The sequence below is a fragment of the Eubalaena glacialis genome, chromosome 4 (assembly GCF_028564815.1).
Source record: "Eubalaena glacialis isolate mEubGla1 chromosome 4, mEubGla1.1.hap2.+ XY, whole genome shotgun sequence".
NCBI lineage: Eukaryota > Metazoa > Chordata > Mammalia > Artiodactyla > Balaenidae > Eubalaena > Eubalaena glacialis.
In genome coordinates, this window is record NC_083719.1 from 184,241,233 (window position 1) to 184,384,799 (window position 143,567).

At 44.4% G+C, this 143,567-nt stretch overlaps 3 protein-coding genes and 1 long non-coding RNA gene across 6 annotated transcripts; all 4 read left to right on the plus strand.

The window, feature by feature from the left end:
• The first annotated feature begins 7,341 nt into the window (after positions 1-7,341).
• LOC133090456 (uncharacterized) lies at positions 7,342-12,832 on the plus strand. Its single transcript, XR_009700798.1, has 3 exons — positions 7,342-7,381; positions 7,715-7,887; positions 11,717-12,832. It is a non-coding gene; the product is annotated as an uncharacterized LOC133090456 (long non-coding RNA).
• Positions 12,833-13,303: 471 nt separating this feature from the next.
• LOC133090712 (uncharacterized) lies at positions 13,304-47,912 on the plus strand. The gene is made up of 6 exons (XM_061189072.1): positions 13,304-13,361; positions 16,902-17,056; positions 17,379-17,504; positions 27,817-27,943; positions 28,378-28,561; positions 47,287-47,912. Exons 1-6 carry the CDS (start codon positions 13,304-13,306, stop codon positions 47,303-47,305), a joined length of 669 nt encoding a protein of 222 aa, XP_061045055.1. The 3' UTR covers positions 47,306-47,912.
• A 9,191-nt stretch (positions 47,913-57,103) lies between these two features.
• On the plus strand, positions 57,104-94,008 carry LOC133091448 (zinc finger protein 77-like). 3 transcript variants are annotated; one of them, XM_061190779.1, is made up of 4 exons: positions 57,104-57,145; positions 89,979-90,105; positions 92,128-92,308; positions 92,707-94,008. In XM_061190779.1, exons 1-4 carry the CDS (start codon positions 57,143-57,145, stop codon positions 93,821-93,823), a joined length of 1,428 nt encoding a protein of 475 aa, XP_061046762.1. In that variant the 5' UTR covers positions 57,104-57,142; the 3' UTR covers positions 93,824-94,008. The 3 variants fall into 3 exon arrangements, with proteins under 3 accessions (XP_061046762.1, XP_061046763.1, XP_061046764.1); XM_061190780.1 differs by lacking the exon at positions 57,104-57,145 and adding an exon at positions 79,588-79,672; XM_061190781.1 differs by lacking the exon at positions 57,104-57,145 and adding an exon at positions 81,863-81,967.
• A 6,030-nt stretch (positions 94,009-100,038) lies between these two features.
• On the plus strand, positions 100,039-120,652 carry LOC133090713 (zinc finger protein 77-like). Its single transcript, XM_061189073.1, has 11 exons — positions 100,039-100,112; positions 100,234-100,330; positions 100,438-100,538; positions 100,640-100,729; positions 104,927-105,064; positions 105,420-105,504; positions 107,444-107,524; positions 107,616-107,870; positions 116,432-116,558; positions 118,581-118,761; positions 119,179-120,652. The coding sequence occupies exons 1-11, from the start codon at positions 100,039-100,041 to the stop codon at positions 120,248-120,250; spliced, it is 2,301 nt and encodes a 766-aa protein (XP_061045056.1). The 3' UTR covers positions 120,251-120,652.
• Positions 120,653-143,567: the final 22,915 nt, after the last annotated feature.

A 143,567-nucleotide genomic window follows, 5' to 3' on the forward strand; every position in this document is an offset into this window, starting at 1 on the left:
CCCCGACCAGGGATCAAACCCTCGCCCCCTGAAGTGGAAGGGCAGAGTCCTAACCACTGGACAGCCAGGGAAGTCCCAATGAGCGCTTGAAATAATTAATCCCAGGACCATGACTCTCTCCGTTTCCTGTTAAGCGATATAACAAATTTCCTCCTTAAAAGGGTAGTTTGAGTTGGGAATTGTGTTTCTCGTAGCTGCAAACTACAACCCAACACTATTGAATATTTTATCGGTCACCGAAAGGAATTGACCCAGAATAATGCATCCAGAGAGGGTTAGAAGAAATCAGGTTTGATAAAAGCTGCTCGGAACCCTATTTATCTGCTGAATGAAAGGATGAAAAGACAATTGATGGTCATTACCAAAACAATACGTTTCTTAGGCAGAGGGCATTGGATTCCTTCAGTGAATCTCTGCACATCAACTTTGATTTAAAAATTCAACATATTCATTTAACTTTGAATCACTGCATAATTTTACATTTGCCCAAATTTGGAATCACAACTTTGTTCTTTAAGTATGATGAAATAAAATTTATATTTTAAGGCAGGATGAGAAAACTTATAAAATTCTCTCTGTGTCCATTTGGGCCTCCTCCCTCCCTTCCATCTGCATTACACATGAACCAGACCTCCTCAAAGATGGAAAAGCCTGCTCAGCCTTAAAGATCAATTTTTTTCTTGCTTCTGACACTATCAATGTAACTTCTTAAAAGAATAGTGTTCTTTCCCAACTCTGTAGAAGGTCATGATGACTTACTACTCGCTTTGTATGTGCTTACCTAGACTATGTGTCTTTGGTGAACTTTGTATAAAATGTCAGTATGTCATTTTGATGTACGATCTTTTGTCTTGAAAACGTATGTGACCGTGCCTTCAACTTTAACAGGTGGAACAATCCTCAGAGCTTCTGAGAGTCTGTCTCCTGGGTTATAATCCTTAGTTTGGCTCAAATTAAATTCTTTTTTCTTCTTAACTTGATTGTTAATTGAATTTCCATTGCCAACTACATAAAAATTCAAAACTTTAATTTGGCAAATGTCACCATACACAGGTAGAAGAACAAAATGAAACAATATTTCCAGCTTATATAGTAGGGAGGATGATATTTATAAAGAGTTGTTAAAATCAACAAGAAGATGCCAATACTCTGATAAAATATGAAGCATCGGTTGGGGAATTTAGCTAATACATATAGGAAAAGATATTCAGCCTCACTAATAATCCAGGAATGTGCAATAAAATGACGGCATACCATTTTATTAGCAAAAGCTGTTTACAATTGCAAACCCTAGTGGTAAAGGGATAAGGTTTTTGGTAAACAGGTACAAGCATTTGAGAAAGCAATTTGGTAAAATGTATCATAAGGCCTTAAAATGATGATTATGTACATATGCAAATGACTCAGCAATTGCATTTCTAGGCATTTATCCTACAGAAAATCAAAATGTGATTTTTAAAAAAATTTTTATTGGCATATAGTTGATTTACAATATTGTGTTAGTTTCAGGTGTACAGCAAAGTGAATCAGTTATACATATACATATATCCACTCTTTTTTAGATTCTTTTCCCTTATAGGTTATTACAAGATACTGAGCAGACTTCCCTGTGTTATACAGTAGATCCTTATTAGTTATCTATTTCATACATAGTAGTGTGTATATGTCAATCCCAATCTCTCAATTTATACCCCCCCCTTACCCCCTGGTAACCATAAGTTTGTTTTCTACATCTGTAACTCTATTTCTGTTTTGTAGATAAATTCACTTGTACCGTTTTTTAAAGATTCCACATATAAGTGATATCATATGATATTTGTCTTTCCAAAATGTGGTTTATACATTATTAGCTCAAGTGTGCAAAAATGCATATACAGGGATAGTCACTGTATCCCTTCCCTTCACTTGCAATGAATTTCCGGTCTTCAGTTCTAATTCCCTCCTACGAGTACACCACTCATGAAATGACTGCTTAAGCATGCACATCTGATGATGCAATTGTTTAAAATTGATCCTATGTGCTTCTGGGTAGAGTTCACACTCTTTAGCCTAGCAGGAAATGCATTTTATCTACTTGAAATCCTCCAAGCTTGAAATGCTCCCGGCTCATTCACTCCCCTGTGCCCTGGCACATGTTTTTCTCTGACTCGAGCCTCCCTCTCTGTTCATAAGGGTGTCACTAGAAAACAGATGGCACCCTTCAAGAGAGTGATGGAAGAACATTCCCTGAGAGGACTATGTGCAAATACGTGGATACATTTAAAGAAAGCCAACAAAGGACTCTGCCGCATTCTGCGGTGGGCAAGAGTGGGAGTGGTTACTACCTTTGACCTGAAGGGGAAAAAGAGGGACTAAATCATGGAACCCAGCAAGAGCTCAACATGACAGCAGCTGAAGCTTTCACTAGACCAAGAGCCATGGCCAAACCATGACCCAGCATGGAGGGAGACGGGAAGACATATCTCTTAATTATTTCCCCTCCCTGCTGATCTTGTGCTGCGGCTCCCAGTTGGTCAAAGCCAGATGGAAGTCAGGAGGCAAATGACCTTGGTTGGTGTGATCCAGAGAAGTCAGTTTCCCAGGGTAGAGAGTGGGGCAGAAACATGTGTACGGTGGGTCTGGCGGGGCAAAAGTTTTCTACTTGGCTTCAAAAACTCAGCTCAAACTACATCTCCTTTGGGAATCATTCCCAGATCTTTCAAGACTGTCAAGTTCAAGTTTCTTGTGCAAGCTTCTTCTCATCCAGCCTTTTGCACGGTGGTGAAAGAATTTGTTTATTTGCCATGCTTCATTCATTAGACTATAAAATTTCAAAGACCGTGTGATGTAGTTGAAAGAGGAGATTTTGAATTCTATAGACTCAGAATTAATTCTGCACTCTGCCACTTACAAAGACTTTGCTTTTAGACGTACTTCCAGTTCTTCGAGTAAAATGCTGGTCATGATGATACTCACCCCATGGGGCTGTTGTGAGGACTAGACAGCAAAAGTTTCTTTAAAATAACTCACATGACTGAGGAGATTCTCAGTGAGTGAAAGTGTGTTGGATACGTTATATTGATGGCTGGGCATAAATTTGGGATTAACCTTCCTATGTTTGGAGAAAGTCAAATCTTACAAAGCCACTCTGACTGGAAATCTCCCCATGTGGGTGAGTGGTGCAATCAAAACAGCAGACAGGCTTCCCCTCCTGAGGGGTTTTCATGAACCCGGGACCACAGCCCTAGCTGCACACAGAGTGGGGAATCAGAACAAGAGAAGTTCTGACAATAAAAATGTCTTACTAGCAGCCAGTGAAGTATCCATGGATCACAAAGATAATGATAGTGGCTCTTAATCTTTGCACCTAGAATGATATTTCATTGAGTTCAAAGTACTTTCTAATTTCCGTTTTTGTGTCTTCTTTGGCTCATGGTTTATTTGGATGTATGTTATTTAGTTTCCAAATATTTGTGGGTTTTCCAGAGATCTTTTTGTTATTGATTTTAAACTTAATTCCTTTGTGATCAGAAAACATCTTGTATAACTTGGATCCTTCTGAAGGTATTGAGGTTTGTTTCATGGTCCAGAATAGTCTATCTCTGCTCTGTGCACAGTCGGGAAGAATGTGTATTCCACTGTTGTTGGGTCTAGTGTTCTATAAATATCAGTCAGGCCAAAGTGGTTGGTAGTGTTTTCCAAGTCTATATCTTTGCTGATGTTCTGCCTACTTGTCCTATTAATTATTGAGAGAAGGGTGTGCTGGTTACTTTTTTGTGTCTCCTTGGCTAGGTTATGGTACCCAGTTGCTAGGTCAAACATCAGTCTAGATGTTGCTGAGGTCATTTTTCGATGTGATTAACATTTAAGTAAGTTGACTTTGAGTGAAGCTGATTGTCCTCCATAATGTGGGCGGGCCTCATCCAATCAGCTAAAGGACTTGAGGAGAAAACAGGCTGAGGTCCTCGAAGGAAGAAGGAACTCTGCCTCCAGACTGCCTTTGGGTCTTCATCTGCAACATCAACTCTTCCCTGGGTCTCCAGGCTCCCTGCCTGCCCTGAAGACTTGCCAGCTCCCACAATCACGTGAGCCAATTCCTTAAAATCAATCCCTCTCTATATCTCTGGAAACCTTGACTGATGCAAGGAGTACTGAAATATTCTCCAACTATAATTGTGGATTTATCAATTTCTCCTTGCAGTTCTATCCATTTTTGCTTCATGTATTTTGAAGCTCTGTTATTAGGTGCATAAATGTTTTGGATTGTTATGTCTTCTTGATTAATTTGAACCTTTTATCATTATGAAGTGCCCTTTATCCCTCATAACATTCCTTGCTCTTAAATTGACTTTGATAATAATACAGCCAATTCTACATTCTTTTTTTTTTTTTTTTGCAATTTTTTTTTGGGGGGCCACACCCCTTGGCTTGTGGGAATCTTAGTTCCCCGACCGGGGATTGAACCTGGACCCTCAGCAGTGACAGCGTGGAATCCTAACCACTGAACCACCAGGGAAGTCCACAAGTCTACCTTCTTTTGACTAGTATTGACATGCTATATCTTTCCATTTCCTGTATTTGGTCTTCATACTTAAAGCACATTTCTTGAAGCCAGCATATTCTTGGGTCAACTTTTTTCTCTGACAATCTGTGACTTTTTTTTTTTTTTGGCTGTGCCACCACACAGTAAGTGGGATCTTAGTTCCCCACCAACCAGTTATCAAACCCAGGTCCTTGGCAGTGAGAGCACAGAGTCGTAACCACTGGACTGCCAGGGAATCCCAACCATCTCTGACTTTTAATTGAGGTATTTATACCAGTAACATTTAATGTGATTTTTACTTTTCTTTTCTTTCTAAATTTTTATTTTATTTATTTTTTATTTAATGTTATTTTTAATATGGTTATATTTGAGTCTATCATCTTGCTATTTATATGCCACTCTCTCCAACTTACCCTTTTCTCTCTTTTCCTGCCTTCTTTTGGAGTAATTGAGTATTTTATTTATTTATTTATTTGGTTGTGCCTGGTCTTAGTTGTGGCTTGCTGGCTCCTTAGTTGTGGCATGCGAACTCTTAGTAGTAGCATGCATGTGGGTCAGTTCCCTGACCAGGGATTGAACCCATGTCCCCTGCATTGGCAGGCAGATTCTTTTTTTTTTGGGGCAGGTAGATTCTTAACCACTGCACCACCAGGGAAGTCCCTGTAACTGTGTTTTGACATTTTGTTTGTTAGCTACTTTAGGACTTAGAGTACATGTCTAACTTGTTACCGTCTATCTTCACGTGATATTATAGGACTTTATGTGTAGTATAAGAACCTCACAATTGCGTTACACATTTCCATTTCTCCCCTTCCTACCTTTAGGCTATTTTTGTCATGATTTTACTTTTCCGTGTGTTATAACCCCCTCAATACACTGCTATGATTTTTGATTAAGCAAGGCTGAGAGCTGAGGACCATTGGTCAGCAGCATTCCCAGCTGCAGGAGGAACAGGTCTTTCAGTCCTGAAGGAGGGATCTGAGCAGCATATCTTCCGTGTCATGGACTAAGACTGGAAAAGTCAGTCTGAAAAAGCTGGGTTGGAAAATTGTTCAACACATCATCTTAGACCATTGGGGATGCTCGAACAATTACCATAGACGGGGTGGCTTAACCACCCATTTGCTTTTCACAGTTCTGGAGGCTGGAAGTCTGAGGTGAGGGTGCCACCATGGTCAAGTTCTGATGAGGAACCTCCTCCAGGTTTCAAACAGCTGACTTCTCCTGTGTCCTCACGTGGTAGAAGGGGAGAGGGAGCTTTCTGGGGTCGCTTTATAAAGGCGTTACTCTCACTAATGAGGGCTCTACCCTCATGACCTAATCACCTCCCAAAGGCCCTGCCTCCTAATCCTATCACATTGGGGATTTGATTTCAACTTACAAATTTTGTGGGAGCACAAACATTCAGTCCATAACACACATCATGTTTATTATTGAGTTGGCTTGGGCCATATATCACACAAATTCATACAAACATCAGAGTCTCCTAACCTGATGTTTATTCTATCTAAACCAAAGCCACTGGAAGACTAGATTCCAGTCTAGGCTTGAAACAAGTAAAATGTAACTTTAGAGAAAGGATCCTAATCCATTTTGCCCAAGAACCTGTTTGTTGATCATATGGCAAAGTCACAATCAGAACGTTTATAATTATATAGCACATAAACACCATCAAGTGCCAGTGGTCATCAGTTGTAGCGGAGGAAGCATTGTCAACTTCTCCATTTTCTGGGGACTTCATTTCTTCTCTAACATAAAACATGCTGTAGGGACTTCTCTGGTGGTGCAGTGGTTAAGAATCCACCTACCAATGTAGGGGACACGGGTTCGAGCCCTGGTCTGGGAAGATCCCACATGCTGCGGAGCAGCTAAGCCCGTGTGCCACAACTACTGAGCCTGCGCTCTAAAGCCCGCGAGCCACAACTACTGAAGCCCGCGCGCTCTAGGGCCCGTGCTCTGCAACAAGAGAAGCCACCGCAATGAGAAGCCCACGCACCGCAACGAAGAGTAGCCCCCGCTCACCTCAACTAGAGAAAGCCCGCGTGCAGCAACGAAGAACCAATGCAGCCAAAAAAAACAACAAAAACATGCTGTGGAGGAGAGGACTTGGAATATTGCAGAGACAGCGTTATATAGAGAGAAAAAGAGTGAGAGAAGTAGTATCAGGGAAGAGAGAGAACACATTATGGCTTCGTCCAATAGTAACAATAATAATAATTTAAATATATAAAAATATTTATATAATTTATTAATAAATAGCTATTGTTTTATCAGTGGATAACATTTACTATATTATATAATATATAATTTAATTATATATTATATTGTTTTAAGAATATATTACCAACCTATACTATATTAATTATGGTAGTTTTATTATTTAACAGAATATTATTAACATAAATCAATATATTAATATTACTAATAAATACACATTATCATTAAAACAATTTTACTAGGTATATAATGGATTGTACACTTATTAATGTGTTAATAAATAATACTGGTTATTATTATTGTTTTATTGGCAAAGCTACGTCTTGGGCGTGGCGCTGAATATACCGCATTTCCTCCCTTATTTAAGAAAAGGCAGCTCATGCGCCCGAGCTTCTCAGGGAGCGCGCGTGTGTGCCTGGGGCCGGAGGAAGTGCTCAGCTGCAGGAGGCATCTCAGTCCTGCGGAGACACCGCCCGCCCGCAGAGAGCGCTGTGACTCAACTCGCTGCCCCCGGAGGGACGGGGACCCTGGGTCGCGCCCGGAGCCTTCTGGGACTTGTAGTTCACGGCCTCGTGGCGCGTAGGCGCGCAGGCGCACTGCCGGGTCCGTCCTGGGCGCGCGTCCGGGGGCGGAGACAGCGGCGTGAGTTAAGTGGGGCGCCAACGGGGGGCGCGGGCGGGCGGGCGGGGTGCTGAGGGGTACCCGGGACGCGCTGCACCGAGCGCCTCCGCCACGGCGGGACCCGGGCAGGACCCGGCGGCGCCGGAGCGCTGCCCCACACCTGGGGCCGCAGCACCCGGGAAGCGCTTGTCCGGGCCGCGCAGCCGCGCTGGGATGCAGACCCCGAGCCTGGTCCCCGCTCCTGTGCGGGTAGTTAGGCGGGCGGGGGTTGGGACGGGGTCTGGGGCGGGGTCCCGGGCGGGAGGGGTGGCCTGGGGTGTTCCCCTTGGGTTTGCTCCACCCGTCACTCTGCAGGCGGCAAAGGAGAGGCAGAGAGGTCGAGCAGCTTGCCCGAGGCCGCCCAGCACCCAGAATGGCAAAGTCCGAGCCCTGCCCTGTGAAAGTGCCCCTGGATGACAGGTCCGTGGGGCAAACTCTGTCGTGAAGTAAATGGAGTTTCCAGAGGCCGGACGTTACAGGGAAACGAGGTAAACCGAACGTCCAGAATCCAGAGTGTAGACTCATTGCGCACTTGGGCGGGGTTCTCACCTGGGGTGGTTCTGCCCCCCGGCGGACACGGGGCGGTGTCTGGGGACATCTGTGGTTATCATGACTGGGGGGCCTCCTGACATTGAGTGGGTGGGGGCCAGGGATGCTGCTCAACACCCTACAGCGCCCACGATGACCCTCAGAGAACGATCCAGACCCAGTGTCGCCCGTGCCAAGGGGTCTTACACCTTAGCATTGTGATTCTAGCGATAAGGTATCAAGAGTCCACTCCATTGATTCCTGACACACCTGCTCAGGAATGAGCTGACCATTCTGCTAATGTCCCAGCAACAAGCTCACCGACCTCTCCCCTTCCCTGGGGTTGATTGCACTTTTCCCTGCCAGGAAATCCTCATCAGCCCTTTCCTGTGGAGAAAAGATGAGTTTCAGTGGTTTGAAAACTGAAAGGGAAGACCCTGAACCAGGTGCCACAGGCCTGGGTGAATGAGGGTCTAACGGGATCACTGACATCAACCACGAGGGAGGGAGGGTCCTGCGAACCACCCAAGGGTGGGAGAGGATTGGTCTGGAAGACCTAGGAAAGGACAGGGGGTCCTGGACCCATTGCCATCAGCTGCAATTTAAAGTCCCAAGAGCAGAGAGATCAGGGTGTCACAGGGCTCTGCTCCCTCTGAAGGCTCCAGGGGAGGGTCCTTCCTGCCTCTTCCAGCCTCTGGTGGTGGCCGTCATGCATCACTCCAATCTCTGCCTCTGTAGTCACATGGCCTTCTCCCTGTGTGTCTGTCTCTCTTTTAAGGACACCAGTCATATCGCATTAGGACACTCTCTGCCCCAGTATGACCTCATCTTAACTAATTACATCTGCAAAGAGCCTGTTTGCAAATAAGTTCCCATTCACAGCTACTGGGGGTCAGGACTGGAGCGTATCTTTTAGGGGACGTGATTCAGCCCATGACAGTCTTAGCAGCAGATGTTCCCCCTGGGTAAAGTATTGTGTGTCCTCGAGGGGCAGCTGGTGCAGTTTGGGGGCATGGCTCGGCACAGCATTGTGCACCCACAGTTCCCACCACCCACGTGGAATGAGTCAGAGCCAGCTCCCGGGAAGAGAATTTGCATCAAATCCCCTCTGGTCCCTCATCTCGGAAGCGCAGCGAAAGCTGCCGTCATTTTTAGATTTTTAAACTTTTCTATTTTATCTCGATTTTATTTCGAGAAGCTGACTGCACATCACGTTTTCCTTGATACTTTTCATAATTCCAGGTCCTTGCTGGAGGTAACCGTGATATCGTTTGGTGTCTATCCTTGCTGGCTTTTTGCTGTATATTTACACGTGTGTGTGTGTGTGTGTGTGTGTGTGTGTATATAGTTAGATTATGTCTAATTCTGGAGCATTCCATCACCCCAAAAAGAAACCCCGTCCCCATCAACAGTCACTCCCCTCCCCCTCCCCAGCCCCTGACAACCAGGAACCCACTCTCTGTGTCTGTGGATTGGCCTGTTCTGGACGTTTCCCATCCATGGAATGTGTCCTTCTGTGTCTGGCTTCTCTCACTGAGCATCGTGTTCTCAGGGTTCATCCACGTTGTAGCGAGTGTCAGTGCTTCACTCCTTCTTATGGCCGAATAGTCTTTCATTGTGTGGATGTGCCTTACGGCGATTATCCATTCCTCACTTGATGGACATTTGGGTTGTTTCCACCTTTCACCTGTTGTGGGTTACGCTGCTGTGAACATGGGTGTACAGGTTTTTGTGTGGATGTGTTTTTTTTTTCTTTTCTTTTGAGTAGATACCTAAGAGTGGAACTGGGTCTTATGGCAACTCTAACCATTTGAAGAACTGCCAGACTGTTTTTCACAGTGGCTGCACCATTTTACATTCTCACTAGCAATGGGTGAGGGTGCCCCATCCTTGGCAACACTCATCATTGTCTGTCTTTTGGGGTTTTTTGTTGTTGTTGTTGTTGTTTTAGACAAAGGGGTAATGTGCTATTAAAATTTTATTATAGTGCAGTTTTATTTCTTTGTGCGTGAGCTCTTTACATTTTCTTATTACACCTATTTATTTATTTATTTATTTATTTATTTTTATTGGAGTCTAGTTGCTTTACTTGTCTGTCTTTTTGATCCTAACCATCCTGGTGGGGAGATGAGATGCTATCTCAATGTGGGTTTGATTTGCATTTCCCTGATGACTGGTGACCATGAGCATCTTTTCATGTGCTTATTAGCCATTTGTATGTTGTCTTTAGAGAAGTGTCAATTCTTTTTTTTTTTTTTTTTTGGCCTCGCCCTATGGCTTGTGGGATCCTAGTTCCCTGACCAGGGATCAAACTCAGGCCCTCGCAGTGAGAGCGCAGAGTCCTAACCACTGGACCGCCAGGGAATTCCCTTCCTTTTTTTTTTTTGGAAGTGTCTATTGCCAGGGTGGTACGGAGAGTTCCCATGTACCTTCACACAGCTTCCCCTTGGGCAGTGTTCTTAGCCTTTTTAAAAAATTATCGCCCCCTTTTTAGGCATTTTTTCCCTAATCAACTTTTCCCATGAAATTCTTTTTTTGGGGGGGGGGAGACTACTATTTTTTAAAACTTTAAATTTTTAACAAATTACGGACTCATAAGAAGTTGCAAAGACAGGGCAGAGTCCCATGTAGCCACCGCCCAGCCTCCCCCTCGGTGGCAGCTCATATAACTATAGAAACATAGGGCAGGGGTTCTCGCTGAAGTCACTTAGCAGGGTTTTTGCCAAAACTGTGCCATGCAGAGACAAACTCGGGAGCCCAAAGATCGAAGCCTAGTTGGGACGAGGGATCAGAGGGGCCTAACGTTTGGTCAAGGACAGAGTCCTGTCACTGTGCAGAATTCCAGAATCAGCACAGCCCAGATCCACCTGGAGCTCTCCCGCTGGAAGGCAGGGGGTCCCCTGGGTATGTGGGGAGCTCAGAATTCCCCACGGGCATTCAGGGTCACGTGTTCCTGCTTCTCATAAGGCGGGGCAGGCCCATCTAGATCCTTCCTGCTACAGCACGGAGCAGTTTGGGCAGTTTGGCCAAGAATCCGAGAGGAGAGAGGAAGGCGGAGAGGGATTCGGCTGTGGGGAGGGAGAGGTGAATCTGATTGATGCAGAGCCTGGGGATGGGGGTTCTGAACTGAGCCTTCCAAAACGTGGGCCTGGGAAGTCCTACTGGGTTGAATTGTGTCCCGCGCTCCCAAATTCACGTCCACCCAGTAACTCAGAATGTGACCTTTTTTGGAAACAGTCTTTGTAGGTGTCATTAGTTAAGATGAGGTCATCCTGGAGTGGGGTGGGTGGAGGGGGGGGGTCCCTAAGCCAATGGCTGGTGTCCTTATAAGAAGAGGAGAGAGACGCACAGAGACAGAAGAAGGGGAGGCAGAGACTGGAGTGATGGGGACACAAGTCAAGGATGCCTGGAGCCCCCAGAAGCTGGAAGAGGCAGGAAGGACCCTGCCCTGGAGCCTTCAGAGGGGGCGTGGTTCTGCCACACCTGAATCTCAGGCTTCCGGCCTCCAGAACTGAGAGAAAATAAATTTCTGATGTTTTAAGCCCCCCAGTGTGTGGTCATTTGTTACAGCCGCCCCGAGACGCTAATACAGAGCACTTCACAGTAGAACTTGTGTGCTTCCAAGACCTTCTGTATCTTCATCCAGAAAATGGAGCCATTAAGGCCCCTGGCCTGTCCTGGCTTCCATGACCATCCTCTGTGGCGGGGGTCGTCTCAAGTGGTGGAGGGGATTCTGGGGTCTGGGCACAGGCTGGGTCTGGTCTTCACTCTGCCTTTCCTCTCCCGCAGCCTTTCCTGCCCGGGAAGCTGCTTTTGCCCAGGAGGGTGGAGAGGATGGCTGCTGGGTGCCTGCTCCCCTGGCCCCAGTGAGGCTTCCTCTTCCCCCGAAAGGCACCCAGTATGTCCAGAGGGAACACACCTGTCAGAAGCGGAGTGCCCTTGCTTTGTGGGAAAGATGGGAGAATTCACCATGAGCGTCTGGGCCAGGCACTCGGGCTCCTCCTAAGTGTAGGGAGACTTGCACTGTATCCCCAGAGGAGGGCTGTGCTTCCTTCCCAGGGCCTGGAGCATCTCTGCACCACCTGAAGACCCTGCAGTTTCTCCCATAGGGCAGGGAGGGCCTCCCCCAAGGTGCCTTCCTCTTTAAAACATTTATATTTTTTAAAATTGTGGTAAAGTACACATAACATTAAATTTATCATCTTAACCATTTTTCCTCTTTCAAAAAAAATTTTATTGTGGTTAAATACATATAAAGTTTACCATTTTAACCATTTTTAAGCGCACAGCTCAGTGGCTTTAAGTACATTCACACTGTCATGCAGCCAGCCCCACCATCCACCTCCAGAACTTTCCCATCTTCCCAAACTGAAACTCTGTCCCCATGAAACACTGACTCCCCAGCCCCTCCCCAGCCCCTGGAACCCACCATCTACTTCCTGTCTCTGTGGATGTGACTCCTCTAGGGACCTCCTGTGAGTGGAATCAGACAGTATTTGTCCTTCTGTGTCTGGCTTATTTCACTGAGCATAATTATTCTCCACATCAGAAAAACAGGGCTGATCCACAGTTCGGTTTCAGGTGCCCTAGGGAAACAAGCCCTTTCTCGTGGACGTTTGCAAGTCTCCCAGATGGTCCCTGCAGCATCCGTGAGACTCTCATAGTTAGAAACCGTCAGGTGTCCTGGATCTGCGCTGGTCCTTGAGTCGAAGTCCTGGTTTTTGCGCCTGGACCCGCTCTCAGGTCAGCCTGGCTGAAACAGCCCACACGGACACGGTCAGGTTTCAGCCCGGAGCTTTGCAAAAAGCAAAGAAGTTGTGTCCCACTAAGACTTTTTTCCCACCTTTCCCTGATTGGAATGATCTCTCTGTTATGAAATTATAATAATATATTTATATCATTTGTTATAATAATCAGAATAATGTATTATAATAATACTATAATGCTTATAATTATTATAATATAAATATATTATTGTATTTAATAAATGCAAACCAATAATATTTCACACTAATTTTTTATTATGCATCCTATGTTAAGAGCCATACAATACAGAGCCATTGACATTTTTTTTCCTTGCAAATTCACTCAACCCTTGCAGTGATTCAGCAATTGCAGGGTTAACATTAAAGCCGCCAGCTGGAATGCAGGGGGCCCTGGGGGAGGTTGTAGCAGCTGCAGCCACTGGGGGAAAAAGGCTGTTTTTTTCTGCTAGGAGGAACAGGCAACAGGGACATTGAATATGTTTTGTCCACTTCCACGCCACCCCCTTTGGGAATGTCTGAGCCCTTGCTCCTCCTGGAAGAGGGAAAAGACCAAAGGCATCACCAGTACTTGCTTTTTTTTTTTTTTTTAAATCCCCTCATTTTAGCGCGAATGGCCCAAACCTGCCAGGGGATCCAGCACTCCAGCACACCCACTTTCCTGAGGTCGGGTCTGTCACTGTCAAATTCCACAGGTAGCTTTTCGTTCTCAGGACAGCCAGCAGCCCAGCCAGCCAGGTACCATGCATCTGTCATCCCCCACCCCTTCATCCTCCCTTCCCCAAACTCGGCTCTCCCCGAGTATTTCAGGGAGCAGGTGAGTCTGGGGCAGGTAGCAAACCCCACTCCTTACCCCTCTGTGCTTTGTGACGTGGAACTCCAACTCATGGCACCAAAGAACCAGTATCTACGGACCTCAGGTTTTGGGTGAGGGTCTCCCTGGTCAGACAGATTGCTCGGTGTGGCTTCTAGGCTCTCTGGCTCTGCGGGCAGCAGAGGCCACGACCCACGTGAACTCATGAGCCCTCATGACCACCCTGTGAGGTTGTCCAGGAAAAGTCAGTAATAGACCCTCCATCGCATGACCCTGGAGCAGCACGATCACGAAGAAGCAGCAGGAGCTTCTCAGGTGGGAAGGTCATACTCACGGATCCAGAAGTTACAATCACCCGTTCAGCAAGAAATGGGGAAAGCATTCCCGGCCGACCTGCGTGCCGGTGGTCCGTGCTGCATTTACTGCGGGCCCGGTGTCTGTCTGTCCCTGGGCTGTAAGCCAGAGACAGGTGCCCACCAGGCACTAGTGGAGTCTGACTTCTGGGTTCTGCTCCATCTGAACTCCCTCCTCTGGACGCTGGTTGGGCACCCCCCCCCCTTTTTTTCCTTTTGGCCGTGCGGGATCTCAGTTCCCTCACCAGGGATCGAACCCAGGCCCTTGGCAGTGAAAGCGCTGAGTCCCAACCACTGCGCCACCAGGGAACGCCCGTAGCCAGTTTATTCTTATCACAGTTCTGCAGGGCAGAAGTCCAAATTCAAGGTGTGGGCAGGGCGGGTCCTTCCGGAGGCTCCAGGGCAGCATCGGTTCCCGCCTTTTCCAGCTTCTAGAGGCGCCGGGTCCCTGGCTCGTGGCCCCTCCTGCATCCTCACAGCCAGCAGCGCAGCATCTCCCGTCTCTCTCTGCCTCTGACCCTCCCGCCTCCCTCTCATAAGGACCCTGTGATGACGCTGGGCCCCCAGGGAATCCAGGGTCATCCCCGTCTCAGGGGCCTTAATCCCACCTGCAATGTCCCTTTTGCCACCTAAGGTGACAGTCACAAGTTCCAGTGATTAGGATGTGGACATCTTTGGGAACCTTTAATTCTATGGGCTGAACCAACCCACAAACCCTTTGCTTTGTGATGTGGGTGAAAACACTGTTTCTGCTTTGCCAGAAACTTCTGCCAACTGGAGGGGGGATGGAATCTGGAGGAGGGAGAGGGATTGGCCCCTCATTCCTTGCGTGGTTGAGGATGTTGTTACCTCTGTGCATGAATAATATCCCAGCGTGGCCTAAACATCTTGCATCGCCCCTCCTTTCCCTCAGATGGCCACACGTGTTACTCTGCTCTCTTGTGGCAATGAGTGTTTGGTGAAGAATTCAGAAACCAGCCTCATTTTTCACCTTAATACATGAAATGACATGTTATTTATGTGTGAGGCTCACAGGATAGATCTCTGAACACATTATGGCAAACAGACAGGAGTGCTTGAGGGCCATGCCAGGACCCAATCTTAAGGCAGACTCCTAAATTCCATGCTGATTTATTGAAACTCGGCATGCATTATTAACCCATATTTTTTAAAGTATATATTTTATTTTTAATAGTTTATAAATCCAATGAGTAACTTATTTTTGCCTTGAAGCTTTTTTATATGTTAATTCTCTAAACACTCATTTTTATGAAAGCATCTAAAACCTTTTTGAAAACCGTAAAAAAGAAATTTTTATTTTATTTATTTTTTTGGCCATGTCCCACGGTTTGTGGGATTTTTAGTTCTCCGACCGGGGATTGAACCCGGGCCCTCGGCAGTGAGAGCTCGGAGTCCTAACCACTGGACTGCCAGGGAATTCCTAAAAAAGGAATTTTTAAAGTTCTGTCTGTAAATAAAATGACAAACGATATCAGAGTTTGGGCATCCACTTAATGTCAAATGAGAGAATGTTTTCTAAAAGAAGCAGGCATATTAAATGCAGTAGGTGTTTAGCCCCCATCTAGTAAGTGTATTAAGAGTTCTTAGGTCCATCCTAAATTTATATAAGCTTTTTTTGTTGTTTTATATAAGTTAAAGTAGGAATTCAGGGACTTTCCTGGTGGCGCAGTGGTTGAGAATCCCCCTGCCAATGCAGGGGACACGTGTTCCATCACTGGAGGGGGGAGATCCCACAGGCAGCGGAGCAACTAAGCCCACGCACCACAACTACTGAGCATGTGCTCTAGAGCCCGTGCTCCGCAACAAGAGAAGCCAGAGCAATGAGAAGCCCACGCACCGCAATGAAGAGTAGCCCCCGCTCGCCGCAACTACAGAAAGCCCGCGCGCAGCAACAAAGACCCAACGCAGCCAAAAAAAAAATAAAAGTAGGAATTCAGTTGTCTCAAGGATATCACAGCCTTAAAAAAAAAAAAAAAACCGTTTAAAAAAATACTGTGGCAAAATACACATAACATGAAATTTACCACGTACTTATTTATTTATATTTTTACCATCTTAACTATTTTAATTTTGGCCGCACCGCACAGCTTTAGGGATCTTAGCTCCCCAACCAGGGATAGGACCGGTGCCCCCTGCTTTGGAAGCCCTGAATCCTAACCACTGGACCACCAGGGAATTCCCCCATCTTACCCATTTTGAAATGTACAGCTTGTAACAGGACTGCTTCTCCCAGAGAGCACATTGAGGTCCAGACAGATCCAAACCTTGGCCCTAAAAAGTGTGTGCTGTAAAGTTACTTGATATATATTTATTATAATTATTTATGGCTGCATTTAACAAACTTTTCCTTCAATTTGATGCTATTTACACCATTGCTGTGTAAAGGAAGCTCACGACAGAAAAAGTCGCACCAAAAATAACCTTCATCTAATTTTGATCTAAAGAGTTGTGTGATCATCCACTCTTGCTGAGAAGATTCGAAGGCCAACGTGCTTGGATGGCTCTGATACTTAAGGGTCGCCAAGAGGCTAGGAATTTAAAGTGTTTCTAATTATTAAAAAAAAAAAGTGGTATTAAGTACCTTCGTACTGTTATGAAATACCAGACCCTTGTCGTTTTCAAAATTCCCTGGGGATGCACTAAAAACCTGATCAGACATAAATTTCCTTGTAGTGTAAAATGTACACCTGAGAACTGTGGCATCCCACACCTGTGGATGTGCTGATACCAGTCCTGCGCGGGGCTGTGGCCTCCGGGTCTGACTTCCCACGGGGGAAAGGTCCCTGGGGCCTTCGGTTGCTGATCTCAAGCCCCAGTGGTGGGGGCGGGGACGAAGGGCGGGGCCTCCCCGTGTCAAGGGTCACACGTCAAAATCAAGCGAAACGCTGACAGGCAGAATGTGACGTCACTGAGCGTCTTCGTTCTTAAACACATATATGTTTCCACGGTGACCTCGCTGCCGGGCCGACTCCTGACCCCGGAGGTCACTAGACCCGCTCCTTCCCCCGTCCCATCCTGTCCAGTCCCGGCTCCGGACAAGGGGCGCTCCTCGTGGAAACTGAATCAGGACTTCCCGGTCCAGGAGGAGGACAAGGAGGGGCCGCCGAACTGTGGAAGGACGCCGGGTTCGACCGCCCGAGAGCGGGTTCTGCTCGGAGCCCACGTCCCGCGCGGGAGGGTCGGTCCGCAATGTGTCACGAAGGCCTGTCACTCAATAACCAGAGGGCGGGCCTGGGAGGAATGTCCAATCAGATGCGACGGGGCGGTGCCCAGGGAACAATCAGGCGCTCACGGGCGGGGCCCAGAGAACTGTCCAATCAGGGGCTCCAGGGGCGGGTCTCGGGAAACCGTCCAGTCAGGGGCCCGGGCAGTAGCAATGCCCGAAGCACTGTCCAATCAGGATGGTGGGGCGCGAAGCATCTCCCAATCAAGAGCCAGGTGGAAGAGAGTGCCAGGAGCACCGTCCAGTCAGAGCACGCTGCCAGCCCGTGAGCGGGTAGTTCTCGGCCAGCCGTGGGGCTCCTGCGCACCTGCGCCGCGCAGGCCCCGGAGTCCGGTCCCCGTACTTCTCACCTGCGCGGGCCGCGGCAAGGACGCCTGGGAGAGCCGGGAGCCCGGCGAAGATGGTGAGTCCGCGGGACCGGGGCCCGAGACCGGGAGGGGCTTTTACGAACCGTCCGGAACCGGCTGGAAGCGGTCGCGGGGTGGGGTCCCGGCGTCCTGTCCGGTCCCCGCTTGTGGGACCGGTGTCTCAGGACTATCTGGGTGACCTAGATGTGCACAACTGTCCTCCTCCCGGGGGTCCGGGAACATCAGCCCCTGGTCGTCTCCTCCCAGCCGACAGCCTGCGGAGGCGGGCGGGGAGCCTGGGGAGACCTGCTTGGGGGCCCTGGGCTGGGAGGGCGTCTCCTGGTAGGTCCTCCGTCCTAAATGACCCCAGCCCCAGTTCTCATTCCCTGGAGGGACACTACTTGTCAGCTGACCGGACGTCTGAGGGGAAAAGACGGAAATGATTCCTGCTCCCTGGGTTCTCACAAGTGAAGCGAGAAAAACTAACGCAAAGGTCAAGGAAAGCCCACCGTGAGGTGGGGCAGCACCCCTCACCCCCTCCCACCCCCCAAGCCAAATGCACTGGCGACACAGCGGGGACACAGCCAGTGTCCTTTGTTCAGGGAGCACGTTAGTGAGCAGTGGGGGAGGGGTGCCCCTCGTGGTAGCGTGGCTGCACTTGACCCTGAGTCATCTGTGTCTGGGTACCAGTTCAGCACAGCCCCTCCCTGGGTTTTGCACCTTGAAAAGATGTATTCACTTACTGGAACCTCAGATTTTCAGCAAGTGTAAAATACATTGAATTAGTACAGCAGGAAACATAAAGTATTTTCAAAGGGGTGAGTTTCAGGAAAAAAAAAAATGTCATACATTACGTTTGTTAAACATTCTTTTAAAATCTCCTCCAGTCTGTAGTAAGTTTCTCAGGCCTGTCCCTTCCTGTACAGCTGCAGAGAAGTGAATACAGTACCACATAGCGTGGTAGGTGAAATTGGTGAATTTTAAAGATTCACCAAAAATACCAGTTATTTAATTTGTGACGGTAGATGATACTGTTGTTTTTTATTATCTGCGATACACTTTGCTTAAATCTGCAGTAAATTGGGTATTGTCCATGGAAGAGGTGGGAATACACGGATGTTACTTAGATACCAGTTTGTCCTGTCCCATGTGTGGAAGTGTCTATCATTTCTGCTTGGCTCCCCGTGGGTACCCTGTGGTGAATCAGGTCTCCCCCGCCCCGTAGACACAGGCCTGCTTTGGGCTCTGTTCCTTTCTGTAGATTTAGTCGTCCATTCCTTTGCCAATTCCGTCCTGTCGGGAGTTCCTGCTGCTTTAAAACCCTTGCAGTGTGATAGACGGATTCCTGCCTGGTTCTTCAGAATATTTTGCCTGTTTGGGGGCATTTGTGTGTAAAGTTGGTATTTGTCAAATCCTAAAAAACATCTGGTTTGGCAATTTTATGGAATTTTATAAAGACTGTCTTGGGAGGGTTGATATCTTGGTAACACTGATTTCTTTTTAAGAACGTGTGCCATCTTGTCATTTATTTCATTTTGCTTTGTTATTATCCTTCATGTTTTAAAATTTTTGTTAGGTTCTGTTTATAGCCTTCATTAAACTGATTTTGTACTACTTCAATTTGGTTTTTACCATGGTATGTGTTATCTTTTTTCTTTTGAGTAATAATTTTTTATTGGAGTATAGTTGATTAACAATGTTGTGTTAGTTTCTGCTGTATGTGTTATCTTTTTTCCCTTTTTTAAAATTAGTTTTTATTGGAGTATAGTTGCTTTATAATGTTGTGTTAGTTTCTACTGTACAGCAAAGTGAATCAGCTATACATATACATATATCCTCCCTCTCTTTTTTGGATTTCCTTCCCATTTAGGTCACCACAGAGCACTGAGTAGAGTTCCTGTGCTATACAGTAGGTTCTCATTAGTTATCTATTTAATACATAGTATCAATAGTGTATATATGTCAATCCCATTCTCCCAGTTCCTTACCCCCACCTCTCCCTTGGTATCCATATGTTTTTTCTCTTTGTCTGTGTCTCTACTTCTGCTTTGCAAATAAGATCATCTATACCATTTTTCTAGATTCCAAATATATATGCGTTAATATACAATATTTGTTTTTCTCTTTCTGACTTAACTTCACTTTGTATGACAGTCTCTAGGTCCATCCACATCTCTACAAATGACCCAATTTTGTTCCTTTTTGTGGCTGAGTAATATTCCATTGTATATATGTACCACATGTTCTACATTTAGGTTGCTTCCATGTCCTGGCTATTGTAAATAGTGCTGCAATGAACATTGGGGTGCATGTGTGTTTTTGAATTATGATTTTCTCTGGGTATATGCCCAGTAATGGGATTGCTGGGTCATACGGTACTTCTGTTTTTAGTTTTCTAAGGAACCTCCATACTGTTCTGAATAGTGGCTGTATCAATTTACATTCCCACCAACAGTGCATGAGGGTTCCCTTTTCTCCACATTTATTGTTTGTAGATTTTTTTTAAGTTAAGTGTTTTTAAAATTAATTAATTAATTTTTTTTGGCTGCGTTGGGTCTTCGTTGCTGTGCGTGGGCTTTCTCTAGTTGCGGCGAGCAGGGGCTACTCTTCGTTGCGGTGCATGCTTCTCATTGCGGTGGCTTCTCTTGTTGCAGAGCGCAGGCTCTAGGCATGTGGGCTGCAGTAGTTGTGGCTTGCAGGCTCTAGAGGGCAGGCTCAGTAGTTGTGGCGCATGGGCTTAGTTGGTCCACGGTATGTGGGATCTTCCCAGACCAGGGTTCGAATCTGTGTCCCCTGCATTGACAGGCGATTCTTAACCACTGCGCCACCAGGTAAGTCCTGTTTGTAGATTTATTTTTTAAATTAATTAATTTATTTTTGGCTGCACTGGGTCTTCGTTGCTGCGTGCAGGCTTTCTTTAGTTGCGGTGAGCGGGGGCTACTCTTCGTTGCGGTGTGCGGGCTTCTCATTGTGGTTGCTTCTCTTGTTGCAGAGCACGGGCTCTAGGCGCATGGGCTTCAGTAGTTGTGGCTCGCGGGCTCAGTAGTTGTGGCTCGCGGGCCCTAGAGCACAGGCTCAGTAGTTGTGGCACATGGGCTTAGTTGCTCCGCGGCATGTGGGATCTTCCCAGACCAGGTTTCGAATCTGTGTCCCCTGCTTTGGCAGGCGGATTCTTAACCCCTGCGCCACCAGGGAAACCCTGTTTGTAGATTTTTTGATGATGACCATTCTGACCGGTGTGAGGTGATACCTCATTGTAGTTTTGATTTGCATTTCTCTGATAATTAGTGATGTTGAGCATCTTTTCATGTGTTTGTTGGCCATCTGTATGTCTTCTTTGGAGAAATGTCTGTTTAGGTCTTCTGCCCATTTTTTGATTGCGATGTTTGTTTTTTGATTGCGATGTTTGTTTTTTTGATATTGAGCTGCATGAGCTGTTTGTATATTTTGGAGATTAATCCTTTGTCCGTTGCTTCATTTGCAAATATTTTCTCCCATTCTGAGGATTGTCTTTTCATCTTGTTTATGGGTTCCTTTGCTGTGCAAAAGCTTTTAAGTTTCATTAGGTCCCATTTGTTTATGTATGTGTTATCTTTTTAAAGTGAACTTTCCAACTTGCTGTTGCTATTAATTAGAAAGGTAATGAAATTTATTTTTATGTTGAATTTTTGTCCTGAGATCTTGTTCAGAATCTTATTGTACGATTATCTTTGTGTTCTGTTGGTGTCATACATGTGCAGCTGTTGAGTTAGGCATTAAGACAAGTGTCTCCTGGCATTGCACATTTGCGCATTTTCCAGATTGGATTGCTAATGTAATGTTGACTAAGAGTCAGGTCAGCTGTCCACACTTCATTTGTACCTAATTGTCTTGGAGAAAACAGTGAACTTCATACCATTTATATGTTCTTTGGTCTCGTTTGAATATTCTTTTGTCCATTTTCCTTTATCCAGTCATCCACATTACCATCTATTCCCCACTGGTAAGAGTGTTTTTTTATGTATGACTGTTGAATATTATCAAATGGCTTTCAGCAACTCTAAGATGATTACAGGTAAATCCCGTGAATTGATTTTAGAGTTTTCTGTTGTATCATATAACATCAGTGCAGGAAAATGCATGTGACATACGTACAGTTGACAGAAATATGTAAAAAAAAGTAATCCTTTGTTAAATGAAACTCAGCCCTAAATGTAGAACAAGCTTTCTTAAAAGACTTGAAATGAACCCCAGTGGCAGGCCCCTCTGCCACTCTCCAAATATGACCAATATGTTGAGTATGTTGAATTACGTGAAGATATATATAATTATATATAATTATGTGTGTATGTATATGTATATATTTGTGTTTTTGATTTTTAGGTGCCAGTTTGCAGTCTTATCTCAAATGGTTATTTTACTGTTCTCCCTTACTCTGCCCTGCAGCCATTCATTCATATATATGTATATCGATATCAACGTGTATATACACACACGTGAAAATCTCTGCCCCCTCTTTCTCTCTCTATATATATGTATATATCTATATCTATCTATCTATTTATCTATCTATATATATATATATCTACCCCTCCAAATCCCCTTGCTCTGCCACATTTTCCTCAGTAATTATATTTGATTTGCTTATTTACTGCTTTCCTCCAAAAGAATTTAAGATCCACGTGGTTCAGAATTTTTGTTTTGTTAGTGCTGTAGCCCTAGTGCCTAGTGCAAGTACTGTAACCTAAATAAATTTTACTAAATGAAAGAGCCAGAGGTCAGGTCTTCAAACAAAGCGTTTTTGCATGGGCACGGGGCTTTGGCAGGAGAAGCAGTGTGAGATGTAAGGATGGAATAGGATGTTTCTGTTAGCTGCTCTCCACAGCGCCCGGCAGAAGCTAGCTTATCTCCTCATCACAGTGGGAAGTAACAGTCACACTAGCAAAACAACTGTGAGGTGTGTGTGTGAAAGAAGGACAAGTGTGCCAAGCTGGCACGATGTTATTAATTCATTGTTCTGCGTTTCTTCTGCTGTGAACTCGTTTTAATCATGTCTGCTTTACAGAGTTATTATAAGTATATATGAGCTAATGCGTGCAAAGCTCTTTGTCTTTCTCATATAATGTGTGCTCAATGGCACATTTAAAAAATTAATATTGTAATATAACAAAAAATTTTTACAAAAAGAATGAAAAAAATCCCACAAAAACAAAAGAAAAAAGAAAAAAATTAATATTGTAAAGTGTTAAATATTTGATGGTTTCAAGCTAGGTGTGTTGGGAGTCCCTGTCTTAGTCAGCTGGGGCACCTGTAAGCTGGGTGGCTTATACACAGCAGACCTTTGTTTCTCACAGTTCTGGAGGCTGGAAGTCCAAGATCAAGGCACCAGCAGATTCGGTGTCTGGTGAGTGCTTCCTGGTCCGTAGGTGGCCGTCTTCTCACTGTGTCCTCACACAGCAGAAGGGTCCAGGGAGCTCTCTGGGGTCCTTTTTATAAGGGCGAATCCCATTTCTGGCCACCTCCAAAAGGCCCACCTCCAAACACCATCACATTGGGGATTAGGTTTTGACGTGAATTTTGGGGGGACACAAACCTTCAGTCTGTAGCAGTCCCCATGACCACCCTAGGTTCAGAGATTCACTAGGAGGCCTCCCAGGCTTCGGTGTATAGTCTGCTCATGGCTGTGATTTCTGACTGCAAGAATAAAGCAAAGTCAACAGGACTGGGTACCTTTCTCCCTGCATTGAGACTGTCCTAAGCCCTTTTTGTCTTGTCTGCCTTAGAGTCCCAGCTAAGTCCCTGCTGGGCAATCAGCCTCTGAAGGTCATCTGAAATAGGTTTTCAAAAGAGCTTTTTAGCAAACTGAAAACTTCTACCTAAAATTCCAGAAGTGTATCTTTACTTAAAGATTGCCTGTCTTTTCATTTTGTTTACCTCTTTTTTAAAATAATTAATTAATTAATTTATTTATTTATCTATTTATTTTTGGCTGCGTTGGGTCTTCGTCACTTCGGGCGAGTTTTCTCTAGTTGCGGCGAGCAGGGGCTGCTCTTCGTTGCGGTGCGCGGGCTTCTCATTGCGGTGGCTTCTCTTGTTGCAGAGCACAGGCTCTATGCATGTGGGCTCAGTAGTTGTGGCTCGTGAGCTCTAGAGTGCAGGCTCGGTAGTTGTGGCGCATGGGCTTAGTTGCTCCACGACATGTGGGACTTTCCTGGATCAGGGCTTGAACCTGTATCCCCTGCATTGGCAGGCAGATTCTTAACCGCTGTGCCACCGGGGAAGTCCCTGTTTACCTCTTTTTGAACCTCCAGTGGGTAAAAGTCATAGTAAAAAATCATTTATGGAGACCTGATCTTGTTTCTGATACTTAGGGTTCAAATTCCAACCCAGGCACCAGTCGGAAACAGCAAGGAAGCTGTGTCTTATTTTTCTTTGCACTGATGAGGATGATCTCTCTAGCATTTATAAAATTACAAGCAGATACCATTAGTATCCATTTTTACCATCCAAGCAGGTGCAATAGCCACAAAACAAAACCATTTTAAGTAAAGAAAAAAAAAATCCCTCCCCCCCTTTTTTTCCCTCATTGCAATCAAACCTTGTGTTCATTTCCGAGGGCTGCCATAACAAATTACCACAATGTGGGTGTTCTCTCACATTTCTGGAGGCTGAAGTCCAAAATGAAGGTGTTGGCAGGATCATGCTCCCTCAGAATTCTCTAGGGTCCTGGGGTCATTTCCTGTCTCTTATAGCTTCTGTATCCCCAGGCGTTCCATTGCTTGTAGCAGCATGATTCCAGTCTCTGCGTCCATCTTGTTCCTCTGCTGCCTTCTCTGTGTGGCTGTGTCTTCACATGGCATTTTCCCCGTCTCCTATGGACACCAGTCATTGGATTAGGGCACATTCTAATGACCTCATCTTAGTTTGATTACATCTGCAAAGACCTTATTTCCAAGTAAGGTCACATTTATAGGTATCAGGGGTTAGGATTTCAGCCTATCCCTATAAACGTATTTAGCGTTTACAGGGATAGCGTTATAGCTGGGAAGATCCTGGCTGGCACATGTGGGTGGGCCAGGAGGCCCAGCAGCTAGGCTGAAGAAAGGCTGGCTATCCCCTCCCCTTTGGTTTGTCTAAAATTTTGCTTCAGCTCTAGGAACTGATTTAACTTTTTTTCTCCTGATGCAGTACAATCTTTTAACATTTTTTGCCTATCCAAAGCTCACTTTTGGGAACTTGGGGGCCCTTTCTCCTCCTGCCTGGAAGAGAGAGCAGAAATCAAAGGTGTTACCTGTGCTGAACTTTGATTTTCTTCTCACTTGGCCTGCATGTCCACAGGCAGCTGGTATATCCAGTGAGCCAGCCCTCCTGGAGTTGGATTGCTTATTTTTACCTCAGTCAACATTTTTTTTTTTTGGCCCTGGCACGGCTTGTGGTATCTTAGTTCCCCGACCCGGGATGGAACCCAGGCCCCAGCAGTGAAAGCGCCGAGTCCTAACCACTGGACAGCCAGGGAATTCCCATACCTCAGTCAACTTTTAGCCTCACACCAGACAGCTCAGCTGCCCTTTCATACCCCGGATGACTCCATAGCCACCCTGCCCCAAAGGTTTGCCATCCCCTCCCCCTTCACCCTCCCACTTCCCAGACAGTGCTTTTGTCATATTTTAGTGAATCGGGGTTGCTCTAGCAAATCCCAGTTCTAATGTGTCTGGTGTCCCCAAGACCACCCCTAGGTCCTGCAGATAAGACTCATGTGACAGCATATAGTTGGAGTCATGACTATGATTTGTTACAGCGAAAGAACACAGCAAAATCAGCAAAGGGAAAAGGCACATGTGGAGAAATCTGAAGGAAACCAGGTGCAGGCTTTTAAGAGTCCTTTCCCAGTGGAGTCACACATAACACACCTGATAGCCCCAGTGATGAGTTGTGACAGCATGTGAAATACCATCTACCCGAGGCTTATTGGGGACTCAGTTCCCTGGGGGTTTTTATGAGCTCACAGCTGATCATGTGAGCATCCTCTGCCCAACATGGACCCAAAGCCCAGACTCCCAGGCAAAAAGCAGTTGCTCAGCACTAACAGTGTTGTCTGCACAGTCAGAGACAGGGAGTAATAATAAGGGTGATGTGAAACCTTCAGAAATTAAAGTTCCCACACACTGGCCAAGGTCAACCTTGCCAGCAGTCATTGCCAAGGATAAAGTTAAGGTTTGCAATGTCAACTCCTTTCCTGCACACTAGGTAGAGGAAACACTACAGATAACTGTACGGAGAGCATCTCACCTCCAGAAGCTCCAGAAGCTCCTGTTGTTCCCTGTACAGTAGGGATATTCCTGTTATGCTGCTACTCTGTTGAATATGTACTAAGTACTGGCATCAGGATTATTACATGAGAGTGTTTTCTTTCCCCCACTCATGGATGTCAGTGCGTTGATGAACTTTTTAAAAAACCATGGCTTAAGGGAGGCATGCAGCTCAGTGGTCCCTGTGCTTAGGGGTTGGCCTGACATGCTCATGTGCCCACCAGGGGAGGGACATGGACGTGAGAGAAATTGAGAGTGCAGCCTCTAGGATGGTTTGTGTGGAATCACTGTCTCCTGGAATTCGAGGCAAGGGAATGTTTCCTTCGTAGGAAAGCACTGCTGAATGCTCTATGTATTTTATACTCAAGGCTAAATTTGCTGTCAGATGTTTTCTTTTTTAAATTAATTAATTAATTTCTTTTTGTCTGCATTTGGTCTTCGTTGATGCGCACGGGCTTTCTCTGGCTGCGGCGAGCGGGGGCTACTCTTTGTTGCAGTGCGCGGGCTTCTCATTGCAGTGGCTTCTCTTGTTGTGGAGCACGGGCTGTAGGCACGCGGGCCTCAGTAGTTGTGGCTTACGGGCTCTAGGCGCATGGGCTCAGTAGTTGTGGCGCATGGGCTTAGTTGCTATGCGGCATGTGGGATCTTCCTGGACCAGGGCTCAAACCCGTGTCCCTTGCATTGGCAGGCGGATTCTGAACCACTGCACCACCAGGGAAGCCCACTGTCAGATGTTTTTGATGTTAAAGTCCTTTGCAAAGTAGGACTCTTAACCTTATCCTCAAGGTCAGCAAGAGTACTCTTTTATGGGTCTGGTAGAAGAGCTGTTTTGGCATCATGTAACTCTGTGTGTGTGTGTGTGTGAGTGAACTCAGAACTGGTGGGCAGCAGCACTGGCTCAGGAGTGTAGGGAACGTATGCAGTTCTAACTTCCTATTTTCATGAAAATACACAGAGGAAAAGAGTAGAAACTGAGCTGGTGATAACTATTACACAAAAATGTTAAAATTAATACTTCTTCAAAAGAAATATTTCATTCAGCCAGTTGGACTGTCCTGATGGCCTTGAGTTCTTTAGACAGTATGGCTTGGATGGACCTAGAGTCTGTCATACAGAGTGAAGTAGGTCAGAAAGAGAAAAACAAATACCATACGCTGACACATATATATTTGGAATCTAAAAAAAAAAAGGTTCTGAAGAACCTAGGGGCAGGACAAGAATAAAGACGCAGACGTAGAGAATGGACTTGAGGATACGGGGAGGGGGAATGGTAAGCTGGGACGAAGTGAGAGAGTAGCATGGACTTATATACACTATTGAATGTAAAATAGATAGCTAGTGGGAAGCAGCTGCATAGCACAGGGAGATCAGCTCGGTGCTTTGTGACCACCTAGAGGGGTGGTTTAGGGAGGGTAGGAGGGAGATGCAAGAGGGAGGAGATATGGGGATATATGTATACGTATAGCCGATTCACTTTGTTATACAGCAGAAACTAACACACCATTGTAAAGCAATTATACTCCAATAAAGATGTTAGAAAAAAAAAAAAAGACAATATGGCTAGCAGGCCCTTGCAGCAAGTTGGGTTCCCACAGACCCATGGGCCTCTCATATTTGGTGGCGGAAAGAGAAGGAAAAGTTCCCAGTCCTTCATTGTGTTTGTATTCCTTAAACCTCATGCAGGTTGACCTTGGGCTTCACGTGCTTATGGATGTTGTACAGTAAGAAGGAGCTAAAGTCGCTTGTGTCACAAGGGACTGACGGGTCTTAAAATGCAAATATTATTTCATTTGTATAGCATTTTTTTGGTTTCTCCAATGTGGTCTAAACCCTTTGGTTAGAGAAGAATAAGACTTGAATGGTCACAGTAAAAGTGTAGAGATAAGTTCAGTGTGTTAGTGCTGTTAAATCTATGAGGATAATCTATGAGTGTGGACATAAAGTAGGAGGTGTGATGACTGGATCACAGAGTAGATGTTAGGTGACCATGGAATCTTGTTTGAACTTCCTGTGACTTGAGTCCAGTTGCTCAATGCTGTGAGTCTCACCCATGCTCCTGCACATACCTTGGGTGTTTCAGAACTCGGTGGTCTTTGAGGATGTGGCCGTGGACTTCACTCTGGAGGAGTGGGCTTTGCTGGATTCTGCTCAGAGGGAGCTCTACAGAGATGTGATGCTGGAAAACTTCAGAAACCTGGCCTCAGTGGGTAAGAATGACATCATTCCTTCACTTAGTCATTTAGAGACAAGCATTTCTGGCACATCACTGTTCCAAGAATTGGACTGTGGAAAGGGAATACGTTAACTAATAAGACAGACGTGGTCATAACCATCAGAGAGCTAGAATCTAATAGTTTCTCCCCATGAGACTGAGAATCTATGTATTAAACTGAGTTTTTCTTTCTGTTAAGAAAGCTCCCTTAGCATCATTGGTGGATATAGATTTCATGGGGCCTTAGGGGGCCCAGTGAGGTCTGTTTTTGAACCTTATGAGAATTTTACTGTGTTTATTAAAGTGCTTACCATTTTGACCCCTTATACTTGTTATTGATGAAGTCTTGACATAGCTAAACTCCTCAGTGTCCTTTTTGGCTAACAGGTACCTCCTTTCTTGTAAGATTTGTTCCCTTTTTGCTTTCAGATGATGAGACTCAATTTAAGTCCAATGGGTCAGTTTCTCAGCAGGATATTTATGGGAATAAAATATCCAAGGAGCATAAAATATCAAAGTTCACTGGAAATAATTCCTTGGCCTCCGTCTTAGGAAAAATTTGGGAAGAACTCAGCCTTGAAGATCAGCACACAGATCAAGGGAGACATCCGAGGTGAGTCGCACTCATGAGAGAAAGCAGTATTCCAGGAGGGAATCTTAGTATGTCATAAAGTTTAAAAAGCAAACAAACAAAACACATGTAAGCCTAGATCAAATTTGTTTATTCATAGAGATTTTCACGATGATTTTTTTTCTTAAATGCGAGATTGATGTTGAATGATAGAAACAGCTGGAAACAATCAACAGAAGAGCCCATGTTTAAGAAACATTGTTTTTGTAATGGTTGTGATTGAGCCCCCTTCTGTGGCATTGAGTTCATTCCACTTTAAAAGAATTCAGATAGGGCTTCCCTGGTGGCGCAGCGGTTGGGAATCCGCCTGCCAGTGCAGGGGACATGGGTTCGAGCCCTGGTCGGGGAAGATCCCACATGCTGTGGAGCAACTAAGCCCGTGCGCCACAACTACTGAGCCTGCGCTCTAGAGCCTGCGAGCCACAACTACTGAGCCCGTGTGCCACAACTACTGAAGCCCGTGCGCCTAGAGCCTGTGCTCCGCAGCAAGAGAAGCCACCGCAATGAGAAGCCCACGCACCGCAACAAAGAGTAGCCCCCGCTCACCGCAACTAGAGAAAAGCCCTCGCGCAGCAATGAAGACCCAATGCAGCCAAAAATAAATAAGTAATTTATTTAAAGAAAAGGAAGTCGGGGAGAAAATCCACTGAAACTGGTGAAAATGTAATTCTCGTACTTACTAATAAATCATTATTAATCAAACCATTGATAACATGCTTCTCATTTTTAACAGAAATCATGTGGTGGAGAGACTCCATGAAAGTAATGATCAATGTGGGGAAGGCTTCAGTCAGACTCCAAATCTTAACCTGTACCAGAAAACTCTTACTGGAGTAAGAAGGTATGAATGCAGTACAGATGGAAAAGTCTTCACGCATCATTCATCCCTCAAGAGTCACATCGCTGTTTGCACTGGACACAAACCGTATCAATGTCAGGAATGTGGTCAGGCCTACAGTTGTCGTTCACACCTAAGGACGCATGTGAGAACCCACAGTGGAGAGAGACCCTATGTGTGTAAATTATGTGGAAAAACTTTTCCTCGTACTTCTTCCCTCAACCGGCATATAAGGATTCATACTGCGGAGAAAAGCTATGAATGTCAGCAATGTGGGAAAGCCTTCATTGATTTTTCAAGTCTTACTAGTCATGTGAGAACTCACACTGGAGAGAAGCCATATAAATGTAAGGAATGTGGGAAAGCTTTCAGTTATTCCTCAACTTTTCGAAGACACATGATAACACACACTGGAGAGAAGCCCTATAAATGTATGGAATGTGGGGAAGCCTTCAGTTATTCCTCAACTTTTCGAAGACACATGATATCGCACACTGGGGAGACACCACATAAATGTAAGGAATGTGGGGAAGCCTTCAGTTATTCCTCGGCTTTTCGAAGGCACATGATAACACACACGGGGGCGAAGCCCTATGAATGTAAACAGTGTGGGAAAACCTTCATTTATCTCCAGTCCTTTCGAAGGCATGAAAGGATTCACACTGGAGAGAAACCCTATGAATGCAAGCAATGTGGAAAAGCCTTCATTTATCCCCAGTCATTTCGAAGGCATGAAAGGACGCATGGTGGAGAAAAACCCTATGAATGTAACCAGTGTGGTAAAGCATTCAGCCACCCCTCATCCTTTCGAGGACACATGAGAGTGCACACTGGAGAGAAACCTTACGAGTGCAGGCAGTGTGGAAAAACTTTCAACTGGCCCATATCCTTGCGAAAACATACGAGAACACACACTAAAGAGAAACCCTACGAATGTAAGCAATGTGGGAAAGCCTTCAGTTTGTCCGCTTGCTGTCGAGAGCACGTGAGAATGCATCCTGGAGACAAATCATATGAATGCAAGCTCTGTGGGAAAGCTTTCAGTTGCCACATCTCCTTACAAAGACACATGAGAAGGCATACTGCCGAGAAGCTTTATGAATGCAAGCAATGTGGGAAAGCCTTCAGCTGGCCTGAACTTTTGCAACAGCACGTGAGGACACACACTGCAGAGAAACCTTACGAATGTAAGGAATGTGGTAAAGTCTTCAAATGGCCCTCATCTTTACCAATACATATGAGAATGCACACTGGAGAGAAACCATATGAATGTAAGCAGTGTGGGAAGGCCTTCAGTTGTTCCTCATCCTTAAGAAGACATGTGAGGATACATACGACCAAGAAACACTACGTATGTAACTCGGGAAATCCTCCTGCAAATGAATTCATGCACAGTGCTTCAGAAAATTCACATCAGGAGAGAAATCTTACAAAAGTTGTAAACCTGGTATTGCCTTTATGAGTCCTTCATCACTAAAGTGGACCCATAGAGAGTGTATTTCCAGTTCTTTTGCAAATAAACATTTAGATGAAAATTAACTGTTGAAGTACTCTTTTGGCTACAGTACGTAAATTTTGCAGGAAGTGTTTTTTCTTATGTTTTAGGAAATAAAACATTTTTCTTTACAGTTTGTTGGACTCATGGGTGATTTGAAGTGTATTTTTAATATGTAAGTAGTTTTAATATGTTAGTTCTTTGAATTGTCCTTTAAGAGGTTATTGGAACCATGACACTGTGGTATTTGTTTGGATTTTCCTACTGGCTTAGTGTGGCAGATTCTGGATTGTCAACCATTATATGTTTTCCACCATGGATTGAGAGAATCTTTGTTTATGTAGGCCAGTGGAGCCTTATTCTGTTTTTCTTCTAAATAGTTGGCAGAAATTTGTAATTATGCAGAGTTCTTCCAAGTGTACAGTCTCATGTGAATTGTTACTTTCAGCTTTTGCCCTTTGCTTTGTCCTTGCTTGTGATAGCGAATTAAACAGTGGGTTTTTACTTAAGAGACGCTTGTGATGTGACCATGAGATACAGAGTTCTGGATTGTGTTACGTCAGCATGGGTAATGTTAGGAGCTACAGTTCCCAGAATCCCTTCATGATTCTGTGTTCGAATTTACCAGTAGCCTATTGGCATGAAATTTGGAAGGCAGAAATGAAGCCATTACTAAGTTTTTGCAGCCACATTAAAGTATCAGAGAGAGATGCATAGGGGCTACTTGGAAACCAGCTTTCAGCCAGTTTTCCTCATTGTTGGCCTTACCAATCAAGAGTCTCATCAAAAGAAATGCCAAGTACTTGATTTCTATTTTTCTCAGAGTTATAGGCTTCCATAAATACCTCCAAGAGCTTGGTGTCAGGGATTCAGTCATGTGGTCAGGCACTCACAATTTGGATTTTCCTACAAACCCTAACATGTCCTGCAGACCACTAATTCAGACTCATGTTTAGTGATCTCTGATGCTGTGATTCCACTCTTCTCTAGATGTTAACATATTTTACAAGGTCTAATTTGTATAGCGAACTCTTTGTTCTCAAAACTTTTAGTGACTCTCTGATCGTGATTCTACCACAAAAGCTACAATGTTGCAGGAAAACAAAACAATGCATGGGACTTTGTTAAGGTATTGTGTTTTTTTTTTCTTTTTTCTTTTTTTTTCTTTTCCCAGCTGCACCATGTGGCACGCAGAACTTCCCCGACCAGGGATCAAACCTGTGCCCTCTGCAGTGGAAGTGCAGAGTCTTAACCACTGTACCACCAGGGAAGCCTTACTGTATTTTTAAATGCACGGACTCAGTCCTACGTGAGAACAAACATCTTCCTCGTAAGTTTGGGGAGATGTCTGTTAGAGTTGAATGCAGTTCCTTGATATGGGTTTAATTATTATGTTTGATTCTAAGTCACTAAAAACAGTGTTTTATTTTCAAGAAAAATCTTTTGTAGGTATGTCTTAGAAATACCTTGTTTACTGTGTTTCCAAATCATTTGTATACTAACTGTATTAGTTTCCTAGGGCTTCTGTAACAAAGCACCACACAACTGGGTGGCTAGGGCAACAGAAATTTTTATCTCATGGTTCTGGAAGCAGAAGTCCAAAGTTAAGATGTTGGGAGGACCATGCTTCCTCTGAAAGTGCTAAGGAAGGATGTGTTCCAGCACTCTCCTAGCTTCTGTTAGCTCATTGGCTTGCAACAAGTGTAACTAATTTTCTCATGGGGACTTCCCTGGTGGTGCAGTGGTTAAGAATCCGCCTGTCAATGCAGGAGACACGGGTTCGAGCCCTGGTCCGGGAAGATCCCACATGCCGTGGGGCAACTAAGCCTGTGCGCCACAACTACTGAGCCCACATGCCAGAGCTACTGGAGCCCGCGTGCCTAGAGCCCGTGCTCCGCAACAAGAGAAGCCCGCGCACTGCAACAAAGAGTAGCCCACGCTCAGCAACGAAGACCCAACGCAACCCCCCCCAAAAAAAATATTCTCATGGCATTCTACTTGTGCATGCCTGTCTCTTCATATGGCATTCTTTTTATAAGGACACCATACATATTGGGTTAGGGCCCATCCTATTCTAATATGACCTCATCTTAACTAATTATATCTGCAACAACCATATTTTCAAATAAGGTCATGTTCTGAGATACTGGAACTTTTAACATACGAATTTTGGGGGGTACACAGTTCAACCCGTAATACTAACAAATGTTATTACTTTTCATGTACTGAGAATATGTTAAAGTATTCCATTGCAATTATGGATTTTAAGTCAACTAATATTGTTAATTTAAGCATTATACAGTCTGAGACAGTATTAGCTGGCATATGCAAGTTAAGGTGTTTTGTCATATAAACATTTTTATTGTTACATACTTCAACATCTGTCATTAAATGGATTGCTTATTCATTGTTAATAATAAAAGCTTAAATAATGGTTTTGTCAATGGTCTCTAGCCAAAAGCCACCAGGACCACATTGGTTTGATCAAAGAAAACTGGATGTATTGAGTTAAAGCAATTTGAATGAATGCATAGACAGTGGGATGTACCAGTCAGAGGTTGTTTGAAAGAATATATTTTCCGATTTGGGCTGGTGTTTGGTGAGTGTAGAAAGCGTAAGTAATTGAGGTTGGCTAAAACTAATTGGTAGAACAGAAGCAGTCAGTTATTTTTATTAAAGAGCAGTTGATGTCTAACCTCTAATTTTTTTTCCATGCTAACTTAGGTTTTCATAGCATTCCATAGTTTGATGTGATTTGACAATCATCTGTACCTCCTTCCCTCCTATCATTCAGATGATGACAAGCACGGGGGGCACAGAGTTGCCCAAACTCATGTAGCTCATAAAAATGGAATGTCAGGTTTGAAGGTTTTAGTTCTGCTTAATCTTTATTGGGAAGTGTTGGACATTTAGAACACTGGAAGGCAAGTGTGATTTCTGAATTTTAGAAAAATGGCATCAAGTTTTACAAAAAGACTCCTAACAAAGGAAGGCTTTCCTTTTATGAGATGTGGATAGGACAAGAGTACAGGAAACAAACAGGTCAGTGATTATGGGTGGGGCATTTGAAAACAGATGGGCACCTGTGTTCTTTTCAGGGTGATGGCGTGTTCATTTTGACTGTGTTGGTGTATCTCTGCACTTATAAGAACTCATGGCACTTCACTTAAAATAGTGAATTTTACTGCATGTATATTAAAAATAATAGAAAAACAAAGCCTTCGTTTGCTAAGGGAATTTTAAAACTCCTGAACCTTGACACCCACCTCACCCCCATCTTGGGATCCTCAGTAAATGCTGAAGGACCTGGAGGGGGCGGGGAGAAGGACTTGGGGCCAAACAGATTCTTGGAACCCGGTCTAAAGTTAGGAAACACCCGCAAGGACCACGTCTGTCCTTAGCCTTGCACAACAGGAGAGAAGTGAAAGGGCTCCTGGAATCTTTCTCCGAGTTTATGCCAGGTTCCTCCAGTGAGATCTCTGGGAATGCTCTGGTCTGAACCATAAAAGTGCCCCTACAGTTCTCCCCAACAGACCCGGCTGGGGGCCTCTTAATCCTTGGGCATCAGCGTCATGTCTTTCCTGGGCCTGTCTGGAGGCCATCCAGCTCTAAAATTGCATCAGGCCGGGTCCTGTGACTTCTTGCTGGGAGACATCATGAGGGTTCTACACTCCCGCTCGTGGAACCTTGCGGCAGCCGCATGGGGCTGGGAGATGACAGAAACACAGCAGTAGCAGAACCTGCGACAAAGCGACAGACGGCCTGTGGCCACAGCAACCCCCGCTTCCTCAGGAGCATCAGCTCAGCGCCCACAAGCTCCAAGGCGCACACCAATCTCAAAACCTCCAGGGACGTCAAAGAGACCTCCAGCCATGGCCTGCCCGACGGCGCGCACGCGCATACACCCACTGCCCCATGATCATCCACCACCGGAGGATTTAGGTTGCAGGTGCGCCAATCCCGCTCAAACTTCTTACTTCCGGTCGCGCCTCCCCCCCCACCTCCCCTCTGGGTCGCGCCCCGCCGCGTCGCATGCGCACTTCTACCAATGCCTGCGCTCAGCGTAGTCTCAGCCGCTGTGGCCTGTGGGAAATGGAGATCTCAGAAAAAGACGCTGCAGACGCCCAGAGCCCCGCTCCCAGACTCCTCCCGGCATGCAACGCGACCGCGTCTTAAACGCTGCTGGAGACACCCGGGATCGCAGACTTCGCAGAAGTGCACAGGTGCTCGTGGGTGGGGCGACTGAGAGGCCACCCAGGGAAAGATGGAAGTCGGGTCACCACCTCTTGCGCATCAGCAAGACTTATCTCTGTGGCCTGGAGATGTGTAGTCCGCGCTCCCTAAGCGCCCATCCTCGGCGTCTCCGGGAGGACATTGGGGCCACCCAGGGCGGACAGAGTGGAGTCTACGGGCACATGAGACCAGCAGAGAGTGCTGCCGAGGGGACGACAGTGCAGGACACATGGCTGCCAGTCGACAAGATAGACACCATTGCTGCCCGCATTGAGTTTCCAGTTGGAAAGCAAAGTGACAAAGGGTAAAGGTAGTGATGAGTGTGTTGCTGGTAGAATCCTCAGCAGTGTGGGGGGCTGGAACATCATAACCCAAGCCACATCGGGCCCCTGACACTTCTTCCACAGGTTGGGTTCTTGTGGTTCTTAGGGAGAGAGGCGTTTTGTGCTGTGCAGGTTCAGGAAACGTGTAGTCCCTGTACCAGGAGGAGAGATAACAAGTGAAATAGATGACGTATCAGATGTTGGTTAGTCCTAAGTAAAGAGAGCTGTTGGGGAGTGGGGGAGTCGCAGAGGCCGTAGACTGCGTATCTCTGGGAGTGTATTAGTTTCTCTGGAGACATCATCTTTGCCAGTGTGTCTGAATTGGTGTCTGTGTCTGAGTGTGTCCACGTGTATGTCCCAGTGACAAAGTTTGTGTGATTTTGTCACGCCACCACATGCATTTGTCTGGGAAGGTTAAGGTGTTTGAGTGGTGGTTCCTGTGTCCTGACAGGAGTGCCAATTGTCTGTGCATCTCACTGCATGGATGACTGTAGTGTTTCCCTGTCTCTGGGTTTTCCCCAGTGTGTGTACTGAAACTTTTGAGATCTACTCTCTTAGCAACTTTTAAATACATAGTACAGTATTATTAACTATAGTCACCTTGCTGTTCATTACATCCCCATGACTTTGTGTGTGTGTGTGTGTGTGTGTGTGTCTATTCATTGCTGCATCTCCATCATGTAGAACAGGACCTGGTACATAGGTGATCAATAAACGCTTGTTGAATGACCAGGTTCAGATACTTATATATTCACACACAAACAATGAGGGTTTTGTTCAAAGCTCATAACAGACCCATACAGTTCTCACCCCCTTCCCATGTGGCAGAGTGATGTTCCTTGGCACTCAAAACAAATCCCAAAGGAGGGTCTTTCAGCCGACCTGGTGAGGGAAGGGACCTCACAATGATGAGCCCTCACCGTGCATAACATTCAAAGGCACTCACCATAAGAAACTGCCAAGGGGACATCACCACCACATGATAAGAGCCTGAGGCCCTGAGAGTCAAGGGCCAACATCCCTTGTCAAGGATGCTCCAAGAAAAGACAGCCTCTTCAATAAGTGGTGCTGGGAAAATTGGACAGGTACATGTAAAAGTATGAAATTAGAACACTCCCTGACACCATACACAAAAATAAACTCAAAATGGATTAAAGACCTAAGTGTAAGGCCAGACACTATCAAACTCTTAGAGGAAAACATAGGCAGAACACTCTATGACATAAATCACAGCAAGATCCTTTGTGACCCACCTCCTAGAGAAATGGAAATAAAACCAAAAATAAACAAATGGGACCTAATGAAACTTAAAAGCTTTTGCACAGCAAAGGAAACCATAAACAAGACCAAAAGACAACCCTCAGAATGGGAGAAAATATTTGCAAATGAAGCAACTGACAAAGGATTAATCTCCAAGATTTACAAGCAGCTCATGCAGCTCAATAACAAAAAAACGAACAACCCAATCCAAAAATGGGCAGAAGACCTAAATAGACATTTCTCCAAAGAAGATATACAGATTGCCAACAGACACATGAAAGAATGCTCAACATCATTAATCATTAGAGAAATGCAAATCAAAACTACAATGAGGTATCATCTCACACCAGTCAGAATGGCCATCATCAAAAAATCTAGAAACAATAAATGCTGGAGAGGGTGTGGAGAAAAGGGAACACTCTTGCACTGTTGGTGGGAATGTAAATTGATACAGCCACTATGGAGAACAGTATGGAGGTTCCTTAAAAAACTAAAAATAGAACTACCATACGACCCAGCAATCCCACTTCTGGGCATATACCCTGAGAAAACCATAATTCAGAAAGAGTCATGTACCAAAATATTCATTGCAGCTCTGTTTACAATAGCCAGGACATGGAAGCAACCTAGGTGTCCATCATCGGATGAATGGATAAAGAAGATGTGGCACATATATACAATGGAATATTACTCAGCCATAAAAAGAAATGAAATGGAGGTATTTGTAATGAGGTGGATGGAGTTAGAGTCTGTCATACAGAGTGAAGTAAGTCAGAAAGAGAAAAAGAAATACAGTATGCTAACACATATATATGGAATCTAAGGAAAAAAAAAAAAAAAGGTCATGAAGAACCTAGTGGCAAGATGGGAATAAAGACACAGACCTACTAGAGAATGGACTTGAGGATATGGGGAGGGGGAGGGGTGAAATGTGATAGGGTGAGCGAGTGTCATGGACATATATACACTACCAAATGTAAAATAGATAGCTAGTGGGAAGCAGCCGCATAGCACAGGGAGATCAGCTCGGTGCTTTGTGACCACCTAGAGGGGTGGGATAGGCAGGGTGGGAGGGAGGGAGATGCAAGAGGGAAGAGATATGGCAACATATGTATATGTGTAACTGATTCACTTTGTTGTAAAGCAGAAGCTAACACACCATTGTGGAGCAATTATACTTCAATAAAGATGTTTTAAAAAAAGGATGCTCCAGCCAGCCACTCTGCTTTAGGTCTCTTCCAAGAACAGGCCCCTCACTACCTGCCGATACAGAGGGTTTTGGTTGTCCATTTGTTTTCAGGGAGGAACTGCATTGGGGCTGCCAAGGTGTGCAATCCCTCTTTAGCTGTCATATTCTCTACTAAGTCTCTCAGCATTCGCTGTGGTTTCCTTAGCACCTAGCTGCCTTCCCAGTGGCAGCCATGGTCGGGGAAGGAAGGGAGGTTGAAGCCTCGGGAAACTTCCCAACCCCTTGCCTGGCCTCAGTACATGGTTACCGGCTGGAAGCGGAAGTGAGGTCCAAGGAGGCCGGACTAGAAGGCAGAGATTTCCGCTACCTTCGGCCCTGCCTGGCGTCCTTTCGGGCTTTTCCGGAAAACCAGAGGCCGCAGCTTCCAACACGGGAAGGATAATCCACTTGAACCTGGGCAGTCGACAAAGGTCAGAACGGCCAGCAGCCTCTGGGGGCAGCTGGTGGGGCGTGGAGGCCGCGTTGTGTGCTGGAAGCAATGAGGGCCTGGAATCTAGTCTCTGCGGGCTGTCTTTCTTCCAACTGCATTTTTCAAGGGGCTCAGGTTCCCTGGGGTGGTGTCCCAGGAAGTGAGTGAACTTGGAGGACAAAGGGGAGGGCTCTTCAAAGCCGGCCTGGAGCCTGCGAATGACTAAGGAGCCAGAGTCCAGGTGGCTCTAGGTGTGGACTGCGCATGTGCAGCCCTGAGCCCCAGCCCCGATTGCTCCTGACCCGTGGTGGTCGACTGCGACACAGGGGCTGTGATTGCGCATGCGGCGTCTGTGGGCCCAGCGTCGAGGCGGTGGTGAGACTGTGGTAGGCGTGGTGACCCTGGTACTTGCTGCTGAGCTGAAGATGATCGAGAGCCGGTTCCTCTGCCCTTGGCCCAAAGTTTGTTAGTAACTGTCCTGGGCCCTGGTTGCCCTTGTTTTCTGTTCCCGGTCACTGCCACATGGCACTGCTTAGGGGAAATAGTCCCAAAATGGAGACAGGTGTGGATCCCTTAATGAAGTCTCTCAGCAAAAAGACACAGAAATGGGCTTGGGAAAGGAATTTGAGAGCTGAAATGGACTTATGATGCAGAAAAATCCCGTCACTGACCGCAGTTTTCCTTGCATCTACCGGGAGATTTCCGAGAGCTTGTATAGGTATCATTCTGCTTATAGGGAAAGGCACATGCTAGGGTATAGCTGTGCAAATGACCATATTCCTTTTGCAAACTAGGGGGCAACTCTGATTTCCGGGATACAAAACTCTCATTGGACTATACTATAATAGCAAAATGATAATGCCAAATATATAATCCAATTTACAGTTCTTTCAAAAGAATTATAAACAGCCACACTCTGTGTCCCAAATAAATGATGGGACACTGATGACAGAAACCCTTTCCAATTCCTAAGTACATGTCACATGAGCTAAAGCTTTTAATTATTGCAAATTGAACCATGAGTAGGATTTTATTTTATTTTTCAAATTTTATTGAAGTATACATGATTTACAATGTTGTATTACTGCTGTACAGCAAAGTGATTCAGTCATATATATATTCTTTTTCATATTCTTTTCTATTGTGGTTTATCACAGGATATTGAATATAGTTCTCTGTGCTATACAGTAGAACCTTGTTTATCCATCCTATATATAATAGTTTGCACCTGCTAATCCCAAACTCCCCATCCTTCCCTTCCCCACCCCCTCCCCCTTGGCAACCACAAGTCTGTACGATTTTATTTTTATGGAGACTCATTATTCTACTTCCCTTGAGTATTTCCTTTAGTAGTGTTTACTTAAGACACTAGATGATGGAATTATAAGTTAATGAACACATCCTCACTCACTGATGCCCCTGCCTTTCAGAGGAAAAAGAAAATACAGACTACACCCTCCTGCTTTCCCTATTATCTCTCTTATCATGGATTATTTTCTACCAAGACACATATTTCCATCTTTGATGCCAAATGAGAACTGCAAGGACTTGTTTCCTGCTTCTGCATTGAGAGTCTACCATGTGTGCCATGATTGGGCCTAATTTTGTTTTGAGCTTAGAATGGCTGGTGTATTAAGGAGGTTCAAAGACTAACATGCAGTGAAGAGCATGGTCTCAGGGCTAGAAGGTTTTGTTTTGAATCCTGATCCTGTCTTTACCACTTGCTAGCTTTGTAATCTGTAGGCCCCAGTTAACTCACAAAAGGAGATTAGAGTATCTACATTATAGTTTTGGAGGATTACCTCAGTTTACATTAACTGAACTAATTTATGGGAAACAAAACAGTGGCAGATATATAGTAAACATACTAAAATGTTCACATAGTGAGAAAAAAGAATCAGCCCTTGGGAACGGGGATCTACCTGGCCTGGTCTTCACTCCTAGGCTGTGGTGTTTTGCTGAACAGAAACCTTTTTTTTTTTTTTTTTTTTAATTTCTTGGCCATGCCACGTGGTGGCATACAGGATCCTAGTTCCCCGACCAGGGATCGAAACTGCACCCCCTGCAGTGGAAGTGCAGTCTTAACCACTGGACCACCAGGCAGGTCCCTTAAACAGAAACCATTTTAAACAACACTGTCATCAGACAAGGCCACTGGGTGTTATGGAGTAAGGCACAAGCAAGAGTACTCTGTGATCATGTCATCACACAGGATCAAAAGAATTATGCAAATCACAAAAATGATGAAATTTTCTCCTAGTCTAGCTAACAAAACTGACTTGTTTCCTTACAAGTTAATTTTAGCCCCAGTCCCTTCTTTTTGCCTTCTAAACAAGAAATATTAAAATTCCCAGTCAGGGACTTCCCTGGTGGCGCAGTGGTTAAGAATCCGCCTGCCAATGCAGGGGACACGGGTTCGAGCCCTGGTCCGGGAAGATCCCACACGCCGTGGAGCAACTAAGCCCGTGCGCCACAACTACTGAGCCCACGCACCTAGAGCCCGTGCTCCGCAACAAGAGAAGCCACTGCAATGAGAAGCCCGCTCACTGCAACAAAGAGTAGCCCCTGCTCACCGCAACTAGAGAAAGCCCGCGCACAGCAACGAAGACCCAATGCAGCCAAAAATAAATAATAAAATAAATAAATTTTATTTAAAAAAAAAGTCCCCAAGAGCTGTCTCAGACTTGATGATTCATTAGGACTGATAGGATTCAGAAAAGCCATTATATCATGATTATGGTGAAAGGATAAGATTAAAAGCAGCAAAGGGAAAAGGCATATATATGGTGAAGTGGAGGAGAAATCAGGAGCAAGCTTCCAGTTGTCTTCTCTCAGTACAGTCACGTGGACAGCACCCAGCAGTGATAGTGACAACATGTGAACTGCTGCCAATCGCAGAAGCTCACCTGAGCTTTGGTCTCCAGATTTTTATTGGGGGGTCATGTAGAACCCACATAACTGAGCTTAGCCACTCAGTCTCCAGCTATTTTCCTCAGAGGTCAAATGGATACAGCTTCACCTATGGCCTTATGCATACAAAACAGGCATTCACCTTAAGTCACACTGTTAGCATCAACTATCTAGTCAAACTGATAAAAAGTGTGGCCCAAGGCCTCAGGCAGACAAAACAGTCTTATCGGGCAGAATATTCCAAGGACTCAGAACTTATTTCCCAGGAGCTGGTCAAGGACCAGTGCGTTCTTTGAAAAGTGTGGAGATTGAGCAACCAAAGCCTGCTAATACTTTACTGCACACTTCCTGGCAACAGCCAACCTGGTGCAAAGCTTCTTTGAAGTGTCCCCCCAAATCATCTGAAATAAGTCTGATTCCCATACGTTCTTTCTAACAGAATTTCTGAGATGTCCTGTTGTTCTTCATGCTATGTGGTCACCCCACTGCATATAAGTCAACAAACCCAATTTTGTTCAACTCCAGGTGTGTTTCTCTTGGGTTCTGGTTGGTGGGCATTGACATAGCCAATATATAAGCTTTTATTCTTATGAATGAATAAGTTGCTTTAATGGGAAACTATTATAAGAAAATTCACATGAAAAAAATTTAAGATAGTTATGTACTATAATCTCAGAACATGTTTGAAAAGATAAAAATTACATTACTGATTTGATAATACATAACTGTATTGGAATATTTTAACATATCCTCTCTCAGTACATGAAAGATAATGTTTTAAGTATACAGCAAACATAAAACCAGTTTTACTTGGATTTTTCTAAGAAATATGTACAGAACCTTGTGTCGGACTTAAAAAATATGTATCTTATTTTGCAAGCATGAAAATTTTAATTATTGACCACATATTAAGTTCATTGTTTAGAGACTGCATTCAGCTGTGAATAACAGAAAACTCACACAATGTGCTTCATGTATCTGTACAGTGCCCATCTCTCATGTGGAACTATCTGGAAACAAAAAGTACAGGGTAAATGCAACCACTCAACAAGGCAATCAGGAAATAAAGTCCTATGTGTTTTCTGAGATCACAACTGTAAATTTCAGGATAGAGTCAGGAACACAGGGCCACTAGATATAAGAAGATGTTCACTACACAAATTAGACCCAACACAAATATGGTAAGAACTGGAGAAAAGAGAGAATGTCAGAGAAGGTCATCAACCAAGAAAGTATAAAATCAATGGTGTGGGTGGACATGTTGGAGTTTGCAGGAAGATCCAAATTGTGGACTGGAACATAATAATAATTAGAAACAAATAAAACCAACATTCCACTAGTTACATATTTTAAAATACACTCAGGGGGACTTCTCTGGCGGTCCAGTGGTTAAGACTTCACACTTCTACTGCAGGGGGTGCGGGTTTGATCCCTGGTTGGGGAAATTAAGATCCCGCATGCCATGCAGTGTGGCAAAAAAAAAAAAAATATATATATATATATATATTCACACACTTCAAAATATCTATGGGTCCAAAAGATTTCATAGTGTAAATAACCTTTATATAAGCAATTCATGATGAAAACCAAAAGGTATGTAATTTGGCTGACAGGGTATGTAGTGGGTAGAATGGTGCCTTCCCCCTCCCCCCCCCAAAGATATGTCCACTTAGAACCTGTGAATGTGACCTTATTTGGAAAAAGAGTCTTTGTAAATGTAATAAGGACCTCAAGATGAGATCATCCTAGAGTGCGCGCTGAATCCAATGACAGGTGTCCTTACAAGAGAAGGGGATAAAACACTTGGAGGAGAAGGTGATGTTAAGATTAAGACAGAAATTGGGCTTCCCTGGTGACACAGTGGTTGGGAATCCACCTGCCAATGCAGGGGACACGGGTTCGAGCCCTGGTCCAGGAGGATCCCACATGCCGTGGAGCAGCTGGGCCCGTGCACCACAACTACTGAGCCTGCGAGCCACAACTACTGAAGCCCACGCACTTAGAGCCTGTGCTCCGCAACGAGAGAGGCCACCGCTGTAGGCCTTCCCACTCAACGAGGAGTGCCCCCTGCTCGCCGCAACTAGGGAAGGCCTGTGCACAGCAACGAAGACCCAATGCAGCCAAAATTAAATTAATTAATTTTTAAAAATTAAGACAAATTGGAATGATGCATGCTTGTGTCTACTGGGACTTCCTGGCAGTCCAGTGGTTGGGACTCTGTGCTTCCACTGCAGGGGGTGCAGTTTCAATCCCTGGTCAGGGAACTAAGATCCTGCATGTCTCAAAGTGTGGCCCAAAAAATTAATTAATAAATAAATAAATGATGGCGTCCACAAGCCAAGACACCAGGGACTGCTGTAGCCACTGGAAGTTTGTAGAGCACGTGGATCTGATTCTTCTTCAGAACGCTCATGAGGAAGCAACCCTAATAACACCTTGATTTCCAATTTCTAGTACCCAAAACTGGAAGAGAATACATTTGTTTCTTTAAGCCACCAACTTTGTGGCAATCTGTTAGGGCAGCCCTGGCAAAGTAATACTTAAAGAATTATTATCTCCTAGCTGTTATTCTCAGAAAGAACTGGAAATAATGTGATAGGGATCTACTTTAAGAATAAGGCACTAATAAAGCCAACAGTGTATCCAAGACCTTTGTAAGTATTTTCCAATGCTATGCAATTTGTTGTGCACAATACATGTAAACTGCATGCAGGCCTTCCATTATTGGAACTGGCATGGAGTTTCCCTCCTGAGTGAGTTTCCATGTGTTTTTTTAAGGATAGGGGAGTATAGAAGGCTTTCCCACACTGCTGACATTCAGAGTTTCTCCCCAGTGTGAATTCTCACATGTCTTTGTAAGGATGAAAGCCTACTGAAGGCTTTACCACATTCCTTACATTCATAGGGTTTCTCTCTACTGTGAGTTCTCAAATGTCCTCGAAAAGATGACGACCAACTGAAAGCTTTCCCACATTGCTTACACACATAGGGTTTCTCTCCAGTGTGAATTCGCACATGTGTTCTAAAGTATGAAGGACTACTGAAGGCTTTCTCACATTTGTTACACGCGTAAGGTTTCTCTCCAGTGTGAGTTCGCAAATGTCCCTTAAAGGATGAAGGAGAACTGAAAGATTTTCCACACTGTTTACATTCATAAGGCTTTTCTCCAGTGTGTGTCCTCATGTGAATCCTAAGGTCTGAGGGCCAGCTGTAGGCTTTCCCACATTCCACACATCTATAGGCTTTCTCTCCAGTGTGCATCCTTGCATGTATGATCAGGTAAAAAGAATGAAGGAAGGCTTTTCCACATTCCTTACATTCATAGGCTTTTTCTGCACTGTGAACCTTCACATGTTTTCTAAGAGAAGAGGGAGAAGAGAAGGATTTCTCACATTCTTTACAAGCGTAGGGTTTCTCAACAGTATGAGTTTCTCTATGTGTCCAAAGGTTTGAGGGAGATCTGAAGGTTTTCCCACATTTTTCACATTCATAAGGCTTCTCGCCAGTGTGAGTTCTTATATGGACTCTAAGTTTGGAGAAATATATAAAGGCTTTTCCACATTCTTTACATGCATAGGGTTTCTCTTCAGTGTGAGCTCTTATGTGTGCCCCAAAGGCTGAGTAAGAAATAAAAGTTCTGCCACATTCCTTACATCGATAGGGTTTTTGTCCATGTTGAGATGATGCTATGGGACTCTTGAGGGATGAAGAATCCATGATGGGTTTTTCAAACTTATTGTATTCATAGGATTTTACTCCAGTAGAAAGTCTCTTATGTACAATAAGATTGGAAATCTGGTTGGTTTCTCCACATTGATTACTTTCATTATTTTCTGAGGGTATCTCCACCACATGCCATCTGTTAAAAATAGGAATCATATTACTAATGATTTGTTAACAATTCATTATGGCTTTTAATGATTAATATGATTACACTTTTACCATTTTCAGTGAATGTGTATGTTTCTTGCCCTGTTAGAATTGTTTCAAAGTGATATAAGCTGAGTGCTCTGACAGAGGGCTCAACCTGAGGTACCATTTTCACTGTTTTTTAAATATGGGATTTTGTTTCCTGACAATTGTTTACAACTGAACTATGTCTCAATCAACCAACATCTGAATCGTTTATAAAATTGTCTTGTGAAAATTCTCTGTGAACACTTAAGATCTGACATATATCTACACACATATTAATATCATGGCACTCTCTCCTGAGACCTACTTTCTCTAATGTATGTGTCACTCACCTCAAATCTGTTCTCTGGTTCTTGTGCTGATCTTCAATGCTATGGCATTTCCAGTTTTCTCCTAAAATGAAGAACCAGGAATCATTTCTTCTGAAACTTACTATATTCTGTTCATTTCATATTTCTTCCCCAAACATTCACTGTAAAGGACTTAACCCATTGATTTTAATTTGAGTGCCATAATATGAAAAATAGTAACAAGTTTACTTTCTTTGTAACGAACTGGTGGGATTAAGGCAAGAAAATATGTACATTTCTTTCCAAGAGCAACCCAAGAGATAAATTTTATAAGGAAAAATGCACTTTTGAGTAAAAAAAGAATTGGAGGAGTTTTGGCTACTTCAGGACTTTGACAATAATAAGGATAAGAAGGCAAAATGGTGGGCAATTTACTGGAAATACTTCCATGAAGATTGAGACTTCTGGTGACATAAATGCCCTATTGTCAGGAAGCAACATAGGACGGAATTGGACAAAATGCATATGCCCAAATATAAACTTTAAAAGAGGAAATATGGAAGGTCTTTCAATGTGGGCAAGGCCATTCGTGAGGATGAATGAAAAGTCAAAAAAAGGGAAGCTAACATATCTGCAAAATTCCACTTCCCCAGAAAGAAGAGTAATTTCTTTTTCTAATTAATATTTCCAAATGTAATGTTCCCCAACAAGGGCTGTTCCTCTTAAGGAAGAGTTATAACCCTTACAGAGGCTAAAAACATTAATGAGAAAGTAGTAGGTTTCATACATACATGAGAAAGCTGTTAGACTGTATGCTCCATAGTAATGTGACCATGTCTGTCTTACTTAGCAATAAATTCCCACTGTTCAGCCCAAGTTCTAGAGCAAGCTCAATAGCTTGGGGATACCTGTCCTCTAGAGAGTCAGTAAAGGAATGATGTCATCCTTACCCACTGAGGCCAGGTTCCTGAAGGTCTCCAGCATCACATCTCTGTAGAGGTTCCTCTGAGCTGGATCCAACAAAGCCCACTCTTCTGGGGTGAAGTCCACAGCCACATCCTCAAAGACCACTGACTCCTAAAACATCCAACAAATTCTGGTTTAACAAGGTACCACTTTCTACCTGTGTGTGCAGAAGGAAGGGGGAGGCTGACAGCATTGGGGAACCGGGACTAAATTCACAGCAAGTTCATCCATGGTTCTGTGGTCTCCCATCAACTCTAGGGCTCTGTCATCATCTCTTCCCCTCTCTTCAGCGCTGACTTCCTCAGAGATGCCAGCCTGTCTCATAGATTTAACAGCATCTCTAATGAACCCATCTCTGTAGTTTGACTCTGGCTCCTTCCACTCTTCCCCTCCATCTGAAGGGTCCAGAACAGTCCACAATACATTGGAGATATGGAAGAAATACTGTACAAATAAAACAATTATTTTGTCTTTAAAAACATCAGTTCCTTGTAATGAAAATAATTTCATCTCCTTCTTCGTGGTCCAATACAGGCCAAAGTACGATATGAAACCAAGTTAGGCCTGGATGAGGTTTTAATGAATTAAAACACAGTGAGGGTCCACGGGCATTTCTTGCTTGCCCCCCACCAACAATTTGATTCTCAAGAGGACTGATTATGCCCAACCTTCAACCCAGGCCCTGAGATGGATATATTTCCTTGGAAAATTCCATCATAAACTGGCAGGTCCACCTTCATGCAAAGCATTAATATTTACATGTCTGTCTCCTGTTCTTTTATAAAACAGCACCTTTTCCTTTCTCTCCGTGCTCTCCAGGAGGCAGTCAGTGTGTTGACAAGTTGGAGCCCAGCCAAGAGAAGGGAAGCCTAAGACTTCAGACCTCACCACAGTGCCTGCATTCAGGGGCCTGAGTGCTGATAATTATGAGTGATGTCAAAATTATGGGTGGTGGCTCTTCCTCAACTGACGTCACTGATGTCACAAGACACCAGAACAGCCTTGCCTTCCCCAGAAGAGTGCCCTGGTCCTTCCTGCCTGTGAAGAGGCAGTTCTGAGCCCACTGTAGAAATGAATTAATTGAAGTCCAGAAGGGTTTGGCTGTGAATCTGCCCAGATCATAAAAGGTATAAAGGGATCAGGTGGCACCTTCCTCCAGAAGGACATCTGCTCCCACTGAAAAGCCAGAGGCACTGACTTATACACCAGCCTCCTAGGGGCACTACACACAGCAGTCATTTCTGTACCCTGTGGCATACAGACAGGCATAACTGCCCAACCCCTGAGCATGGAATCTGATGGCTCACACGGTCCCCCAACAGCCTGGCTTTTGAGGAAGTGCATCACTCCATCGGCTTCCACACGCAGAGGTGTGAACATAGGCTGCCACACTCCAATGCAGGGGATACGGTTTACCTGTTCAATAAACAGCAGCAGAACTAGAATGCTCCAGAATGGGGACACTCTCTTATGAGGCTGGTAAGTAAAGTCAGTTGCTTTGGGCATCCCTAATTACTAATTACCAAGGCACTCTGGTATCGAGTACTCGAGACAAACTTTTATCCACAGATAAAATTCAACTAACTCTTCCACTACTGTGTATCAGGTGACAACCCTAACCCTAACCCTAACCCTAACCAGGGCCCCCTGCATTGGGAGCGTGGAGTCTTAACCACTGGACCACCAGAGAAGTCCCCGTATTGAAATTTTAATAATTTTCATTTTGCCCACTAAATACAAGTACACAGATCGTTTCAGTACATAACCAACATAATTACTGAGATAGTCTATATTATTTTTGTCATACTTAATGCTAGAAATCTGGTATGGATCTCACACATGCACCCAACTCAATTTTGATAGCTGTACAAGAGCTCAACAGCCATGTGTGGCCAGGGGTGCTCTAGTGGACAGTGCAGATCTAGACTCTGCCTGTCTCCTGGAGAGGACAGTGGAGACTACAAAAATGGAACATTCTCTTCACATCAGACATCCTTGGGCTCCTTCTCCTGGCAAAGCCCTCTGTCTCAGGCAAGTTGCTTCTCTATACACCTGTAGCTCTGACTCATTCATTTGCTGAAAATCTATTTAAGTGATAATTCCTACTACATGCAGTAGTAGGCATTATCAGCACTTGATACACCACTTGAGAAATCAGAGTGCGTGCGATACAGCACTTGAGAAAAATTCTGAACCACATGGATCTTAAAATCTCACGGTGGAAGACAATAAGTAAGTTGAATATTATCTAGATGAAGGGGTAAGTGCTGTAGGTAAAATACAGGACAATGAAGGCATTTGGAACTAGGAACATGAGCAAAGGGACTGGGGCAGGATGAAATCATAACAGTGACATAACCATCTGGGTAACATTGGAAATGGATACTGTGGCTTGTTTTTTTGTTTGTTTGTTTTTAATGCCACTGTATTTTTAAACTATAAGGATTAGAAACAGAGTGTCATGATTTCACAAAATCTCTGGAAAGGTTTCAGGTGCTTGTTAACTTCACCATGTCCCACTGGAGAGACACTAGAATCAAAGTGTCCCCAGCCAAGAGCAGAAGCACCATCTACTCCCAGAAAAAGAAAGAAAGAACAGTACCAATGGGCTAAAAATGAACTCAAGAATCTGGAAAAAGAGAAGTAGAATAAAAGAAGAAAGCACAGAATGAAATGTGAAGGGCAAAATGAACGATATAAAAGGGAGGCTAAAAACACATCTCTTGGGAATTCCCTGGCGGGCCAGTGGTTAGGACTCTGTGGTTTCACTGCCAAGAGCCTGGGTTCAACTCCTGGTTGGGGAACCAAGATCCCACAAGCTGTGCGGTGAGTCCAAAACAAAAAACCGTACAAACCACATCTCTTACAACTAATCAGATTGCAACCTCTGACAATTTTTTTCAAGAAAAACAAAGCATGGGCAAATAAAGTTACAAATGAAAAAGCAGGCATAATTAGGGGTGTTCTAGGGATTAAACACGAGAGGAGGGGAATGGTCTAAAAATTTTTAAATCTGAGTACTTCCATACTACTCAGTAGTCGAAAGTAATTTAAAGATAATAAAAGGGTGTTTTCAAACATTCACAAAAAGGAAACAAAAATCCCAAATTGTTTTACAGGCTAGTTTTATAAAATATTAACGAGATCAATAATTCTACGTGCAGAAAACAATTCCTTTTTCAGAGACATGCCAGGAGCAGAAGAGTACAAATGAAAAAAACTATCATTAACAAACACAGGTGCAAAATTCTATTAAAAATTAGTTCCCTAAATAATGAGTAATGTGCATAATCAAGCACAACCAAGCTTTTTTTTTTTTTGCCGAGCCATGGGCATGTGGGATCTTAGTTCCCCGACCAGGGATCGAACCCGTGCCCCCTGCAGTGGAAGCATGAAGTCCTAACCACTGGACCGCCAGGGAAGTCCCACAACCAAGCTCATTTTATTCTAGGAATGCAATAATGTTTAAAAATTAATCCATTTTATAACACCAGGAACTCTACTCAGTGCTCCGTGGTGACCTTAATGGGAAGGAAATCTAAAAAAGAGGGGATATATATACACGTAAAACTGATTCACTGTGCTATACAGCAGGAACTAACACATTGTGAAGCAACTATACTCCAATAAAAATTAAAAATAAATAGATTTTTTTTGTAGTTTTCAGTATACAAAAGTTAATCCATTTTACTATATTAATAGAAATGCAGAAAAATCATAATTCGTTGTCCTCAAATCCAAAACAATGACTAGCATTAATGGACATAAAAATTTAATACATCAGAACTAGAAGGAACACGGCTAACCAGGGAAGATGGTGCATAAAAACACTTACTGCAATGTTAAATGAAAAATCTGAAATAGTAAAACAGCTCTCTTGTCAAGAAGACAAGACACACAGAGTACCTTATTCTACACTGGACTGGAGGTCCTGGTGAATCATTTAAAAAGAAAAGAAAAAGGTAAAATGACAGGACAAGAAAAAAGCTGAAGTATCATTATTTGCAGGTAAGATTTTGTAAGTAAAGATTCAAAGATTTTACAGATCAATAATTAAAATCTATGCTTGCACCTAACAAAGACACTAAGAAAAATGCTCAAAAATGAGTTTACTTCTATGTACCAGGAACAGTATTTTTTGTTTTAAAGATAGCATTTAAATTAGCATCAACATTACATGCAGAACAAGTCTAACAAAGGTTTTGTAAAACATGACGAAAACAGTAAAACATTATTAAAGGAAATTAATGGAGAGACATACCAAGACCGTGGATCGCGAAGTTCAATACTGTAAAGGATGTAGATGCACCCTCGAATTCATCTACAGGTTCAATGTAATTGCAACTCACTCTTTGTACTTGAAATGCTGATTCTAATCCTAGTTTTTTACATGCGAGAAACTCAATCCCATGGGCACCAGAATCCATCCATTTCATGAAAAATACCTTGACTGTCTAAAGTGCTATACCCTCCCCCCTGTGGTTGCGATAAACGAATGAGAAATTAAAAGATCCCCTCGTTTAAAGCCTCATAGTTTAGAAAGCTTGGTGAGTCAGTAAAGAAAAAGCAGGGGATACAGGGGGACCCCTCCCCCACCCCGCGACCAAGGACGGGGACTCTGGCCGGGACCCTGGGGGAGGGGCGTGGAGACCCCGGCCCGCGTCAGCTTCCAGCTGGTTCCTGCCGGTTCGAACCAGCCCCTCCCAGTCTCCGAGCCGGTCAGCGCACTCACCATCTCCGCCCCGCTCCGGACTCTGCCGGAAGTCCTTCCTGCGGCCTCGCGGCCCCGGGACCTGAGCAGGTGAGAGTGATGAGGAAGATTAACCTCGGGCCGCGCGGGGTAGGGGCGCACCAGCACCACTGCCGGCCGAGAACGACCCCGACATGGGCTGGGAGCGTGCCCGCCCCCCGGCCCTGATTGGACGGTGTTCCGGGCCCCGCGCCCGGATTGGATAGAATTGGGATCCCCGCCCTCTGATTGGACGGTTCTCCAGGTACTCCCTCCCCATGGGGACTCTGATTGGGTAGTTTCCCGAGGCGCGCACCCTGATTGCACAGCGCTTCGGGCACCGCCTTTGGAGCCTCTGAGGATAGTGCTACAGACCCCGGTGCCCCTGATTGGGCAATTTGAGTGTCTGCACTGACCCTGCCTGGGAGATGGGCGGGGGCAGGGATCACGTGGAAGAGCCGGGCGGAAACGTGGATTCTCAGCTTCTGCCCTGTCCTTGTCCGGCCTTCTACCCTGGACGCGAAACTGCCTGCGCCGGATGTGGGCTCCGGGCGGAACTCGCTCCCGGCTGGTCGGAGTTGGCGTCAGCCCGCAGCTCGACAGTCCCTCTTCGTCCTCCTTTCTGGTCTCGGATGTCCTGACTCAGTTTCCACGCGGAGCACCCCGTGTCTGGAGGCGGGACTGGACAGGACGCGGGAGGCTGGTGACTTCCAGGGTCAGGGGTGGACCTGGGGCTTTAGGAACCACGACCTCTAGTATATCAGCACCTACACTGAAAATTGATATCATTGTGTCTGAGTTTTCAGGGAAACCGTATTTTTTCCACTTTGGTCTCGAAATCTGATTTTTTTTTTTTTTTAATGCACTTAGATCTGATTCTGGTTTGCTTCTATAAGATTTCATTTCTATCATTTTAGCGTTATGATCAGAATTTTTCTTGTCAGTGTTCCCATTTATATTCTTTGTCCTTCCCTCCGTTATTTTCTCTATTTTTTTTCGTTTGGCCGCGCGGCTTGCAGGATCTTAGTTCCCGGACCAGGGATGGAACCCATGCCCCCTGCAGTGGAAGCGCCCTGTCCTAACCACTGGACTGCCAGGGAATTCCCTTCCTTCCGTTATTTTGTTTAAAATCTGTGCGGAGGCACCCCTCCTCCCCCCAGCTTCTGTTGCCATAGGTCTGCAGGGGTCCAACACCACCCTCTCTCCATTCTGCAGATCTAATCCATCAATTAAAAAATCAGTGACATTTTTCCTGTAAGAAAACATCCCCTTCTCCTTCTCCCCACAGTCGGGGACCTCGTGTTCTACTCCTTGGTCTCAGTGTAAAAGTCTCTCTCTCACGTGACCTTTTGGGAAGCCCCCCGGAAGCATTATCTCTCCTTTTGTTAATTGCTCTAATAGGAATCTTGCATTTATACTCCTCATTTTCTGTGAGTTTATTTGGTGCTTATTGTCTGTCTCCCCGACGTAATTTCAGCACTATTGGAAAGAAGTCTATGGCCTTATTTCACAATCTTAGCTGCTAGACACACTGCCATTATTATTATTATTAAATTTTCTCTGATCGATTTTAGGCAATGACTGCCGGGCCAGGCTGCTACTCATTGAAGGTGTTTGAGAGCACTAAGTGAAGAGGAACTGATATCAGTAGGACTTCCGACTGAAAGGAACAACCAAACCAAACAAATATGTCTATTTTCACCTCAATTATTTATCATTGCTTTAATCTGTTATAAGATCATGTCAGAATAGACACTGAGCCCTATAAAGTATACGAATAAATATTGTGATTGGAGGTGATAGCATTGCTTTCTTGAGAAACTAAAGATGAAACAACTATAAAACTGTTAAAACTATTGGCAATTTACTAGTTACTGATTAAATGTATACGATTTACATAATAAAATACATTATTGGACTAAAATTGCATTTTCTGGGAAACTATATATTAGACATTGCAGGATAGGCTTAATGCCGTGTGCAGGATCCATATAAGAACATTTTAAAGTGTTTCCTGATGAAGTGACAAAGGTGTCACCTTCATGGATATATAAACAACATTGTTGGATTGAAGACTCCTCAGTTCAAAGATGCAGATCTCTCTAAACCCAGCCATAAAATTTAGAGAAATTTCCAACCAAATTTGCATCAAGAAGTACTGTATGCCTCATAATAAGATAATTGTAAAAGAATTTCTGAAAGTAGTGCAAGGAGTAGGTAGGCAAATGTAAATGAAGAATGAGGAAGAACTTCTGATCAGATCACCAGTTAAAATAACGAATGAGTACAAATAATTGAAATGGCCCTCAGAAACAAGGAATTATCTGACTCAAAATAACAATAGTGCCATTGTTGAGAAATCTTGGAATGAACATATACGCCCTTGAGAGTCTATAAACATACACAAGAATATAATAAAATACTGTATGTGATGATTTATGGCAAGAGATGATTCAATCTCAGCCCTCTTTCTACTACATCCAGATAAATTCCAGATGGGATATAGATTTAAACTTAAAAAAAGAGGGACTTCTCTGGAAGTCCAGTGGTTAAGACTCCATGCTTCCTCTGCAGGGGCACGGGTTCTATCCCTGGTTGGGGAACTAAGATCCCACATGCCACAGGACATCTAAGCCTTTGTGCTCTAAAGCCCACGCGCCGCAACTAGAGAGCTTGTGTGCCGCAAGTACTGAGCCTGCTTGCTCTGGAGCCTACGCGCCACAACTAGAGAGAAGCCCATGCCACAACAAAGAGCCTGGGCGCTGCAATGAAAGATGCCGCATGCCACAAGGAAGATCCCACGTGCCGCAACAAAGACCCGATGCAGCTAAAAAAAAAAAAAAACTAAAAGAAAACATCAGTAAGTATTTCTGTATACTTAGGGAGTGAAAGTCACGACATCCAAAGAAAAACTATAAATAGAATGATGACAAGATTTGAAAAAAATAAAGTAAAAACGTCATAAATGATAAGATGAAAGACATACTAACTTGGAAATGTTTTCAATGCTGTCATAGCAAAAAACGCAATATCATTAATAGTTTTTTTTGTCTGCATTGGGTCTTCGTTGCTGTGCGGGGGGCTCTCTGCAGTTGGGGCGAGTGTGGGCCACTCTTCTTGTGGTGCGCGGGCCTCTCACTGCGGTGACTTTTGTTGCGGAGCATGGGCTCTAGGCGCACGGGCCTCAGCAGTTGTGGCTGGCGGGCTCTAGAGCGCAGACTCAGTAGTCGTGGCGCGCGGGCTTAGTTGCTCGTGGCATGTAGTATCCTCCTGGGCCAGGGCTCGAACCCGTGTCCCCTGCATTGGCAGGCAGACTCTTAACCACTGTGCCACCAGGGAAACCCTAATTAATAGTTTTAAAAGCACTTATAAATCAGAAGCAAAATGTTAAAGTCCAAGAAAAATGTGCAAAGGCTGTACACAGAAACTTACAAAATCATAAATTACAAAATGTCCTGTAAAGATAACGAAAATAGATTAGTTCCTTAGGCCCAGGATGGATTGTAGGAATAAATACACTTACTAACCACTAAAATTACCATTTTGGTTTCCTTGAGGCGTATTGTTGGGGAAAGGTCAAAGAGATGCTTCTAGAGCTGTTCCTTAAGATAGTAAGCCTGAAGCAACACCTCACTCATGGAAGAATTTCAGAAATTAGTATTGCCATCAATATACTGAGAGATGCAGGGACTTTTTTTTTTTAACTACCTTTTCTTTAATTTGAATGTTTGGTTGTTATAAAAGCTATGGAGGTTGAGTTTGGAATATCACAATCTTTTTTTTAAGGTTTTTAATTTTATTGAAGTAGAGTTGATTTACAATGTTATGTTAATTTCTGCTGTACAACAAAGTGATTCAGTTATACATATATATATATATACATTCTTTTTCATATTATTTTCCATTATGGTTCATCACAGGATGCTGAATACAGTTCCCTGTGCTAGACAGTAGGACCTTGTTTATTTTATCTCTGATACATTATTATTGACTAAAGTCCTTGCAGGCTAGTGCTGGAGTTCCAACCTCAGCCACATGTATTTTAATTGGCAAACAACCTGATACCCTATGAACCACATACACCCAAATCTGGTCATATGATTTAAAACCTATTTGCAACAGAACCATCTCGTCATCCTTCTGGGCAACACCTTGGACTGTTGGGAGCTTCTAGATTCAGCCACCCATAACTGAGGCTTTAATTGTGCCAGTTAAGTCCAGTGATGGCAGTTTCAGAGAGGCTGCCATCACCTTTGCTAGCTGTGCACCTAGCACAGGTATTTGAAAGGTATTTGCAAGTCAAGCTCCCAGGCCCACAGTTGCCATCGAATTCTGCAAGTGGCTCAGCCTCTATGGCTCTACCATAGAGCCACAAAAATTAGATGCACATCAACCCAAATGGGTATCCACTGGGAAAGGATATCCCAGTGCCATATCACCCTGGGCAACATGGCCCTAGAACCAAGCTCTCAGGAAGCTGCAGGATTCATCATTTTAAAAGTATGTTTATGGGAATTATCTGGCGGTCCAGTGGTTAGGGCTCCGTGCTTCCACTGCAGGTGGCACGGGTTCGATCCCTGGTAGGGGAACTAATATCCCACATGCCCCATGGCGCGGCCAAAAAAATAAAAGTATGTCTAATAAACTAATCTAGACTTAGATAAAGAGAAACACATCTCAGCGATGTGTCAGCTTCTCCAGCCACACAGAAAAGGGCTTTTCTCGTCTGTGTGAGGAGGGGAGGAGGGAAGTTGGGCGAGTGAGGGCGGTGCGTGGACTGCGGGTCAGTGTGGCTGGACTGGACAGGGCTCCCTGGGTGGCCTATTCTCTGGAGAAGCTGACCAAGGGCTTGCTCTGAACCTCAGGGTTGCTCAGACGTGGGGAGACCCAACGGTACCCCCCTCCTGTGGGAGGGAGCCTGATGCTGTGGGGTAAGAAATGGGACACAGAGAACTTGGTCAAGCCCAGATATACGGGCGGGTCAGGAGGGCGGTAGGTGTCAAAGGTCACACGTCAAACCCGGCCGAATCCTGCCTTACAGGCGGACGTTTCTTTGTTCTTAAAGGGCACAGACCCATGGTGACCTTTGACCCCGGGTCGACCATTGACCCTGGAGGTCACCAGGCTCTCCCGGCCCATCTTGTCCAGTCCCGACTCTGGACAGGGGTCTCTCCGCGGGGAAACTGAGTCAGGACGTCCCGATCCGGGTTCGCCTGCCCGGGAACAAGTTCTGCTGGGAGCCTACGTCCCGGGCTCGAAAACCGCACTTCCGCCCGGCTTAGGGACCTGACCAACGTCCCAGCTTATCACTGAGGCCTTAGGGACTATAACACTGTCCAATCAAGGGAGACGGGGGCGGGGCCCGGGAAACAATCAGAAGCGCTAGGGTGGAGCCCGTGAAACTGGGCGGAGGGACGGGGAGGGTCTGAACAACTGTCCAATCAGACCCCGGAAGCTTGTCCGCGCACTATACATTCGGAGTCCTCAATAGGGTGAGTGCCTGGAATATCGTCCAATCAGAGCGCCGGTTCCCGAAGAACAATCCAATCAAGGATTGCGAGGGCCGGTTCTGGAGTCCTTTACTAAAGGGCGCCGGGGGCGGGTCACTGAGTAGCGTACACTCAGAAGCCCCGGTGGGGGAGTGCTTGGAGCACCGTCCAATCAGAGGGCGGAGGCCCGGAGCTCCGTCCAATCAGGGTCGGGGGTGGGTGCCCTCCCAGCCCTCCCAGCCCTCCCAGCCCTCCCAGCCCTCCCAGCCCTCCCAGCCCTCCCAGCCCTCCCAGCCCTCCCAGCCCTCCCAGCCCGCGCAGGCGTCGCTCTCGGCGGATCTCGGCGCGCCTGCGCACCTGCGGGGCGCGGACCCAGGTGTCCAGTCTCTGTGGCTCTCACCGGCCCAGATCGCGGGGCCGCGGGAGGACGCCCTGGACACCCAGGACCTGGGCGGAGATGGTGAGTGCGCGGGCCGGGGCCAGAGACCGGGAGGGGCTGATTAGGACCGGCTGGGAGCTGAGGCAGGCCCGGGTCTTCCGCGCCCGCTCCCCTGGATTCCGACCCGAGTCTCCCCCTCGGCCGCGGGGTGCGGTCCCGGCGTCCTGTCTTTCCCGTCCTCTCGTGGTGGGGCGGGGGAGTCCCGACCTGAGTATGCGTACCTTGGGGGTCCCAGGGAGGACCGGGTGACCCGGGCAGTGGTCAGGGGCGGAGGTGAGGGAACCCGCCGTGACCTGACAGATAAAGTCAAACCCTTATTGGGTAAGGAGAGACTTTATTCCCGTTAAAAAACAAAATTCAACTGAGTACATTTTGAAGCTCTTACTGGCTGTATTCAACAATTCATGAATCTGGCAGCTTCCCATCCAGCGTATCTATAAGGGCGCTGCTAGGAGCTGCACGGAATGAAAGTCTTCCATAGGCAGAGGGAGCGGGACAAAGGAAGTAGCGAAAGTTGATTGTCTGTGGCCAGGTTACTCTACGGAGCGCAGGGATCTGTCAGGCAGATCACTTCACTGTGCTGACCAGGTAATTCCTGACTGACTGGTTTCAGATTCGGTTTCTGGGAGAGGCTGAAACTGTAATTAAGTCTCTGGTTATTTGGGACTTAGCATAACCGATTCCGTTTGGGGCTGTGGTCTTGTTTTTAATATTCCAAAGACTTGGAATAGGGACAGGGCTCGGATCCCACAAATGTGCCAGGGTCTCAGACTAAACAGAAAAGGGCTGTGGGTGAGGAGGGTGAGAGCAAGGCTGTTTGACAGAATGGGGCGTCCCTGTGGTCAGCGCATTCTCAGCCGGGGGTCGGGGAAGGGGGCCGGGGGGAGGGTTTGCTCTGCAACTCAGTGCTTCTCAGTGGGGTCGGGGGGAGGGAGTGGTGACCCAAAGTCAGGGGCCTGTGGGTAGACAGGAGCCTAAGTAAAGTTTGGGTAAGAAATGGGCAATTGTGAACACTGGGTCAAGCCAGTGTCAAATAAAACTCCAAACTTCCTAAAGGCAGACTTTCATTCAAATGAGTTCCTGCAGGGGGAGAAGGGTCTGCTGGACATCTGACCCCAAGATCTGCAAGCGTCTCAAGAGTTGGGCAAAGAGAGTTTCTTTTACACAGAGGCTTAAACAACACCAGGAGGGACCAGGTGTGATGCTTGGATAGCAGATCCCTGAGGCCAGCCTGTCCTTAGGGGTCTGTCTGCTGGCTGGGGTGAGGCCAGGTCAGGGGGAAGGAGAGGAGCTGAACCAAAATTTGGCCAATAAGCATTTGTTCTGCTTGGTCAGTGGGGGGAACAGTTCCGCTAATCACTGATGAGGTGGAGATGGGGCTTTGCGGGGACTGCGTCTGGGCTTGTCCTGGATAAACAAGGGGCCTCCGTGTGAGTCTTATCTGAGTCAGGTGGGTCACGGGGGCGGTTTCTTGCAGCCTGCTGTTTTCCAGAACACCAAAGGGTGGGGGGTCCTTTCACCTTCCATCGAAGTTTCCAGGAGCACAGGGCTCAGGGAGGGTTCAGCATTGTCTCCTGACACCTGTGAGCTGCCTCCTCTGGGTCCAGCTCAGCACTAATAGCTTCCTTTCCCTAATCCAGCTTCCGGTTTCAGCAAGTGTAAAATTCTGCATTCTTTTTGCCTGGTTTCTTCTCCTTAGTGAGGGTAGTAAGCATCTCAGGTCTTTACCCTTTCCTGCTGACTTGTATTACTCTGGGCCTTTGGGCCTTAACCAGAGATGCCTCTGGGGAGAAGTGTCTTAGTACAGAAAATGTTTTCTCTTCCATTAGAATTTCAGGAAATGCAGGCAGTCCCACCCCTTCATGTGAAATGGGTGGAGAGATGGAGTAAAAAGATTCAGAGAAATTGTAATGACTCTTCCATGCAGGGTGCAGAGTTCTGACACTGTCTGAATCTGGTCCACTAACTGTTATTACCTGGACAACAGAGATGAATGGAAATTCTGTGGAATGTGACCAGGGCTACTGAGACTTGCTCACTTCTGATTAGATGAGTTACAGCTTGTCATCATGAGGTTATTAGTGAACTGATGCCTGTCTTCTGAAAGGGATGAGCAGTAACCAGTTGCTCAAACCATAAAAGTAACCTAGAATTTCCCTCTCCTACATTACCATGAACACAGGAGGAAGCAGTGATCCTGCAGGTTCTCATTTACACACTGAGACAGGGGTCTTTGTCTCCTGTAAATGACCCACGGTGCTTGAAGTAGGTGCATCACCTGGGGCGGGGACAAGCTGAGCCTGTGAGGGAGGTGAAGGAAGGTGCTCTGGGCCCTTGCAACCACCCGTCCCCACACATGTGGCCTCCAGACCGTAGAACCACCACAGAAGGAGGTGTTTATGGCACGAGCATGGGGTAGGGGATCCACCTGCAGAAGGGCTGGGGGTGGTTTGTCAGCTGAGGTTGTGTTGCCCTCACCTGTTTCCTGATCTTTGCTTTTGGCCTCATCCAAGGAGTTGGTGAATTGAGTGTGATGTGTGCACCCTGAGTGAGTCTGTGAAGGTCAGACTTAGGGAAGGCTCCTTGGGCTCAACTGCTGCTGAGAGGGTTGATGAATTGGAGAGCTTCTCCGGGTCAGAACTTCAACTTGAGTGTTTCCTCTTGGGTGAGAATTGAGGTCCACAGGAGGAGGCATTTCCACATTTCCGAGCTCTGGCACTCGGTCCCTCCCCCTGCCCTGGGGGCGTCCAGCCAGGCTGTGTGTCGGCAGGGGGATCCCAGTTCCCCAGCTCGGAAGGCTTTGACCTTCTGACTTGGGGTTTCCTTGTGCACCGTGGGCAGCAGGCTGCTGGTCTGAGCGGCTCACACTTGGCTGCTCTTCCCTTTTGTTTCCTTGATGGAATCTTGTGCCCTGTGACTCAGTGTGTGACTACTGAAGACTTTCGTTCCGTTACTTGAAGGTGTAGATTTTTATTCCCTTGGTCGGTTGGTAGCACTTCCCAGTGAGCGGCCCCCAGGGTGCCGATCGTCCTGGTCTTTTTGGTATTCTTTGCAGCTTTACACCTGTCCCTCATCACCAAGCAGCGTTTTGATTTTGCTTCTGCTGAATCTGCAATAAGTGAATATGACCCGTACCACACCAGTAATGGCACACGGAATGCTTCTACGTGGTTCTTGGCCCCAGTCTGTTTCACACGTGCTGGTTTCAGAGGAGGGGAGTCACCAGATGGTATCCTCCATACAGTCCTGTGGGGCTTGGGTTGTCTCATGGTTAATTTTGATTTATCAGCAGTGCTATTATTTATACTCCTTGATTTTTGTCTCCAAATGCCAATGCAATATAAATTTTTTACATGTGGAAGGAAAATTGTAGGATTGTAGATTATGGATATTTTCAAAATACTAGGAAGTGTGGATGGAGGGCTGGAGACAAGTGTTGATTCTACGCCATTTCCAGCACTTGGAGTATTACTGACGAGGGTTCTTGGACTTAAATCAACAGAAATTGATAAGAGGCCAGACAAGAAATTCCAATCAAGGCTTTATTGGGGCTCCTGCTGCAGCATGAGGGAGCGAAAACAAGTAACAGGTTTCCTTGCTCACTCTCTGAGGAGGGGGTGGGGGTGAGCTGGGTTCTCTTATGTTGGGTGGGGGGGGTCTAGTCCAGAAGTTGGGCCGGAGGGGTGGCTTGGGTGGTGTGCCCACCCCCTTGGTGGTGCTGTGTGCCAGGCGCATGGGCAATACCCTGCTTTTGCTCCGGACTCCTCAGAAGTGGCAGTTGGATTTTTGGTCTTTTTGTATCTTGTTGTTCCTAATTTGCCCCAAGCCTGTGTGCAGTTATTTTTAGTCCCTTATAGTTTCTTTGTATTTTGCTGCTGGAGGAGATGGTTGTCCAGTTGCAGGCACTGCAGCAAAGCTTCCCAGGTTCCAGCCTGGCTCAGGAGTATCCAGCTTAATTTTGTCCATCGTAATATGTGAAGTGGGATCTCCTTGTGATTGTATATTGGTTTTTACTGATAACCATTGGGGTTGAGCACTTCTTATAAGTGGTGGTTCATCTTCTGTGAAATAGTTTTCAGTCATTTTCTCACCTGTAATTCATTTGTATATTTACTGATTTATTATACTTTCTTTACATACTCTGGACATTCAGCCTTTTTCATTTCTCGGTATGGCAAATATGTTCTCTCAGATTGTGGTTCATCAGTTCTCTCTATTCTATTTGATGGACACGTCTTAACTTTAATAGACTTGACATTCTCCATCTTCCTTTGTAGCTTACTCTATTTTTCCTCTATAAGAAAACTCCCCCGATTGTCGAGTCATAATGCATTTTCCTGTAACTTCTCAATGTATTCTACTTTCATCTCTCATAGTTAAGCCCACAGTGAATTAGTTATTGTACATGCAGTTATAAGGAAAAAGATTTCTTATTCCCCTGTAGATATCCAGTGGTCACTGCCCCATCAAAGTGTCATCATCTGGCCCCTGCCCAGCATCAAGTGCTCTGGCGTAGATCCACATGCTGAAAACATGTGGGTCTGTTTCAGTGCCTTGTGGTTTTTTTCCATTGGTGTATTTGTCCATCCCTCTGTTAACACCATCCTGTCATAATCACTGCAGTTTAAGAAGTTTCAATGTCTATTAGGGAAAATCCCACCACCTTGTTCTGTAGAAAGTCTCGGCTATTTTAGAAGTTTGTCTTCCATTTCAGTTTTTAAAAGTAGTTTTTCTTAAGTTCACACAAAACAGAAACAACCCTCAGAACAAAACCCAAAGCAAACCTTCAATGGAATTGAAGATTCAATGGAATTTTCTTAAACTCTTGACCTGTTTGGGAGAAGCTGACATCATGTGACATCAAGTCTCCTTACTGAGAATGTGACCATCTCTCCATTTATTTCATTTTACTGTGGTGTCATTTGATAACATTTTGGACTTTATCCACAAATCAGTTTATATCCTTAATTAGACATAATTTAGGACTTAAAGAAAATTAGTTTTTGTAGCAATTAGTTTTAAAGGTCTAATATTTAAATTTTTTACTTTTTTTTTTTTGGCCGCACCGTGCAACATGTGGGATCTTAGTTCCCCAACCAGGGATCGAACCCTCACCCCCTGCATTGGAAGCATGGAGTCTTAATCACTGGACTGCCAGGGAAGTCCTGAAAATTTTACTTTTCAATTGCTTGTTTCTAGTGATTCAAAATACACCAAGATTTATTTTTATGAGTTTGTATACTGGAAACTTACTAAAAATCTGATTCTGTGTTTATTTTCGTATTCTTTTGGGGCATGACATACACAAACATTTGAGTAATGAATAAAGGTAAATGTTTTCTTCTATTACAATATTTTTTTCCTGGTGAAACTTACTCTATTAGTTTCCCCTATTAACAGTTTTTTAAAATCAAGCATGTACTACAGGTCAGCATTAGAGAGATTTCTGTGTCTATTATTATTGAGAGATCAGGGTGATAAATACATTTGAATACTTGAAAAGATTCTCTGAAAAGAAACAAAACTTGAAATGTGGTTTTCTGACAAACCATTTAGAAGACCTCAGTTATTAAACAACTAAAAACACAGAACACAGATTTCCCTGGTGGTCCAGCAGTTAACACTCCGCGCTTCCAATGCTGGGGACGCGGGTTCAATCCCTGGTCGGGGAACTAAGATCCCATATGCCACACAGTGCAGGCAAAATAAATTAATTAATTAAAAGTTAAAAAGAAAATAAAAACACAGAACAGAAGATAAACAGGCATTTACCAACCTCATTGTCTCCAGCACGTGACATGTGACATATTAAGGCATCTTTTGCTCCCATCCTGGTATATGCAGGTTAAGAGACAGGCTTTAAATAGGAACCAGCACTTCTGCTCAAATGCATTGGGCGGATTTGTTTTTTATATTCTCCCATTCCCCGCACCCTAAAAGCTCTCATGATGAAGCACATCTTGACCCAGAGCAACCCAGTGGTGTACACAGATATCTGTTTAGTAAAGAGGAGCAGTTCCCTGTTGAACAGTAGGAAGGAATGACAAGAAGATTATGTAAAAAAGTTCCAAGACTGGTATTTCAGTTGCTCTCAAGAAATTTATGCTTCAGTGATAAGGAGATAGACGAGATGAAGACTTGATTGATGATGAGATTCCATTAACATGGATCCTGCAGGGGAAGAATTGTTCATCGGTATTTTGCTCCATTGGGATGAGAGTTTGAAAAGCACTTCATATGCCTTAAAAAAAAAAAATCATATCCACTAGAATAAGATCATTTAACTTAATACTGATTATTTATTATTTCCCATATTTGTTCATTTTCAAAGCTCAACAGGCTCCATAAAGTACATAGAAGAGTGACCTACTCACCTGTTATTAAGGCAGGTGTGTGAAAATAGTGTACTAGAACTACATCTTTCATGAACTGTCAGCTTGCAACATTTATTTATTTATTTATTTATTTATTTATTTATGGCTGCATTGGGTCTTCGTTGCTGCATGCAGGCTTTCTCTAGTTGTGGCGAGCGGGGGCTACTCTTCGTTGCGTTGCGCGGGCTTCTCATTGCTGTGGCTTCTCTTGTTGCGGAGCACGGGCTCTAGGCGCGCGGGCTTCAGTAGTTGTGGTGCACGGGCTTAGCTGCTCCACAGCATGTGGAATCTTCCTGGACCAGGGCTCGAACCCATGTCCCCTGCTTTGGCAGGTGGATTCTTAAGCACTGCGCCACCAGGGAAGTCCTCATGAAGCATTTTGAACCCAGTTTCCTTTTTTCTTTTTTTTAAAGATTTATTTATTACTTATTTATTTTATTTATTTTTGGCTGCGTCAGGTCTTAGTCGCGGCATGCGGGATCTTTCGTTGTGGCTCTCAGACTCTTCGTTGTGGCGCTCAGGCTCCTCTCTAGTTGTGACGCACAGGCTCTAGGGCGCATGGGCTCTGTAGTTTGTGGCACGTGGGCTCTAGTTGAGGCGCATGAACTTAGTAGTTGTGGCTCGTGGGCTCTAGGGTGCAAGCTCAGTAGTTGTGGCGCGTGGGCTTAGTTGCCCCGCAGCATGTGGGATCTTAGTTCCCCGCCAGAGATCGAACCCGCGTCCCCTGCATTGTAAGGTGGATTCCTTACCACTGGACCACCAGGGAAGATCCCCCTTTTCCTTTTAATTTTTTTTTTTTTTAATTTTATTTATGGCTGTGTTGGGTCTTCGCTTCTGTGCGAGGGCTTTCTCTAGTTGTGGCAAGCGGGGGCCACTCTTCATCGCGGTGCGCGGGCCTCTCACTATCGCGGCCTCTCCTGTTGCGGAGCACAGGCTCCAGACGCGCAGGCTCAGTAATTGTGGCTCAGGGGCCCAGTTGCTCCGCGGCATGTGGGATCCTCCCAGACCAGGGCTCGAACCCGTGTCCCCTGCATTGGCAGGCAGATTCTCAACCACTGCGCCACCAGGGAAGCCCCCCCCCCCCCCGTTTCCTTTTGATAGGACGCTCTTTCCTTGCTTTCAAGTCTGAGGGCAAATCATCACATTTAGGGCCAGTTGTGTTTAAAGACGTATGAGATGATAGAAGATATATGTTGGTCTCTGCCCCTGGCACCCCTCTAATCTCCTGGTTGATAGAAGTGCCTTTTGTTCTAATGCGGTGACTCTGGGCTCATGGATGCCTCCTGGATGAGGTCAGGTCACTGGAAAGACAAGCCACAATAAGAAGCTTGGAACTGTCAGCCCCACCCCCCATTCTCTTAAGGGAGAAGGGCTGAAAATGGAGTTAATGACCATTCCTGCCTCTGTGATGAAACCTCCACAAAATCCCAGTTGTATGGAGTTCAGAGAGCTTTCCGGTTGGTGACCAGGGGGAGGTGTGGGGAGGGTGATGCCCAGAGAGGGCATGGAAGCTCCGTGCTGCTTCCCACATTCCTCACCCTACTCCTCCCTTCATCAGGATGTTTGTCTGTATCCTTTATTAAACTGGTAAACGTGGGTAAGCGCTTCCCTGAGTTTTGTGAGCCACTCTGGCAAATTAATGGAACCCCAGGAGAAGGGGTCATGGGAACCTGTGATCTATAGCTGGTAGGTCAGAAGAAGCACAGGTGACAGCCTGGTCTTGAGACTGGTGTCTGAAGTGTGTGTGTGTTCGGGGGTTGGGGTCAGTCTTGAGGGACTGAGCCCTTAACCTGTGGGATCTCTCCAGGTAGAGTGTGTCAGAACTGAGTGAAAGCGTGGGAAACCCAGTTGGAGTCACAGAGAATTGCCTGGTGTGGGGAGAAACCGCTACACACTGGAGACCAGAAGTGTCTGAAGTGAAGTGTTCTCTGTGAAGGTAAAGAGACACACAGGGAAGAAACACACAGTAGGGAAAACTGTTTTTTTTTCCCAGCACAGAAGAAAGAAAAACTAGTTTTCCCTCTACGAGGCTTCACCACATCATCAACCCAGCCCATCCCCGGGGAGGTTCTCCTTGCTGACTCCGTGTATCTGCCAGCTCTCGATTCTGGGCCTTTGAAAGTGGTTCTTTTTGTCTTTTTTCTTACTTGATGGGGCTGTGATAGGAGTTTCAACAAGGATGATAAGGCTTATGGATGGTGCAGGGTAATGGGCAGACTCTTCTCCAGGAACTGTCCTTGGCGGATACAGACAATACCTAGGTGGTGGCGGTTCCTAAATGAGCCTGGCTGACCTGCTCTGCTTTAGGCTGGCACGTGGAGGAGTCTGGGGCCATGTTTCTATTCAGGAAACCTCCATTATTAAGGTGGCTTTGGGATCACCATTTTCACTCTGTTGTATTGAAAGGAGACCAGGAACTTCCCTGGTTGGCACAGTGGTTAAGAATCCACCTGCCAATGCAGGGGACACGGGTTCGAGCCCTGGGCCGGGAAGATCCCACATGCCGTGGAGCAACTAAGCCTGTGGGCCACAACTACCGAGCCTGCGCTCTAGAGCCTGTGAGCCACAACTACTGAGCCCACATGCCACAACTACTGAAGCCCGCGCGCCTAGAGCCTGTGCTCTGCAACAAGAGAAGCCACCGCAGTGAGAAGCCCGCGCACCACAACAAAGAGTAGCCCCCGCTCGCCACAACTAGAGGAAGCCCACGCGCAGCAACAAAGACCCAACGCAGCCAAGAATAAATAAATAAAATAAATAAATTTATAAAAAAAAACAAACAGAGTTACAGATGTAGAAAACAAACTTATGGTTACCAAGAGCTAAGGGGAGGGAGGGATAAATCGGGAGATTGGGATTGACATATACACATTACTATAGATAAAATAGATAACTAATAAGGACCTACTGTATAGTATAGGGAACTCTACTCAATCCTCTGTAATGGCCTATATGGGAAAAGAATCTAAAAAAAGAGTGGATATATGTATATGTATAACTGATTCACTTTGCTGTACACCTGAAACTAACACAACAGTGTAAATCAACTATACTCCAATCAAAATTTAAAAAAGAAAAAAAATTTTTTTTCCTTGTGACGGGAACTCTCAGGATTTCCTCTCTTAGCTTTCATGTATAACATACAGCAGTGTTAATTATATTAATCATGTTGTACATTACATCCTAGTACTTATTTAACTTGTAACTGGAAGTTTGTACCTTTTGACCACCTTATCCACTTTCCACTCCCCCAACCCCTTGCCTCTGGTAACCACAAATCTGATCTCTTTTTCTATGAGTTTCTTTGTTTCTTGAAGTATAATTGATCTACAGCACTTTGTTAGTTCCAGTGCACAAAATAGTGATTCACTATTTCTGTACATTACAAAATGATCACCACTGTAAGTCTAGTTACCAACTGTCACCATGCAAAGATATTATATTATTATTGATTATATTCCCTACACTGTACGTTTTATCCCAGTGACTTATTTATTTTATAACTGGAAGTTGTTACCCTTTTTAAATTAAATTTATTTATTTATTTATTTTTGGCTGCGTTGTGTCTTCGTTGCTGCGCGCGGGCTTTCTCTAGTTGTGGTGAACGGGGGCTACTCTTCGTTGCGGTGCGCAGGCTTCTCACTGCAGTGGCTTCTCTTATTGCGGAGCATGGACTCTAGGTGCATGGGCTTCAGTAGTTGTGGCTCGCGGGCTCTAGAGTGCAGGCTCGGTAGTTGTAGCACATGGGCTTAGTTGCTCCGCAGCATGTGGGATCTTCCCGGACCAGGGCTCAAACCCGTGTCCCCTGCATTGGGGCAGATTCTTAACCACTGTGCCACCAGGGAAGCCTGGAAGCTGTTACTTCTTAATCTCCCTCAACTATTTCAGTCATCCTCTCAACCCCTTCCCCTCTGGCAACTGCTATTTGTCTGTGCATCTATGACTCTGTTTTGTTATCTTTGTGCATTTGTTTTGTTTTTTAGATTCCACATATAAGTGAAATCATATGGTTTATGTCACAAATGGCAAGATTTCATTATTTTTTATGGCTGAGTAATATTCCATTATATATATATGTATGTGTATATATATATATATATATACACATACATATATATATATACACATATATATATATATATCTCCATATCCATTCATCTATCGGTGGACACTTAGGTGGCTTCCATATCTTGGCTATTCTAAATAATGCTTCAATGAACATAGAGGTACCTGTATCTTTTCCAATTAGTGTTTTTTGTTTTCTTTGGAAAAATACCCAGAAGTGGAATTGCTGGATTGTGAGGTAGTTCTATTTTTAATTAAAAAACTTTTTTTTTATTGGAGTATAGTTGATTTGCAATATTCTGTTAGTTTCAGGTGTACAGCAAAGTGAATCAGTTATACATATACATATGTCCACTTTTTTAAAAAGTTCTTTTCCCCTATAGGCCATTACAGAGTATTGAGTAGAGTTCCCTGTACTATAGAGTATATTTTTAATTTTTTGAGGAAACTCCATACTGTTTTCCATAGCAGCTACATGAATTTACATTCCCACCAATAGTGCACAAGGGTTCCCTTTTCTCCACATCTTCACCAACACTTGTTACTTGTTTTCTTTTTGATAATAGCCATTCTGACAGGTGTGAGGTGATATCTCATTGTGGTTTTGTTGAGCATTTCTCTGATGATTAGTGATGTTGAGCACCTTTTCATGTGCCTTTGGGCCTTCTGTGTGTCTTCTTTGGAAAAATGGCTATTAAGGTCCTCTGCTTATTTTTCAATTGAGTTGTTTGTTTTTGTATGAGTTGTATGAGTTCTTTATATGTTTTAGATATCAACCCCTTACTAGACATATCATTTGCAAATGATATGTCATTTTTCCAGTCAGTAGGTTGCCTTTTCATTTTATTGGTGGTTTCCTTCACTGTGCAAAAGCTTTTTAGGTTGATGTAGTCCCATTTGTTTATTTTTGCTTTTGTTTCCCTTGCCTGAGGAGACATATCCAAAAAATATTGCTAAGACATGTCCAAGAGCATCCAGCCTATGTTTTCTTCTAGAAGTTTTATGACTTCAGGTCTTATATTTAAGACTTTAGTCCATTTTGAGATTGCTTTTGTGTATGGTGTGAGAAAGTAGTCTGGTTTTATTTTTTGTTTCTTTTGCATGTAGCTGTCCAGTTTTCTACTTATTAAAGAAGCTATCTTCCCCCCCCCACCACCCCGTTGTATATTCTTGCCTCCTTTGTCATATATTAATTGACCAAATAAATGTGTGTTAATTTCTGGGCTTTCTATTCTGTTCCTTTGATGTATGTGTCTGTTTTTGTGCCACTGCCATACTGTTTTGATTCCTGTAGCTTTGTTGTATAGTTTGAAATCAGAGAATATGATACCTCCAGCTTCATTCTTCATTCTGAAAATTGTTTTGGCTATTTGAGGTTTTTTGTGTTCCCATACAAATTTTGGAAGTGTTTGTTCTAGTTCTGTGGAAAATGCCATTTGTATTTTAGTAGGGATTGCCTTGACTCTGTAGATTGCTTTCAGTAGTATGGTCATTTTAACAATATTTATTCTTCTAATCATTGAGAACAATAAATCTTTCCATTTGTTTGTGTCATCTTCAGTTTCATCAGTGTCTTATAGTTTTCTATGTACTGTTCTTTTACCTCCTCAGATTTATTCCCAGGTATTTTATTTTTTGTTGCAATTGTAAGTGGAATTATTCTTAATTTCCCTTTCTGATAGTTTGTTGTTAGTGTTTAGATACTGAACAGATTTCTGTATACTCATTTTATATCCTGCAACTTTACTGAATTCATTTAATCTAATAGTTTTTTTGTGTGTGTGGCATCTTTAGGATTTTCTTCGTATAGTATCAGGTCACCTGCAAACAGTGAGTGACAGTTTTACTTCTTTCTTTCCAATTTGGATTCCGTTTATTTCTTTTTATTGTCTGATCGCTGGGGCTATGACTTCCAATACTATGTTGATTAAAAGTGGTGAGAGTGGGCATCTTTGTCTTGTTCCTGATCTTAGAGGAAATGTTTTCAGCTTTTCACCATTGAATATGATATTGGCTCTAGGTTTGTCATATATACCTTTATTATGTTGAGGTATGTTCCCTCTATACCCACTTTGTTGAGAGTTTTTATCATACACACAGGTTGAATTTTGTCAAAAGCTTTTTCTGAACCTACTGAGGTGATCATATGAATTTTAATCTTCAATTTGTTAATGAGTTCTATCACATTGACTGATTTGCAGATATGGAACTATCCTAGCATCTTTGGGATAAACCCCACTTGATCATGGTGAATGATCCTTTTTTTTTTTTTTTTTTTTTTAAGATGGTGAGTTCCATATTTTTAAATTTATTTATTTATTTATTTTTGGCTGTGTTGGGTCTTCGTTTCTGTGAGGGCTTTCTCTAGTTGTGGCAAGCAGGGGCCACTCTTCATCGCGGTGCACGGGCCTCTCTCTATCGTGGCCTCTCTTGTTGCAGAGCACAGGCTCCAGACGCGCAGGCTCAGTAGTTGTGGCTCACGAGCCTAGTTGCTCCACGGCATGTGGGATCTTCCCAGACCAGGGCTCGAACCCGTGTCCCCTGCATTAGCAGGCAGATTCTCAACCTCTGCACCACCAGGGAAGCCCTGAATGATCCTTTTAACGTATTGTTGATTTTGGTTTGCTAGTGTTTTGTTGAGGATTTTTGTGTCTATGTTATTAGTGATATTGGCATGTAGTTTTCTTTTTGTGTGTAGTGTCTGTCTGATTTTGGTATTAGGGTGATGCTGGCCTCATATAACGATCTGGGAAGCATTCCTTCCTCTTCAATTTGTTGGTATAGTTTGAAAAAGATAGGGATTAACTCTTCTTTAAATGTTTGGTAGAATTCATCTGTGAAGGTATCTGGTCCTGGACTTCTGTTTGTCAGGAGGTTTTTTTTGTTTTGTTTTTTGTTTTTAAATTACTGATTCAATTTCATTACTAGTAACTGGTCCACTCATGTCTGATATTTTTTTCTTTCTTTTTTTTAAAAAAATATTTATTTATTTATTTGGCTGTGCTGGGTCTTAGTTGCAGAATGCAGGATCTTTGTTGTGGCATGTGGGATCTTTAGTTGCGGCATGCAGGGTCTCTAGTTGCAACATGTGGGATCTATTTCCCTGACCAGGGATCGAATCCAGGCCCCCTGCATTGGGAGCACGGAGTCTTAGCCACTGGACCACCAGGGAAGTCCCTCTTACATTTCTTTCTGATTCAGTCTTGAGAGATTGCACATCTAGGAATTTATCCTTTTTTTTTATTAGTGTGTAATTGTTTGTCATAATCTCTTATGATCCTTAGTATTTCTGTAGTTTTGGTTATAACTTTTCCTCTTTCTTTTTTGATTTTATTTATTTGGGCTCTCTTTTTTTTTTCTTAATGAGTGGGCCAAAGGTTCATCAATTTTGTTTATCTTTTAAAAGAAGCAGCTCTTCATTTCATTGATCTTTTTCATTTTTTTTTTTAGTTTCTATTTCATTTATTTCTGCCCTGATCTTTATTACATCTTTCCTTTTACTAACTTCGGGCTTTGCTTGTTATTCTTTTTCTAGTTTCTTTAGGTGTAAGGTTAGATTGTTTATTTGAGGTTTTTCTTGTTTCCTGAGGTAGGATGTATCACCATGAACTTCTCTCTTAGAACTGCTTTTGCTGCATCCCATAGATTTTTGGAACATTGTGTTTCTATTTTCACTTATCTCCAGGTATCTTTTTATTTCCTCTTTGATTTTTTCAATAAACCATTAGTTGTTTAATAGCATGTTGTTTAGCCTCCACGTTTTTGTGGGGTTTTTGCTGTTCTTTTCTTATATGTATATATATAAGAATATATTTCTCATACTGTTGTGGTTGAGAAAGATGCTTGATATGATTTCATTCTTCTTAAATGTATTGAGACTTGTGGTCTAGCATGTGATGCATCCTGGAGAATGTACCATGTACACTTGAAAAGAATGTGTATTCTGCTGCTCTTGGATGGAATGTTTTATATGTAAAAACTATAGTATGTGTGTGTGTGTGTGTATAATTTAAAGTCCATCTGACCTAATGTGTTGTTTAAAGCTGGTGTTTCAGTACTGATTTTCTGTCTGGATGATCTGTCCATTGATGTATGTGGGGTGTTGAAGTCCCCTGCTATTGTGTTACTGTCAATTTCATTCTTTATGTTTGTTAATATTTGCATCATATATTTAGGTGGTCCTATGTTGGGTGCATATATGTTTACAAATGTTTTATCTTCTTGTTGGATCAATACTTTTATCATTAAATAATGTCCTTCTTTGTTTCTTGTTACAATCTTTGTTTTAAAGTTTGTTTTGTCTAATTATTGCTATTCCAGCTTTCTTTTTGTTTCCATTTGTGTGGAATCCCTTTTTCCATCTCCTCACTTTTAATCTGTGTATCTTTAGATCTGAAGTGAGTCCCTGTGGGCAGCATATATATGGGTCTTGGTTTTGTATCCATTCAGCCACTCTATGTTTTTTCTTTTTTTAATGATTTTTTTCTCTCTAACTGATATTTCTTCATTTAAAAAAATTTTTAAAAATCTCACCAGAATGTGAGTCATTCTTTTTTGTTCTTTTTGTTAATTTTTTTAAATTTTATTTTTTATACAGCAGGTTCTTATTAGTTATCTATTTTATACAAATCAGTGTATATATGTCAATCCCAATCTCCCAGTTCATCCCACCATCCCCCCCCCCACCACTTTCCCCCCTTGGTGTCCATACGTTTGTTCTCTACATCTGTGTCTCTATTTCTGCCTTGCAAACGGGTTCATCTGTACCATTTTTCTAGATTCAACATATATGTGTTAATATATGCTATTTGTTTTTCTCTTTCTGACTTACTTCACTCTGTATGACAGTCTCTAGGTCCATCCACGTCTCCACAGATGACTCAATTTCGTTCCTTTTTATGGCTGAATAATATTCCACTGTATATATGTACCATATCTTCTTTATTCATTCGTCTGTCAGTGGGCATTTAAGGTGCTTCCATGACCTGGCTATTGTAAAAAGTGCTGCAATGGACATTGCGGTGCATGTATATGCCCAGTAGTGGGATTGCTGGGTCATATGGTAATTCTTTTTTCAGTTTTTTTCAGTTTTTTAAGGAACCTCCATACTGTTCTCCATAGTGGCTGTATCCCACCAACAGTGCAAGAAGGTTCCCTTTTCTCCACACTCTCTCCACCATTTGTTGTTTGTAGATTTTCTGATGATGTCCATTCTAACCGGTGTGAGGTGATACCTCATTGTAGTTTTGATTTGCATTTCTCTAATGATTAGTGATGTTGAGCATCCTTTCATGTGTTTGTTGGCAATCTGTATATCTTCTTTGGAGAAATGTCTATTTAGGTCTTCTGCGCATTTTTGGATTGGGTTGTTTGTTTTTTTGATATTGAGCTGCATGATCTGCGTGTATATTTTGGAGATTAATCCTTTGTCAGTTGCTTCATTTACAAATATTTTCTCCCATTCTGAGGGTTGTCTTTTCGTCTTGTTTATGGTTTCCTTTGCTGTGCAAAAGCTTTTAAGTTTCATTAGGTCCCATTTGTTTATTTTTGGTTTTATTTCCATTTCTCTAGGAGGTGGGTCACAAAGGATCTTGCTGTGATTTATGTCATAGAGTGTTCTTCCTATGTTTTCCTCTAAGAGTTTGCTAGTGTCTGCCCTTACATTTAGGTCTCTAATCCCATTTTGAGTTTATTTTTGTGTTTGGAGTTAGGGAGTGTTCTAATTTCATTCTTTTACGTGTAGCTGTTCAGTTTTGCCAGCACCACTTGTTGAAGAGGCTGTCTTTTTTCCATTGTATATTCTTGCCTTCTTTATCAAAGATAAGGTTACCATATGTGCATGGGTTTATCTCTGGGCTTTCTATCCTGTTCCATTGATCTGTATTTCTGTTTTTGTGCCAATACCATATTGTCTTGATTACTGTAGCTTTGTAGTATAGTCTGAAGTCAGGGAGTCTGATTCCTCCAGCTCCGTTTTTTCCCTTCAAGTTTGCTTTGGCTATTTGGGGTCTTTCATGTCTCCATACAAATCTTAAGATTTTTTGTTCTGGTTCTGTAAAAAATGCCATTGGTAATTTGATAGGGATTGCATTGAATCTGTAGATTGCTTTGAGTAGTATAGTCATTTTCACAATATTGATTCTCCCAATCCAAGAACATGGTATATCTCTCCATCTGTTTGTGTCATCTTCGATTTCTTTCATCAGTGTTTTATAGTTTTCTGAGTACAGGTCTTTTACCTTCTTAGGTAGGTTTATTTCTAGTTATTTTTTCTTTTTGTTGCAGTGGTGAATGGGATTGTTTCCTTAATTTCTCTTTCTGATCTTTCATTGTTAGCATATAGAAAAGCAAGAGATTTCTGTGCATTAATTTTCCTGCAACTTTACCAAATTCACTGATTAGCTCTGGTAGTTTGCTGGTGGCATCTTTAGGATTTTCTATGTATAGTATCATGTGATCTGTGAAGAGTGACACTTGTACTTCTTCTTTTCCAATTTGTATTCCTTTTATTCCTTTTTCTTCTCTCATTGCCATGGCTAGGACTTCCAAAACTATGTTGAATAATAGTGGTGAGAGTGGGCAAACTTGTCTTGTTCCTGATCTTAGAGGAAATGCTTTCAGTTTTTCACCATTGAGGATGATGTTTGCTGTGGGTTTGTCATATATGGCCTTTATTATGTTGAGGTAGGTTCCCTCTATGCCTATTTTCTGGAGAGTTCTTATCATAAATGGGTGTTGAATTTTGTCAGAAGCTTTTTCTGCATTTATTGAGATGATCATATGGTTTTTATTTTTCAATTTGTTAATATAGTGTATCACATTGATTGATTTGCATATATTGAAGAATCCTTGCATCCCTGGGATAAATCCCACTTGATCATGGTGTGTGATTCTTTTAATGTGTTGTTGGACTCTGTTTGCTAGTATTTTGTTGAGGATTTTTGCATCTGTATTCATCAGTGATGTTGGTCTGTAATTTTCTTTTTTTGTAGTATCTCTGCCTGATTTTGGTATCAGGGTGATGGTGGCCTTGTAGAATGAATTTGGGAGTGTTCCTTCCTCTGCAGTTTTTTGGAAGATTTTGAGAACAATGGGTGTTAGCTCTTTTCTAAATATTTGATAGAATTCACCTGTGAAGCCATCTGGTCCTGGACTTTTGTTTGTTGGAAGATATTTAATCACAGTTTCAATTTCATTACTTCTGATTGGTCTGTTTATATTTTCTACTTCTTCCTGGTTCAGTCTTGGAAGGTTATATCTTTCTAAGAATTTTTTTTTTTTTTTGGCTGTGTTGGGGCTTCGTTGCTGCGCGTGGCCTTTCTCTAGTTGGGGCGAGCAGGGGCTACTCTTCGTTGCGGTGCGCGGGCTTCTCATTGCAGTGGCTTCTCTCGTGGAGCACAGGCTCTAGGCCCGCGGGCTTCAGTAGTTGTGGCATGTGGGCTCAGTAGTTGTGGCTCATGGGCTCTAGAGCACAGGCTCAGTAGTTGTGGCTCATGGGCTTAGTTGCTCTGCGGCATGTGGGATCTTCCTGGACCAGGGCTCAAACCCGTGTCCCGTGCATTGGCAGGTGGATTCTCAACCACTGCACCACTAAGGAAGCCCCTCTTTCTAAGAATTTGTCCATTTCTTCCAGGTTGTCCATTTTATTGGCATAGAATTGCTTGTAGTAGTCTGTTATGATGCTTTGTGTTTCTGCAGTGTCTGTTGTAACTTGTTTTTCATTTCTAATTTTATTGATATGAATCCTCTCCCTCTTTTTCTTCATGAGTCTGGCTAAAGGTTTATCAATTTTGTATATCTTCTCAAAGAACCAGCTTTTAGTTCTGTTGATCTTTGCTATTGTTTTCTTTGTTTCTACTTCATTTATTTCTGCTCTGATCTTTATGAGTCTTTCCTTCTATTCACTTTGCGTTTTGTTTGTTCTTCTTTCTCTAGTTCCTTTAGGTGTAAGGTTAGATTGTTTATTTGAGATTTTTCTTGTTTCTTGAGGTAGGATTGTATTGCTGTAAACTTCCTTCTTAGAATTGCTTTTGCTGCATCCCATAGGTTTTGGATCATCGTTTTTTCATTGTCATTTGACTCTACCTATTTTTTGACTTCCTCTTTGATTTCTTCAGTGATCTCTTGGTTATTTAGTAGTGTATTGTTTAGCTTCCATGTGTTTGTGTTTTTCTATGTTTTTTTTCCTGTAATTTATTTCTAATCTCATAGCATTGTCGTCAGAAAAGATGCTTGATAACGACTTCAGTTTTCTTAAATTTACCAAGGCGTGATTTGTGACCCAGAATGTGATCTATCCTGGAGAATTTTCCGTGTGCACTTGAGAAGAAAGTGTAATCTTTCTAGTGGCTAGTGGAGCCACTTTCTGTGTTGCTGTATGGGCATATACAGCAACACAAATTGGAATAGAATGGAACCTGTCCCCTGTTGGCAGAGTCACCCCAAAGGAATGGAGAGAACAGTGATCATCCCAGCTGGTTTAATACTGAATTGTTTCAAATCAACTCATAATTGATGCCAAGTAAAAGCATTAAAATATGGCATGATTGAAGAAATAAAGTACATTTGAAAACCTAAAAAAAAAAAAAAAGACTGTGTTGCAGAAATACCATACCATCAATGGTCGTAATGCAGAAGTAAGAAAGGCTTTGTCTAGACAAGAAATGCAGGAAGTCCAAAGTTCTAGAAGTGGAAGAGGAGGCCACTTTGGTTTTGGAGATTCTCGCGGTGCTGGTGGCAATTTTGGACCAGGAAGTAACTTAAGAGGAGGACCTGATGGATATGGAAGTGGTCCTGGATTTAGGGATGGGTATCCTGGGTATGGAGGAAGACCTGGAGGTGGCAATTTTGGAGGTGGCCCAGGTTATGGAGGAGGAGGAGGAGGATATGGTGATAGAGGTTTGGATCTGGCAACCAGGGTGGGAGCTCCTGGGGTGGGTATGGCATCTGTGGAGGAAGAAATTGTGGAAGTGGAAATGGCAATGATTTTGGAAATTATAACCAGCAATCTTCTAACTACGGTCCAATGAAGAGTGGAAACTTTGGTGGTAGCAGGAACATGGGGGGACCATATGGTGGAAGAAACTATGGTCCAGGAAGCAGTGAAGGAATTGGGGGTTATGGAGGGAGAAGCTGATATTGATCTTCTTCCTATTTACCATGGGCTTCACTGTATAAATATGAGAGGATGAGTGCCCAGAGGTAACAGAACAGCTTCAGGTTATTGAAATAGCAATATTAAGGAAACTCTTATCTCAGTCATGCATAAATATGCAGTAATATGGCAGAAGACACCAGAGCAGATGCAGAGAGCCATTTTGTGAATGGATTGGATTACTTAATAACATTACTGTGGAGGAAGGATTGTAAAAAAAAAAAAAAATGTGCCTTTGAGACAGTTTCTTAGCTTTTTAATTATTGTTTCTTTCTAGCGGTCTTTGTAAGTGTAGAAGCATTTCTTGTTTGATAATGTTAAATTTGTAAGTTTCAGGTGACATGTAAAACCTTTTTTAAGATTTTTCTCAAAGTTTTGAAAAGCTATTAGCCAGGATCATGGTGTAATAAGACATAACATTTTTCCTTTAAAAAATTTAAGTGCGTCTGTAGAGTTAAGAAGCTGTTGTACATTTATGATTTAATAAAATAATTCTAAAGGAAAAAAAAAGAAATGTTGTCAAGGATATGGAGAAATTAGAACCCTGTACACTGCTGGTGGGAATGTAAAATGGTGCAGGCACTGTGGGTAAGAGCTTGGTGGTTCCTCAAAAAGTTAAACATGAAATTAACCCTGTGAGCCAACATTTCCACTCCTGCCTATACTGAAACAGATGCTCAAATATGTGTACGTGAATGCTGGTTGCAGCACTATTCACAATAGCCAAAAGGTGGAAATGTCCTGAATGTCCATCAGTGGCTGATGGAAATGTCCCAAATGCCCATCAGTGGCTGAATGGATAAACAAAGTGTAACCTGTACATAGGATGAGAATAATAGTCATAAAAAGTAAGGGAAGCTCTGACACATGCTGCAACATGAATGAAACCTTGAAAATATGCTGAGGAAAAAAGTCAGACACAAAAGACCAATATTGTATGATTTCATTTAGGTATATAAAATGTCCAGACTAGGTAAATCCAAACACAGAAAAAAAAATTTTTTTTTAAGAATTTTTTTGGCCATGCCTCACAGCTTGTGGGATCTTACTCCCCGACCAGGGATTGAACCCAGGCCCTCAGCAGTGAAACTGCAGTCCTAACCACTGGACTGCCAGGGAATTCCCAGACAGAAAGTATTTTAGTGGTGACCAAGAGGTAGGGTTATCATGGCTATAATGGCCTTATAATTTGTTTTTAAACGAGTATACAGTTCACATACCATAACGTTCACACTTTTAAGTGTAAAACTCAGTGGCTTTTTGTACATTGCACAGCTGTCCAACCATCACTATACAGTGTGAAAAAGGAAATATAACTTTTTACATTTCAAAATTCACAGAGACTGACTAAAAGCTGATCTGACATAAATTTTCCTGCAGTATAAAATGCACACCTGAGAACTGTGACATCTCAGTGGCTGTGCTGAGACCAGTCCTGCAGGGAGACTGGGACCTCAGGGTCTGACTTCCCATGGGGTAAAGCTCCCTGGGCCTTGGGTAGCTGACCTCAAGCCCCAGCGGTGGGAGCTTGGACTAAGGGCAGAGCCTCCTGCTGTTAAAGGTCACACATGGACCAAGCCTGACCCTGCGTTGCACATGGTGGTGTCATTCAGTCTTTGTTCTTAAAGGGCACGTTTCCACAATGACCTTGCCCTGGGCCACGCCCTGACACTGTAGATCACCAAGCTGATGAAAGAAATTTTCACCTATTGAGGTATGGGGAAGTTATTCGGGCTTATACATGATTTAACTCGAATTTTATGCTAACTAAAACGGCCTGTTTGTGGCCTATCAAACACATTGTCTGCTTTAATTATTAAAGGGCACATTGACCAGAACAAAAGATGTCCGTGTTAAAAATAAAGACTAGATGTCTCCCTTCCTGGGACACCAATGCTGGTCCTCCTTCGATGATGACTCCCTTCCCAGGTGCCAAGGCCATAGCTACTCGTTGCCTCCTGCTGCAGCCTATGTGCTGATCTGTTTGTTTTTGGGGTTTTTGTTGTTGTTGTTGTTTGTTTGTTTTTGCCGTTTTTTAAAAAAATATTTACTTATTTGGCTGCACCAGGTCTTAGTTGCAGCACGCGAGATCTTCGTTGTGGCATGCGGGGTCTTTAGTTGCAGCATGTGGGATCTAGTTCCCTGACCAAGGGTTGAACCCACGCGCCCTGCACTGGGAGCACGAAGTCTTAACCAGTGGACCACCGGGGAAGTCCCTGATCTGTTCGTTTTTGAAACCTTGAAGGAATGTTTCCCTGCCTTATTTGCTGTTAAGAGTTCTGACAAGATAGAAAACGGTGCTAAAAACCATGCTTCTCCTGAGCAGGTCCTCTGAGTTACCTGAGAGGCCGTCTTAAGGGCTCTAGTCTTCAGTTTGGCTCAAAAGACTTTTCTATTCCTATTATAGATCGTTTAATTTTTATTTCCATCAACAAAGCCCTATGACCCGTATTTTCTCATCCTCATTCCGGATATGGAGCGATCCCCGGGGAAACTGAGTCTGGACTTCCAGGTGCAGGAGGAGGACACAGGGGAGCCACCGAGCAGATGCCACAGGGTGTGCCGCGCCCAGAGCCCGTTCTGCACGGAGCCCAATTCCCAGGCGGGCGGATCAGCCACGCGTGTCCCAGTGGCCTGTCATTCGGAGGCAGGGGCGGGGTCTGGTTAACTGTCCAATCAGGGGCGACTGGGGTCCGGAGAAACAGCAATCAGGATAGAGGGGGACTAGGAGGACTGTCCATCAGGGCAGGGGCGGGGCAAGGATTACTGTCCAATCAGAGCCCGGGCCCCTGAAAGGGCGGGCGGCGCGTGCGTTCCCAGCCCGCGGAAGTTTTTCTGCGCTTGTGCGAGCTTGTCCTGCGCGGCTTCAGGTGTCGCGTCCCCGTCGGTCTCACCTGCCCAGGTCGGAGGGTCGCCCCGAGGACGCTTCGGAGAACCCGGAAGGAGGCAGAGATGGTGAGTGCACCGCTCAGGGCCATAACAGGGAAAAGGCTGGTTCGAACGGTCCGGAACGTGCCGAAAGCGACGGACGGACCAGGGTCTCCCCGCGTCCCACCCACCCCGGAGTCCCGACCCGAGTCTCCCCCTCGGCCGCGGGCTGAGGACCTGCCGTGTTGCTCCGTCACTGCTCGGGTTCCGGGGCGTCCGGACCGAGTCTTTGGCCCCGTGGGGGTCGGAGGGAGGACAGGACTACTCCCGACGCGGGCCGTTAGGCGCTGGGGCGTGGGGGACCCGCCCTGGACCTCACAGATAAAGTCAAGCCTGGACTTGTCAAGGAGACTGTATTGCAAATACTGTTGCGATAACGCCGAGGCTCGGATCTCAGAGATGTGCCAGCGTCTCCAACCACACAGCAAAGGGCTTTTCTGTGTGAGGAGGGCGAGCAGGAGGGAAGTTGGGCGAGTGAGAGCGGTGCGCGGAGTGCGGGGCCGGCGTGGCTGGACTGGACAGGGCTCCCTGGGTCACCTGTTGCCTGGAGAAGCTGACCAGGGGCTTGTTCGGAACCTCAGTGTTGCTCAGACGTGGGGGCGACACCCCGTCCAGGAACCTGTGGGGAGAAGTCTGACGATGTGGGGTAAGAAACAGGACACAGAGAACTTGGTCAAGCCCAAATGTGTGGGCAGGAGGGCTGGATCTCCTGGTGTCAAAGATAAAATGTCAAAGTGGGGCTGGCCCCTGAATACATGCAGGGAGCATCACAGAGTGTCTTTGTACTCTGGGAACAGATTCACAGTGATCTTGCCCCCAGGCCGACCCCTGACTCCGGAGGTCCCCAGGCCCTCCTGTCTCATGTGGAACAGTAATCAGTATTGAGCTTTATTTGGGGTCTTAGGAATTGCAACTTGGGGGACCCAGGTTTGAGTTGATAGAATACAATTTATGGTTTTGAGGCATAAGAAAGAAAATTTAAGCATAACATTACTCTCTGCCCTTATTGGGCCCTCCCTAATGTGCATTGTGCATCTGCATTATACATTAACCAGACCTTCTCAAAGGTAGGAATGTCTTCTCCACCAGAAAGATCAAATTTTTTTCCTCGTTCTGCCACCAGCAATGTAACTCCAAGATAACATACCTTTCCTAATCCTGTCAGGGGTCATGCTGATCTGCTGCAGATCTAGACTGTGTATTTTTGGTGAACCTTATGTGAGATGTCATTGTGTCATTTTGATATATGCTCCTTTGTCTCAAAAATGTATATGATGGCCTTAGACTTCTAGTAAGTGGAACAGCCTTCTGAGTTTTATGAGAGACTGTCTCCTGGGTTATAATCCTCACATAGGCTTAAACAAAATTTTCTATTTTCTCTTTTAGATCGACTATTAATTTTTCATCAACAGCGTAACACTGAAAGTGTTGTAGGGAGGAGAAAGAGTAACAGACTTATTAAAGGAAAAGCCACAGGGTTGTTAAAGTTGCCTGGCATGAATTATGATAGACTGACACAGGGAATTAAATATTTGTTCTTAAGGAATAGGCTGTCACGAGTTATTTAGGGGAAGGGTCCAATAAGTATCTTGACTTTCTGGGTCATTGGGCAGATGTTCTGGATGCCTGCGTTAAGGCAGTAAGTGGTCAAAAGTTCAGATTCCATCTGGGCTGAGACCTGCATAAGCCCCACCTCCTCAGTGGCCTCCTGCCTCCATTTTAGAGCGCTCTCTTAGCAATACTGACTCCATTTTGATTTTCCTTTCACACCTGTCCCCTGCTGTCCTGGCTCCCGGACCTATGGGGGCAGCCCTGGACAGGGGGCACTGAGGGGAACTGAGTGGCACTTTTCTGTTCAGGAGAAGGGGACTGCAAGCTGTGGGCTGATGCTGTGTCTGTCTGGCCAGGAGTACATTCGGCTTAGGGTCCACCAGGGCAGCCAGGTCTGGCGCCCCATAGAAAGCCAGGCAGTAAAGGGCTGAAGCCAACCACCCGCACTTCCGCCCTGCTCCATCACGTGACCTACAGCCCGCCCTTCGCTCAGAATCCAGGCCTGCACCCGTTGTCAATCAGGGCCCAAAAAGGGGGTGTGCCCAGAGACCCGTCCAATTAAGGTGCGAAGGCTAGGAGCCTCATCCAATCAGAGGCGGGGGCGGGCGCATTCGTTTACGTGGTGACGTCGCTCTTAGCCGCCCGGGCGTTGCGTCGCACCTACTTCAGAGGGGCTCAGGTGTCCCGTCGCTGTCGCTCTAACCTGCCGGAGCTGTTGGGCTGCAGGGCCGCGGGGAGGACGACCTGAATGCGCGGAGAGGGGCTGAAATGGTGAGTGCGTGGGGCTGGCGCCGAGACCGTCTGGGGCTGGTTCGAATTGGCCGGAAGCGGCAGCAGGATAGGACTCCGTGACCCCGGTCCGGACCCTAGTTTCCACCCTCGACCGCGTTGCGCGGTCCCGGGGTCCTGTCCAGTCCTCGAGTGGGGTCTCGGATCCCACCTCGGGTGTCCGCCCTCGACCGCAACGTGGGATCCCTTGAGTTCCGACCCAGTCCCTGTCCCGGTGGGTGTCTGAGCGAGGACGGGGCGAGCCCCTGGAGCGGGCGGTCAGGCGCTGGGGTCCCGCCCTGGACCTGACAGATAATGTCAAGTCCAGGGTTGGTCAGGGAGAGTGTTTTGCAATTAATGTTGCGATAGGGCCGAGGCTCGGATCTCAGGGATGTGCCAGCGTCTCCAACCACACAGCAAATGGCTTTTCTCTTCTGTGAGAGGAGGGTGAGAGGAAGGCGGATTGACAGAACCAGAGGTCCTGTGGTCAGGGCGTCCTCGGCCCAGGTGAGAGGGGATTTGCTCTGCAGCTCAGTGATGCTCAGTTTGGGAGGTGTAGCGGGGAGTGACCCAGAGTCAGGGGCATTTGGGAAAAGAAGCCTGAGTAAAGTTTAGGTAAAAAATGGATGTTGGGCTTAAAAATAAGTTATTTACTAGGAAAAATGGATTTATTTGGGAACAGCAAAAAATTGCAATTCGGGACAGACAAGGTATAGCAAAAGCCATAGGCAAGTCCAACAGACTTATTTATTGGAGAAAAAGAAGGGAGTTGGGAGGGGTTGTATTGATGTAAAGTCCGTGGAGAGATGGAGAATTCAGGTTGATGCTGGTTTCTCATTGGCTAGTTGCTGGGGTAGCCAGCTTCTTGAGAAGATGCAATGTATGTTGAGGCTTGTAATTGTTGATTCTTTCAATTTTTCTGTTGGGGACTGTAATTGACATTTCTTCCTGTAATTGATGTCAAGTGGTACTGGGTGAGGCTCTTCCTTCTGCACCCACCCACACTTCTTTTTAGTGCGTTTTCTCTTTTTAAATTTTCACATGGGCCATTGAGAACACTAGGTCAACCCTGTGGCATTAAAAAAATTACAAACTTTCCAACAAGAGACCTTTATTCAAATGAGTTCCTGCAGGGGGAGAAGGGTCTGTTGCACCAGGCACAGGGGGCTCTGCAGGAAGGGAGACATGTGAACCTAAGATCTGCAAGTGTCTCAAGAGTTGGGCAAAGAGAGTTTTTCTCTTATACAGAGGAGTAAACAACACCAGGAGGGACCAGGTGAGATGCTCAGATAGCAGATCCCTGAGGCCAGCCTGTCCTTAGGGGTCTGTCGGCTGGCTGGGGTGAGGCCAGGTCAGGGGGAAGGAGAGGAGCTGAACCAAAGTTTGGCCAACAAGCATTTGTTCTGCTTGGTCAGTGGGGGGAACAGTTCCACCAATCACTGATGAGGTGGAGATGGGGCTTTGGGGGGACTGCGTCTGGGCTTGTCCTGGATAAACAAGGGGCCTCCGTGTGAGTCTTATCTGAGTCAGGTGGGGCACGGGGGTGGTTTCTTGCAGCCTGCCATCTTCCAAAACACCAAAGGATGGGGGGGTCCTTTCACCTTCCATCAAAGTTTCCAGGAGCACAGGGCTCAGGGAGGGTTCAGCATCGTCCCGTGACACCTGTGAGCTGCCTCCTCTGGGTCCAGCTCAGCACTAATAGCTTCCCCTAATCCAGCTTCCGGTTTCAGCAAGTGTAAAATTCTGCATTCTTTCTGCCTGGTTTCTTCTCCTTAGTGAGGGTAGTAAGCATCTCAGTTCTTTGCCCTTTCCTGCTGACTTGTAGTATTCCAGGCTTTTGGGCCTTAACCAGAGATGCCTCTGGGGAGAAGTGTCTCAGTACAGAAAATGTTTTCTCTTCCATTAGAATTTCAGGAAATGCAGGCAGTCCCACCCCTTCATGTGAAATGGGTGGAGAGATGGATTTAAAAGATTCAGAGAAATTGTAATGACTCTTCCATGCAGGGTGCAGAGTTCTGACACTGTCTGAATCTGGTCCACTAACTGTTATTACCTGGACAACAGAGATGAATGGAAATTCTGTGGAATGTGACCAGGGCTACTGAGACTTGCTTACTTCTGATTAGATGAGTTACAGCTTGTCATCATGAGGTTATTAGTGAACTGATGCCTGTCTTCTGAAAGGGATGAGCAGTAATCAGTTGCTCAAACCATAAAAGTGCTCTAGAATTTCCCTCTCCTACGTTATCTATGAACACAGGAGGAAGCAGTGATCCTGCAGGTTCTCATTTACACACTGAGACAGGGGTCTTTGTCTCCTGTAAATGACCCACGGTGCTTGAAGCTGGTGCATCATCTGGGGTGGGACAAGCTGAGCCTGTGAGGAGGTGAAGGAAGGTGCCCTGGGGTCTTGCCCCGCCCCACCTCCCCCCCCCCCCCATTGCAGGTGGCCTCCAGACCAGAGAACCACCACAGAAGGAGCTGTTGATGGCACAAGCATGGGGCAGGGCATCCAGCTCCAGAAGTGCTGGGGACGGTTTGTCCTCTGAGGTTGTGCTGCCTTCGGCTGTCTCTTGACCTTTGCTTTTGGCCTCATTCAATGAGTTGGTGGATTGAGTGTGATGTGTGCACCCTGAGTGAGTCTGTGAAGGTCAGATGTGGGGAAGGCTCCTTGGGCTCAACTGCTGTTCAGAGGGTCGATGAATTAGAGAGTTTCTCTGAGTCAGAACTTCAACTTGAACGTTTCCTGCTGGGTGAGAATTGAGGCCCAGAGGACGGGGCATTTCTACTCTGAGGTTGGAGCTCAGTCCTTCCCCCTGCCCTGCGGGTACCCATCCAGCTTGGATGGCTTTGACCTTCTGACTTGGGGTTTCCTTGTGCACCGTGGGCAGCACGCTGCTGATCTGAGTGGCTCACACTTGGCTGCTCTTCCCTTTCGTTTCCTCCTTGATACAGTGTTCTGCCCTGTGACTCAGTGTGCAAGCATGTAAGACTTTTTTGTTCCATTACTTGAAAGTGTAGGGTTGTTTGGTTTTTATAGATTTCACCAATTTTATATGTATGTGTATGTGTGTGTACAGTTTTATCATGTGTACATGTGTATAGCCATCACCACAATCAAGATACAGCACTATTCTATCACTATAAAGATAGTTCCTGCTATCCCGTTATAGTCACACAAACCCCACTTCCTTCTTCCCCTCACCCCTAACTTCTGACAACCACTCATCTGTTCTTCATTTCTATAATTCTTCTAGTAATTTTTAAAAAATTTATTTGGTTGCACTGGGTCTTAGTTGCAGCAGGCAGGCTCCTTAGTTGTGGCATGCAAACTCTTAGTTGCAGCATGCATGTGGGATCTAGTTCCCTGACCAGGGATTGAACCCGGACCCCCTGCACTGGGAGCACGGAGTCCTATCCACTGTGCCACCAGGGAAGTCCCTCTTCTAGTAATTTTCTATTGCATACTTTTTTCAACTCTTTCTGGGACTCCAGTGATACTAATGTTTTATCTTTTGTGTTTGTCCCACAGGTCACTAAGGCTCTTTCACTTTTTTTTTGGTCTATTTTCTCTCTGTTGTTCAGATTGGGTAAATTCTGATGTTCTACCTTCAAGTTGACTGATTCTTTCCTCTGTCTTATTCATTCTGTATTGAAACCATCCAGTTTTTTAGTTCAGTTATTATATTTTTCAGTTCTAAAATATCCATTTGTTTCTTCTTTATATCTTTTCTTTCTTTGCTGAGACTTTCAATTTTTTATTTGTTTCAGATGTGTTTGTAATTACTCACTGAAGTATTTTTCAGTGGCTTTAAAATCCTTGTTAGATAATTCCATGTGTGATTTTGGTGTTGGTGTCTGTTGATTGTCGTTTTTTATTTGTTTGTTTTATTATTATTTGGCTGCGTCGGGTCTTAGTTGTGGCACACGGATCTTCGTTGCGGCACGTGGGCTCTTCCTTGTGGCGCGCAGGCTTATTTGCCCTGCGGCATGTGGGATCTTAGTTCCTCCACCAGGGATCCAACCTGCATCCCCTGCATTGGAAGCCGGATTCTTTACCACTGGACCACCAGGGAAGTCCCTTGCATTTCAGTTTTTGTTGCACTTTGCAGATACTGCGTTGTTTGCAAATTGAAGGTGTTGTGCAGCCCTGCGTCTGAGCAAGTCTGTGGGTGCCATTTTCAAAGAGTATTTGCTCACTGATGGTCAGCATTTTTTAGCAATAGTGTTTTTTAATGTATGTACAAGGTTTTTTAGACATAAGTCTATTGAACACTTAAAAGACTATGTGACTTTTACCTGTACAGGGAAGCCAAAAAATTTGTGTAATTCACTTTATTGCAATATTTCCTTTATTGTGGTGCTCTGGAATTAAACCCACAGTGTTGCCAAGGCCTGCATGTATTTTTTCCTGGTAAAACGACGCCATTAGTTTCCTCTATTAATGATTTTAAAACTCAAGCATGTACTGCAGGTCAGCATTAGAGAGATTTCTATGTCTATTATTACCAAGAGATGAGGGTGAGAAATACATTTGGATATTTGAAAAGACTCTCTGAGCAGAAACAAGAGTTGAAATGTGGTTTTATGATAAACCATTCAGAAGACCTCAGTCATCCAATACTAAAAACACAGAACAGAAGATAAACAGGCACTAAGCATGTGCCATTGTCTCCAGCACGTGACACGTGCCACGTGACATATTAAGGCATCTTTTGCTCCCATCCTGGTATATGCAGCAGAGAGACAGGCTTTAAATGGGAACCAGCACTTCTGCTCAAATGCATTGGGCAGATTTGTTTTTTATATTCTCCCATTCCATACACCCTGAAAGCTCTCATGATGAAGCACTTCTTGACCCATAGCAGCCCAACGGTGTACACAGATATCTATTTACTAGAGAGGAGCAGTTCCCCGTTGAACAGTAGGAAGGAATTACAAGAGGGTAATGTATAAAGTCCCAAGACTGGTACATTAGTTGCTCTCAAGAAGTTTATGCTTCGGTGATAAGGAGATAGGCGAGATGAAGACTTAACTAAAGATGAGATTCCATTATTATGGATCCTGTGGGGGAATAATTGTTCATCGGTATTTTGCTCCATTGGGATAAGAGTTTGAAAAGCACTTCATACGCCTTAAAAAAAATCACGTTTACTAGAGTAAGATCATTTAACTTAATACTAATTATTTATTATTTCCCATATTTGTCCATTTTCAAAGCTCAACAGGCTCCATAAAGTATACTGAAGAGTGACCTGTTCACATGTTATTAAGGCAGGTGCGTGGAAATAGTGTACTAGAACTACATCTTTCATGAACTGTCAGCTTGCAACATTTTCCCCCCAAGAAAGGTATCAAAAATTGTGCTTTATGGAAACCTCCCTCCATACTAGGAAAGACTATGAAAGGTTTTGAGCCCGGTTCCTTTTTGAAAAGACAGTCTTTCCTCATCTCCAAGACTGAGCATCATTCATCACCTTTAGGGCCAGTCATGTTTAAAGGTTTCACATCCACTCAGCCCATCCTCGGGAGCTACTTCTTGCCGAGCCGTGTTATCTGCCAGCTCTTCATTCTGGGCTTTTGAAAGTGGTTATTTTTTGTCTTTTTTCTTTCTTGATGGGGCCGTTTTAGGAGTTTCAACAAGGATGATCAGGCTTATGGATGGTGCAGGGTATTGGGAGGTCTCTTCTCCAGGAGCTCTCCTTGGTGGGTGGAAACAATCTGTAGGTGACGGCGGTTCCAAGTTGAACGTGACTGGCCCACTCTGCTTTCAGCTCACACATGGTGGAATGTGCGACGTTACTTCTCTCCAGGAAATCTCTGTTAAGGCAGTTTGGGGAATCACCGTTTTCAGCCTGTAGTCTTGAAAGAAAACCAGACTGAATTTTCATCTCCTGTAGAAATAGAACATCATGCGTCAAGTTCCATCTCTGGGCACGTGTTGCATCCTTGACAATTGGTTTGTGATATCTCCTCAACCTGCTGGATCTCTGAAACGTTTGTAATTTTGTTCCTTAGGCAATTCATATTCTTTTATTTGCCCAAGTTCTGGTGCTTTTGAATAAAATTGCCATTAGATTAAGAAGAACATGTTTTTAGCTAGTCTGAATCTATTTTTTAAACAGTTTTTATTGAGGTATAATTTATGAACCGTAAGGTTTCCTGGTTTAAACTGTAAAATTCAAAAGTGTTAGAATGTTTACTGGATTGTGCAACCGTCCTCATATTCTAATTTTAGATATTTTTATCACCCAAAAGAACTTGTACCTGCTGGCAGTCACCACTCATTCCAAGCCTCCGCCCGCCCTTGGTCTAGGCAGGTTATTAATCTAATTTCTGTCTCTATAGATTTGTTCATTCTGTACATTTCACATAAATGATATGATACTGCCTGTGAGCTTTTGTGAATCCTGTTAATGTTTTTAAAGTTCATTGATTTTGTGTCGTGGATTAGTGCTTCATTCCTCTTGTTGCAAATAATATTCCGTTGTGAGATTACTGTGTTTGCTTATCCAAATCAGTTGATGACCTTTTGAGTTGTTTCCACTTTTTGGCTGTCATGAATCATGCTGCTGTAAACATCTGTGTATTAGTTTTTGGGGGTTTTAAAATATTTATTTATTTATTTGGCTGCATCAGGTTTTAGTTGCAGCACGTGGGCTCTTCTTCGTTGCAGCGCACGGACTTAGTTGCCCCGCGGTGTGTGGGATCTTAGTTCCCCGACCAGGGATCGAGCCTGCGTCCCCTGCATTGGAAGGGGTATTCTTAACCACTGGACCACCAGGGAAGTCCCTGTGTATTAGTTTTTGTGTTGGTGTTTGCTTTCGCCTCTCTTGGGTAGATAGATACCTAGGGTGGAATTGCTGTGTTATATGGTGACACTGTGTTTATCATTTTGAGGATCTGCTGGACTGTCTTCCAAAGTGGCTTCATTTTACCTTCCCACCAGCAGTGTGTAAGGTTCCAACTTTCCCACATCCTCGCCAGCATCTGCTTGTCTGTCTTATAGCCTTCCTAGTGGGTAGGAAGAGGTATCTGCTTGTAGTTTTCATTGCATTTCCCTGATGACTAATGTCTCGTATTTTCAGGTGTGTGATTAGCAAACCCCAGTTGCAGCCCCGGGTGAGGTAGCCTTGCCTTCTTTGTAGCTGATGTAGTTGGAACATTTTATCATTTCAATTTTCGGAATATATTTTTAATTAAAATTCTAATTGATAAAGATAGTTTGCTTTATATTTCAAGGGTGTAGAGTCATACCATATTGTCCTAAAAACATTAACTCGGTGATTTTTCTCTGTGTTAAAGTCATCTTTGGCTCTAATGCCATCAGATCCTTCTGTGACTCTTTTTCGTGGGGCATTATTCTTGATTTCTTGATTATTTATCTGAGAGGCCTTGCTGGCTTGACAGATCCCTCAGGAACCAGGCCTCCTCTTACCCCACAGGTGTCCCAGGCCCTGGGCCCTGGCCTGCGTCTGTGCCCTCGGTGTCCACCTCATCCTGGCAGGGGGTTCGTATCTCTACCTCTGTCGGATATGAGGGGACTGGCCCAGGCTTTTACATGCTGTTCAGTCCAGGGGAGAGTTGTTCAGATTCAGCATCCCTGGAAAATCAGTGTTCACGACCTCCTGACAGTCTGCTCCGGTTCTAGGAGGTTGAAGGAAATAACTTATGAGCAGGCCAAGTGTCCATTTTCATGTCATCTGAATGATGATTTCATTTTCAGTATGTGTCATACCTCACAGTCTGCTCTATCTCAGTAAAAACCGTTCTTTTTCATTATGTGTGCATGAGTGTTTATCAGGTATTGTTGTTACACGTTGCTTCAGTTTCCAGCACTTACCATCACTGAGTAAAATGCATTTGATTGGCTTGTGTGTGTTCATTTCCCACAAGAGTGTAAGCTCAGGAGTCCTAGGAATTGAGTCCGGTTCCCGACTGTCGGCCTCCCCATCCTCCCACACACGGGGGTGAAGAGGGAGCCTTGCTGACATGGAACCTGTGGCTGTTTCAGGACTCGGTGGGCTTTGAGGACGTGGCTGTGAACTTCACCGCAGAGGAGTGGGCTTTGCTGGACCCGCCTCAGAGGAAGCTCTACAGAGACGTGATGCTGGAGACCTTCAGGAACCTGGCCTCCGTGGGTGAGGACGGCTTCCTCCCTGCATTTAGTCTTTAGGGAACAAATATTTCTTACAATGTTCTTTCTTACTGGAACCAAGGAATAGGAATATGTTGGAAAACAGTCAGACGTGGTCCCCACCTTTATAGAACCTACCTAGAGTCAAATAGCTTTTCCATGACCATAAATATTTCTATATTGAATTGATTTTTATTACTCTTGATCAGAATCCTGAGGCTCCCTAATTGTATAAATGTGAGCGTGGTCTCCAGTGTCACTTTGGGGCAGTGAGAGCGGCGTTATGGTTTTCACCCTGTGAAAGTTACACTGCGATCAGTACACATTTGACCTGATAATCTTGCTGTAGTTAAACCCAAACTCACCCATCCTCAATGACATGAGGACCAGAGAATCGGCCTATCTCCTGGAGGGCTTGTTGTCCTCCATCCTCCCCATGAGGAGCTTTTCTCCACGAGCAGGACAGCAGCCAGGCACCATCTGATCTCCCAGTGGCAGCTGGGTCAGTGGAGATAGGCTTCCTCTAGGACCTGCGATCACCAGGAGGGCACACCTCTCAGGAGGAGCAGGTTCTGGATCAGGGAGAGATATTTGGACATAACTGTTAGAAACATGACTCAGTCTTTGAGAAGGTGACTTTTGTCATTAACCTGGCTTCCCTGTTGGACTTTTCATCCATCTTTGCCCACTTGGGAAGTCTTTTTGTAGCTCCTCTTACGAAGGGAGCATTTGGGAGTGTGCATTTTGCCCAGTTCCTGCCTACTTTGCTTCTGTGAAGTATCTCTTCTGAAGTATTTCTTAGTGAACAGTCTGCCATTGTGACTCATTTTCCCTATGAAGGCTAAAGTTCCAAATAGCTGAGGTCCTCAGAGTTTTTCTTTGTGTGTGTGTTAATTTTGGTTTGGACCCAATTCCAATGTGTGTGTGTGTGCACGCGTGCACGTGTGTTAAGGCACCTCACACCAACAAACAATTATTGGACCAGCAGCACATCATAGAATTCAACTCAATCCTGACACCGTCTACCCAGCGATGGCCACAGATTCCACAGCTTAAGGGTTCAGTCCTTCAAGACTTACTCCATATTCCCCCACTTCAGATGCCAATCTCAAGTCCAGGCTTTTACCTGTCCTCCTGACCAACTGGCTATAAATCAGAGGTTCCCGTGACCCTCTCCTTGGGTTCAACTAATTTATTAGTGTAGCTCACAGCACTCAGAGAAACATACTACTTACTAGATCACAGGTTCATTTTAAAAGGATATAATTCAGGAACAGCCAGATGTAAGAGATGCATAGGGTAAGATTTTGAAAAGGAGTTTCTGTGCCTCTCCAGGTGCCAGTCTCCCCATATCTCCACGTGTTCATCAACCCAGAAGCTCTCTGAACTTTTTTTCATGCCTTCATTACATAGGCATGGTTGATGAAATCATTGGCCATTGGCAGTGGATTTGATCTCTAGCCCCTCCCCCATCCCCAGAGGTGTTGGGGTGTCTGGGGGTGTGGGTGGGACTGAAAGTTTCAACCCTTTAATCACATGGTGTCTCCATTGGCAACCAGCCCCCATACTTCAGTTCTTTCCAACAATTTCTTTCATTAATATAAACCCAATTGGGATGGAAAGGGCTTTTTATGAATAACAAGACACCTATTTTACCTTTCTGATCCTGAAGCGTTTTCTGGAAATGAGCACAAGAGACCACATATTATTCCATTGCTTTTACTGCTCAGGAAATTCCAAGGGTTTTAGGATCTCCGAGCAGGAAACTGTGGATAAGGACCCAATTTATCTGAGAAATATATGTTGGTCATCTGAATGACCAAATATATATATATATATATATATATATATATACGCACATATATTTCTGATAAATCACAATATCACACATCTTCTTCCTTCCTTTATAAAATTATTTTACATTTTTGAATTAGTCTATGGAAAGAAATCTACATGTGGTCTCTTTTCTTTCCTTTATCCCACCATTTCTTTCCCATGGATTTAATTATGTTACCAATTATTGCAGGTTCTTGCTCTCAAGTTAAAACGAGTAGATCAAGTGCTCATTGGGATATTTTGGAGACTGGACTATGCAGTGAAGAGAAAGTAGTAAGATTCACAAGAAATGATTCCAGGTCTTTTTGGGGAGAAAACTGGGCATTTCATAACATGCAAGATCAGCATCTAACTCAGGAGAGGCGTTTGAGGTGAGTGGCACTCCCACAAGGGGAAGGGGAATCTCGGCAGAGTATTAGACTCACTTGAAATTAAAGAAAAAGTGTAAACTTAGCTAAACAATTGTCTATTCACAGAATTCTTACAAAACTACTTTTATAAATGTGATGTAGATATGGAGCACCTAAAACTTAATTCAGGAAACCTCGTATGTAAAAAACACTGAAAGTTATGGCTCTGCTTGAGCCCTCAGCTGGAGCATTAAACTTGTTGCACTTTGTCACAATGCAGAGAGTGCTGAAAACATGCCCATTCATTGAAAATGGCAAATGTGTAGTCAAAATAATAATGAATAACCATCAACAAATCACTAATTAATAAATCACTTATACTCATTAATCCCTAATACTGTGCTTCCTATTTTGAACAGAAATAATTTGGTGGAGAGTCTCTGTGAAGGTAAAGAAGGTCAAGAAGGTCATCAATGTCTAGAAACCCTGAACCAGATTATAGATCTTACTGTGCATGAGAGTTTCCGGACTGGAATTCAGCCCCATCAATGCATTAAGTGTGGAAAAGCCTTCAGGGATCATTCTTTCCAGAAGAATCAGCAAAGATCTTACCCTGGACACAAACATTATCCATGTGAAGAATGTGGGCAAGCCTGCAGCTGTATCTCGTGCCTAAGCCCTCTCAGGGAAACAGACATTGTAGAGAAACCCGAAAAACATCAGGATGCTGGGAGAGCATCTAAGAGATGCGTGAAGAGTGACAGTAGTAAACAGTCTTTAGAGTGTAAGAAGTCTGGAAAAGCTCTCACTTGTCCCTCATCTTTTCAGGAACATGAGAGAGGTCATTATGGACAGAAAATCCACATGTGTGAAGTATGTGGGAAATCCTTCAGTTATTATTGCCAACTTGCACGGCATGTGAGAACTCACACTGGAGAGAAACCCTATGAATGTAAAGAATGTGGGAAGGCTTTCACTCGCATCTCACACTTCCGAGAACATGTGAGAATGCACACTGGAGAGAAACCCTATGAATGTAAGCAGTGTGGCAAAGCTTTCAGTTGGTGCACTTACCTTCGAGAACACATGAGAACACACAGTGGAGAAAAACCCTATGAATGCAAGCAGTGCGGCAAAGCCTTCCCCTATCTCAAATCCCTGCAAGGACATGTGAGGATCCACACTGGAGAGAAACCTTATGTGTGTAAGGAATGTGGGAAATCTTACAGTTGTCCCAAATACTTCAGAAAACATGTGAAAACACACAGTGGAGTAAAACCCTATGAATGTACAGAATGTGGGAAAGCATTCATTACTTCCTCATCCCTTCGAGAACATATGAAAACACACAGTGAAGAGAAGCCCTATCAGTGTCAGCAGTGTGGGAAAGCCTTCAGGTATCCCAGATCCCTGCAAGGACACATGCTAACCCACAGTGAAGGGAAGCCATATGAATGTCAGCAGTGTGAAAAAGCCTATAGGTGTCTCATATCCCTGCAAAGACACATGAAGACACACACTGGCGAAAAATTCTGAATATAAAAACTATGGGAAAGCCTTCATTCTCCCTTAAAATCTTATAAATGGAGCAGTCACAGGAGAGAAACATTATGAACGGAAAGAATGTGGGGAAACCTTCAGCACTTCACTTATTTTATACTTGAAAACTCAGGGTAGAGAGAAAATTTTTTAATAGAAATAAATATGATTTTTCCTTTTAAGTGCCTCATCCTGAATAGGAATCCCAGTGTATTAATTTGTAGCTCATGTTAACTGATCTGAACACTTAAGATAATAACCATGCCTCTATGTTCCCATCATCTTTACTACTTATGTTTTGTTATCTTGGACTTTAAATAGTTATACAGTCATATAATACTTGTCTCAATTCCATTACAGTGTCTTTTGAACCCAGAGTGAAAGTCTTTTTGGTTTGTGGTTTTTTCCATGTGCAACATGGTATGTGTTTAGACGAAAAAAAATTTTTTTAAATGAACTTATTTATTTTATATATTTTTGGCTGTGTTGGGTCTTCATTGCTGCACGCAGGCTTTCTCTAGTTGCAGCAAGTGGGGGCTACTCTTCGTTGCGGCGCGCGGGCTTCTCGTTGCGGTGGCTTCTCTTATCGCGCAGCACGGGCTCTAGGCGCACAGGCTTCAGTAGTTGTGGCTCGTGGGCTCTAGAGTGCAGGCTCAGTAGTTGTGGTGCACAGGCTTAGTTGCTCCACGGCATGTGGGATCTTCCCTGACCAGGGCTCGAACCTGTGTCCCCTGGATTGGCAAGAGAATTCTTAAGCACTATGCCACCAGGGAAGCCCCTAGATGAAAATATTTTTGATTCTTACTTTGCTTTATGTTCCTAATATGTGATCATGATGTGAGACCTGTGTTGTTGAAATGTCTTTTCTGGTTCCTGAACGATACTGGAATTTTCTGACTCAGTATTTATGCTCCCCTTAGTTTATATTACTGAAAAGTGTGTCTTCCATGTTTGTTGCTAGTGGATACCATATCTGTGTTCCTCACAGAAATTGGTAATTGTGGAAGGTCTTGGAAGACCTTCTGTCTTATCTGATTTTGTTTATTAATTTGGTCTCTCTTCATTGTCCATGATCTTGGGTGGAAATTGCACATGAAACATTGAGTTAAGAAGAGCGACTTGGTGGTGTGAAGTTGAAAGCTACTATCCAGATGGTTTTACTGAATTTTGTTGTGAGCTTGGGCAAGCTGGGAAGCTGTATATCCCAGAGTCCTTTTGTTAGTGGTTCTGAGTTAAAGTGTAGGAAAGAAAAAGATGTGTGAGGTCCAGGGCTTCCCTGGTGATGCAGTGGTTAAGAATCCGCCTGCCAATGCAGGGAACATGGGTTCAAGCCCTGGAAGATCCCACATGCCGCGGAGCAACTAAGCCCTTGTGCCACAACTACTGAGCCTGCGCTCTAGAGCCCGTGAGCCACAACTACTGACCCTGTGTGTCACACCTACTGAAACCCACGCACCTAGAGCCCATGCTCTGCAACAAGAGAAGCCACCGCAATGAGAAGCCCGCGCGCCACAAGGAAGAGTAGCCCCCACTCGCCGCAACTAGAGAAAGTCCGCGTGCAGCAACGAAGACCCAACGCAAACAAAAATAAATAAATAAATAAAAAAGATGTGTGAAGTCCAGAAAGCAGAAGTGAGGAAGCCATGATTCTCGGGTCTTCTGTACCATTAGGAGATGGAGATGCATGGCAACCTGGTAGGCCTGAGTTCCAGCACCATTTTCTGACTTCTGGCTCTGCCCATGTGGAACAGCCCCCAACCAGACACATGTTTGGCATTTGGGGACAATGAGAAACAGGTACGGTACGACAGAACGCTTTTGAGTTCAATATCTTTCTCATTGTCTCTGAGGGCCATGGGTAAGTTCCTCCTGGTTCAGATCTCCACTGTCTTCACATTGAGCTTCCCACTCTACTTGGCTTCTCAGTTTGTAATTTCCAGGTGTTTGGAACATCCCAACTTTTTTTCTGTCCCAGGATCCACATGGGGACTGTTAGTGGCAGCTTGCAGTTCCCCAACCATGTGGAGCCCTGAGTCCACAGTCCCCATTTGTTGAGGTCTGCTGGGTCAGCCGTTTCCCTAGTCCAAGTTTACACAGAAATTGCTGGTGGTGCACACGGGGCCTTTTCTTGGGAAGTCTGCAGTAACTTCTAAGCCCCAGGCCTTGGTTCTGTTCCCAGTTTCCTTACTGGGATCTGCTGGTGGTTTAGTGTATAGTTCCCTATGTATTGGAATTTTCCCCCAGAGTCCACATTGAGACCTGCTGATGGCAACTGCAGTTCTCCATTTTTTAGGAATGAGTCCACAGTGCCCATCTGTGAGGTCTGCTGGTTTAATCCTGTCCCTGTCTCTAGTTCTTTGGTTGCTACTGGTGTCCACAGCTCCATTTCCTTGGTTACCATTGGATGCTGTTAATGTGCACATGAGGTAAAGGCTATTTGCTACATGGGAATTTCAGAAGCCATAACCACAAAAGTTGGGCAAGGGATGCAAACTTCAATGCTGTTAAAGCACTTGCCACCTAACTCAGACACCCATGTTAGGTTAAGTTGGTTACAAAATGGGTTAGATTGATACTGGTTCACCCTCAAACCTCAAGAAGATTAATTTTCATGCAGTGAGGTACAGCGTAATACATTACACAACTTCCAACCCAGCATTATGTCCCTTTTAGGTATCAGATTGTCTCAAGAGACCCAAAAGCTTAGCTAAAAATATAAAAACAGTAATACAATGGGATCCTTAAAAGCTAAAGAGTCAAGTGTATCCCCTTCTGGCACACTTGCTTTTTTTTAATATCCAAGAACTGTGGTCCCAGAAGCTGTAGGTATTTGCAATAATGGCAAAATCTTGCTAAGCTTGTTTTGTTTCCTGAGAACTTGGCTTGGTAACTGTCATTTTGGGGGCCCCAAAACATGGCCAGACTGAAATGTGGGTTGCACCTAACCTAACAGACCAGGGTCCTACATAACTGCTGTCAGCCCCCAGGGGAATTGCAATGTCCATTAGAAGAACCTCTCTAATTGGATAAGATCATTTCAGAGGTGCACTCAAGAGTTCCCAAATGAAACAAACAGAATGGGATACTTACTTTAACTGGCACCCAGAAGCTCCCAAAAGACTTCAAAATTCCAAAAATACCTTCATTAAAAGTTTCCTTGCAAAAAGGTAATGAAAAATTAATGATATAAAAGGCAACATAAAGTCCAACAAGTTAACAGCCTCATATACACCCTCATACCTACCTTGAAAGGAGGATCCCTCCCAGAGTTGATGAGACTCAGAGATTTTCTGGTAAACTGCTGCATTATTCTCTTTAACAGCCTAGGGGAAACTAAAATTAAAATTAATTTAAAACCCTAGACAAGTTCTAGTAAAAGTCAGAGCTACGCTCTCCACTTTCTACCCCACTCAGAACCTGCAGATGCAATCCTGGAAAAACTGGCAAAATCGGCTAAGGGTGAAAATTCTTATCATAGTCAGCACTCCCAAATCTCTGTCTGTACTGCCCAGTCAAGAGAGGGAGATAACATTTCACGGCTGTTCCTTTCCAAAATCCATACCAACTGGTTATTGGTCCTTTTTCTCCCAGGGATAGATTTGCTTCCTTGCATGTCTTGTTTTATGTCGTAGGAACTTGGCTGGGGGACTTCCCTTGGTGGCGCAGTGGTTAAGAATCCGCCTGCCAATGAAGGGGACACGGTTCGAGCCCTGGTCCGGGAAGACCCCACATGTCGCGGAGCAACTAAGCCTGTGCGCCACAACTACTGAGTCTGCGCTCTAGAGCCCACGAGCCACAACTACTGAGCCCACATGCCACAGCTACTGAAGCCCAAGTGCTTAGGGCCCGTGCTCCACAGCAAGAGAAGCCACCATAATGAGAAGCCCACGCACTGCAACGAAGAGTGGCCCCTGCTCACCACAACTAGAGAAAGCCCACGCACAACAATGAAAGCCCAGTGCAGCCAAAAGTAAATAAATAAATAAATAAATAGGAAAAAGGAAAAGAACTTGGCTGGGCTTTCTGCTTTCCTGGGACATGCAAGTTGATGGCGCTTTCTTTGGCTCTTTTGTGAGTGACTCTAGATATCATGAAGATAATATATTTTGTACCTCCTTGGGGACACTTCTTGAATCCAAGACGTTGTTCATATTGCCAGAAATATTCACTGCTTCTCCTGGCTGAAACCTAACACGACATTTGAAAGCACTTAATAACTTTAAACCAGAAATTTGGCCAGATTAGAAGCTGATATGCAGTGCCTGAAAGAAAAAAATTTCGTTAGGCCTTTTACCTTACGTTAAATGTACCCATAGGGAAAGAAGAACATTCCAGCAAAGGTGGAGAGGTGGAGCAACGCATGATATCATTTACACTACAACCCAATTCTTTGAGGAACTGAGAGCAACTTTACTTATCTTACAAAAAAAAAAAAAACAGCTGTAGAGGCAATCCAATATCCATTTCTTTTTACCAATCCTAAAACCTTCCCTATTTATCTCAAAAAGCTTTTAAGTTATTGGTCTTAGGAAGCCAAAGTCCTTCTTAGAGGAATTTATATCCTTTCCCTGTGCCTTTGAGATAAAAAATGTTAACTCCTAATCTAGGCCGTATGTTTAAAGTACAAACTTCAGGGATGTATTTGTAATGAGAAGTAAAAGGAAAGGGGGAAAGGTTATTTTCAACTTAGAAAAACAAGAAACCCTTAAAGTGTCTTCTGAGGTCTCTGTTTGGATCTGTGTGTTTGTGTATGTCTATGAATGTACATTAAAGATACGGTGTTTTTTTACCTCTGGATGGTATTGACAAAATTAATTTATATTGTAAAAGGAGCTCTTTAATTGCCTTAAAGAAAATAAGCACTTATGTAAATTAAATTCCCAGAAGTGTAGTGGAAACTAACCAAAATGCTTTTCAGGTTCATGTCATCTGGGAGAATATTCACTAGTGAAGCTAATTTGCATTTGTTGGTTTAATTAAAATAGGCATGTCTTTAGAGTTATCTGCATTAAATATAAAAATTTTACTTAGACGCAAGAGGGAGGGGATATGGGGATAAATGTATACGTAAGCTGATTGACTTTGTTATACAGCAGCAACTAACACAACAACGTAATGCAATTATACTCCAATAAAGATGTTAAAAAATTTTTTTTTACTTAAGTTTACCGAAAGTCAAATAACTTCACTTTATCTCTTACAAAATTTGTCAGGAAAAAAAATAACTTGATTTAATTAAATTTTCAAAGCTAATCGAAACATAATAGTTGAAAACAAATAAATAGATTGCAAGAGAAAAAGGTTTTAGGTGAATTTTCCAAAAGACTCCCCAAGTCTTTTGGTAACCTAGAATCTTAAAGTTTTCCTAAGTTAAATGATGATTTAAGTTAAATACATGGAATATCCAGATCATTTCCAAATAAGAAAAAATACTGAAACATTAGTTACTGAGCATAGGTTTATCCACTTTTTGCTTCCTTTTATGGAGGAATTAACGATATTCCATTGGTAAAAATGAGAAATTTTCTATGAAACAGCACGTTTCTAGAAAGTATAAAAAGTTCTTGTAAGTCTGACAATTCTCCAAATGCTAATGTAAAGACAGTTGCTTACTTCTTAGTTCTAATTGTTAAGAATTCTAATTAATACATAATAATACATGTAATTTAATACATGTAATTAAAACTACTGAAAATAATTAGGGAAATAATTCTATTTTCGAGGAAAGTAAGATATGTTTTTTGTTTAGAAACAGTATGAGGTATGAGGGAAATGAAAGTGATTTTGTCCTAGGGGACTTCATTGGCGGTCCAGTGGTTAAGACTCCCTGCTTCCACTGCAGGGGGCATGAGTTCCATCCGTGGTGGGCGAACTAAGATCCTGCATGCCGTGTGGCACGGCCAAAAAAAAAGAGAAAAACAATTTAAAAAAAAAGAGAAAGTGATTTTGTCCTAAAGTAAAGCTGGTTATTTCCAAGAGAAAGAGAACAAGGCATAAACTAAAATGGACATAGAAAATTACAGAAAGTTTGTAAGAATGGAATCGGGGAAAATTTTTGTGTGTGATCAATAAATAAATATAAGAATTTTAAAAATTAGCTTTAATATCGATAGTGTACTTATGTAAAACTGGGACTTCATTTAAATAACGAAGTTTGCTCAGAACTGTAATAGAGCGCTGCAGTGCGCAGCCCTTAGCGCTCGGCCGTTGCTATGAACAGTTACCCCCCCCACCCCCACACCCTGTTACCAGGCAACTGTTACCGGGAGACCATTAACGCGGGAAGGTTAGAGCCTCGTTAGAGGTCATGCTCAGCCATTGGTCGGCACAGTGGGCCCCGCCCCAAGCTAGCAGCTGTCAATGGACGAACGTTAGAGGGCCCATTCAGCCATTGGTCGGTGCTGCAGTGGGCCCCGCCCCAAGCGAGCAGCTGTCAATGAGCAACCGGTGGAGGGGCATCGAGCCAAGGGTCGCCGGAGTGGTGGTCTTCAGGTGGAGAGTTGGGTAAGAGGCAGATCCTGGCCTTCTCACCGGGGCCCTCCAGCTCACCGGCCTCGGGTTGGCGGGTGAGCTGGGGGACCCAGGGAACAGGCTGGGGGTGTGTCCTGCAGGGCTCCAGAGCCCTCACCAGGACCACGCACTGGCCGGGCCCAGGCCCTGAGGGGGCGGTGAACCTCTCCCCCATCCCCGCCTCTGTGACCTCATGGCAACGGTAGTCTGCGTGGGACACAGTCTGTGGGACCTGGCCCTCGCCGTTTGGGTGGCCTGAGGAGCCTGAGGGCCAGTTGGGTCCTGGGTGCCTGGCTCCCTCAGCGATGACAGCTGGGCAGGGTCTGGGGACCTGGCCCTGAGGGAGCCACCAACCGAGATCTGCCTCCTCTTAGCCAGCCTGGACCTCGGAGGGTGAAAGTTGTGTCTTGGGACCTTGCCTTTTCTTGTCAGAACAGAGAGTAACATTTGTTTGGTGGAAGTTTACAGGAATATCATGACCTGACCTCAAGAACAAAGGATCAGACACCAAGAAGTTTGCAACAACTAACCACACCCCTCCCTCACTTTTCCTATAAAAGGGCTTTGCTGAAAGCTTTCGGGGAGTTTGGGGTTTTTCAGGCATGAGCCACCCATCTCCTTGCATGGCCCTGCAATAAACCTTTCTTTGTTCCAAAGTCCAATGTCTTGGTATTGTTTAGCCTCACTGTGCCAAGTTGGGCACACGGACTTGCGTTTCGGTAACAGTTCTCCTTGGGCCTGTGAATGCTTGAATGGCTACCACATAGCGGGCAGTGCCTCTCACATTATCTAGCTGTGCTGCCACCTGTTTACAAACTTACTGAGACACCTTATTGCTCAACTCCCCTAAATTTACATTGTTAATTTAGAAAGGATTTTCCAGGAGGCGTCGATGACTCAGGATTTGCTTCCTTTGGCAGGACCCTACTTCCTGGTGAGGAATAAAGGTGAATGACGCTTGATCAGGAACTGCCCCATAACTTTTGAAGGTATGACAGAATCCACAGCTGCCCAACAAAGAACCTTAGACACTCTGGCCAGAGTTTTTCCTGATAATAGGATAGGCCTCGGTTATCTTACAGCTGAGCAAGGAGGTCTCTGTGCTGTGGCCAACACCACCTGCTACCTGGATTAACACCTGGGAAAGTTGAAACTCAGTTACATGAGCTCACTGAGCAAGCCCCTTGGCTGAAAAAGGTGACTCTTTCGGTGGGGTCTTTCTTTGACTTACTTGATTTTGATTGGTTTGGATCTTGGGGAACATGGCTCTGAAGTGCACTCCGAACACTGGGCATTTTCCTGCTTATAATAATAACAATCATCATCATCATCATCATCTTTCTGGTGCACTCTATTCATTCAAGAGCTTTATTTTATTTTATTTTATTTTTTTTAATTTATTTTATTTATTTATTTCTAGTTGTCTGCAGTGAACATGGATTACTTGTAAAATTAGAAAGAAAACAATAAATGTCATTAAAAACGTAAAAAAACTGGGCATTAACTATCCTGCTATGTCCCCTTCATCCGTACTGCATATATTTTGTTATCTAGGTCTTTAAATAATTGTAGTTATATAAAACTCGTCTCATTTCCATTACAATGTCTTTTGGCCCCAGGGATGATAAGTCGGTTTTGTTTTGGGGGTTTTTTCTTTTGCAACTTGGTATAGGCTGACGTCCTTTTAGTGCACGTCGCTTTTTTTTTTTTTCCCCTCCCACCCCCGCGCCCAAAGTGCACATCGCTTTAAGCCCATTGCAGATACTGGGGTTTTTTTTAATTTTTTTTTTTTTACAAATTGGTTTGTTAACACCAAAATAGTTGCTGGCAGTTGAATCAATACATGAAAATGGTATAGTCCTAGAAGGATAATAATAGATTAATAAAGTGAATGAAGGGCTAAGCGCAGGAAGATTGTAAATATTTTTGAACAAGAGATATTTGATATAAAATGATACATACTCTTTGATTCTATTTACATGCAATATAAAACAGGGGAAATTATTGTATACTTAGCTGAGGAAACTAGAGGGAAAAAGGAAATGACCTTTTAAAAGTTTAGGATATTGGTGACTGTGAGCGGGCAGGTGGCTCTCCTGACAGGTCATCATAACCACTGGGATGTGAGGTGTAGCCGCAGCCTCTCTTTCTTGTCCAGTTTGTGATGTCATGATGTTTATTTTGTCATATTTCTGTCGAGTGTACATTTTATGCATTTTTCTGCATTGTGTTTTCAAATATAAAATGCTGTGATATCATCAATATAACTAACCATAATACCACATTTTTAAAAAGCTATCTCAAATAATCTCAATGCATGGATAAAAAGTGTTTTATACTATTTAACATCCATGACAAATTTCTTACTAATTTAAGAATAGATGAGAACTTTCATAATCTTTTGAAAGGCATCTTCAAAAAATTTTTTCATGATAGAAAGTATATATAAGTAGTCAAAGGTCACTTATTCAATAAAATTACATACCCATCACCCCTTTAGCAGTCTCCTAGATAGCCTAGCTGGTGCCAGGAGAAATAGGTATTTGAATTATAAAGGAAGAAAAAAAGTATCTTATCTTGTTGCTGAAACAGTTGTGCATATAGAACCTCAAAACCACATGAGGGTAACCATAAAAATGAAAGTGATTAACAGGTTTTCAGAATGCAAACAATGTAAAAATAAACATCAATACCTTTCTAATCATTACCAAAAAGAAGCTGAGTGTATAACTTAAAAAGTAACATGTCCAAAGGTAAAAATGAAATTATTCAATTATCAAAATAAGTCTAATTAATGAAACATATAGAGAGAACCATATGCAAAACATTTTTAATTATATTGAATGACATCAAAGCAGACTAAAATAAATGGAATGATGGAAAGGGTTCTAGGAAAGGAGAGAGCCATGTCACCACGATGTCAATATTTCACAAAGAGCTGTATGGTTGGTTTTTTTAAATATATAAATTTATTTATTTTATTTATTTATTTTTGGCTGCATTGGGTCTTTTTTTAAATATATAAATTTATTTATTTTTGGCTGCGTTGGGTCTTTGTTGCTGCACGTGAGCTTTCTCTAGTTGCAGCGAGCGTGGGCTACTCTTCGTTGCGGTGCACAGGCTTCTCATTGTGGTGGCTTCTCTTGTTGCGGAGCACGGGCTCTAGGCGCGCGGGCTTCAGTAGTTGTGGCGCACAGGCTTCAGTAGTTGTGGCTCGCGGGCTCTAGAGCGCAGGCTCAGTAGTTGTGGTGCACGGGCTTAGTTGCTCCGCGGCATGTGGGACCTTCCCGAATCAGGGCTCGAACCCGTGTCCCCTGCATTGGCAGACGGATTCTTATTCACTGCGCCACCAGGGAAGTCCAGGGATAAGGTTTTATTGTCCAGAATACATTAAAAACCTCACACATCAGTAACAAAAATGCAAACAACCCAGTTAAAAAAACAACAGAGGACTTGACCTGCTGGAAGTCAAAGGCACAGTCATATATTTTCAATTTCATGCATCAAAATGACATACTGATATTTTACATGAAGTTCACCAAAGATACACCATCCAGGTAAGCATGTACAAAGCAACCCCGTAAGTAACCATGACCCCTTACAAAGTTGGGAAAGAATGCTAATCTTCTAAGAAGTTACGTTGCTAGGGTCAGAAGAAAGGGAAAAAAAAAAAAAAGGATCTTTATGGTTGAACAGGCATCCCATCTTTGAGGAGGTTTGGTTAATATATAAGGCAGATGTTCACTGCCCACTAAAGGGGAGGGAGGGAGGAGGCCCAAAAGGACGGAGAGAATTTTACATTTAAATTTTATTGTCCTGCCTCAAAATATACATTGTATTTCGTAAAATGGGTAAACAAAATATAGCCTGTACGTAGGATGGAGCAGTATTTAGCCATAAAATGGAAGAAAGCTCTGACATGCTGCAATGTGAATGAACCTTGAAATTATTATGCTGAGGAAAAAAGCCAGACACAAATGGCCAATATTGTATTATTCCATTTAGATATATAAAATGTCCAGAATAGGTAAATCCAGTGAGACAGAAAGTATTTTAGTGGTGATCAGGAGGTAGGGTTATCATGGATATAAAATAGCCTTATAATTTGTTTTTTTAAATGAAGATATATTTCACATACTCTATTTCACATACGTTCACACTTTTAAGTGTAAAACTCAGTGGCTTTTTGTACATCGCACAGCTGTGCAACCATCGCTATACAATCGGAATAAGGAAATACAGACTTCTACATTTCAAAATTCACTTGGACTGACTAAAGCCTGATCGGACACAAATTTCTTTGCAGTGTAAAATGCACACCTGAGAACGGTGACATTTCACACCTGTGTATGTACTGAGGCTGCAGGGAGGCTGGGGCCTCGGGGTCCGACTTCCCACGGGGGAAAGGTCCCTGGCTTTTGGGTTGCTGATCTCAAGCCCCAGAGGCAGGAAGCGGGGACGAAAAGTGGGACCTCCCCGTGTCAAGGGTCACACTTCAAAACCTAGCCTGACCCTGCCTTGCACGTGTTGACGTCACTGAGAGTTTGGTTCTTAACGGGCACATTCCCCCGGTGACTTCTCCTCGGGCAGTGTCCTGACTCCGGAGTTCACGAAGCCCTGTGTCTCGTCTTTTCTCATCCTCACTCCGGATATGGAGCGATCCGCGGGGAAACTGAATCTGGACTTCCAGGTGCAGGAGGAGGACACAGGGGAGCCGCCCAGCTGCGGGCAGATGCCACAGGGACCTCCTGGCTGGGAGCGGGTTCTGCACGGAGCCCAAGTCCCGGGCTGGGGAATCAACCACTCGTGTCCCTGTGGCCTGTCACTCGGGGCAGGGGCGGGGCCTGGTTGAACTGTCCAGTCAGCGGCGACTGGGCGGGGTCCCGACAACCAGCCAATCAGGGTAGGAAGGGACCAGGAGGACTGCCCATCGGGGCGGGGGCGGGGCAAGGGTTACCGTCCAATCAGGGCGCGGGCCCCGGAGCGCCGTCCAATGAGGGCAGGCGACGGGCGCGTTCCGAGCCCCCGGAAGTTTCTCTCAGCGGTCCGCACGCTGGTGCGAACTTGTCCCGCGCGGCCTCAGGTGTCGCGTCCCCGTCGGTCTTACCTACCCAGGTCGGAGGGTCGCCCGGAGGACTCTTCAGAGAACCCGGAAGGAGGCGGAGATGGTGAGTGCGCGGCCCGGGGCCCGAACAAGGAAAAAGCTGGTTCGAACTGGCCGGACCTGCCGAAAGAGACAGTCTAGCCAGGGTCTCCCCGCGTCCCACCCACCCCCGTGTCCAGACCCAATTCTCCCCCTCGGCCGCGGGGAGGGGACCCGGCTTCCAGTCCCGGGGTCCCAACTTGACTCTCCCCCTTGGCGGCGGATTAGGGTCCGGGCATCCGGACTGAGCCCTTGGCGGAGTGAGCTTGCGAGGGAGGAAAGGACGGTCAGGCGCTGGGGGCAAGGGAGGTCTTCCCTGGATCTGACAGGTAAAGTCAGGCCCGGACTTGGCAAGGAGACTGAATTGCAAATACTGTTGCGATAGCGCCGAGGCTCGGATCTCAGAGATATGTCAGCCTCTCCAACCGCACAGAAAAAGGCTTTTTCTCTTCTGTGTGAGGAGGGAAGTTGGGCGAGTGAGGGCGGTGCGCGGACTGGGGGTCAGTGTGGCTGGACTGGACAGGGTCCCCTGGGTCTCCTATTCTCTGGAGAAGCTGACCAGGGGCTTGTTCGGAACCTCAGTGCTGCTCAGGTGTGGGGCCGACCCAGCGTTCCCTCCTCCTGTGGGGAGGGAGCCTGATGATGTGCGTAAGAAATGGGACGGGGAAAAGTTGGTGGAGCCCAGATGTGTGAGTAGGTCAGGAGGGCCGGACCTCCTAATGTCAAAGGTCAGAGTCAAACTGGCTCCTGCTTTGTTATAAAGCAGAAACTAACACACCGTTGTAAAGCAATTATACTCTAATAAAGGTGTTAAAAAAAAAAAAACTGGCTTCTGCAGTGCCTGCAGTGGTGTCACAGAGTGTCTTTGTTCTTAAAGGAAGGGCACAGATCCACAGTGACATTGCCCTCCATCCGTCCCCTGACCCAGGAGTTCCCCAGGTCCTCCTCTATCATGTTCAATAATAATCAGTATTGAGGCTGCAAAGAACAAAGCGGTTTATTTGGGGGTCTTAAGAATATCAATTTGGGGTACACAGGTTCTGGTAAAACCAGAGTGTTCTGGGGAAGAGAAAGAGTCAGGGGTTTATAAAGCACAAGCCACAAGGTTGTTAAAGTTGTCTGGCAGAAATTATGATTGACTCTGACAGACGCGGAGGAAAATTCAATTAACCATCAAATTAAGAAAAAAGGGAATTTTATTCGAGTCAAACTGAGGATTATAACCCAGGAGACAGTCTCTCAGAGGCTCTGAGAACTGTTCCACCAGTTAGAAGTCGAAAACACAGTCATGTACATTTTTGAGATGAAAGATCGTACATCAAAATGACATACTGACATTTCACATAAAGTTCACCAAAGATACATAGTCCAGGTAAGCACGTACAAAAGGAGCAGTAAGACAGAAGTTACATTGCTAGCCTCAAAAGAAAGGGAAAAGTTTGATCTTTACGTTTGAGAAGGCGTTCCCATCTTTGAAGAGGTGTGGTTACCGTGTAATGCATATGCTTAAACACTAAGTGGGGAGGGAGGAGTTCCAAACAGACGGAGAGAGAGCGTTTTATGTTAAAATTTAGTTGTGCTTTCTCAAAGTATAAATTTTATTTCATCACACAGGGAAGGAAATATTTGTCCTTAAGGGATAGGCTGTCACGAGTTATTTAGGGGAAGGGTCCAATAAGTATCTTGACTTTCTGGGTCATTGGGCAGATGTTCTGGATGCCTGCGTTAAGGCAGTAAGTGGTCAAAAGTTCAGATTCCATCTGGGCTGAGACCTGCATAAACCCCACTTCCTCAGTGGCCTCCTGGCTCCATTTTAGAGCGCTCTCTTAGCAATACTGACTCCGTTTTGATTTTCCTTTCACACCTGTCCCCTCGTATCCCAGCCCCCGGACTAAAGGGCAGGGGCAGCCCTGGACAGGTGGGGATACTAGGAGGGGAGACTGAGTCAGCACTTTTCTGTTCAGGAGAAAGAGTCTGCAAGCTTTGTGCTGATGCTGTGTGGCCAGGAGCAGATTCTGCTCATAGCCCAGGATCCTGGCGGCCAGGTGTGGCGTCCCATAGAAAGCCAGGCGGTAAAGGGCTGAAGGCACTTCCGCCCTGCTCCGGCACGTGACCTACAGGTGGCCCTTCTCTCAGAATCAAGCCTGCAACGTTGTCAATCAGGGCCTGAAGGAGGTCCGTCCAATCAGGGCGCGAGGGATTGAGCCTCATCCAATCAGAGCCGGGGGCGGACGCATCCCCTCCTGCGGGGACGTAGCTCTCCGCCTCCTGGGCGTCCAGCGCGCCTCATGGGGTCCAGGTGTCCCGTCGCTGTCCCTCTCACCTGCGCGGGCGGTCGGGCCGCAGGGCCGCGGAGAGGACGCCGTGAGAACCGAGAGCGGGGCTGAGATGGTGAGTGCGCAGGACATGCGCTGAGGCCCGCTGGGGCTCGTTCCAACTGGCCGGAACGGGCCGCGGGCCCCGTCTCCCTGTACTCAGTCCCCATTCAACTCTCTACCCTCACCCACGACGTGGGTCAGGTGTCTTGTCCCATCCACGCGCGGGGTCTGGGCGCCCTGATCTGTTCCTGGGCCGGGAGGACAGGGGGTGGGGTCCGAGGGAGCACCAGCGGAGCGGACGCTCAGGCGCTGGTGGGGAGGGGACCCGCCCTGGACCTGACAGATGAAGTCCAGCCCAGACTTGTCAAGCAAGGAGCCTGTATTGCGAATGCTTTTGCGATAGCGCCGAGGCTGGGATCTCAGAGAGGTGCCAGCGTCTCCAGCCACACAGCAAAGAGCTTTTCTCTTCTCTGTAAGGCCGGTGAGAGCAAGGCTGTTTTTCAGGATCGGGCCTCCCTGTGGTCAGCGCATTCTCGGCCCAGGTCTGCAAGGGCTTGTTCTGCAGCTCAGTGTTGCTTGGGGTGGGGCTGCGGGGGGGGGGGCGTTGAGGTGGGGGAGAGACCCAAAATCAGGGGCCTGTGGGTGAGAAGCCTGATCAAAGGTGGGCTAAGAAATACTCGTTGACCTTAAAAATAAAAGTCAGTTATTTACCAGCAAAAATGGGTTTATTTGGGAACAAAAAAGAATTGCAATTTGGGACAGACAACGAATAGCAAAAGCCATATGCAAGTCCAACGAGCTTATTTATTGGAGAGAAAGGATGGAGTTGGGAGAGGTTATAGTACTGAAGCAACTTCCATTGGAGAAAATGGAGAGTTCAGGGTGATGCTGGTTTCTCGTTGGCTAGTTGCTGGGGTAGCCAGCTTCTTGAGAAGATGCCATGCATGTACATCTTTTCCTATTGTGGCCTGCAATTGGTGATTCTTTCTTGTTTTCAATTGTTCTGTTGGGGTCTGTAATTGACACTTGTTCCTGTAATTGATGTCAGGTGGTACTGGCTGAGGCTCCCTCTTCTCCCCACCAACATCTTTTTTAGTGAGTTTTCTCTTAATTTTCACATGGCCATTGAGAATACTTGGTCAAGCCTGTAGCATAAAATAATCTAAACTTCAAAACAAGAGACCTTTATCCAAATGAGTTCCTGCAGGGGGAGAAGGGTCTGTTGCACCAGGCACAGGGGGCTCTGCAGGAAGGGGGACATCTGACCCTAAGATCTGCAAGCATTTCAAGAGTTGGGCAAAGAGAGTTTTTCTCTTATACAGAGGAGTAAACAACACCAGGAGGGACCAGGTGTGATGCTTGGATAGCAGATCCCTGAGGCCAGCCTGTCCTTAGCGGTCTGTCGGCTGGCTGGGGTGAGGCCAGGTCAGGGGGAAGGAGAGGAGCTGAACCAAAGTTTGGCCAACAAGCATTTGTTCTGCTTGGTCAGTGGGGGGAACAGTTCCACTAATCACTGATGAGGTGGAGATGGGGCTTTGGGGGGACTGCGTCTGGGCTTGTCCTGGATAAACAAGGGGCCTCCGTGTGAGTCTTATCTGAGTCAGGTGGGGCACGGGGGTGGTTTCTTGCAGCCTGCCATCTTCCAAAACACCAAAGGATGGGGGGGTCCTTTCACCTTCCATCAGAGTTTCCAGGAGCACAGGGCTCAGGGAGGGTTCAGCATCGTCCCGTGACACCTGTGAGCTGCCTCCTCTGGGTCCAGCTCAGCACTAATAGCTTCCCCTAATCCAGCTTCCGGTTTCAGCAAGTGTAAAATTCTGCATTCTTTCTGCCTGGTTTCTTCTCCTTAGTGAGGGTAGTAAGATCTCAGGTCTTTGCCCTTTCCTGCTGACTTGTAGTATTCTGGACCTTTGGCCTTAACCAGAGATGCCTCTGGGGAGAAGTGTCTCAGTACAGAAAATGTTTTCTCTTCCATTAGAATTTCAGGAAATGCAGACAGTCCCACCCCTTCATGTGAAATGGGTGGAGATACTGATTAAAAAGATTCTTAGGAATCGTAGTGACTCTTCCATGCAGGGTGCAGAGTTCTGACACTGTCTGATTCTTGTCTACTTCCTGTTATTAGCTGGTCAACAGAGATGAATGGAAATTCTGTGGAATGTGACCAGGGCTACTGAGACTTGCTTACTTCTTTTTAGATGAGTTACAGCTTGTCATCATGAGGATATTAGTGAACTGATGTCTGTCTTCTGAAAGGGATGAGCAGTATCCTGTTCCTCAAATCATAAAAGTGCCCCAGAATTTCCCTAGGGGAAGGAAGGTGGCCTTGGGTCCTGCTGTCCACCCTCCCCCCCTCCCACGCCGGTGGCCTCCAGACCATAGAACCACCACAGAAGGAGCTGTTTATGGCATGAGCATGGGGGAGGGGATCCACCTGCAGGAATGCTAGGGGTGGTTTGTCCTCTGAGGTTCTGCTGCCCTCAGCTGTTCCCTGACCTTTGCTTTTGGCTTCATCCAAGGGAGTTGATGCTCTGAGTGTGATGTGTGCACCCTGAGTGAGTCTGTGAAGGTCAGATGTGGAGAAGGCTCCTTGAGCTCAACTGCTATTGAGAGGGTTGATGAATTGGAGAGTTCCTCTGGGTCAGAACTTCAACTTGAGCATTTCCTCCTGGGTGAGAATTGAGACCCAGAAGGAGGGGGCATTTCCACACTGAGAGGGGCAGCACAGCGTGTGGAGCTCTGGCGCTCGGTCCCTCCCCCTGCCCTGGGGGCACCCAGCCAGGCTGTGTGTCGGCAGGGGGATCCCAGCCCCCCAGCTCGGATGACTTTGACCTTCTGACTTGGGGTTTCCTTGTGCACCGTGGGCAGCAGGCTGCTGATCTGAGTGGCTCACACTTGGCTGCTCTTCCCTTTTGTTTCTTTGATGGAACCTTGTGTCATGTGACTCAGTGTGAGTACTGAAGACTTTTGTTCCATTACTGGAAGGTGTAGATATTTATTCCCTTGGTTGGCTGGTAGCACTTCCCAGTGAGCGGGCCCCCAGGGTGCTGATCATCCTGGTCTTTTTGTTATTCTTTGCAGCTTTACATCTGTCCTTCATCACCAAGCATCATTTTGTTTGATTTTGCTTCTGCTGAATTTGCAATAAGGGAATATGACCCATACCACACCAGTAATGGCACACGGAAGGCTTCTCTGTGGTTGTCAGCCCCAGTCTGTTTCACACGTGCTGGTGTCAGAGGTCAGCTGGTTAAATCCTCCATCCAGTCGTGTGAGGCTTGAGTTGTCTCATGTTTAATTTTGATTTGTCAGCAGTGCTGTTAAACTCCTTGATTTTGTCTCCAAGTGCCAATGCAATATAAATTTTTTACATGTGGAAGGAAAATTGTAGGATTGTAGATGATGGATATTTTCAAAATACTATGAAGTGTGGATGGAGGGCTGGAGACGAGTGTTTATTCCACGTCATTTCCAGCACGTGGAGATTTGGAGATTCCAGCTTAATTTTGTTCATCTCAAGTGTGTAAAATGGGATCTGCTTGTGATTGTATATTGGTCTTTACTGACAATCATTGAGTCTGAGCATTTCTTGTAAGTGGTGGTTCATCTTCTGTGAAATAGTTTTCAGTTGTTTTCTCACCTTTAATTCATTTGTATATTTATTGATTTTTTATGTGTTATTTACATACACTGGACATTCATCTCTTTTCATTTCTAGGGGTGGCAAAGATGTTCTCACAAACTCTGGGTTATCATTTCTTTTTTTTAATATTTATTTATTTATTTATTTGGTTGCACCTGGTCTTAGTTGTGGCAGGCAGGCTCCTTAGTTGTGGCATGCGAACTCTTAGTTGCAGCGTGCATGTGGGAACTAGTTCCCTGACCAGGGATCGAACCCGGACCCCCTGCGTTGGGAGTGCAGAGTCTTAACCACTGCACCACCAGGGAAGTCCCTATCATTTCTTTTTATTCTACACTTCATGGACAATTCTTAACTTTAATAGACTTGAACTGAATTTATCCATCTCTTCCGTTGTAGCTCTTTTTTCTTTTCATGTATAGGAAAACTTCCCCGACTCTCAAGTCATGAGTGAGTTTGCCTGTAACTTCTCAATGTGTTCTACTTTCTTCTTTCACAGTTAAGTTCACAGTGAATTGGTTATTGCATGTGCAGTTACTAAGGAAAAAGATTTCTTATTCCCCTGTAAATACCCAGTGATCACTGCCCCTCAGGTCAAAGTGTCATCATCTGGCCCCTGCCCAGGAGCTTATGCTCTGGCGTCAATCCACTTGACAAAAACAGGTGGGCCTGTTTCAGTGCGCTGTTTTTCCATTGGTGTATTTGTCCATCCCTCTGTTAACACCATCCTGTCCTAATCACTGCAGTTTAAAACGCTTCAATGTCTGTTACGGAATATCCCACCACCTTGTTCCATAGAAAATTTTGGCTATTTTTAGAAATTTGTTTTCCATTTCAGTTTTTAGAAGTAGTTTTTCTTTAAGTTCAAACAAAACATAATCAAACCATCCCCAAAACAAGCCAATTTTAGATTTAATGGAATTTTCTTAAAACTCTTAACCTGTTTGGGAGAAGCTGACATCCTGGTCTCTTTTCTGTGGGTATGCGCCATCCCTCCCTTCATTTCCTTCTAGGATGGTGTTAGTCAATAATGTTTTGAAATTTTTCCATTGAATTGTTTTATATTTTTTATTAAACATATTTTAGAAAGAAAATTAATTTTAATGACAATTAGTTTTATTTATTTATTTATTTATTTTTGACTGCGCTACGTGTCATCTTAGTTCCCCGACCAGGGATTGAACCCATGCCCTCTGCAGTGGAAGCTCCAGTCTTAACCACTGGACAGCCAGAGAAGTCCGCTAATGACAGTTAGTTTTAAAAGTCTATGTTAAGAAAAGTCTATTTAAACTTTTACATTTCTACTGCTTGTTTCTTTTTTTTAATTAATTTTTAAAATTGAAGTATACTTGATTTACAATGTTGTGTTAATTACTGCTGTATGGCAAAGTGATTCAGTTATTTCTTTTTTAAAATATTCTTTTCCATTATGGTATGTCATAGGATATTGAATATAGTTATCTGTGCTATACAGTAGGACCTTGTTTATCCATTCTGTATATAAAAGCTTACATCTGCTCACCCCAACATCCCACCCCATTCTACCCCCAACTCCCTCCCCCTTGGCAACCACCAGTCTGTTCTCTGTGTCCGTGATTCTGTTTCTGTTTCATAGACAGGTTCTTTTGTGTCATATTTTAGATTCCACGTATAAGTGATATCATATGGTGTTTGTCTTTCTCTGTCTGACTTACTTCACTTAGTACGATAATCTCTAGTTGCATCCATTTTGCTGCAAATGGCATTATTTCATTCTTTTTTATGGCTGAGTAATATTCCATTGTGTACACATACCACATTTTCTTTATCCATTCCTCTGTTGATGGACACTTAGGTTGTTTCCATGTCTTGGCTATTGTGAACAGTGCTGCTGTGAACATAGGTGTGCATGTATCTTTTTGAATTATAGTTTTGTCTGGATATATGTCCCAGAGTGGGATTGCTGGATCATATGGCAATTCTATTTTTAGTTTTCTGAGGAATCTTCATACTGTTTTCCACAGTGGCTGTACCAATTTACATTCCCACCAACAATGTAGGAGGGTTCCCTTTTCTTTTCTCCACATCTACTCTCCAGTGTTTGTTATTTGTAGACTTTTTAATGATGGCCATTGTGATTGGCATGAGGTGGTGCCTCACTGTAGTTTTTATTTCATTTCTCTAATAATTAGTGATGTTGAGCATCTTTTCATGTGCCTATTGGCCATCTGTATTTCTTCTTTGGAGAAATGTCTATTTAGGTCTTCTGCCCATTTTGGATTGGGTTGTTTTTGTTGTTGTTGTTGAGTTGTATGAGCTGTTTGTATATTTTGGAAATTAAGCCCTTGGTCGCATCGTTTGCAAATATTTTCTCCTGTTGTGTAGGTTGTCTTCACTTTCCTCTATTAATGATTTTAAAAACCAAGCATGTACGGCAGATTAGCATTAGAGAGATTTCTGTGTCTGTTATTACCAAGAGATCAGAGTGAGAAATATGTTTGAATACTTGAAAAGACTCTGAGCAGAAACAAGACTTGAACTGTGGTTTTATGATAAACCACTCAGAAAACCTCAGTCATCCAATACTAAAAACACAGAAGATAAACAGGCATTTACTAAACTCATTGTCTCCAGCACCGCCTTTGGTCTAGGCATTTTATTAATCTACTTTCTTTTTCTTTTTTTTTTTTAAAGGGAACTTTATTTTTATTTTTTTATTTTTTTATTTTTGGCTGCGTTGGGTCTTCGTTGCTGCGCGGGCTTTTCTCTAGTTGTGGCAAGCGGGGGCTACTCTTCGTTGCCGTGCGCAGGCTTCTCATTGCAGTGGATTATCTTGTTGCGGAGCATGGGCTTTAGGTGTGCGGTCTTCAGTAGTTGTGGCACGTGGGCTCAGTAGTTGCGGCACACAGGCTTAGTTGTTCCGCAGCATGTGGGATCTTCCCGGACCAGGGCTCGAACCCGTGTCCGCCTGCATTGGCAGGCGGATTCTTAACCCCTGCACCACCAGGGAAGCCCTATTAATCTACTTTCTATCTCTATAGATTTGCTCATTCTGTGCCTTTCATATAAGTGTTATGTGGAGTCTTAATGTTCTTTAAGTTTATTGGTTTTGTGCCACCGATCAGTACAACATTCCTCTTCTGGCAAATAATATTCCGTTTTGAGATTATATTGTGTTTGCTTATCCAAATCACTTGATGATCTTTTGAGTTTCCACTTTTTGGCTGTCATAAGTCATGCTGCTGTGAATATCTGCGTATTAGTTTTTGTGTTGGTGTTCGCTTTCACCTCCTCTCTTGGGTAGATAGATACCTAGGGTGGAATTGCTGTGTTATATGGTGACACTGTGTTTATCATTTTGAGGATCTGCTGGACTGTCTCCCAAAGTGGCTTCACCATTTTACCTTCCCATCAGCAGTGTGTGAGGTTCCAACTTCCCCACATCCTCGCCTGCCCTGCCTTGCCTTGTTTGTCCATCTTATATCCATCCTGGTGGGTGTGAAGTATCTGCCTGTAGCTTTGGCATTTCCCTGATGAGTAACGTCCAGCATCTTTTCATGGGCTTATTGGCCACTTGTATTTATTCTTTGGAGAAATGTCTGCTCACATTATTTGCCCATTATTTATGCATTATTTGTTTTTCTCTTTTTGCCCTTTATTTTTTATTGTTGTCCTATTAGTTTTTTTAAATGTATTTAGAATACAAGTTTCTTATCAGGTGTGTGATTCACAAACCCCAGTCGCAGCCTCAGGCGAGGCAGCCTTGCCTTCTTTGTAGCTGATGTATTTGGAATTTTTTTATAATTTAGATTGTCAGAATATATTCTGGATTAAAATTCTAATTTATAAAAATAATTGCTTGCTTTGTACTTCATGGGTCTGGTGTCATCCATATTGTCCTAAAGATAATAATTAGGTGTTTTTTTCTCTCTGTTCAAGTCTCCTTTGGCCCTATTGCCGTCAGATCCTTCTGCGACTCTTCTTTGTGGAGCATTTTCCTCCATTTCTGGGCACATGATTATTTATCTGAGAGGCCCTGCTGGCTTGACAGATCCCTCAGGAACCAGGGCTCCTCTTACCCCACAGGTGTCCCAGGCCCTGGGCCCTGGCCTGCGTCTGTGCCCTCGGTGTCCACCTCATCCTGGCAGGGGGTCGTGTCTCTGCCTCTGTTGGATATGAGGGGACTGACCCAGGATTTTACATGCTGTTCAGTCCAGGCGAGAGTTCTTCAGATGCAGTGGCCCTGGAAAATCAGTGTTCACGACCTCCTGACAGTCTGCTCCTGTTCTTGGAGTTTCAAGGAAATAACTTTTGACCAAACCAAGTATTCATTTCCTTCTTATCTGAATGATGATTTTATTTTCAGTCTTTACCACCTCAGGTTCTGCTCTCTCACTAAAAACATTTTTTTTAAAAATTGAAGTATAGTTGATTTACAATATTGTGTTAGGGGACTTCCCTGGTGGTCCAGCGGTTAAGACTCCGAGCTTCCACTTCAGGGAGCGCAGGTTCAATCCCTGGTCGGGGAACTAAGATCCCACATGCTGGGTGGTGCAGCCAAAAAGTTAAAAAAAAAAAAAATTGTGTTAGTTTCAGGTGTACAGCAAAGCGATTCCCTTATACACACACACACACACATACATATATGTATGTATATATCTATAGTCTTTTTTTCCAATTCTTTTCCATTATAGGTTATTACAGTATATTGAATATAGTTCCCAGTGTAAATCCTTATTGTTTATCCATTTTATATTTGGTAAAAAACAGTTCTTTTAAATCATGTGTCTATAAGTCTACATCTATTGTTGCTGTTACACGTTGCTTCAGTTTCCAGCACTTACCATCACTGAATAAACTGCATTTGATTGGCTTGTGTGTGTTCATTTCCCACAAGAGTGTAAGCTCAGGAGTCCTAGGAATTGAGTCCGGTTCCCGACTGTCGGCCTCCCCATCCTCCCACACACGGGGGTGAAGAGGGAGCCTTGCTGACATGGAACCTGTGGCTGTTTCAGGACTCGGTGGGCTTTGAGGACGTGGCTGTGAACTTCACCGCAGAGGAGTGGGCTTTGCTGGACCCGCCTCAGAGGAAGCTCTACAGAGACGTGATGCTGGAGACCTTCAGGAACCTGGCCTCCGTGGGTGAGGACGGCTTCCTCCCTGCATTTAGTCTTTAGGGAACAAATATTTCTTACAATGTTCTTTCTTACTGGAACCAAGGAATAGGAATATGTTGAAAAACAGGCAGACGTGGTCCCCACCTTTATAGAACCTACCTAGAGTCAAATAGCTTTTTCATGACCATAAATATTTCTATATTGAATTGATTTTTATTACTCTTGATCAGAATCCTGAGGCTCCCTAATTGTATAAATGTGAGCGTGGTCTCCAGTGTCACTTTGGGGCAGTGAGAGCAGCGTTACGGTTTCACCCTGTGAAAGTTACACTGTGATCAGTACACATTTGACCTGATAATCTTGCTGCAGTTAAACCCAAACTCACCCATCCTCAATGACATGAGGACCAGAGAATCGGCCCATCTCATGGAGGGCTTGTTGTCCTCCATCCTCCCCATGAGGAGCTTTTCTCCACGAACAGGACAGCAGCCACGCACTATCTGATCTCCCAGTGGCAGCTGGGTCAGTGGAGATAGGCTTCCTCTAGGGCCTCTGTGCCTGCGATCACCAGGAGGACACACCTCTCAGGAGGAGCAGGTTCTGGATCAGGGAGCGATATTTGGACATACCTGTTAGAAACGTTAGAAACATGACTCAGTCTTTGAGAAAGTGATGTTTGTCATTAACCTGGCTTCCCTGTTGGACTTTTCATCCATCCTTGCCCACTTGAGAAGTCTTTCTGTAGCTCCTTTTATAAAGGGAGCATTTGGGAATGTGCATTTTGCCCAGTTTCTTCCTGCTTTGCTTCTCTGGTAATATTGATCTCGACATCAGTCTCCATTCTTTTTGAGGTATTTCTTAGTGGACAGGCTGCCATTTTGACTTATTTTCCCTACCATTGCCAAAGTTCCAAATAGATGAGGTCTTCAGAGTTTTTCTTTGCTTGAGTGTTAAATTAGGTTCTGGACCCATTTCCATCATGTATGTATCTGTGTGTTTGTGTGTTTAGGCTCCTCACAACTGGTCAACTCAATTCTGACAGCATCTACCCAGTGGTAGCCTCAGATTCCACAGCTTAAGGGTTCGGTCCTACAAGACTCACCCCTGGTCTTCACCCGCCCTCATCTGATGCCAGTTTCAAGCTCAGGTTGTTACCAGTACTTGTGACCAACTGGCTATAAATGAGTGACCCCCGTGACCCCCTCCTCAGGTTCAGTTAATTTGCTAGTACACTCACAGGACTCAGAGAAACATTCACTTACTTCATCACCAGTTTATTATAAAAGGATATAACTCAGGAACAGTCACATGGAAGAGATGCATAGGGCAGTATATGTCAGAAGGGCTCGGAGCTTCCATGCTGTCTCCAGGTGCCAGTCTTCCCATTATCTCCATGTTTTCACCAACATAGATGCTCTCTGAACTTCTTTTTGCTGGGGTGGGGGAGGTTATGGAGGCTTTATTACATATGCATGATTGATTAAATCATTGGCCATTGGCAAGTGATTGACACTCTGGCTCCTCTCCCCTCCCCAGAGGTGCTGGGGTGTCCGGGGGTGTGGGTGGGACTGAAATTTCCACCCTTTAATCACATGGTGTCTCCATTTGCAACCAGCCCCCATCCTGGGCTGCTTTCCAACAGTCACCTTCATGAATATAAACCCAATTGTGACGGAAAGGGCTTGTTATGAATAACAGAACACTCATTTCACCCTTCTGACCCTGAAGCATTTTCTGGAACTGAGGACAGGAGATCAAATATTCCATTGCTTTTATCACTCAGGAAATTCCAAAGGTTTTGGGAGCTGTGAGCAGGGAACTGTGGATGAGGACCTGATTTATGTGAGAAGTGTATGTTGGTCATCTGAATGACCAAATATATATGTCTATATTTCTTATAAATCACAATATCACACATATCCTTCCTTCCTTTATAAAAGTATTTTACATTTTTGAATCAGCGTATGGAAAAAAAGTACAAATGGCCTCTTTCCTTTATCCCACCATTTCTTTCCCAAGGATTTAGTTATGTTACCAATTGTTACAGGTTCTTGCCCTCAAGTTAAAACCACTAGATCAAGTGCTCACTGGGATATTTTGGAGACTGGACTATGCAGTGAAGAGAAAATAGTAAGATTCACAAGAAATGATTCCTGCTCTTTTTTGGGAGAAAACTGGGCATTTCATAACATGAGAGATCAGCGTGTAACCCAGGAGAGGCATTTGAGGTGAGTGGCACTTCCACAAGGAGAAGGGGGATCTCGGCAGAGTGTTAGACTCACTTGAAATTAAATAAAAGGTATAAAACTAGCTAAACAATTGTGTACTCACAGAGTTTTTACAACACAATACTTTTATAAATGTGATGTAGACATTGAGCATCTGAAACTTAATTCAGTAGGAAATTTCAATGATCAGGAAACCCAATATGTAAAAAACACTGAAAGTTATGGCTCTATTTGAGCCCTCAGCTGGAGCATTAAACTTGTTCAAATTTTGTCACAATGCAGAGAGTGCCAGAAACATGCCAATTCAGTGCAAATGGCAAATACATAGTCAAAATAATGATTAACATCCATCAATAAATTATTAATAAAGAAATCATTATTATTAATCCCTAATACTGTGCTTCCTACTTTGAACAGAAATCATTTGGTGGAGAGTCTCTGTGAAGGTAAAGAAGAGCATCAATGTCTAGAAACCCGGAACCAGATTACACATCTTACTGTGCATAAGGGTTATCTGACTGGAATTCAGCCCTGTAAATGCACTAAGTGTGGAAAAGCCTTCAGAGATTGTTCTTTCCAGAGGAATCAGCAAAGGTCTCACACCGGACACAAACCTTATCCATGTGAAGAATGTGGGCAAACCTGCAGCTGTGTCTCATGCCTAAATCCTCCTGGTGGAACAGACATTGTAGAGAAAACCAATAAACGTCAGGATGATGGGAGAGCATCTAAGAGATATGTGAAAAGTCACAGTAGCGAACAGTCTTTAGAGTGTAAGAAATCTAAAAAATCATTCACTTGCCCGTCATCTGTTCAGCAACATGTAAGAGGTCATTATGGACAGAAAATCCATGTGTGTGAAGTATGTGGGAAATCCTTCAGTTATTATTCCCAGATTGCACGGCATGTGAGAACTCACACTGGAGAGAAACCCTATGAATGTAAAGAATGTGGGAAAGCTTTCACTCGCATCTCACACTTCCGAGAACATGTGAGAATGCACACTGGAGAGAAACCCTATGAATGTAAGCAGTGTGGCAAAGCTTTCAGTTGGTGCACTTACCTTCGAGAACACATGAGAACACACAGTGGAGAAAAACCCTATGAATGTAAGCAGTGCGGCAAAGCCTTCCCCTATCTCAAATCCCTGCAAGGACATGTGAGGATCCACACTGGAGAGAAACCTTATGTGTGTAAGGAATGTGGGAAATCCTACAGTTGTCCCAAATACTTTAGAAAACATGTGAAAACACACAGTGGAGTAAAACCCTATGAATGTACAGAATGTGGGAAAACGTTTATTACTTCCTCATCCCTTCGACAACATATAAAAACACACAGTGAAGAGAAGCCCTATCAGTGTCAGCAGTGTGGGAAAGCCTTCAGGTATCTGATATCCCTGCAAAGACACATGAAGACACACACTGGTGAAAATTCTGAATACAAAACTGTGGGGAAGCCTTCCTTCTCCCTTAAAACCTCATTGTAAATGGAAGCAATCACATGGAGTGAAATCTTGTGAATGGAAAGAATGTGGAAAAACCTTCAGCACTTCACTTATTTTGTAAATGAAAACTCAGGGCACGACAGAAATCTTTTGTTATAAACATGGTTTTTCCTTTGTAAGTGCCTCATCCTGAATAGGGATCCCAGTGTATTAATTTCTAGTTCATGTTGCTGATCTGAACACTTAAGATAATTAATTATCCCTCCATGTCCCCTTCATCTATACCTCGTATAAAACTTGTCTCGTTTCCATTACAGTGTCTTCTGAACCCAGGGATGTTACGTGGTTTTTGGTTTTGGGGTTTTTTTCATGTGCAACTTGGTATAATTTTAGATGAAAAAATTTTTGATTCTTACGTCCCATTGTTTTCCTAGTATGTGATCATGAGACCTGTATTGTTGAAATGTCTTTCCTGGTCTACTGTTACAGATACTGGAATTTTCTGGCTCAGTGTTTACCCTCCCCTGGAGTATTAAACTGAAAGGTGTGTCTTTTCCATGTTTCCTTGTTGCATATATGTCCTCACAGAAATTAGTAATTGTGCAAGGTCTTGGAGGACCTTCTGTCTCATCTGATTAGGTTCATAATTTGACCGCTGTTCATGTCCGTGATCTTGGTTGGAAATTGGACATGATGCATGGAGTTAAGAAGAGTGACTTGCTGGCATGAAGATGAAAGCTCCTGTCCAGACAGTTCTACTGAATTGTGTTGTCAGCTTGGGTAAGGTGGGAAATTGTGTATCCAGAGTCCTTCTGTTAGTGGTTCTGAGTTAAAGTTCATGGGAAGAAGAAGATGCATGAGGTCTGGAAAGCAGAAGTGGGGAAGCCATGATTCTTGGGTCTTCTGTACCATCAGGAGACAGAGATGCATGGCAACCTGGTGAGCCTGAGTTCCAGCACCGTTTTCTGACTTCTGGCTCTGCCCATGTGGAACAGCCCCCAACCAGACATGTGTTTGACGTTCGTTCCCTGTTGGGCAGCAGATTCCACATTTGTCCACAAGCTCCCTCATTATGGATCTTCTTTGGTTTTCGAGTGCGCACAGATCCTTGCATGTTCCTATGGCTCTTTGGTGTCCATCAGCCTACTTCTTCAGGCTTCAGAAGATCACCTAGTGATTTACTCATATCCTGTGACCCCCCCCTTCATGTCTGATGATTCTCATAATTATGTGATTTCTATAAGAAGCATCTTGTTCCTTTAGTAGAAAGGCTGTTTCCTTCCCACCCAAATGCAGGAAACTTACTTCCCTGATTGCATTGTTGAGGCTGCACTGACCCTACATTTGTTGTTTCTGGATACTTCTGTGATTGCAGTAAGCACTTTTGAATGTATTTGGCCTATTGTGAGCGTTTTCTCTCTCTCTTTTTTTTTTTTTTTTTTTTTTGACTGTGTTGGGTCTTCGTTGCTGCACATGGGCTTTCTCTAGTTGAGGCAAGTGGGGGCTGCTCTTCTTGCTGTGCGCAGGCTTCTCACTGTCGTGGCTTCTCTTGTTGCAGAGCATGGGCTCTAGAGCACAGGCTCAGTAGTTGTGGCACTCAGGCTTAGTTGCTCCACGGCATGTGGGATCTTCCCGGACCAGGGTTCAAACGCGTGTCCCCTGCATTGGCAGGCGGATTCTTAATCACTGCACCACCAAGAAAGCCCATGTTTTCTCTTATAGCTGACTGCTCCCTAAGCCATAAACCTACTATATTTACTTACCTTGCATTTATATATGTGATTACCCAGTGTTTAATTATTTCATTTTTTAAATGTTTTGTTTGTGTTCATACTTGATAGACCAGAGTTGTCAATAATTATACAATAATCAGAAAAACAAGCTGCAAGTTGGTGTCCAACAATCCCCTATGCATTGGTCCGTCTGTCTGCATGATGGCTCATAGTACTGAGAGAAATAGCTTCTTCACCTGTACCTTCCAAATCTCTTGCAAATTAGGCTATTGGTGAATTATAACCTGAAGTTATAAAGACGATTCTGGGAAGTATACATCCCAGCCTTACCCACAATGAAATAACACAATGCAATAGAACCATATCTACCTTTCATTGACCTTTCATAAGTAGCACAGTAGTGGCTAGAGGGATATGAAGATGGAGATCGTATATATATATATATATATGTATAAAATATAAAATATTTCTGGTTCCAGGAAACAGTATAAGCAGAACAGTAAAATAACTATTTCAGATAACACTGGAAGTTGATACTTAAATGGATTATAAAATATATAAAAGTATACATATACCGAGTTCAGTAGTGTCCCCCCAAATTTTATGTCCATCTGGAACCTCAGAATATGATCTTTTTTGGAAATAAAATCTGATTAACGGGAGACAGTAGGTCCAAAATGGAGTCACTTGTGTTAGGCAGCCAACCAAGACTTAATAACGAACCAAACTGCAGCTTCAACTTTTCCCAGGAATGTGGCCTTTAACCAGTGAACCTGGCATTTCCTGGTCTACAGTAGGAGGTATTCCACTGATAGACTGCCCACGCTTCTGTTCCCCTCAGAAGGGTGACCTTGCCTGAAACAATGCACTCTTTGCTAATAACTTTCCTTTTTCTGTCCCTTCTCTGTCTTTAAAAAACCATTATTTCTGCAGGTCTTTGGACCTCCTTTCTGCTTGCTAGATGAAATGCTGCCTGATTCATGAGTCGTTTAATAAAGCCTATAAGATGTTTAAAAGTTACTCTGTTGAATTTTTGTTATTTAGCAGATTTGGTGGCAGTGATAGGATCTGAGGTGAACTTCTGATGGCATTTGGGGTCAATGAGAAACACAGATGTGGTACAAGGGAACCCTTTGAGTTCACTTTCTTTCTCATTATCTCTGAGGGCTATGGGTAAGTTCCTCTTGGTTGTGATCTCTACTCTCTTTCCCTTGAGCTCTCACTCTAGTTGGCTTTTTAGTTTGCAATTTCCAGGTGTTTGAGTGGAAAACCCCAACCCTTTTTTCTGTCCCAAGATCCACATGGGGACTGTTAGTGGCAGCTTGCAGTTCCCCAACCATGTGGCGCCCCCATTCCACAGTCCCCATTTATTGAGGTCTGCTGGATCAACCCTTTTCCTACTCCACAATTCCACAGAAATTGCTGGTGGTGCACACAGGACCTTCTCTTGGGAAGTCTGCAGTAATTAGGTTTGTGCTGTGACCAACACAACCTGCTGCACCTGGATCAACATTTCTGGGAAAGTTGAAACTCAGTTACGTGAGCTCACTGAGTAAGCCCCTTGGCTGAAAGAGCTGACTCTTTTGGTGGGGTCTTTCTTTGACTTATTTGATTTTGATTGGTTTGGGCCATGGGGAACGTGGCTCTAACGTGCACTCTGAACATTGGGCATTATCTTCTTTCCACTAATAATAATACGCTTTCTGGTGCACTGTATCTCCTCAAGAGTCTTTAATGTGTGTTCATAGCTGCGAACCACCAAGCAAATGATCTAAGACTGGAATGTCAGAAAAGAAACAAGAGAATGACCAAATTTAAAATGGAAACCTAAAGCTGTGACCTGTGAATATCACAAGGATTAAGCAAAAAGTGTCATGACATATGGATACCACACAAAGGATCAACAAAATTCACAAAGCTGTGAGAACTACAGGGTAGCAGCTGAGTGGTGCTAATGCCTTAAATTTTGAACACATTTCTCAGTAGAGCTGAGACTGATCAAAAGAGGGAAATGTTTAAAAAAGAAAACTACAGGCCCCAAATGGAGTCACTTGTGTTAGGCCCCAGCCCCACTGCAGCAAACCAAGTCTTAATATCTAACTGAATAGCAGTGTCAACTTTTCCCAGGAATGTAACCTCTAGCCAGCCAACCTGGCATTTCTTGGTCAACTGTAAGAGGTACTCCACCGGTAGACCCCTTCGGTTTCCCTTAGGAAGGTGACTTTGCCTCAAACAATGCATTCTTTGACAATAATTTCTTTTTTTCCACCTCATTCTTTCATTTTCATTTTCTTTCAAGTAGAGCTCCTTTCTACTTGCTAGATGAGATGTTGTCCAATTCATGAATCATTTAATAAAGACAATTAAATCTTTTAAATATGATCAGTTGAATTTTTGTTTAACAGGTCTTTTCAGATATACTCAACACAAGTTCATAACAGATTGGAGTAGGTCCGGTCCAATGATGGACATCCTTTTAGAAAGAGGGAACTTTGGACACAGAGACCTGCACAGAAGATAGATATGTCCTCACCATATGGAGTAAGAAGGAGCAAATTGGCATGATCTGTCCACAAGCCAAGGAATGCAAAGAATTTTTGGCAACCACCAGAAGCTAGGAGAGAGGCCTGGAACATTCTCACTCACAGCATCCAGAAGGAGCCAGTGCTGCCAACAGCTTGATTTTGGAATGTCAGACTCCAGTGCTTTGTTAGGGGATCCTGAGTAGACTAATATATTTCCTAAGGCAGCAGTAGGCCTTAGGTATTTGTAAGATAGCCAGAGGCCGGTGCACCTGGAGCAGCGTGAAGTGATGGAAGAACAGCAGAGGTGAGAGGAGAGTGTGAGGATGGTAGGCACATCATGTATTGATGCACTGGCCTGCCATGGTGCACTGACATTGGCTGTGAGTGACATGGAGCCTAAAATTGACCAGATGAGGCAGCTTCACAAGATCCTTCTATTTCCTTGAGAACAGGCACTAGGATGATGTTGTCAATCAAGGTAGTAGATCAGACTGGGTCGGTAGCAGTGGCAGTGTTGTATGGGGTTAGAGCCCAGACATAATTTGAAATTCGGCCTATTAGAATTTCTTGATGGCTGGAAGTTTGGGTGAGCGGAAGAGTCAATGGTTCCTTCATTATTTTGCACAGAAAAAAAAAAAGCATGATTGAGTTGCTATAACTGAGATGCAGGTTGTCACCCATGGAGAATAGTGCTAGAGTGTGATGAGTCCAACTCGAAGTGTGTTGGGATGGAGACGAGATCAGGACAAGCTGAAGCAGAACGTAAACTAATAAGACTTATTAGGTTTACTACAATTTAAAGTTTTTTCAAAAATGTTACTAGAAACATTGGTCCAAAGAGTGAAAGTAACTGCTAGCAGTTGAATCAATACATGAAAATGGTATTGTCCTACAAGGGTATGGATGACTAACCATTTTCAAAAGAAAGATATTTCATATAAAATGGTATATACCATTTATGTTTTCAAAGAACCAGCTGTGAATTTCATATATCTGTTCTATTTTTTTTTTTTTTAGTCTCTATTTCTGCTCCAATCTTTGATTTCTTTGTTCTGCTAACTTTGGGTTTTGTTTGTTCTCCTTTTTCTAGTTCCTTTAGGTGTAAGTTTAGATTGTTTACTTGAAATTTGTTTTGTTTCCTGAGGTAGGCTTGTATCACTGTGAACTTCCCTCTTAGAACTGCTTTTGTTACATAGATTTTGGAATGTTGTGTTTCCATTTTCATTTGTCTCCAGTTATTTTTTTATTTGCTCTTTGCTTTCTTCAGTCACTCATTGGTAATTTAGTAGCATATCATTTAGCCATCACTTATTTTTGGGTTTTGCCTTTTTTTTTTTCCTGTAGTTAATTTCTAGTCTCCTACTGTTGAGGTCAGGAACGATACTTAATATGATTTCAATCTTCTTAAATTTACTGAGACTTATTTTGTTACCTAGTGTGTGGTCTATCCTGGAGAATGTTCCATGTGCACTTGAAAAGAACGTGTATTCTGCGTTTGGGGGTGGAATGTTTATATATATATATATATATATATATATATAGAGAGAGAGAGAGAGAGAGAGAGAGAGAGAGAGAGAGAGGGAGTCCATGTGATCTAATGTGTCATTTAAGGGCAGTGTTTCCTTACTGATTTTCTGTCTGGATGATCTGCCCACTGATGCAAGTGGGGTGTTAAAGTTCCCTACTATTATTGGGTTACTGTCATTTCCTTTCTTTTTGTTTGTTAATGTTTATTTTATGTATTTAGGTGCTCCTATATTGGGTGCTCCAATATTTACAACTAGTATTACTTCTTTTCTGTTTGATCCCTTGATCATTATGTTATGTCCTACTTTGTCTCCTGTCAGAGTCTTTGTTAAAGTCATTTTGTTTGATATAAGTATTCCTACCCCAGCTTTCTTTTCATTTCCATTTGCATGGAATACCTTTTTTTATCCCCTCACTTTCAGTCTGTGTGTGTTTTTAGAGCTGAATTGAGTCACCTTTAGGCAGCATATATATGGGTCTTGGTTTTTTTGATCCATTCAGGCCCTCTTTTGATTGGGGCATTTAGTCCATTTACATTGAAAGTAAGTATTGATTGGTGTGTATTTATTGTCACTTTGTTTATTGTTTTCTGGTTGTTTTGTAGTTCTTTTTTGTTCCTTTCTTCTTTTTCTTTCTTCCCTTGTGATTTGATGACTATCTTCAGTGTTATGTTTGGATTCCTTTCTCATTCCTGTGTGTATATCTGTTATAGATTATGGTTTATGCTACCATGAGATTTTATGCAACACCCTATATATATGTGATTATTTTAAGTTCATATCTTAAGTTCAGATGCTTTCTAGGGACCCTGGATCTTTACCACCACTACCCTCCCCTCAACATTTAATGTTTTTTCTTTCTTTTTTTTTTTTTGCTGTGCCACACAGCATGTGGGATCTTAGTTCCCCAACCAGGGATCAAACCCGTGCTCCCTGCAGTGGAAGCACCATGTCCTAACCACTGAACCACCAGGGAAGTCCCACATGTAATGTTTTGACATCATATTTTGCATCTTTTATTTTGTGTGTATTCTTATACTACTTATTGTGGATGTAGATGATTTTACTACTTTTGTCTTTTAAACTTCCTACTAGCTTTATAAGTGGTTGATCTACTACCTTTACTGTATGTTGCCTTTACCAAAGAAATATTTCCTTTCCTAATTTTCACATTTCTAGTTGTGATAGTTTCTTTTCCACTTAGAGAAGTCCCTTTAATATTTCTGGTAAAGCTGGTTTAGTGGTGCTGAACCCTTTTAGCTTTTGCATGTCTCAAAAATGCTATCTCTCCTTCAAATCTGAATAATAGTTTGCTGGGTGGAGTATTCTTGGCTATGTGCTTTTTCCTTTTGTAAGTTTTTATTTATTTTTTTTATTTTTGGCTGTGAGTCTGTTTCATAGACAGGTTCATTTGTGTCATATTTTAGATTCCACATATAAGTAATACCATACGGTATTTGTCTTTGTCTGATTTACTTCACTTAGTATGATAATCTGTACTTGCATGCATGTTGCTACAAATGCCATTATTTCATTCTTTTTTATGGCTGAGTAGTATTCCATTGTATATGTGTACCACATCTTCTTTATCCATTCATCTGTCAGTGGACATTTAGGTGGTTTCCATGTCTTGGCTATTGTGAATAGTGCTGCTATGAACATAGAGGTGCATGTATCATTTTGAATTACAGTTTTGTCCAGGTATATGCCCAGGTGTGGGATTGCTGGATCGTATGGTAATTCTGTTTTTAGTTTTCTGAGGAATCTCCATACTGTTCTCCATAGTGGCTGCACCAATTTACATTCCCACCAACAGTGTAGGAGGGTTCCCTTTTCTCTACACCCTCTCCAGCATTTGTTATTTCCTACTAGTGTATTTTTTTATATAAATTTATTTAATTTTATTTATTTTTGGCTGCCTTGGGTCTTCGTTGCTGCACGCGGGCTTTTCTCTAGTTGCTGTGAGCGGAGGCTACTCTTCGTTGCGATGCGCGGGCTTCTCATTGCAGTGGCTTCTCTTGTTGCAGAGCATGGGCTCTAGAGCGCAGGCTCAGTAGTTGTGGCTCACGGGCTTAGTTGCTCCATGGCATGTGGGATCTTCCCGGACCAGGGCTCGAACCCATGTCTCCTGCATTGGCAGGCAAATTCTTAACCACTGCACCACCACGGAAACTCCCTACTACTGTATTTTAAATTTCATTTGTATTCTTCAGCTCTGATTGGTTCTTCTTTATATTTTCTAAATCTTCATAAAAATCCTTGCTGTGTTCATCATTCTTCTCCCAAGTTTGTTGAACATCTTTATGATCATTACCTTGAATTCTTTTTTTTTTTTAATTAATTAATTAATTTATTTATTTTTGGCTGTGTTGGGTCTTCGTTTCTGTGCGAGGGCTTTCTCTAGTTGCGGCAAGCAGGGGCCACTCTTCATCGCGGTGCGCGGGCCTCTCACTATCGCGGCCTCTCTTGTTGCGGAGCACAGGCTCCAGACGCGCAGGCTCAGTAGTTGTGGCTCACGGGCCCAGTTGCTCCGTGGCATGTGGGATCTTCCCAGACCAGGGCTCAAACCCGTGTCCCCTGCATTGGCAGGCAGATTCTCAACCACTGCGCCACCAGGGAAGCCCACCTTGAATTCTTTATTCATTTGATTGCTTATCTCCACTTCACTTAGTTCTTCTTCTGGGGTTTTGTCTTGTTCCTTCATTTGGAACATATTCCTTCTTCTCCTCATTTTGTGTAATTCTCTGTGTCTATTTCTATGTATTAGGTAGGTCAGTTTCATTTCCCAATCTTGTAGATGTGACCTTAATGTAAGAGACAACCTATGGTGCCCAGACACAAACTTCCTTCTGGACATCTGTGCTATATGCTCTGGGGGTGCTCCCTAGGTGGGCTTATGGGTCCTTCTGTTGTGGTGAATCTGACCACTATGGGTGCACTCATAGGTGGGACTGTTCCCTGGCCTGTTTGGCTCTCAGGCTTTGCTGACCCACTGGTGGTCGGGGGCCGGGTCCTGGAGTGACTGGTTGCTCATCCCATGGGGGACCTAGGACAGGTGCCAGCCTGCTGGTGGGCTAGTAAGACCCCAGAGCTTATAGGCTAGATAGAGGACCCCAAAATGGTGCTTTTCAGCAATGATGTCCTTGTGGTAAAACAAACTCCCCAAAATGGCTGTTGCCAGCCAGCATCGGTGTCCTCAAAGGGAATCCCAGATGCCTCCTGCCTCTCTGAGATGTTCTCCAAGATCAGCAAGTGGGACTGAACCAGTCCTGCAGTGAGGCTAGGGCCTCATGGTCCGGCTTCCCATGGTGGAGCCTTGGGTTGCTGACCTCAAGCCCCAGATGTGAGGGCGGGGATGAAGGGCGAGGTCACCCCATGTCAGAGGTCACCCCATGTCAAAGGTCACACGTCTGACAGAGCCTGACCCTGCCTTGAACGCGGTGACGTGACTGCCTTTGTTCTTAAACAAAGGGCATAGACCCAGGGCGACCTTAAATTGGGCAGACCACTGGCCCAGGATGTCACCAGACCCCCATCCCATCCTGTCCAGTCCTGGCTCGCTGGGGAAACTGAATCAAGACACACACATTGTTTAAAAAAAAAAAAAAAAAAAAAAAAGACACACATTTGGCTCCAGGAGGGTATGCCCACTCGGGACCAGGTTCAGCTCAGAGCCCAGGTGGGGGGTGGGCTGGTCAGCCACAGATATCCTGTTGACCTGTCACTGAAGAGGCAGGGGGCGGGTCTTAGGAAATTGTCCAATCAGAGCCCTACGTGAGAGGGCGAGCCCAGGGCACCCTCCAATCAGAGCTGGGGGCAGGCCCGAGGGCACCCTGCGTGGACCTCGGTCTCGCCCAGCTGCTGTGCTCACCTGCCACGTGCGGTCCCAGGTGTACCGTCCCCATTGTTCTCACCTGCCCGGGCCGCGGGGCCGCAAGGAGAATGCCCCTGAGAGTCAGGAGGGCTGGAAGCGGCCATGGACCCGGTCCTACCCCAGGGCTCACGATCCAAGTCTCCACCCTGCGCCGCAGGGTCAGGTACCGGCGTCCTGTCCGGACCTAACACGGGGGTCCCGCCCCAGTCCTTTGCTGGGCAGTGGTCGGAGGGAGGATGGGACGACCACTGGTTGCAGGGTGGGGGTGGGGTGCGGTTCGTGTGGCTGCAGGGGACCCGCCCTGGACCTGACGGTTCTGCGTTCACTCTGATCACAGGTTTCAGCAAAGGTAGAATAACGGATCTTTTCCCAATTTCCTTCCACTTAGTGAAAACAAGTGTTTCATTTCTGTTCTTTGTCTCCTGGTGGGGACGCTGTTGTTTTGACTTGTGCTGTTCTGGGGCTTAGTCTGGGACTGCGGCTGGGGAGGGAGTCACATCCGGCACAGGCAGAAAGTCCTACCAGCACCCAGGAGAAAGGGGCCAGGTGGCGGGAGGACAGGCGGGGTGGAAGCTGTGCTCAGCCTGGGCAAGGCGCCCCGTGCTGGGAGCTGCCCCTCCCCACCCCCAGTGTGAGTCAGGCCCTTGAGAACCTCAGACACACGGAGATCATATCGGGCCGTGCCTGGCACCTAACAGCCCCTTCCTAGCACAGGCAGCTAACCTGCAACGTGCTGACAGGGCCCTAGCCTCCTCCAGGCCTGCGGGGACAGGAGGGAAGAGGCTCAGGACCAGAGATGCACTCCTGAGGTGTGGGGCCCCCCTGATACCCTGGGGATTCCACTTCAGGTCCCACCCCCTCTGTCCCCAGCCCTCCAGGGCTCCTACCTCCCTGCGGGGGGGAAAGCCCAAGTCCTCCCCTGTGGCCCGCTAGGCCCTGCATGACCTGTGCTGTCTCCTCCCTGCCCTCACCCCCTCCCTCTCTCCCCCTTTCCCCTGCGTTGCAAGGAGGGGCAGCCCTGCTCCAAGCTCCTGGTCACTCATTCACCTGCTTGTGATGTTCCTGGAGCCCCTGCCAGATCTCCTGGAACTGCAAAGGAACAACAGTGATCACACTGGGAGGTGGTCGATGGAAGTGGGCAGGAGCGCAGAACTGAATGCTGTGTGTGCTTCTCCCCAGCTGTGTGACCCTGGGCAAGTCATGCTACCTCTCTGGTCCCTGCTCTCATCAAATGGGATACTGCCTACCATACTCAAGAGTGGGAGGTAATTAGGGAGACCCCTGGTTTTCATTCTAGGTATGAAGTGAAGGTCAAAGAGGGGCACAACCTGCCCCTGTCCCATCCCTGCCCTCCCCTCCTCCCTCTCTCCCCCTCGCTCACGCTGCTCCAGACACATGGGCCTCCTCACTATTCCTCCAACACACCAGGTCCGGTCCTGCCCCAGGACCTTTGCACATGCTGTGCCCTCTTCCTGAAACAGCCTTCCCTGTTCTCTCTAGGGTAGCAGGAACTCCTTATCTTCCATGTCTCACTGTGAACGTCACTTCCTCCGAGAAGCCCTTCCTGACTACCTTAGCAAAAATCTTGACTCACTTTCACCGGTTCACCTTCTATTTTCTTTTAGGCGCTTACATTTTGTGAATCTTGTTTCTCTATTTACTTATTTGTCTCTCTCCTTCCCTTAGAGCTGCCGGGTCCTGTGAGGTAACCACTAGTCAAATGTGGCTCTTTAACCTTCAATCAGTTAAAATTCAGCTCCTTACAGGAGCTCAGTAGCCACATGTGGCTGGCGGGTGCCATATTGGACCCTGTTGATAGAGAACATCCCTATCATTGAGTCAGATCCTGTCCCTCCCCTGCTCAAACATCCCCCAGGGCTCTCAGTCTCCCAGAGTCAAAGCCGAAGTCCTCAGGTGGGTTTTGAAGGCCCCACGGCCATCTTTAGCACCCCTCTGACTTCAGTCCCTTTATTCCAGCCACACAGGCCTCCCTGCTAGTCTTTGAACACTACCTCAGGTCCTTTGCTCGGGCTGATTCTTGCCTGAAACAATCTTTGCTGGGACAGTTGCAAAATGATCGTTTGAGCCCTGGAGAACTCCCCCAGCCTTGCCCATGGGGCCCTTGGCTTTTGTCTCCTTAATTGTTTTAATGGTCCCATTGTCCCAGATTTGGCCAGTAGGAGCCCCTTCCAACTGGCTTCTGGGCTGTAGTGACAAGCCCCCATCATTTTGTGAGCACTGCCTGGCTTTCAGGCGTAACTAGATGCTCCAGGATTACTGTCCCAGCCCCAGGATCATCTTTGTCGACATGCAGGTTTCTGAGCTCAAGCCTGGTGCTTCTAGTTAGGGGATTCCTAGGGAATGAGTAACTTCTTAAATTAAAAAAAAAAAACCTTCCTGGTGGGTTAGAGTGGCAGGAAAACTAGGAGGGAGGTGGGTGTGATTATAAGGGCAACACAGAAGACCCTTGTGGTGATGAACATACTCTGTATCTTGACTGTGGATAAATGAACCCACCCAGGTGTTATAATTGTATAGAACTTAATGCACACACACACACACCCCTGAATAAAATAGATTGTATCAATGTTAAGATCCTGGTTGTGACATTGTACTATAGTTTTGCAAAATGTTACTACTGGGGAAAACTTGGAAAAATGTAGAAGAGATGTCTCTGAATTATTTCTTACAACTGCATGTGAATCTACAGTTCTCTCAATAAAAATTTTCAATTAAAAAAGAGACATACTGGGAATTCCCTGGTGGTCCAGTGGTTAGGACTCTGCCCAGTCACTGCTGAGGGCGCGGGTTCGATCTCTGGTCGGGGAACTAAGATTCCCAGAAGCCGCGCAGCGTGGTAAGAAAAAAAAAAAAAAGAGAGAGACATATTAACAGAAACGTAAGAAAATCGTTTCATGATGGGGATGCCAATAATATGAGAGGCCATGAAAAAAAAAATAAAAGAATACATGGGCTGCGGCTTCCAAGCAATGATCGTGTCGAGGTAAATGAATGAATTTCCCCTGTCACTGTCCAATCTGCTTTTCAGAAATAATATGTGAGATTAAAATTCAGGATGAAAAACAAAAAGAAAAAGTGTGACACAAAGAAGCAGCTTCATTTGGGACCCATTGTTTTCAACCACAAATAAGCTATTATAAAATTCCTTAAAGGGATGATCTTACCAGTTATATTCGTGGAAAACACAGCAATAAAACCAGAGATACAGGAAAACAAATGAAACCAAATGGTCACAGACAATTAAACTCGATCACTGATTTCTTTGATCACTGGTTGGCTATCTATATGCTTTCTAGTACAAACTAGGAAACTATTTGCGGGGGGAACTTTTTATTTTGATATAATTTCAAGCTTACAGAAAAGTTGCAAGATCAGTACAAAGAACTCCTGAATATTCCCTTCACCCAGTTTTCCCAACATTCATAGCTGGTCCCTTTTGCTTTTTGATTTTCTCCCTGTGTATATATACATACGTATATGTAAATTATTCATATTTCTCCCCTTAACTCTGGATGTAAATTGCATTCTGTGCCCCTGTAACCAAGCAGGACCCTATGGGGACTTTGCAGGACAAACCCGCCCCCCCATGTCCTCCACCTTCCTCTTGTCTGTAAAAAAACCTTTAGCCTCCTAGGCCTTCCTTGAGTTCCAAAGAATAAATTCAATCAGAGAAGGGAGAAAATGCAGAAAGAAAGTAAAACAGCCAAGCAAGACGAAATAACAATGATTTAGCCATTAAAGTCAAGGACCTTCCGTTCCTCCTCAAGGGCTATAGATAATATTCTGAGTCATGTCCTTTGAGTTGTTTTGCAGATACTGAAACCCCCACTAGGTGGATGGAGTTAACTGCACGATGCCCACAAGCAGGTAGACCCCCAGACCAATTGGAACCAGAAGGTTTATGATGTTGACGCCTGATTACCTCACCACCAACCAATCAGGAGAACGTCCACCAGCTGATCACGCACACACACAACCCCCTCTCTCACCCCATCTTTAAAACCTTTTCCCTGAAAACTACTGGGGAGTGAGTCTGGGGCTTTTGAGCACTAGCTGCCTGGACTCCTGGCTTGGCGCCTGCAATAAACACTCCCCTTTCCTTCACCACAACCCGGGTCAGTAAACTGGCTTTACTGGCCGCACGTGAGCAGACCCAGTTTGGTTCGGTAACATCCCCTTTATCCTGCAATACTTCAGTGGCTGCTCCGAAACAGCCGACTAGGAGGTTTTGCTAGTGAAAGGGCGCCCTCTTGTGGTCACTATTTTTCTCCACTGAACGCTTTCTTTGTATATTGTGGATACAATTACTTTGTCAGTGTCTGTTTCACAAATATCTTCTTGTGGCTTGCCTGCTTGCTTTCTTCACAGTGCCTTTCAATGAGCAAATGTTTAAAAATTTAATGACCTACTTGATCTTTCCTTTGTGTGTATTTGCCACATTTTGTATCCTAGCTAAGAAATCTTTGCCTAACCCAAGGTCACAAAGATTGTTTTTAAATATTTATTTATTTATTTGGTTGCGCTGGGTATTTGTTGCGGCACATGGGCTCCTTAGTTGCGGCAGGTGGGCTCCTTAGTTGTGGCATGCATGTGGGATCTAGTTCCCTGACCAGGAATGGAACCCGGGCCCCCTGCACTGGGAGCGCAGAGTCCCAACCACTGCGCCACCAGGGAAGTCCCAAGATTTTTCTCCTCTGTTTCTTCCAGATGTTTTAGAGTTTTATCTCTTACATTCAGTTCCATGATTCACTCTGAACTGACTTGTGTATACTATATTATGATGAAGTTATCGTTTCTGAATCGACAGACATGCCCTTAAAAAGAAGACCTATAAGAATTTTCAATTCTCCCAAAATTGAGCCAGTTAATTTAATGCAAATAAGCCAGCTGCAGCCCATCCTGGACACCATCCACTGCACATCTGAGCTTCTCCAAGTGCCTGAGATGACGGTTCACAGCCAGGAACTGCTCGCAGAGCCCCCAGGCCTGCCCCAGCCTCACCTCAGTCACCCTGGCAGCCCTCCCTGTACTAGAAGCATCCTGCCTAGAACCTGGAAAAAGGCTGGGGATGGGTCCCTAAAAGGGGAGAGAGGGCGGTTAGGGTAGGGCAGAGGCTTCTTTGTGTGTGATTGGAATCAAACAGCTGTGCAGGGCCCTGGGGAGGCAGCAGAAGCAGCAGTTGCTCACAGCCCCTCCCTTGTCCACATTGGGATACATTATATTTATTATATATGCTCTTTATATGCTAAATTTTTGTCCCTCCCCACTGGAATCTAAGAAGGATGAGGGCAAGGATTTTTGTGTTCGTTTACTGCTGTCTTCCCCCGTGCAGACAATAGAGTCTGGAATACAGAGATGCTTAAAGAGCATTTTTTTTTTTGAGGAATCCCCATGCATTTTTCCCGGGTACACCCAATACAAATACATACATAGGTACAAAAGTGAAAACATGAGCTAGGTCGCCATCCAGTGGCCACCATAGGATATCACAAGGCATATATTAGTAACAAAAGCAACACGTAGAGAAATGAATAAAATATGACCCATTTCCCCAAGAAATAAGAGACTTTCAGGGGAGAAACATTCCAACAATGGGAATGTCTTTTTATACGGGTGTGTTAGCATGAGGAACATGTTTGGAGAGATAAGCATTTATTGCTTATGTGAGCGGCCATTGCTTATCAGAGTAAACTGGGCACTCAGGGATTAGCGGGAGGCCGCGCCCCCAGCAGCGTCCCTGTGCTCGTTAGCCGATAACCACGCCCACGTAGGCGGATCCCTCCTTAACCGCGCCCAGGAATTTAGGTTTCTGGAATGACCTAGAGGGGAGAGGCTGGACCTTGGGCCCAATCGCGTCCCGCGGGGGAGGGGAAATCGCCTTTCTCTGCTCGGCTATTGGAGGATGCTGTTGGCCCGCCCCTCCTCGGGGCTCCACCAGTCCCAAGCCGAGGGCTTGCCCCCTTTTCCGCTCCCAACAGTCCTGGAGCCGGAAGCGGAAGCGGCGGTCGGGGAGTAGTCGCCGGGGTTGCGGTTTCCCTCACGTGCCAGCCTGCTTCTCCCGAGGGAGGTTTTTCCTGTGTCCACCGCAGGTCCTGGCCCCGCGTCTGCTTGTCGGCCGAGGCTGGAGGAGTGGCGGGCGGCGGTGGGAATGGGTCAGAGGGCGGGGCACAGTTCCAAGAGTAGGGGGCGGGGTCATTAAAAGCGCGAATTCCCGGGTCCCGCCCGGGTGGAGGCCGGTGGGACGGGACTGAGCCCCGGGGGTTTTGGTTGGCGCGGGACCTTCTGACCCCCTGGGCCTTAGGACCCGGATCGGACTCACTGTAGGATTTTGGGGAAGGATGGGTGTAGGTGAGATGTAAGTGCAGCCTGGTTTCCACTGGCTCAGAGCAAAACTGAGCTCTGTGCAGAGGGGTCAGCGTTGGGTCTGGACGGCGACGTGGACCCAGGCCCTGTTTCCTTGGGAACCGCGAAGATAAGATGCCTGTGGATTTTATGTCCGGAAACCCCTTATCTGAGCCCTGCACCTGGGTGGAGATGGAGACGGATTCTTGGTATCCAAAGGAATTAGGTCTGACAGGCAGGAGAGGGACGTTGTCTTCCTTCTGATAGGACTTCGGTCAGAAGCTGTGCTTTTAATGGACAGAGTATTCAGCGAGGTAGACGGCAATGGCTCAAAAGGGAGCTGTTTTGACACTTTACAGCTGTAGCGTGTTCTTGGAGGATACGTTTCCTGCTAATTTTGCTGGCTTCATCCGCCCTCCCAGCATGATGAATGACAGGGCCGGTACTTTCTCAGCTGATTTTTACTATCTCGTATCCCGTGAGACCTTCTGCTCAGCTGGGCGCCAGTCGTGAGAGCCTCAGTCAGCTCTCCGGTGATAGTAGGCAGGTTGCTAAGCCTCTCAGAGCCTCAGTTTCCACATCTCTAAATTGAATGCAGGTACGTAACAGTACCTGCATTTAGCAAGTGATGAGTGTGATGTAAATAATCGGTCTAGAGCAGTGATTTTTCAACCCTGGGGCAGTTTCCCCCCCCCCCCGCCCCCGGGGACACTTGACAATATCCAGAGACATTTTTGTACCACCTGGGGGGTGGAGGTGGGGTGCTACTGGCATCTAGTGGGTGGAAGCCAGGGATGCTTCTCAACACCCTGCACTGAACGGGGCCTCACTTACAACTAAAATTATTTAATAGTGCAGATATGAAGAAACCCTGTTTAGAGTGAGTGATGCATGATGTGGAGTAGACAGTCATTAGATACCATGATATCGTTATTATTCTATTGGTAAATTTTCACAGAGAAATGATTGTCTTCCAGGTCCAAAGTAATTCCTTAATCTTAACAAAACACCATTTCCATATTTGCTTTTTAATGAAATAATTCAAAGAAGTGTACACAAGCAATATACAGATTTTAACACTTAGCCATATTTGCTGCACACATTTGTAAAACAGTATGGATATTTCTCCCCCTCCCTCCCCAGAGGTAGCCATTTCTAATTTGACATGTAGTCTTGTAGTTTATGTGTATATAGGCTTTTTAAAAACGTGTGTGCCCTTAAACAACACATGGTAATTTTTTGTGTGTTTTTAAAAACTGCCATAACAGCATCCTACTGTTAGGATTCATCCCAGCTTTTTTTCTTTTCCTTCAACGTTATTTTTGAGATTTAGTTTTTATACACCAGGGTCTCTGAAATTCAGCACCGCTGATGTTCAGGACCAGATCATTTCTTTTTGGGGGTCCTTTCTGTGCACTGTAGGGTGTGGACCAGCATCCTTGGTCTCCTTGCACCAGATCCCAGTAGCAGCCCCTCCGCAGTCAGTCGTGAGGTTCAAAACTGTCTCCAGACACTGCCGGGGGCCCCCCAGGGAGCAAAATTGCCCTTAGTGGAGAACCAGTTTATACAAAAAGATGTAATTAGTTCCTTACATCTGCCTTGTATATACCATGACATTTAACCATTTTCTTGTTGACGGCGTTTTGGTCTATTTTCTCAATGTTTCACTTTTATTACCCACTCAGGTCCTTGGAGTCTGTAATCAATAGAAATTGATAAGAGACCAGAGGAGAAATTCAGGAAAGGCTTCTTTGGGACTCGCTGTGAGGGAGTGAAAACAAGCAACAGGTGCCCTTGCTCGCTCTCCGAGGGGGTTGGATGGTTCCGTAAATGGGGTGAGGGGGGGGCAGACCTGGGTCTGGCCGGAGGGGTGGCTGGGGTGGTCTGCCCCTACTGCCGGTGGTGCTGTGTGGGGGGATCGTGCACAGGACCCTGCTTTTCCTCCGGCACCTCAGAAATGGCAGTTGTGTTTTGGCCTTTTCCTATCTTATGTTCTTAATTGTCCCCGCTGGGCATGTTTGCAGTTATTTTTAGTCCTTTAGAGTGAGTTTGTATCCTGTTGCGGGAGAAGATGTTTGTCCAAGGGCAAGTGCATGCACTGCAGTAAAGGGTCCCAGCCTACCTCACTTTGACACACACCACCCATCCTTGCCCTTGAATCCTGTATGCAGCTGTGACAGTGGTCCAGAGAGGCGGTGCACAATCACAGGATCATTTGTTAATGGGTGACACAATTTTTATCGAGCCCCATGTTTAAAAATCACGACTTACGTGGAACACTTGTGTGATTTGTGTCGCTAAGTGAACAAATTCTCCGTGTGAAAAATTGGGCAAAGTATGGTACCAAACGGTATACTGTGAAAAGAGGTCCCATGCCAGTCCCCATGTCACTTGGTTGGGCCCATTGAAAGCCATCAGAATTTCCAGGTGCTCGTGGGGTTTTCAGATCTCTGCGTGTATCAACGTGTGATCTTCTGTAAGCCCAAACGACCATTGACGTGTACGTTTTAAATTGTAATAGAAACTGCCAGATATATTTGTCGTTGGAATGGCTCCCAGGGTCTGAGAAGGGCTGTTTCTCCCCCATTCTGGCCAATAGCTCTGAAGTTCATGGTCACATGGAAGGGTTGAGTCAGCCCTCAGTTGTGTTAGCTGGGTTCACCTTACTCACCGAAGCTAGCTGTGCATCTTTTTGAAGTTTCCTTCTATGGCAAGATTCCCTGGCCAGGTTTTGCAGAACTAGAAGATTTGATGCTTCTGTTAATTTTAGTCCACAATTCTTTTTTTCCTACCATGTCTGACTTCTCAGAGTGAATTCTGGAAATTTTCAGTGTCCTGCACGCTGTGGTTTTTCTGTTGTTTTTCTTTCATGGAGGCACGTGCTCTCCAATATGATAGCCAGTAGCCACATATCTTGTTTTTATTTAAAGAGTTTAGTGTGTATTTTTTTAAAAAACAGCTTCATTGAACTATAACTCACATACCATACAATTCACCATTTAAAGTGTACACTTTAGTGGCTTTTCGTATTCACAGAGTTGTACAACCGTCATCACAGACATTTTTAGAATATCTTCACTACCTCAAAAAGAAACCCTAAAAAAAAAAAAAAAAAAGAAACCCTATACCTTTTACCTATCACCCCCTATCTCCCCAACCCCTACCCCAGCCCGAAGCAACCACTAATCTACCTTCTTTCTCTATAGATTTCTTTCTTTGGGGTATTTCATATGAATAGAATCATATAGAATGTGGTCTTTTACGATTGGCTTCTTTCATAATGTTTTTATGGTTCATCCATGTTGTAGCCTGTGTCAGAATTTCCTTCCTTTTTAAGGCTGAATAATATTTCCGAGTAAGGATGGACCCTATGTTTATCCATTCATCTGCTGAGGAACACTTGGGCGGCTAACACCTTTTGGCTGTTGTGAACATTTGTGTACAAGTATGTGTTTGAAGCTGTTCTCAACTCTTTTGCTAGATCCCTAGGAGTGGAATTGCTGGGTCATGTGGTAACTGTATGTTTACTCACTTGAGGAACTGCCAGACCTTTTTCCACAGCAGCTACACCATTTTACATTCCCACTAGCGGTGAATGAGGATTCTGATTTCTCCACATGTCACCAAGCCTCGTTGTTATTTGACTTTTTGATTCCAGCTGCCCTAGTGGGTGTGAGTGATACCTCGTCGTGGTTTGGGTTTGCACTTCCCTCGTGGCTCATGGTGTTGAGCAGCTTTTCATGTGTTTATTGGCTCCCTGTGTATCTTTCTTGGAGAAATGTCTCCTTAGCTCCTTTGCCCATTTTTATTGGATAACTTATCTTTTTATTCTTGAGTTGTAGGAGTCTTTAAAAATCCATTCTAGATACAATTCCCTTATCAGATATATGATTTCCAATTATTTTCTCCTATTCTGTGGATTGGCTTTTCACTTTCTAGATCATGTAAACACATCCCCAGCCTTGCCCCAACCCCTGTTCAGGCACCCTGGGTGAGCCCTCCAGCACCAGAAGCATTCCTCCTAGAACCTGGAAAAGGTTGGGGCTGGCTCTCTGGGGAGGTGGGGTGTGGGTGAGGTGGGGGTCAGGGCAGAGCGGAGGCTTCCCTGTGTGTGATGGGAATCAAACAGCTGTGCTGGGCCTGGGAGAGGCAGCAGAGGGACAGGTGCTCACAGACACTCCCCTGTTCCTTACCTGTGTACTGTGCCCTTGACATGTGCCCCCATACTGGGATATATTATATTTATTATATGTGCTATTTGTTAATATGGTTATTTCCTGTTCCTCCTCACTGGAATCTAAGAAGGGTAAAGGATTTTTGCGGTCATTTACTACCATACTGTCCAGTTCAGAGAACAGTCTGGGACATAGGAGATGCTTAACAAGTATTTATTAGAGGAATACGCCGCATTTTCCTTTGTGCGCACACAAAAAGTCTTTGTAAGGTTATACAAAATGCTGGTGACGGTGTTTGTCTTGAGGGAGGGCTCTTGGGGGATGCGGTATTTGGATTGAGAGGATCTTTTTATTGACAGTGAATTGCCACAAAAAGTCCTTAGCCTTCAAAGAGTTAGACCCTGTGCTTTGGTTTGGGCCGATTATCATATTTATTATTTAGTAAAAGAAAAAGATAGATAGTTGCACAAAAGTGTGTATGAAATGATCCCACTTTTGGAAAAAATTAGAAACATCATAAGAAGAAAATCCTAAATATGGGTGTATCGTTTGACAGCCTTATAAGCATGAAGAAAAGTAAACAGGATTTCTCTGTTCTGGACGTTTCGCGTAAATGGAGTCACACACTATGTGTCCTTTTGTGTCTGGCTTCTCTCACTGAGCATCTGTTTTCAAGTTCTGTCCACATACCATGTGTCAATGCTTCATTCCCTTTCAAGACAGAATAATATTCTACTGTGTTGATGGCTCACATTGGGTTTATCCACCCATCTCTTGATGGACACTTGAGTTGTTTCCACCTTTCAGTTGTGAATAATACTGCAATGAACACTGATACACAAGTATCTGTTTGAGTACTTGTTTTCAATTCCTTTGGATATATTCTGTTGACCTAAAACAATAAAACAGCAAAATGGGTTTATTTGGGAACAGCAAAATTGCAATCCCGGACTTGTAAGTTATGGTGAGCCACAGGCAAGTCTGGAGGACAAAAGAGAGCAGGATTCTTCTATAGAGGAGAAGGGGGAGTTGGGAGGGGCTGTTATAAACAGAGTCCATTGGAGGAAACTGGGGGTTCAGAGTGCAGTGGTTTTTCCTTGGCTGAGTGCTGACGGTCTCTCATTGGCTGGGCTGTTGCCAGGCAAGGAGAAATTCTTCCTCCGCCTGCTGAGTAGTAAAGTAGTAACTTTCCTGCTAGAGATGCAAAGATATGTCTCTTCCTATTGAGTTAGAAAGGCTTAAGAGCTCCCCCTTCTGGCCTCCCGAAATTTTAAGTGAGGATTTTGTTTATTTCCACAATACCTAGGAGTGGAATTAATGGATCATATGCTAATTCTCTGTTTAACTTTTTGAGGAACCACCAAACATTTCCACAGCACCTGCCCCATCTTACACTCTCACCAGACGTGTACAGGGGTTCCAGTTTCTCCACCTCCTCACCAATGCATTACTCAAGGCTTTTTTAATTTTCTGTGTCCTGATGCTCTGACAGCCGGGGCCTCAATGACCCTAGAGGGATCTGCCCCTCCCAGGGGTGGCCAATCCCTAGAGAGTAAACAACTCACCCGTGAGTTCACCTTTCACACACAAACCAGCCAGTGCAGAGCTGCATCCCAACCCCTCCTCTACGGGGCTCCCACTCTCGGGGCCACTATCCCCCGTCCTAGTCACCCCAGCAGCCCCTCCTCCCCAGAGCCCTGGAATCATGCAAACTAGCTGATCCTGAGCCTGCTCACCCTTGCCTGCCCACTCCTTCCCCAGGGAACCGCAATAAAGCTTCTTGCCCACATTCCCCCTTCATCCCCCTGCCTCCTGAGCATGCCTGGTGCTTCCCCGTCTGGCCCTGTGTGCCCCCTCCCCTGGGGGAGGTCTGTGAGAACACATTATCTTTTCAGTGGCACTCACCTCCTAAACTGCTGGCCTCGCCATAGCTGAATAATAATAATCCCTGCATCTCAAAACAGCCAAGACTTGTTATGTTCCATTTTTTAAATTATAGCTTAATGAAATCTATCTTTTTTTTTTCTTTTGTAGCTCATGCTTCCTGGGTTCTATCTAATAATTCTTTGTTCCCAGAACTCAAGGATAGACCCTAATGTTTCCTTCTCAAAGGTTTGCATTTTACAGATGGGCCAACAGGCACATGAAAAGATGCTCAACATCACTAATTATTAGAGAAATGCAAATCAAAACTGCAATAAGGTATCACCCCACACCAGTCAGAATGGCCATCATCAAAAAATCTACAAACAATAAATGCTGGAGAGGGTGTGGAGAAAACGGAACCCTCCTACACTGTTGGTGGGAATGTAAATTAGTACAGCCACTATGGAGAACAGTATGGAGGGTCCTTTATTATTTTTTAAAATATTTATTTATTTGTTTTTATTTCGCTGCACCGGGTCTTAGTTTCGGCACAAGGGATCTTTGTTGCGGCATGCGGGATCTTTAGTTGTGGCATGTGGACTCTTAGTTGCGGCATGCATTCGGGATCTAGTTCCCTGACAGGGGATGGAACCCGGGCCCCCTGCATTGGGAGCACGGAGTCTTAACCGCTGGACCACCAGGGAAGTCCCTGGAGGTTCCTTTAAAAACGAAAAATAGAGTTACCATATGATCCAGCAATCCCACTCCTGGGCATATAACTGGAAAAGACAAAAAAACTCTAATTTGAAAAGATACATGCACCCCATTGTTCACAGGAGCATTATTTACAATAGCTGAGACATGGAAGCAACCAAAGTGTCCATTGACAGATGAATGGATAAAGAAGATGTGAGATTATATATATATATATATATATATGATGTGGTGTGTATATATACACACACACACACACACACACATATACATATACACCTACACAGTGGAATACTCCTCAGCCATAAAAAAAGAATGAGATAATGCCATTTGCAGCAACATGGATGGACCTAGAGATTATCATACTAAGTGAAGTAAGCCAGACAGAGAAAGACAAATACCATATGATATCACTTATATGTTGAATCTTAAAAAATAATATAAATGAACTTATTTACAAAACAGAAATAGCCTCACAGACATAGAAAACAAACTTATGGTTACCAAAGGGGAAAGGTGGTATAAATTAGGAGTTTGGAATTAACAGATACTACTATATATGAAATAGATAAACAACAAGGTC

Excerpts from the sequence above, each read along its gene's own strand:
- LOC133090713 (XM_061189073.1), top strand. The coding sequence starts at position 100,039 with ATGAACAGTTACCCCCCCCACCCCCACACCCTGTTACCAGGCAACTGT. Across the intron at positions 100,730-104,926 it reads GCCAGCCTGGACCTCGGAGG|TGTCCTGACTCCGGAGTTCA; the intron begins GTGAAAGTTGTG and ends CTCCTCGGGCAG. Across the intron at positions 118,762-119,178 it reads ACCCAGGAGAGGCATTTGAG|AAATCATTTGGTGGAGAGTC; the intron begins GTGAGTGGCACT and ends TACTTTGAACAG.
- LOC133091448 (XM_061190779.1), top strand. Across the intron at positions 90,106-92,127 it reads CAGGAACCTGGCCTCCGTGG|GTTCTTGCTCTCAAGTTAAA; the intron begins GTGAGGACGGCT and ends CAATTATTGCAG. Across the intron at positions 92,309-92,706 it reads ACTCAGGAGAGGCGTTTGAG|AAATAATTTGGTGGAGAGTC; the intron begins GTGAGTGGCACT and ends TATTTTGAACAG.
- LOC133090712 (XM_061189072.1), top strand. The coding sequence starts at position 13,304 with ATGGCCCAAACCTGCCAGGGGATCCAGCACTCCAGCACACCCACTTTC. Across the intron at positions 17,057-17,378 it reads CCCACGTCCCGCGCGGGAGG|TTCTCGGCCAGCCGTGGGGC; the intron begins GTCGGTCCGCAA and ends GTGAGCGGGTAG. Across the intron at positions 27,944-28,377 it reads CAGAAACCTGGCCTCAGTGG|ATGATGAGACTCAATTTAAG; the intron begins GTAAGAATGACA and ends TTTTGCTTTCAG.